The sequence below is a fragment of the Danio aesculapii genome, chromosome 12 (genome assembly GCF_903798145.1).
Source record: "Danio aesculapii chromosome 12, fDanAes4.1, whole genome shotgun sequence".
NCBI lineage: Eukaryota > Metazoa > Chordata > Actinopteri > Cypriniformes > Danionidae > Danio > Danio aesculapii.
In genome coordinates this window covers 26,975,746-27,119,924 of record NC_079446.1, presented here as the reverse complement: position 1 = coordinate 27,119,924, position 144,179 = coordinate 26,975,746, and the positions used below count along the sequence as shown (strand labels likewise).

The 144,179-nt window shown below is 35.9% G+C and overlaps 1 protein-coding gene and 1 long non-coding RNA gene across 3 annotated transcripts; one reads left to right on the top strand and one right to left on the bottom strand.

Annotated features, from left to right (window-relative positions):
- Positions 1 to 71,490: 71,490 nt before the first annotated feature.
- Positions 71,491 to 114,804, bottom strand: ppm1bb (protein phosphatase, Mg2+/Mn2+ dependent, 1Bb). Of its 2 annotated transcripts, none has more exons than XM_056468942.1 (6): positions 114,453 to 114,800; positions 85,985 to 86,830; positions 82,856 to 82,973; positions 82,275 to 82,386; positions 80,492 to 80,549; positions 71,491 to 73,548 (listed from the first exon to the last, which is right to left on the bottom strand). In XM_056468942.1, the coding sequence occupies exons 2-6, from the start codon at positions 86,813 to 86,815 to the stop codon at positions 73,519 to 73,521; spliced, it is 1,149 nt and encodes a 382-aa protein (XP_056324917.1). In that variant the 5' UTR covers positions 86,816 to 86,830; positions 114,453 to 114,800; the 3' UTR covers positions 71,491 to 73,518. The 2 variants fall into 2 exon arrangements, with proteins under 2 accessions (XP_056324917.1, XP_056324916.1); XM_056468941.1 differs by lacking the exon at positions 71,491 to 73,548 and adding an exon at positions 79,031 to 79,834 and having other exon boundaries at positions 114,453 to 114,804.
- A 5-nt stretch (positions 114,805 to 114,809) lies between these two features.
- On the top strand, positions 114,810 to 124,676 carry LOC130238059 (uncharacterized). The gene is made up of 3 exons (XR_008838601.1): positions 114,810 to 115,080; positions 123,578 to 123,711; positions 124,399 to 124,676. It is a non-coding gene; the product is annotated as an uncharacterized LOC130238059 (long non-coding RNA).
- The last annotated feature ends 19,503 nt before the right edge of the window (positions 124,677 to 144,179 follow it).

Sequence of the window (144,179 nt, the reverse complement as noted above, 5' to 3'; positions counted from 1 at the left end):
TGTAATGTTCAAGAATGAGCTTCATATGAAGACAGGCAGTGTTTACAATGCTTTCAACCACATGAATTGAAGGCAACACTTCCCAGCCAGGCAAGCTGAAAGTAGACAAGCTCAAAACATTTAGACCCCGTTTACACCTGTCCACTTGTGATCGACAAAAACACAGGTGTAAACGGATTCTAAATGAGCAATGGGAAATAAAACGTGTGAATGTACGCAAAGGAAAAAGGTAGACCATGTGACAACAGGTCCATGTGTGGTCAGAGGAAGCAAGTAACACAAAGCTCGCAAGAAAGAAAACAGAGCTCTGATACACCCCGAATACAAACAAAGACAAAAAGGAGCCATCTCTTTAAGATATTAAGAAATGCCTACTCCACCCTTTAGCCTCGTCTCCAAGCCAGCTCTTTTTACCATTTGGACAATGACTTCCTGCTTCCAAATTAACCACCATTCTGACCCAAGAGGCCCCTGTCTCTATTGAGTGGCACTCTAAGCCCCCGAAAAGTTACCCCAATTTCCGCTTTGCTTTTGTGCTGTGTTTGGTCAGACTGAAAAGCTCAGTTAGGGCATTGTTGCAGTGCGGGACAGAGGGAGAGAGAGACATTGTATAACATGATCTCCTTTAAGGTGGTTCTGATTGTTGCAAGCAGCATGGGACTGAACCCCGAGGACAGAGCCCAGGATATGACCCATAACTTCGCAAAGGAGTGCAGTAATGAGTACTTTGGTGCAGGAAGTGGTTAAAACACTCGGATACTCACGTCACTGTTTAAGGAATCGGAAATCAAGTGCCTTTGTGTAAATCATAACACAATCAGTGACAATTCAATTGTGGAAGGTGTCACGCATACAATAATAAAGTTGGACTGATTGACTGATGGGGAATTTTACAGTTCATTATCCAATCAGGCGCCAGCGTGGTGATGGGTGCTTGTCACTCGGGGAACTCTCCTGGCGGGGGCAGATGTCACTCTGATGCTGTTAAGATGACAAGCGCCGGAGGACAGTGCGGAGAGACTGACATTTTCCCTTCCCTCCCTCCGATGAATGGAGCAGCCCAAAGAAAAGCGGAACAAGAGGATGCTGCCGTGTGACAAGCTCCATTCTGGCATTTGAATTAAACCTCAGATGGAGGAAAATAAGACAAAGAAAATAACACGCTCTGACAGCGTTATCGTCGTGTTTATACTCCTCTAGTTAGATATATACGCTGAGCGCTGGCAGAATGAAAGCATTACAGGTCTGCATTATCCCTCTATTGAAACGCTCTTATCTCGGTTCGGCTGCGGCAGAGGATGCGGTGACAGGAGTAGGCGATGGGAACAAGTCCAATCTTCCACCTGAAAGTGTGCAAAACAGGTAAAGCCTGAAAAGAGGGAAAGCACAGAGTGATCTCTATCTACTCAGAGTGAGGGCCCCATTAACTTGACCACATGCCCTTTGCGCACAAAGGCTGCAGTCCTCAACTCCTCCCATCCAATTATGTGTGATTAGGCTGAGTGTGCTGTGTCAAGATGGAAGGCTAACAATAAAGACGTGTCACTCTCTCCTTTTCGGGGTCCCTATACTCACGTTCACGCCACCGCAGTCACAACGTAGAGACCGACCTCCGGAACGCAACGGTCATCTCCGTCACGCTTTCTGCCGTTACCATGGGTGCGCTGTTTAACGGAGAGGGCCCTTGTGTTGATTCATTGCTGACTCAAAGTGCGGAGCTGAATGATGTTTTCAGAGATGGCAAGGAGGGGAGTGCGCTCAATTAGCAGCCTCGTTAGAGGTAGTGATTAGCGAGGTCTCGGCTCTGAGTGAGGCCCCCCGGGGCACGAGCAGGGCCACTGCCACTTCAGCGCCGCACCACAGGAACCCCCAGCGTGCCCCACAAACCCTAGATTATAACAGACAAGTTTTGTTGTGCAACTGTTTCTGGTAATTATCAAGGCAAGGGCTGAAACGATACGCTAGCATTAGCGTCGGAGAAAACACAGCTAACATAGATTACTAGCGGGAAGAACGATTAGCCACCCGGGAAATTAGAGACTGGCAAATATCTATTTATCGAGAAAAAAAAAATAACACCAGACGAGAGTTTAAAAGAGTTTTTGATTGAGCGAGAATCTGAACTGCCATATAACTATGCTGAGAAGAAAAAATACATGAGGGGGGAGCTGGCGGCTGGGGGGGAGGCGATATTAAAATTCATGACTCTCTCTGGCAGCATTTGTATAAGAAAAAGATTAGAGGGGCCCGGGTGGAGAAAGAAGCAGCATTATCAGCTTCTCTCCTGCACCAAGCAGCCCGTCTCTCTGCACTGAGACTCAGGGTTAAGAGGATAACTGGCCTTCAGCTGGACACCACAGCTGCCTCCGCACTCGTATCCCACTCCACGCTCCACACACACCACCTCATTCCCTGAGGATATATAATATTCACTCAGGAACACGCATTCACACGAAGAGCAAAAACAATAAACATACATTTCTACCATAATATTGAGTGGAGTATCATAGATTTAGCCTGACGGTTTAAAAACAAAACAAAAGGATGCAAATAAATGTGTGATCACTTATGTGCTTTAGAAATTACCTGACCAGATTATTGTATTGATTTTTATTTGTTTTATCATTCTTTTGCTTGGTGTTGTTTGATATTAAACAAAACAAAACACCCAGAAATAAAACAATCAGTGCCGGCCGGTTAGGTTGAGGGGCCCAATTGATTAGGGGATTAGGGGCCCATTGGTGTAAAAACAATGAGAAGAAAGCACAAAAAAATGCAATTTTACCATTAAAGTGTATAAATCTTTAGTAACTGTAACATATTTAATCTATAATACATATGTACAAACATTTACTCAGATTTAAACAAATAAGTCAGTAAGTATTGCAAATGAAAGTGCAAGTGTGTTGTAAAAACAAATTGTACATAAAATAAACTAAATAAAATAAAATACAAATAAAAAAAAAAATGAAGAAGGGCACAGATTGGACACTTGTTACGTTATATTACTTAAGATTTTAAGACACTTTTTTGGGTTTATATTAAACGTGAGCAATTTGGAGAGATATGGGGAATCTGTGTAGAAATACATTACATCATTCTAGTTCAGGTGGTGTTATGCTAAATATAGTGTGGTGCTGCTGGCTATGTTTCTAATATTTACTGCTTTTATTCATATTGTTGTTGTATATTTATTATTGTTTTCAGCTATTTGTCATGTATGAATTATAGAGAGCTATTCTTTTAATGAAATGTGGAGGTTATTGTTAACGTCGTTATGAATTGTATCGCGTTTAATGAGGTTTGCGCATTGCGCAATGTGCATCGTTTATGATGTATACATACGTGCTCATCCTTGCACTTACGTTCACAGTAAATATACAAGAGAAGTGTTTGTTGGGCACTACAAAAAACGTGGGGCCCTAGGCGACCGCCTATATTGCCTGTTGGACTGGCCATCACTGAAAACAATATTATCCAAAACAAACAAAAAACTACCCTTCAAACAAAACATTAACCAAACAAACAAAAATGGTCACACTTTACAGTAAGTTTTCATCAGTTATTGTTTGCTAATGTATTTATTAACATGAACAAACAATGAACAATACATTTATTGTTAAATCAAGTTGCTCATTGTTAGTTCAAGTTCACTCACAACTAACCTAATCAAAACAAAGCCAAAACAAAAAACTACCATCAAACAAAACACTAACCAAAACAAAAAACACAATAAACAAAATAACGACCCCCAACCAAAACACTAACCAAAAAAACACAATAAACAATTAAAAAAAACTACCACCAAACAACACAAACCAAAACAAAAACACAAACAATACAAAACAAAAAACTACCACCAAACAAAACACTAACCAAAACAAAAACACAATAAACAACACAAAACAAAAAATTACCACCAACCAAAACAAAAAACACAATAAAAAAACTACCACCAAACAAAACACAAGCCAAAACAAAAACACAATAAACAATACAAAACAAAACAAAAAATTACAACCAAACAAAATACCAACCAAAACAAAAAACACAATAAAAAACCTACCACCAAACAACACAAGCCAAAACAAAAAACACAATAAACAATACAAAACAAAAAACTACCCCTAAACAAAATACAAAGCAAAAGAAAAAGCTAAATAAACAATACAAAAAATACCACCAAACAAAACAATAAACAAAACGACAACCACAAAAAAAAATACAAAACAAAAAAATGGCCCCTTAAGAAAACTTACCCCCTGCCTCAAACAAAACGATTTATTTTATAACAGTTTATTGACATTTTAATGTAAAAAAAACAATACAAAAAAATCTGTTATTTATTATTATTTATATTAGAATGATGTGTTTTAAAATGTCAGCTATTCTGGTTTCATGGTTCAGCAATATAGAGTCATAGGTCAGTCAATGCTAATGCATATACTGACAATTTATGTCAAATAACTTTTATTATTTTTTTTTAATTGGGTGTTGGAAGTTGAATTAATATGTGAGGATAAAACCAGTTAAGTGTCTTCAGGTCTGGCAAGAGCGACCTCTGCAAAATGGAGCTGTTAGTCAATTCTCCAGAGACGCTGAGAGGTGTGCTCCATTATGTGTGCATGTATTCCCTAGGCAAACAGAATCAGCTCCCATCTTAACAGGCTCAGTATTGCCGTCTGCTCTGTCTGACAGCAGATAAGAGGAACGATTCAATCAGAGGCTAATCCTCACCTGTCCCGCTCCAGACCGCATCTACATACTGCATACTTCACCTCAGCATCCAAACACCAGAGGCAGATTTACACTGACCGCATGGCTGGAAAGAGTCCATGAATGAATGTTAGTTTGAGTGGAGAGAGAAAAAAAATGGCTCACACACTCAACCACAGCGGAAAGAACCACCAACTAATGAGAAAACTAATATATAAAAACAAATAATACATAAAAATAAACACAAAACAGAAAAAGAATAAAATTAATTTATTAAAAAAATAAGTTTAATGAAACACAGAAGCAAAAAGAAAATGACTAACCAGCGAACAAATAAATAATGGAAAGATGCAAACAAAAGCAAACAAAAATTAACAAGGGAAAACAACTAAATTCATAGCAAATATAAAACAAATAAACACAAATAACAACAAAACAAACCAAAAAAAAAACAAAAAAAAACAAATAGTACATTATTTTAATAAAACAAAATAACAAAAAAAAGAAAAATTAATCAACAAACAATCAAAAAAGAAGACAACAAAACAGAAAATAAGAAAGAAATAAAAAGGAAATAAAAAGAAAATAACAACAAAATAAAATAAATAAGAAAATAATATAAATAAAATAAACCAAAAAAGGAAACAAATAACAGTGAAAAAACAAATCAAAGATTTGAACAAAACAAAACGTAAACGTAAAAAAAGTACAAAAAAAAAAACATAAAAATTGACCCAAAACTGAACATAAGCAAGCAAAAACAAGCAGAAAGGAAAAGACGGAACAAAACTAAAATAAAATGAAACTAAACAATCAAAAAAATATAGAGAAAAAAATTAAACAAAAAAACTGAAACATACAAAATAATGAAACAAATAAATAAACATCAATAGAATGTGTAAAATAAACAAATAAAATAAACAGGAAACTATTTTATTTAAGAAAAAAGTTAAAATGAAACTCCAAAAATAACTAAAAAACGAAGCAAGCAACAAAAAAAGATAAAAAAATATGTTGTCAAAAAAAAAAGATAAACAAAAACAAAGCAGAAAAATAACACTCAAAAACAAATCAAAGGTGTGACTAGCTGACCGTGGTGTAACCTCAAATCTGGAAAGACGTGCAGTTCACCTTACCAGTGTTCTTAATCCCAGTCTGTAATTGGAGTGAAACTCTACCTGTCGTCCTGATCCCGGGCTCAAATTGGAGGGTAACTCCACCTGACTTATTAATCCTGCATTCTAATTGGCTGGTAACCCAAGCTGGTGAACTAATGTGTATTCCTAAGTGCCACACATTGTGCAATGAGTCCCAAAAATATCCAACTGACGGTATTCAATATCAACCCAATTCAAAAGGTGCTGATTTTCCCCACAGACTTTCACACCTTTTCAAGTTCATACCTGCACTGCAAACTCTCTCCATCCTGTTGTGATACTGACTTTAAACTAAGCGCAAACAAAATGTAAACACGTTTTAATTTAAATTCAACATTCATTACAGTTAAAAAATATGTAAATAAAAATGATTCTTGACAGTCAGTCAGTTTACAAAAGGAACAATTCTGCTTCAGTGCAGGATGTATGCATCTATCATTTTGTTTTACTTCCAGAAAAGAGAATGTAGATGGCTCTGTTTTTTTATCTGCAGCGTGTGCTAGATTTGAGGAAAGAGCTCATATAGATGAAAGTGTGATATTGGAGTGCTGTTGTTTCACAGAGATACAGACAGATAGAGAGCGACAGTTTTGAATAACAAAAATACATCATGATGACAGAGCAAAGAATTAGTTTAGAAAAGGACAGTCAATTCATTCATTGATTCATTTATTTTCTTTTTGGCTTAGTCCCTTTATTAATCTGGTGTCACCACAGCGGAATGAACCGCCAACTTATCCAGCATTTGTTTTATGCAGCGGATGCCCTTCCAGCTGGGAAACACATACACACTTATTCACACATACATGAACTACGGACAATTTAGCCTACCCAATTCACCTGTACCACATGTCTTTGGACTGTGGGGGAAACCGGAGCACCCGGAGGAAACCCACGCGAACACAGGGAGAACATGCAAACTCCACACAGAAACGCCAACTGACCCAGTCGAGGCTGGAACCAGCGAGTGAGGCGACAGCACTCCCTACTGTGCCACAAAATTATTTTTTTTACTCTTCTTTCTAATAATAATATGATTATAATATTGTATAATTAATAATTGTGTTATTATATATCAATTACTACTAATATTTTTATTTATTAGTAAAGTAGTAGTAATATTTTCTTGTATTAGTAGTTGTAGAAGTATATTCTTGTCGTATTTGTTGCATTTCAACTGCTAATAACTATTATAATAATTGTTGTTAAAATCTCTACAACTAATTATTATTTTATATAATATTATAATTATTATTAATAATAATAATGTATTAATGTTGTTATTAAATTTATTATTATTTTATTACTATTATTGATATACTAATGATTATGATTGTCATTTTGTATAATTAATAACTGCGTTATTATATATCAATTATTACTACTAGTTAAATTTATTATAGTATTAGTAAAGTAGTAGTAATAGTAGTATTTTATATTCTTGTTGTATTTCAACTGCTAATAACTATAATCATAATTGTTGTTAAAATCTTGACAACTAATCATTATTTTATATAATAATAATAATTATCACACTGTAAAAAAATATGATCAATTAGTCCTGACAGCATATGTTTTAGTTAATTGTAATTTATTAAACTAATTTAATCATTTTCTAACTTAATTGTATAAGTTACAAGTTTTAAGTCAGTTTAACATAATATAAGTTCAATGGACTCATAAGGTTAATTTGATTCAGTTTAATAATTTAAGGTAATCAGGATTTTTTTACAGTGCATGTATGATGATGGTTATATTTTGTTATTATTATAATGTTATTATTATAATAATTATTATTTTATTACTATTATTGATATAACAATGATTATCATTTTGTATAATTATTAACAGAGCTACACTGTGGCACAGTGTGTAGCACGTTCGCCTCACAGCAAGAAGGTCGCTGGTTCGAGCCTCGGCTGGGTCATTTGGCGTTTCTGTGTGTTCTGTGTGTTATTCCCGCGTTCACGTGGGTTTCCTCCGGGTGCTCTGGTTTTCCCACAAGTCCAAAGACATGTGTTATAGGTGAATTGGGTAGACTAAATTGTCTATAGTGTATGAGTGTGTATGGATGTTTCCCAGAGATGGGTTGCAGCTGGAAGGGCATCCGCTGCGTAAAACATATGCTGGATAAGTTGGCGGTTCATTTCACCGTTGTGACCCCAGTTTAATAAAGGGAAATAAGCTGAAAAGAAAATGAATGAATGAATGAACAATTAATAATTGCGTTATTATATATCAATTACTACTACTAATTCTATTTACTATTCTATATTTATTTATTTATTATAGTATTAGTAAAGTAGTAGTTATAGTAGCATTTTATATTGTATTTCAACTGCTAATAACTATTATAATAATTGTGGTTAAAATCACTACAACTAATTATTATTTTACATAATAATAATAATAATAATAATAATAATAATAATAATAATAATTATTATTATTATTATTATTATTATTATTATTGTTATTATTAATATTACTATTATTATATTACTATTATTGATATAATAATTATTAATAGTAGTAATTGTATTGCTGTTGTTATTTATTTTATTTTTATAAATGATGTATTATAATAGTGGTCGTAACAATAGTATCTACATTACAACCCATTGTTGTTAAACATAAAAAGCTTATAGACACAATATAATATAATATAATATAATATAATATAATATAATATAATATAATATAATATAATATAATATAATATAATATAATATAATATAATAAGATTGCTTAAATACAATAACACAAACACAACAATCTCTGAATATATTAATTGACATTATAAATGAAACATGTTTATCAGAGATAATGGCCATTTTAGAAAATGTAATAAAAACTGACCAGCATTTTATCCAATGAGATTAAACAGATTTGTGTTTGTCTACTTACAGACTCGATTAGATTAAAAACAAAACCATTCCAAACATCTGAGCCAATCTTGCACAGATACATGCTGATTTCCTGCCTTTAAGAGGATTGGACACATGTTTAACGTTTCAGGTTATTAAATTACTTTGTCATAAAAAAATAACTGTAAATTTGCCACACAATTCTGCTGATGTTTTTTTTTTTTTTTGCTACGTTTTTTAATCAGTAAGGGGCTTAAGATTGATAAACAAACATACTGTATAAAAACAAAAACAGCTGTCTGGTGGTGTGTGCGACACACAGCTGTTTCCTAAAGCAGAGAGATTAACATCTTCAACACATCACAAACTGTACCCAAAACCCCGGCAATCGAAAAACAATTCATTCATGCCAGTCAAATTCATCCGACATGATAACAGACTGTTCGTCCAGTGCACATTTCCATCTGAATGTACAGTCAAAAACAAAACGGATGTAATCATTGGCCGGGATGAAAAGCACGCACATACAGATTCAATTTGCGATCTTGATTTTCAAGTGCAAAACTGAGAAACGAGTGAAGTAAATATGAACTCGTCTACTCCCTCTTCCTCCACCCGTGTGCGTTTGGTGCCTCTAAAAAGGGTTACAAATGAGTGTCGGCCCCCAGAGAGTATTCAATTTGCTCCTTATTTTCTCAGACAAATGTGTCTCTTTATCAAAGTGAATAGTCCAAGCTGGGAAAGATAAACAATAATCTCATTCAGCGCTTAATGTTTTCCCCTTGCACTGCACCAAACTCGGCCTTCTCTTATCTCTCCGCCGGGGCGCTGAGGGTCTCGCGTAGATTAGCCAAAGGCATCAGGCAGATAAGGACTATAAATCCAAATTGCATATGAAAAATATTAAAGCATTATGATGTATTAATCTAGTCATTGCATTATTTATCTTAATCGTTGAGTGGCAGTGCGCGAGCTCCTCGTCGTCTGATGGTTTCCGGAGGAATTACACCAGCCGTATCAAAGTGAGCCACCCATATTAATGCCCACTTTCATTCTCTGCCGCCACAGTCTCTGGGTATTATAGGTATTAAATTTAAAGGCAGCGGGAAGTCAAAATGGACAATCCTACCAGGAAGAAAAGAGAAGCTTTCTTTTAAAGAGTTTTTTATGAGTTACACATACCTTTTGAAGCACAGTGAGAATTTGGAAAAAAAAAAAAAAAGATTGGTGTTAACCCAGCCTCATCTCATGAGGAACCATTACTATTTTACATATTGTTAGATAATTTATACAATTTCATTCATTCAATCATTCATTTTATTTTCGGCAGAAGCTGCGGTCACCCTGGGCTTTGTGTGTGCGAAATTCTGTCGTACAGCGCTGTGAAAAGGGGCGGGATTAAACAAGATAATTAGACATTAAAAAAGCAAGCAATTGCTCCATGTTTTAAATTTCTGTCCAGAGAGGTCCTGTTTTGATCCTCGATTGGTCTCACGAAGTCAAGTGATGTGATTTCGCAGGTCAGAGTTCACCAAGCTTGAACTTTGCACTGCAGCGAACTGCGAAACTTAACGCGTTTCCGGTCTGACGCATTCGCGTGCGTATGAATGGAAGTCTATGGGAGGAAAAGCCCAGTGTGACCGCAGCTTTAGTCCCCTTAGAATTGCCAACTTATCCAGCAAAACTTTTATGTAGCGGATGCCCTTCCAGCTGCACCCATCACTGGGAAATCATACAATTTCAGTCAAATGAAAACATAAATTTTTTAAAAAGAGGTGTCCCCCAAACCCCACCCCTAAATCTATACTCCTAATTAGGGGATGAGCAAATTGTACTAAAATATACATATGAAATTTTTACAATATAGCCACTAAATCAGGTTACAAATCACAGTGAAATTTTTTTGGTTAAACTGTTTAAAGCAACCCAGGCTCATTCCGAAAACGTAGTCCCGAGGACGTTTCTGGAGACCGCGAATTATGTAGCCGGAGGTACGTATGGCTGCATTTCGTTTTTGAAGCGAACGCTGCGGGGCGGTATGACGCCGTTCCTTTAGCGCTCGCCGGCTGACCGCTTGCCTTCGTGTGGAGGGCTTTCCCGCCGCAACCAGTTTGTCCGGTTAGCTCGTCCTGTGCGTCGGCGGACTCGAGACGCAAGAGAGGAGCTGACCACGATGACGACCAGCGGGTTCGAGTCTGGGGAAGAGTGGTTCCAGAAATCAGGTAAGACTAAAACAGAATCCAAGAAATAAAGTGAAGAGGTTCATAACAGGGTGAGAATGTGGTAAAATCCGAAAACGTGGTAAAAAAAACAAAAAACAAAAAAAAAAAAAACAATCGGAAGAGGGCTTTTCTTTTTCCGGACGGCTTTTGTAAATCATTGGTTGGGTTTAGGGCGGGTGGGTCAATCGGTAAAATTGGTTGGGTTCGGGGGAGGAGGAGGGTGGGTCGGCCGGCCGATTTCGCGGTCTCCAGAAACGTCCTCGGGACAAACTTTTTGGAATGAGCCTGGGTTGGTTTTAAGTCCCTGTGAAATCAGTTTTGTTAGTATCAATATGTTAGTCTTAAAGGCTTAAAGGGCACCTATTTTACCCCTTTTTCATGATTTAAGATTTTTGTGTCTCCAGAATATTTCTGTAAAGTTTCAACTCAAAACACTCATCACATTATGTATTGTAGCTTTCAGAATGTTGGAATTTTCTGCTCTGAACACTGTTTTTGTTGCTTGTGCCTTTAATGCTTGTTCTCCCTGCCCACCGTTTCCATGTGCCTGTCAGAGTGTGCCTCAATCGTGTTGTGTCAGATAAACAGCACAGTGACAGACAAGAAGGAAGCAGATCTCACGTAATGCTTGTGAGAAATACTACAGTAAGAACCTCCCAATGATTATTTGATGTATGTGTTGTGGAGTTAATTCAAGCCTTTTTGCAATGATGAGTCACACACAATGTCGTTACAAAGTTCACGCACGGACACACTGCACGCGTTTCACTTTGCACTGTTTTTGCACGGCAAATATGACAGGATACACGGTAATATCCACTGCTGTATGGATGTCTGTCTTCTTTTATAATTGTACTGACATGCGGCTGTGGTGATAAAGGCGGTAAAATTGCTGTAATTCATTTACAAACATGCACTGTTTAAAAATGTTTTAAACTAGTAAAACTCATTCTTGATCACATTTGATGATGATGGATGATCACAGCAAGCTCAACAGATCTTTTAATCCCAGTTGCTTTGCGCACATCCTGTCTTGTTGATATGATTTTACGCATTCCTACATAACGTTGTGGTGAGCCTCAAAATGGAAGGGATTTGGATCCTATTTTAACCTCAGGAAATAAAAAAAAAAATAAAAAAAACTTATTGAAACTTATTGCTTTTATATCACCATGATATCAGTTTACAAAAGATGATTTTCATCATAGGTGCCCTTTAAGGTAATCTATAAAATGGTGTGTTACAGCACAGTGACAAAATTCATATATGGAATATATAAATATTCAAAGCTTTAAGTTTCTCACTTCCGGCAAAATGAATCAGTTAATTATTTGACATCATAAAAGCGGTTCAAAAAATCTAAATATTGAGAAAATTGCCTTTAAAGATGTACAGCTTAAATTATTAGCGATGAACATTATTGATAAAAAAAAATATTTTGATTTATTAACGGTAGGAAGTTTACAAAATACATTTTATAATAATATATAGAGCATGATCTACCCAATATTCAAATAATTGGCATAAAAGATAGCTTTTACCCATGCAATGTATTTTTCCAAAAATATACTTATATCAACATATACACCTATTACATACAGTTGAAGTCAGAATTATTAGCCCATCAGATAGTTTTAATAACTCATTTCTAATAACTGATTTATTTTATCTTTGCCATGATGACAGTAAATAATATTTGACTAATGTTTTTCAAGACACTTCTATACAGCTTAAATTGACATTTAAAGGCTTAACTAGGTTAATTAGGTTAACTAGGCAGGTAAGGGTAATTAGGCAAGTTATTGTAAAATGATGGTTTGTTCTGTAGACTATCGAAAAAATATAGCTTAAAGGGGCAAAAAAATTTGACCTTAAAATGTTTTTTTTAAATTAAAAACTGCTTTTATTCTAGCTGAAATAAAACAAATAAGACTTTCTCCAGAAAAAAAAATTATTATCAGACAAACTGTGAAAATTTCCTTGCTCTGTTAAACATCATTTGGAAAATATTTTAAAAAGAAAAAAATTCAAAGGGGGATGATAATTCTGACTTCAGCTGTATATGTTTGTGTAAAAATGAAACATACTTAATCTGGTTTGTATTAATTAAAATATATAAAATAACTAGTAAGCCTAAAATGATTGAGAGCTTCTTTCTTACCACAGGTTAAAGCGCCTTGTGCTTTAAAGAGGATTTGTACAAATATTTAATTCAGTGTCAGAATATAAATGTGTTTGTGTCTGTGAAAATTTCCTTCCTCTGTTAAACATCATTTGTGAAATATTTAAAAAAGAAAAAAAAAATTCAAAGGGGGCGAATAATTCTGATTTCGACTATGCTTTACCATTTTTTGTTTATTTGTAGCAGACTTGAAGCTAGAAGTATATATTATTTGCTTTCATAAATTATATATATATATATATATATATATATATATATATATATATATATATATATATATATATATATATATATATATATATATATTTATTTATTTATAAAGATATAAATAATATACAAAAGTGTATTAACAAATAAATGTAAAAACACAAAATTACTCCTTTAAATTTATTCAACAGCCAGCAAAAAAAATAAATAAATAAATAAAAAATCCCAACCCCCAAGTGTACTGTATGTTTCCTGTAAGCAATGACAAGTTGAAGAGCACATCATTAAGTGCATCTGTCCGTCTGACCTCCAGGGCCCCATCCTACGTGATCGGCCCCAGTCCAGAGGGCGTCTCAGCAGGGTAGAGGAGAAACTGTCAGGCCTCGCTGGCCGCACATCTCCCCATAATCTGCCCTAATCTCTCGCCTGCTCACCTAATCAGAGCAATGAAACCTGAGTGATCGGCCAGAACAATGGGCCACAGGAGCATTTGCTAAATTACTCAGCTAAAATCATATGCTGCTGCTTAGAGACACTTATTCCACTCAGTTATGTTACCATTTGATGTTATGAGCGATTAGGTGTTTATGGGTATGTGTGCTCTTGTGAAAGTAATGGGGTTGACGGGGGGGTTTTCTCATTCACTTTCACTGAATAGATTATAATCATGTGATCTGCATTTTTGGTGCACCAGGAGCTCGGCTTTGTTTACATCATGACCATGACTTGCGCATTGTGTTCTAGTCCTTTCTCTTGCATATCGATTGACATAAATGAATCTGATGTTTAATTTCCATTACAACATCAGGTTCAGCTCAGATCATCTGTGATAATCTTTATATTTATAGAGATTTCTACAATTTTTATTGTGTCAAAGCTGCTTTTCATAGATGAATAGAAAAAAGGATAAAAAAAAAGAAAAGCCATGACTATATGGAACATATCAGGCCCGTAGCCAGGGGGGGTTTGAGAGGTTCGAAATATCCCACCTCCCCCCCACTGACAAAGTCCAGAATTTGGCCCTATATGAACTCATTTGTCCCATTTTTGACAGTATTTTCTGTTGTGAATTGTGAAAATAACTGATAGAAGAAGGCTTAAGGACAAATCAAATCTTTAATTATTCAAATTTACAAATTCTGACTGAGGAAATGAGCTTTTAGTTATTTACCTACAGGCTACAGTTTTTAATATGTTTTTAGTTGGTTTTTAATACATTTTAACATATTCCTAATTGTTTTTTGTTAATGATGCATGATGATAAATTTGTATTTTAAAAATAATAAGTTTTTCGTACTTCTTTATTTAAAACTTTTAATTGTAATCTCTTAACAGACTTTATAACGCTGTAATAAATTACAGTTTAAATGCACATTTCTAAATAAACACTTTGTTGTAAAATATGGTAAGCACTTTGATAAAATTGTAGGAAATATTTTGGTTGTATCAAGAAATGTGGTTGAGATCACCATCCGACAAGCTAATGCAGCTAATATCAGTGCTTAAAATGTCACTAAAATGCAATATCTGAACCTCATAATTTAATAATATGGGAAAATAACTGCACTTTTTGAAAAAAAAGAACCACCCTTTTCAATAGGCTGACTACGGGCCTGCATGTTCAGTATATCAGGCAGGTAGAAGGGTAGAAGAATGCTGGTGTAGTTCTAGTTAAATTAAAACTGATTCAGTTGAGGTTAATATGAATGTCACTGTTGGAAGACGATCCACTAAAAAGTAGACAAGAGGCAACAATACAAGGAACCAGTTGATAACCAACTGTTAAAAACATGGAAGTTAAAAAAAATTACAATAAATAAATGAATAACATCTCAATGGAAGTAAATAGATCAATTTGAAGCATACATTTTTAAAAAGCACTGACTCAATTTCTGTACTATAATTTTACACTCTAAAATGGATGTTAATTAACAGTTCTTCGTATTATGTGGTACATGGGTATTTTCATGATTAATTTATTTGTGCTTTTAACTTGCATTATCGGATCTTGATCTCTTCTCTGACAACTTTTGATGGAAAAAAGACTTATTGACATTTAAAGTAAACTGTAAAAATATATCTGTTAATTAACAGTTTCGTATTTTGTGATTTACAAGTGTTTTTCATTTATTTACGGTTGTTAATTCCATTATAGGACCTTGATCTCTGCTCTGTCGCCTTTTGACATGGAAAAATCATCTTTACAGTTTAATAAAGGGACTTTTATTGACATTTTAGTAGTTTAAAATAATATAATGTCTAAGTAATAATATAGAGTCTGTAAATAATAATATAGAGTAATAATATAGAGTCTCTAAATAAGTCTGTAAAAAAAGTATGGGCAGTTTAATAAAAGTTATTTGTAGCGTAATATACAACACAAACCCAGATAATATATCACTTTAAACTATTAAAAATGTTAATAAAAGTCACTTTTTCGAACTTGTCAATGTTACAATTTGTTGGAAGAAAGATCAAGGTCCCATAATGCAATTCAAAAGCATAAATAAATGGGGGAAAATTTAAATAAAAATATATAAAAATATATATAATATGGAAAACTGCTTATTATATATATTGTTTGGGTTGGTTTATTTATAAATATTTTCATGTGTATATAGAGAAAACCGTTTATTTCCTCCGACCCACTTCCCTTTCCTTTTAGCACCACATAATCGTCATATTTTGCCACATTCGCTGGTTCATCCCTGGCTACTGATGCATGAAGATGTTTAAAACAATGAACTAATGCTGTCACATCAGACCAGGGGGAAGATGACGTGATGCAATATGCTTTTGTTACATGGACCATCTGATAAGTGTCGTTCTCGGGCACTATGGGGGGCAGAGTTGCCCCACGGGTACTGACGGGGTGGCAGAAACGAGCCTTTACTAGTGGCCTTTAGCCAACCTCACTGCATGTGTCACATAATCAGAGCGTCACAGCATCAAAACTGACAGAAAGGCCTTTTTCACACACAAACATTCACAGGCCGCCTGTCAATCAGCCTTTTCTATGGCAAGCCATTTTAATATTTAATCCTAAACAGATTCTAGCATGTTTTATATTTAAGCCAATCGCCTATTGCGTTATGTAAGAATTCATTCACTATTAAGTGTTTAGTAACTAGTATATTTGTGCTTCATTTAACAGCTTATGACCGACTAAATTCGCTCCAATTGAAAGAATATACTGTCTGAATTAATCATTTCCTATATATAGTGCAGTCTGTCCATTCAGCATATAGAAATACTGTAAACAAGTAACTATTCTCAGCCACAGTTTTACTGTCTATTCGTAGTGTAAGTGAAGAGACACACTTTAAATTCTACAGAACATCTGATTGAATGAAATGCTAACAAGAAGCTGAAGCTCATCAACATTGGCAGAGGTGAGAGACTGGAATAAATGAATCCATGTAGCTTCTAAATAGGAAATTTGCCATTGTTTTGGAGCATCCTAGCTTACACAAATAACCTTAAGTATCATATATCAAAAATAAAAAAGGGGATATTAATAGGTAAGTATCAAGTAAAGGTGTTGAATGAAGGATTTGAATGCGTCTATATGGAGAACGTGACACAACAAAGACTTATTTTCAATGGTTTGCTTTCACTTTTGAATTTTACCAATGTGAAAAGTCTATGCACTAGTCTCAAGAGAGCTTAGCATTTTGCTTTTGACTGTGATCGGGCTGTGTCAGGTATGCAATGATATAAACAAACTATTTTGTGTGAATGAGTCTCTAACGAACTTAAAGACCTTCTCCTTAAACAGCTCAAAATGGTTGTGATTTTTGGTAGTATAGATAAAACTAAAAGATCATTCAATTTTTAAAAATATTTGTGTATAATCAAAGTAACAGCAAAGCATCTAAAATAATGAAAATCAAGCTTTCCTCCTTTAAATCTCTCATTAAATATAGAGCCTGTCACAGAAATGACAACCTACAGTTATTGTCAACATCGCTATTTCTTTGATTCTGTTATTATTTTATTTATATAGGACTTTTCTTTGTGTTTATGTCAAAAAATTAATGTATTGTTCATCTTACATGTGTGCTGTAGGTAACATTATGATGTGTTTAGGTTACTGCTCCTTGCACAAATGAAATTAAATTTCTAGAAACATACACTACCAGTCAAAAGTTTGGGGTCAGTAGGATTTTTAAATGTTTTAGAATAAGCTTTTTCTGCTCACCAAGGCTGCATTTATTTCAGCAAAAATACAGTACAAATTGTACAATTGTGAAATGTTATTGTTCTGTAAAATAACTGTTCAAAAGTAGTTTATAATTTAATTTAATCCTTTATTCCAGTGATTTTAATGATGAGTTTTCAGCTTCATTACTCCAGTCCTCAGAGTCACATGATCCTTCAGAAATATATTAGTAATTATTATTATTATTATTATTATTATTATTGATGGAAATAGTAATAAAAGCAATAATGACTGGAGTAATCATTTAATTTGAAACTCCATACAATAGGCAATGCAGTGGCGCAGTAAGTAGTGCTGTTGCCTCACAGCAAGAAGGTCGCTGGTTCGAGCCTCGGCTGAGTCAGTTGGCGTTTCTGTGTGGAGTTTGCATGTTCTCTCTGCATTCGCGTGAGTTTCCTCTGGGTGCTCCTGTTTCCCCCAAAGTCCAAAGGGAACAGGTGTTCAGGTGAATTGGGAAGGCTAAATTGTTCGTAGTGTATGAATGTGTGAGTGAGTGTGTATGGATGTTTCCCAGAGATGGATTGCGGCTGGAAAGGCATCCGCTGCGTAAAAACATATGCTGGATAAGTTGGCGGTTCATTCCGCTGCGGCGACCCCAGATTAATAAAGGGAATAAGCCGCAAAGAAAATTAATGAATGAATGAACTGTAATAATAATAATAATAATAATAATAATAATAATAATAATAATAATAATAATAATAATAATAATAATAAAAAAAAATGGAAAAAAAAAAAATGACCCCAAACCTTTGACCGGTAGTATATGTTATTTTCAACAGGTCAAAAACATTCCTCGATTCTGATTTTAATTTGTCCTGTGGCTGATAAATGGGGTTTCTGTTCAACTGTTCTCTACAGAAAAAAAATATATAATACAGCCTTTTTTTTTACTTATTTTAAAATAATAAATAATAAATAAAGAAATAAAGAAATACACACAAACCTCTCCATCACTTTGACTGTGTGTATACCTTCTACAGCCAACATAGGCTCATTCTGAAAATGTAGCCCTACTGTATATACATTTCTGGAGATTGCGAATTATGTAGCTAGGAGCGAGTACGACTGCATTTCGTCTTTAAAACAAACGATACAGGGCGGTATGAAGCTATTCCTTTTCACGCTTACTAGCTAACCGCTTATCTTCATGTGGACGGCTTTTCTGTTGTTACGCTTGACCAGTTAGCTCGCCATTTACTTCGGTGATCTTGAGATGCAGAGAGGAGTTGACCACGATTACGGGGATCGACTACGGTGAAGAACGGTTCCAGAAAGCGGGTAAGACAAAAACAAAAGCCAAAAAATAAAATAATCAAGTAAATAACAGGGTGAGAATGTGGTAAAATCTGAAAACGTGGCAAAAATCAGACAAGGGCTTTTTTTTCTCGATTGCTTTTTAAAACTGTCAGCTGGAATTAGGGAAGTGGGTGGATGGGTCAATTGGTGCTTTTGAAAACACTATTGGTTGGGTTAAGGGAAGGAGGTGGGTGGTCAGTCGATCGGTCAGTCAATTATTCGGTCATTCAGTCGACAGCGCCCTCTGGTGAATTCACGTGAGAACAGCAGGCGAGAATGGGAGAGAAATTTGAAATCTCAAAAAAAGTACACAGCGGCCTCTGTTGGATTCGCAAAAACAAAAAAAAAACAAATAAAATAAATAAATAAATAAAACGCAGCTCCTGGGACGTATTTGGCGCTCTCCGGAAATATAGCGGTGTGTTTTGAGAATCTAAATCTTATGCAGTGACTGACATTACATGGTCAGAGCTAAAGAATCAGGCATTGATATTATTCTGTGTAAGCGGTGTTTAACCTACATGTGACATCACATGTACATAGCAAAATCCAGCATTTTCTAGGCCTAGCATCAATAAAAGCTGTTAACTCAGTAAAAAAGCCATTTTCAGCTCTGAAACTTACAGCATATTCCTGTAGTATGATGACCTCTTACATATCAAAAGCTCAAGTAAAAGTTGAAATATCAATTCATAACCCCTTTATTACTCCGCTTGCCATATCCTGCTCTTAGTCGAAACCCTGCTTCCTCTAAACCGTTCCTCGCTGAGTAAAGGGAATTTGAACATCACCCCTGAGCTCTCGCAGAGGAAGCTGTGATCACACTGCCGGGCTCTGATTAATAATCACTCGTTATTCACACTCACTACACTAAAATTACGCCTGGGGGAAACACTATTTCTGCCCACGGCGGGGAGCCCCGACCGGCCCCCCTTCAGCCAATCACGCCGCAAACTTACGGCCCCCTCAAACGACATGCTCCGACGGTGCTCCTAATCTGCAAAGACAACAATGGAGACTAATTACACGTTTACGTCTTCAATCTCTCCTCTGAGTGTAAATACATGACAAGGAGGGAGTGGAGGAAGAGGAGGAGCGCCGTTCAACAGTTCAAAGTCAAAAGCTCTCTGAAGGACACAATGAAACACTTCAGCACGGATCCTCAAGTCCAACAGCTCACTCTAATTCAGCTCAGTGCAGCAGGACATATTCAGATGCTCCGATAGGATTGTTCATCTGGCTTGAACTGTATCTGTGTCGGCGAGGAAAAACGCTCGCAAATCCGGACAATCTGCCAGCGCTTTTCTGTCCTTATGTTCGTTTTTTTTTTCTGACGTCCTAATCATTAAGTCACATCAGTCAATAGCATTATTATCTGCTTGCCTGCGAGCCTCTATCTTGCTATCGCCCTGTAGAGTAATTGCATTGTGACAGGGGATGATGGGGACTGAAGAGCCTTTCATTTGCAGGTTAGCGTTTATCAGTCAAAGCCATCGTGCGGGGCTGTCACTCTGCCATCGGCTCGCTCGGCCTGTCTGATGTCCTTCATCTAACTTTGCACGACAGCCATTTTTGTCATTTTGGCCTCTTTATACTGGTGTTCAGAGAATGTGTGTGTTGGTGGATTGATATCAACACATCAGATTTTTGAAGGCAAATACCCATGTCCATGTCACTAAAAACAGACTATGATTAGGTCAACATATTAATAAATAATGTTACAATAGCTGTTTTAACGCAACGTTATGATTGGATTGCCTTTTGTTACAGTTATGAAATAGCTTGACAAAAACCAGGAAATGTTTATGGGCCAATGATATGCAAACTTCACACAGAAATGCCAACTGACCCAGCGGGGGCTCAAACCAGCAACCTTCTTGCTGTGACCTTCTTGTTTGCCTGATTAGCTATCCACAGACTTGAAGTTGATCAAATTGCAAGTCAAATATGAAATATATCACAATTCACATAGCAACCACACATAATGTACAGCACCTGAATTTATAAGTCTGAGACCGGTAGACATACAGTGCATTTAACCCTTGTGTAGAGTTCAAATAGACCACCCTTTTGTTATGTTTGAGGCTGTTTTTGCCAATTTGACTTCCATTATAACCACATTTTTTGATTGCAAAGGCTTGAAACCAAATAATCATGCATTCTTGAATTTTGTGTTTTTTCCTGTTGGGAATTTGTCATTTTTACTGTTGATTATTGGTTGGCACGTTAAGCCTTTAGATAGGCTTGTATGGAGTTCTATAGAGTAAAACAGCAAATTATAGTGTGTGCTTAAATACATTTACCATGTTTACTAAGCACTTTTTCCCAAAATATGTGTCAAAATAAGATTTGTCAGCAAAAATCATTCCATTTGCTGAAACAAAAAGAAAGTTGTGGCCAAATTAGAACTCAAAATCACCCCAGAGTGGATGAAAACATCCCCAACATACACAAAGTAATATAAATAATTGATTGTCTTATTACATATTTATTTATCACTTTTATTGTCATTCTACCAAGAGCAAAATGTTTCTTCCTAACTAACCCATGCTCTTAAAAATAAGGTTCTTTACTGCCATTGAAGGTTCTAGAAGAACCTTTAACTTCCATTAAAACTTTTCATTAAACCAACAATTCTTTACAGTGAAATAGGATTACATAACATGATGTTGCAACATTGCCCAATATACATTTCTGGAGATTGTGAATTATGTAGCCAGGAGTACATATGGCTGCATTTCGTCGTTAAAACGAACCATACAGGGCGGCATGACTGCGTTACTTTTTTACGCTTACGAGCTGATCACTTACCTCCGTGTGGATGGCTTTCCTGCTGTTATCAGTTTGTCCAGTAGCTCGCTATGTACGTCGGCAGACTTGAGGCGCAGAGAGGAGTTGATCACGATGATGGGGTTCAAGTCTAGTGAAGAACGGTTCCAGAAAGCATGTAACATAAAAAACAAAAGCAAAAAAATTAAATAAACAAGCATATAACAGGGTGAGAATGTGGTAAAATGTGCCCATACTTGATCCTTGAGGGCCACTATCCTGCAGATTTTAGCTCCAACTTGCCACAACACACCTGTAGGGATGTTTCTAGAAAGCCTAGTAAGAGCTTGATTAGCTAGCCCTGGTGGGTCTGATTGGGGTTGGAACCAAACTTTGCAGGATACTGGCCCTCCAGGACCAAGTGTGGGCACCTCTGTTCTGTGCTATGGCATCGCCGTCAAATTACCTTTTGTTTTGTTTATTTCTATCCCCCTTATTTTTAAGTGTAAAAGTGCAGAGACATTGACAAAACAAATATGTTTATCTAGGCCAAAGGGTAAACATTAAACATAAGAGGTAAGAAGCACTGAATATGAGAGGTAGAACTAAGAGTGAGAATGTAAGAAATGTATGAATAAAGTAATAGTGTACAGTCTGAGGTGACTGAGTGCAGATGTCTGTTAAATGTCCAGTGAGCATCTGCATAGAATGTCCTCAGTTCACAGTGAAAGTTAAAGTGCTGAGTTTGGATGTGTGTAAATGTCCATTGTGCAGTTGGGTATAGAAAAAAAAGCACAACAAAATCAGCACATTGCATTAAAAAAGTATATGAGTCAGCAGATTGCATTAAAAAGGTAAATGTATTTCTTAGGATTTAATATGGGTTTGAACTCTATAGGCTTGTCAAACGGGATTTAGTGTTACTTTAGTGTCATTGAGTGACTGTTTTTTATTAGTAGTTTAAATTCTGACTGATGATTGACTGAATGCTTGACTGAGCAAAAAAATAATGAATATCATAACTTTATATCTTGCAGAACATACCCACTACAATGTAATTTAATGTAAGAATATTTTACATTCCAAAATATCTGCACCATATATCTAACAAAATTTGTTTAATGACATATTAAAATACTTTACTTAAAGGAGCAGTAGGTAACCTGCCTAAACTGGTTAGCATAATATCTTTCAAATGCAATCCCTCCCCTGTTCCAAACCCACACCTCCAGAAATCACGAGCACACACATTAAAGATGACAAAGACCCACTAGATCATTTCATTCGCCAGTTAGAAAACTTTTTAGTACTTTATAATAATACAATTCTGAATGAAAAACTGTATTATATCAAGCACATTTTCAGTTATGTAGTTATGTAGCAAAACTTGTCATCACTCTCTCATCAGTCTCATTCTCTCACACGCTTTGTCCTAAAGCGACTACAGTATGCTTGTGCAGGAATTACAGTTATTACTAAGCCATACTTGCATGCTATTTCAGACCGAATATTCACAGTAGCAGAGTAAACAATACATGGAGCGCGTCACAGGTTGTCAATGTTAAAAAATGAACCAATGTAAATATAAAACCAACTTCACCTCAGTAAAGCAGGCTAGGCGAAATAGCACTGTTTACTGATGTTTTGCTGTTAAACTAATAAAAATCTACATTATCGATGCTGTAAAAGGTCCCTTATGAAATTGAAAATAGTCACATCAATCTTTCACTGGAAGATTTCAGTGGCTAAACAACACTTCTGTGCATATAACCTATTCAAAACAACAAAATCTGCATAGGCTTTGCGTGACTAAAAGAGCTTAAAAACATAACATTACCTGTCTAAAATAAATACCTCAGCCATGATGTCATCCTTCCTCCAGCGTTCAAAAGTAACTCCAATATATTTGAGTTACTTTTTTCAGGATTTTAAAAAGTTTTGATTCAGCATTTGTTATTAGACCGCGTGCCCGCGTAAACACACATTGGCGGATCAGCTTGAATGGGTGCGCAGTTGTTCAAATCTTCATTTGCTCACATACAGTTTGGGCTATTTATTATGGGATTTATCTGCCCGACAATATTTAATTGGATGAACTTTTGTAGTCTTATGTCTTACTCAGAATATAAAAATACATATAAATACATTTAGATCATTTACTTTAATCATTACTATAGGAATGTGAAGAGACTTTCAATCAGCACAACAAAAAATGTTTCTGAAGCCAATCACCTACTGCACCTTTAAGGATCAAAGTTTTGCTCTAAACAGCTAATTAAACACTAATTAATTGCTGTTTAAAATATTTTTACTTTGTCAGTATCCTTCAAACCACTAGGTTTTAGTCATTTCTCTAATTAAAAAAAAAAAAATTAAAGTTATCCATTGCGTAAAACATATGCCAGAGTAGTTGGCGGTTCTTTACACTGTGGCTACCCCTGATAAATCAGTGACTAAGCCGAAGAAAAATGACGAAATGAATGAACTATTAAAGTTCAGAATAAGTGTGTTATTTAACTTTTACATAAATATATCTGTTGTGCTTAATGAAAATAGAATATCATGTCATTTAAATGCATTCCATGTACAGTAAATTTTGTCAATTTAATTTGACGCATACACCACAATAGGATGTATGGCTAAGCGATTAATTGAAAAGTAATCGAAATCGACATTCAGAACCAATAATCGATCAAATTTTTCCAGGTCAACTTTTTCAATTACTTTCCCTAACGCGTGTAGTCACGTGACCCCGCTCTGTTTACACTTCTGCGTTGATCGTAGCTTATGTTCTAGTGCAGCCTTCACGCGTTTTCATACCCCTCACTGTGACTGATACCAATGCTGAGCTCTCAAAAAATGTAACTACATATTGCGACGACGCATAGCACAAGCTCTGCCATTGGTCAACTTAGTAGCAAGTGTAGGTGGCGGGAAAAAAATTTAAATAAATAAAAGAATCGTTCATTAATTGTAATTGCGCTAAAATGTTCAATTTATTGAAATTTTGATTTTAGGCCAAATCGCCCAGCCCTAATAGGATGTCAATGGGATTATTTTATCCTGTATAGTATTCTATATAATTTATTTTAATGTTAAATGTTACATTTAATTGACAAGAAAACGAGAAATATGTCCATGAAATAAAATAAAAAGTACGCTGACCTGATACTCTCATGTTGAAAATGAAAGTCAATGAATCATGTTGTAAATACTGTTTCGTTTGGTGAACAGACTGATCGATTCACTTCTTTTAAGGTCTCAATGGACTGTCATGAAGCCTTCTTTTCGCTCTGTGTGCTTGTTTGACTCTTAAGGCACTAGTAGCCATTGACTTTCATATTAAGAATCATCAATGAACTTACTGTGTTACCAACCCCCCCCCCCCCCCCCCCCCCCCCCCCCCCCCCCCCAAGTATTCCTTATGTCAAGCATTTAATTGCTTAAAGTTTTCTTTATAAAGTAAAAGTGAGTTTGTACTCAATTGTTCCTCATCTGGGACAAACTAAATGATTATTACATTAAATGTGTCAATCAATAACTTAGTCGCAATCGGTGTCACGATTCTAGACATCCCTCCTGAGCCAAACGCTGATCTGAGAGCCTCTGAATAGAAATCATCGATTTATAGTCTTCCATCACCATGTCCCTCTTCCCCTAGTAAATCCTCTCTACATTCCACTCTCTTCTTTGTATTCGTGCCCTTTAATGGCGCCCAGGTTCAAAAGAATTAACCTTGATTGGGATAATTGAGCCAAGGCCAAAGTGGATTGATTGTGTGTTTTATGAAGACGTTCTCTTCCTCTCGGTCTCCAGTCACCCCTCCTTTCCTTCTCATCTCTCCATCGCTGACAATTTACCTCAGCCTTTCTAGCTGTCATCATCAGAGCCGAGATTTCATCTTTGTCCTTTTCTGTTCTTTTACTATGATTTGAACAATTCAATGGCAAAAGCAGCCACTGTAAGACATTGTTAGATTGCCTATAGCGCAGGCCTTTGAGTTGTGCAAGACATTCAGGACAAAGAGTGAGTGACAACTATCTATTTGTCCTCAGTCGCTCTGAAGGAACAGCCACACGCTACAAAAGCACAACACCACTCCAGGAGAGCTTTTCACTACAGTTCTTGTGAACAAACTGAATTATCTGAGCCACAATACTGCGCTGACCTTCAGCTGGTGGTACAGAGATGAGGAAAGCAGGAATTTAAGGATTCTGGTTATTTAACGGCTCCACCAATGTTTCCTTTAATACTTTTAAGTGACAAATATTTAGAAAAAAGTCAAATAATGGAGTAATTTTCTAAATTAATTAACATAATTACTAAAAAATTCTGTCTTTTCTGTTTTTGAGGCTAGAAAAATCCCACAACTGGCCTTGACAGTATATTACACAGCAATGCTAAAAAAATAAAAGTAAAAGGTTTTAGATTAATTAAATGTATTAGCTAATATTTATACAATACTGATACAAACATGCACTATGCAAATATTTAGCTAAATGCTGTTATATAAACATCCATTTATCTACTGATTTCAGCATTTGTTGTAAGCTGATTCACTAAAAGATCAGTCTGATATGACTCATACAACACTTTGTGAATAAGAACCAATCTTTCAGAAATGGACTACATTGTGTATTATAGATTTACAAAAAATAGCATTTAAGAGTTCACACTTAGATATTGCTTGACGCTATTAGCAGGAGAGAACCCTGAGCTCGAAGATAATTGAGCCCAGGGTTCTCGTCTGTTCAAAAAGCCTATAAGGGAGTCTGAGATCAGGTAGGTCTCGGGAGGTCTCCCTGGTATAGGGGAGGAAAAGGAGGAGATGGGGTGGAAGGGGGGATTCTCCCAAAACGAAGATAAGGTAGTAGGGCAAAATCGCTCTATTTATTGTAAGCTTGAATCAATCTGATTGGATTATTGCTAATTATGGATGAGAGCCCAGCCGCGATCAATCAAATTAGTTTGTAAAACTTCACTTAGATAAAAGGTATTTATTTTTTGAAACTGGTCTAAACTTGTTGCACTGTATAGGTTTGATTCATTAAAAGAACTAATTCATTTGAGTCATTTGGAAAACAAACACCACTTGTTGTGATGGTTTGATTCACTAGTTTATGAGAGTCATTATTTCAAGAACCAGACTGTGAATTATATTTTAGATTCACTAAAAGGTGTTAACAGATATAAGGTATTCATTTTTGGAAATTGTGTATATTTCTTTGCAATGTTTACATTTGGTTCATTGAAAGAACCAATTTAATTGAGTCATTTCTTTGACTACTAGTACTGTATTGGGTTGATTTACTAAAAATAACTGGGTCATCACACACATTAAGTCAGGAATCAAATTTAATTTGTTGTGCATTACGGCTTTGATTTACTCAAAAGAATGAATTTATAAATCAGACACTGACAGCGTTGTATACTTTAGATTCATTTAACCCTCTACCACACGCATTATCATAAATCTATTTTAACTATTGTTTTTCTTTTCTTAAAATGGCTTAACTTGAAGTGATGTAAAAAGAGTTTGGAAAAAAATTTTTTTAAGGTTCTTTATGAAATGTTTTCATATGGCAACAATGTCCAACAGTGGATCTAACTTAGAAATTTCTAATTTAAATATTTCCTTTTAATTAATAATTTTGTTGTTTGAAATGATTTAATTGGTGTTGCAATATTATAAGCTTCAACATAGAACTTATAAACGACACCTTATACATACTTTCCAACAACTCATATTCCAACAGCTTTCATTCACTCCATTCTTTTTTGCTGAATATTATTAAAAACAAACATAATATTGTATTATCATGTATACAACATACAGTGAATATAAATATTTTCTCCAGTAAATATTATAACAAATAAATAACAAGTCTAATATATCCAGATGCATCAGAATAATGTAGCTACTAGCTAACAATGTTTATGTATATTATACTATATAATATACTACGCCTGTCTTATCTGCCTCTGAGCTAACTTACTTGAACTGTCTCTATCAAATGTCCAGTCTGCATCATTCTCATGGTCACTAAAACCCATCTCATCCTCACTTTCAACTGCAGGAAGAGCCAGTTCTGTCCTTTTCTTGTTACATAATATTACTAGCATTGATGTTGTTATTGTTACAACTTAAAAGTTCACAGCTGACCTTGCTAGCTAGCTTTGCATTATTGCACGTTCCACTATTGCACAGCGTTGCCAGTAGGTAACACATACAATTAATCAATTTACAAGAAACTAATTTGATAAAAAAAAAATTGTTGTGAATATGTCATCATAACTTACTGGAGGTGATGTTTCAGATTTTTTTGTAGATCTGACATCATTTGATCCTTGGTTTTTATTGATGTTTACATTTGCATCCAGCAACTACTCACAATAAACGCCAGTCTGTCAGAAATCACGCTACAGAAAAACACAGCATGGCATGTGACTTAACCAAAGCACATCATTGGCTACACTAAGGGCTTCTCTTTCCAACAACAAAAAAAAAAAATAATAATGTTGGTCTTTAAGAAACAGTAGCAGGGCTATAAACATAAGCATCATGTTGCCATATGGTGACACCGTGCAAAGGGTTAAAAAAAATCAACACAAAATGTAAGATGAAGATACAGATGGCATACTAAAACCTATTCATTCAGGAATCAAGTTATATGCTAGTTGCACATTATTATCTGATTCAGTAAAAAGCACCAATTCATGTGAATCATTTATTCATGAACCAGAGAGAACTTCTTGCAATGTCTGTTTTGGATTCACTAAAAAGTGCTGACTGATAAAAACACATTCATACATATTGACAACAAATGACACAACCCAAGTCATGTGCGTCATGGGTTTGATTCTTTAAAAAGAATCAGTTTATAAAAAAAAGTCATTCATTCAGCAAACAGACCCCACAAGTTGCAACTTATGGGTTTTGTTCGATTAAAAGCACCGATTCAAAAGAGTTACTCATTCTAGAATCAGATTATAGTTGGTGTGTCTTACGTGACTGACTTAGAAATTTGAATCACTACAAAAACTGATTCATATGAGACATATATTCAGCAATCAGAGTAAACAAGTTGTACAAGTTGTGATTTGATTCAGCAAAAAGAATTGATTTATACTGTAGGACAAATTCATTCAGCAATCAGACGACAACAGTTTTATAAACAAATTCATAGGAGTCATTCAGAAATTAGATTACTCTAGTTTCATAGTATATTTTGAATTTACATTAAAGGGCACCTATGATGAAAATCATCTTTTGTAAGCTGAACAGAACTGTTTGTAGGTATAGTGTGTCCACAGTGATATTGGGGTAATATAAAGAAAATAAGTCTCTTTTTTAAATTTCCTGACTTCAAAATAGGATCCAAATCCCTCCCATTTGGAGGCCCACCACAACTTGACATAGGAGTGCGGTTTCCCCACCAACCAAATTGAATGACAGCCGCGTATTAACATGTCTCTGTAGCAACGTGTGTAATCATATCAACAAGACAGGATGTGCGCAAAGCAACCGGGATTAAAATATCTGTTGAGTTCGCTGTGATCATCAATCATCATCAAATGCGATCAAGAATGAGTTTTACAAGTTTAAAACGTTTTTTAAAACCGTGCATGTTTGTAATGAATTACAGCGATTTTACCATCTTTACTTTATCACCACAGCTGCATGTCAGTGTAATTATAAAAGAAGACGCATCAATCCCAAACTGCGGACGCTAAATCAGGTTTGTTTTGACCATTAACATGAAGGATATCCATACAGCAGTGGATATTAACGCGTATCCTGTCACATTTGCGTACAAAAACAGTGCAAAGTTAAACGCGAGCGATGTTTGTGTTTCCGCAGTGTTTATCTGTGTGAACTTTGTAATGACATTGTGTGTGACTCAACGTTGCAGAAAGGCTTGAATTAACTCAACAACAACAACATCTAATAACAATTGGGAAGGTTCTTAGTATTTCTCACAAAGGTTACGTGAGATCTGCTTTCTTCATGTCTGTCACTGTGCTGTTTATCTGACGCAGCCGAAGACGAAGACACGTGGGAACGGTGGGTAGGGAGAACTAAAGTCACAGGCAACAAAAACAGCTACATTGTGTTCAGAGCAGAAAATCCAATAATCTAAAACGTATAATGAATAATCTGATGGGTGTTTTGAGCTGAAAATTTACAGACACATTCTGGAGACACAAAAGACTTATCCTAAATCTTGAAAAAGGGGTAAAATAGGTGCCCTTTAAACACACTGATTGATAAAACACATTCAATTGAGAACACTAGCTGCACTTTAGAAGTTTCACATCTTTATAAAGCCTGATTCATAAGATTTGTCCATGAGTAAGACCGGTTCAAAGGTTCTCCAATATAAATGTGCTCTAGTTGTAGTACTGCAGGACTATTGAGCATAAAATGTATCAATTCATTCTTTTGTATTTTTTAAATAATCTATTATTAGTACTTTTGTTTAAAAAAAGTAATCAAATTCAAATAAAAAGGTGGTTGTCATTACCTTATCTTAATCAGCACCCAATACAGTCCACTCAACAGAGAAAGCAACATTCTCATAGCTTTCTCAACTTTCATACAGTTTGAGTCATGACGGATAAAATGAGAATTTCCTCATGACGACACACGGCAGACTGTGTGAGTGTGTGTATCCCCATAAGTGGCTGGGCCACACTGAAAAGGAAAGGAAGCAGGCAGTCAATATCATAAGCGGCTTACAAGCAGGCGTCCACTGCCTCTCACAACAGATAGAGAGAGTCTTCTATAGCAGCCCTCTCTGTCAGCTCAAGATTAGTGGCAGCGAGAGGGATTTCATCACCTTTATTCAGAGCGGAAAAAGGAAAGGAAGATTGCTACTCTGGAAAATGTGCATGCACAAACTACTGTAACCACCCCTCCTTTCTGAAAAAAAAAAAAATTGCTCTATCCGTTCTCCACAGAGGCCCGTGATTGCTCCACACTTCACTGGACTTGAGGGGCAAAGCCGGAAGGACAATAAGCCACAGCAGATACATTAAAGGCCCTCTAACACTGTCCAGGTTACTGACGGATGAGTTTCTGATAGTGGAGAGAGGGAACAGGTGAGGAGCTCTACGCTGAATGTGTGCGATTACAGCACCTCATGAACCCACACAAAGCTCCCAGAGGTCTGTAGCCTCCCTGATTATGGACGAGCTTTGGGAAGAGCAATATACAGTATCTCCGGCACGCCATATTCAAATGAGGGGGGTGGTTTAATGGAGCAAAAAAAGTGGGTGGGAAGCGGTTGAGAAATAAATAAGTGATGCAGGTGTTGGGAATGTAAATGCATGGAGAAAAAAAAAAGTAAGATGAGCTTCAGCCAGTCTGCTTGGCAAAGCACATCCTTACACATAGAGGTAGGCTGAAATCATTTCAGCTTCAATAAACTTACCCCCCCCCCCCCCTCTTTCCCAACGCACACGCAGCCGAGGGGAGATCGTTCACATCAGCTTAGGTTAAGGTTTTTAAAGCTGTGCGGAGTGTCAGAGACCTCAGGGGCTCAATCGGAGAAACAGACGGATGGACAGGCCCGGCTCTGCTTCCTCTAGAGTCAAAGTGGACTTCACTTAACTTAATTTTACTAGTTGACCTGCCGGACCTGCGAGGTTTGAATTGAAGCGTCTTCCGAGCACTCATTTAACAGGGCTAATCTTCTTAAAAGGTCAGACAAAGAATCATTTCTCCGAGTGTTTTGCACAGTACGCATTCACTGACTGCCGGAAGAAATGCGCTAAAGCAAGTCAGCCGGCAGTGCAGCTGTACTCACCTCTTCACACATCACAGTAAACACATATTTTCAGGTTCCTGTCTGACTTGACCTTGTCCACATTTTTTTCTGAGTGCTGATGACTGCCTTTATGATCTAAAGCTCTCTTTTTCTATGACAAAGCCGGCCCTTGGCTGACAGGGGAGGCAAAGATCAGAATTTTGAAAGGAAATGTGTTACTCCAGTTGGACTCATCATGAATTGTCTCTTCTGTAAGCTTGATCTTTTACATTCTCTACGGTTTCTTTCAGGTTAATTGCCTGTTAACCCTCCACTTACAGTAATTACCGGCCCCAATTACCATCTGACAGAAGCGCAGGGTGACTGGAAGAGAATATTGCCCTTTTTCCCCCTATTTTTGACTACTTTTGTCTCATTTTTCTAGTTTGTACAGTCATATATCTATTAGGCAAGATTTAAAATCAGATATAAATAATAAATCAAAAATAAAAGTGCCACAAAAGTGAAATTTCTCTGTGGCATTAGAACATTTATTTTAATAGTATCAAAATGAACTGTTGTGTGGTTGAAAAGTTCTGTGCCTGGCTCTTCATGGAACCATAAGTTATATAGTGCAGATACAGAAAAAACCTTTTGGGTTCCACAAAAAGCTTTACAATAAGGTTGTATTACTTAGTTAAAGCATTTACTAACATGAACAATACATGTATTATGGTATTAGTTTATGCTAGTTAATGAAAATACAGTCGTTGAATTTGGATGTTAATAATTAGTAAATGTTGAACTATGATTAATAAGTGCTGTACAAGTATTGTTTATAAATAGTTCATGTTAGTAAAAACATGAACCAACATTAACTAATAAAACCTCATGATAAAGTGCACTGTAAAAAAAGTCCAACTTAAAAAACTTTGAAACTAATTGTTTTTTTGTTTTTTTTTGGTTTGGCAAAAATCAGTAAAAATGTCTTTACAACTACATTTAACATGTTTGCTTAAGCTAAATCAAAGTTTTCTTCATTAAGTTAAAAAGATTAGTTTTGTGAGTAAAACTTTGCAAGTTCACCCAAAAAAGCTTCTGCCAACTTGTTACATTGTTGAGTTGAGTAATTCTCAGACCTCCTCACTTGAAACAAATAAAGGTTGCAGTATTTATAACCCTAACAATGACAAATATACTAGTAACACCAATAGTAACATTAATATCATTAAAATTAACAACAACAACAACAACAAAATACTACGGCAATATTGCTAACGTAATTTGAAATTATTATTTAATTGTAATTTATCTTTATTTGGGGGGAAGAAACGCTTATAAAATAAAATGCTCAAACTATAATTCAAATGGTGGAACCAGATTTCTCCTGATTACACACACACAGCTGGAAGCTAATGATGGACTGATTAGTAAGATTATAAAGACACCTCATTCACACAGACTCTTTGCTGAGTCTTGTTTTTCCCTCTGAAGAATTACAAAGTATTTTTTTCACTGTTTGTTCTACCATGTTTTGATCCTTGTCTTGTTTACCGTTATTGTTATGCCTCCTGTCCTGTATCTAATTCTAATAAATGTTTTGTTAACATTTGTCTGTTTTAGTAATTTTTTTCAATTGAACTGTTTGTTCTAATAATGTTTTATTTTTTAGTACCAATTTCCAAAAGAGTTTTTTTAATTCACTCACGCAACTGATGTTTTCAAAAGTTGAGTACATGACAAAAAAAAACTAAAGGAAATAAGAATTTTTTTTGTTCACTCAACTTCAGGCATTACAGTTCTTCAAAAAACTGTTTAGTTGGCACAACTTAAAAAGTTTTGTAACAGAGTAGTTCACCTCTCCAGAAAACTAAAACACTTATGCTAACCCAACTAAATGTTTTTGTATTACTGACAAACAATTTTAGGTCAGTGCAGCTGATGTTTTTAAAAGTTGAATGAACAAGAAAAAGTGAAAGGAAATAAGGGTTAGGTTTTTTTTTTTTTTATACTAGCGTAATTTTTTTACAGTGTGACCCAGCATAATACATTAATAGAATAAAAATCCCCATGTATGTGTAAGGTTCTTTACATATCAATCAATTCCAATAAAAAAAGTCCCTGTTTTTAACAGACCATCACCAGAACCCTTGCTAATTTATGGAAAATTCTGATAGTCTAAATAACCATTACTTCCACACTCAAGTTTATTTTGTGCAATGGAAACATTGATGCTAAAGCTATTTTTTCATAGTTAAAACATATATTTCATAAAACAAAAAATCTTTCATTGTGAGGTTTTGAGGAACTACAAATGGATATTATAAACAGGATATTATAACTCTTCAAAGGAGAGCACTATGGTACAAACCGAGCACACTTATTTAGCCTTGCTCCATGCAGTGTTGTTATACAGTATAAGTGAAGGGAACCAAACAGGAGCTGAAGAGCCAACAAAAGCGTTTTTTCAATGGTTAAAATGGATAGTGAACAAGCAGCTACAAAAACATGATGAAAGTCTGAGATAAACCTGAGTGCTTGGTTTGACATTAAATAGAACTTACAGAGGACATGATGTTTTAAATGAAAACATAACTGCTTTTTTGAATATTTTATCTGCAGAAATGATTTTGTTAGAGTGCTGAAAAGGCTCCCAGGGACCCTCAAGCACTTTGCATTTTCCTGCCTTTTCTTTCCAGCGATTCCCCACAGACGCCTCTTCGTCACCGCCTGGCAGATCCAACATTCACAATTTTCCACCTCTCTACACTCCTAATTACAGGAGACACAATTGGCACAGAAACTTGCTTGACTGTTAGTGTAGCATAACAGTTGTCACTGATATAAGAAAGATGTCTTTAAACAGACACATAATTTGGAGGCCTAAAGTTACTGGGAGATATTTAACAATTTTACGGCAAATAATAATGCTAACTTATATAAAAAAAACAATAATTGCTCCTTTATGTTTATTAAATTGTTTGTATAATTTTAAGTGTTTAAAATATACATTTAAACAGATAAGTGAACATAATTGTGTACTATTAGTTTAGAACAGGGGTGCTCAAACATTTTCACATGAAGGGCCAAAATATAAATATCATTGAATGTCATGGGTCAAGGCTAAATATACCAAACTATTTTACATTAAAATTATTAAATATTAAAGTTACTATAGGTAATTTACTAATTTATTTAATAATATTTTAAAATAAATAAATAAAAACACTATTTTAACTAATGTAGTGTAACTTTTTAAATGATAACTTGTTGCAATAAAAATGTAAACAATCACATTTACAATACTGGAGTTCAATGCTGAATACATTAGTCAAGCAGAATCTGCCTTTGCTCACCAAAGTCTCTGCATTGTCTGGTGACATTTTAAACAAAATCTGATTAATTTACACCATTTAATTGAAACATTTAACTTAACTTTTTACAAAAGACCAACAAACAAAGGGTTACATTAAATTAGAATCTTTAAATTAACCCTATCATTTTCTCTCTCTACTTAGATTGGTCGGCAGGGCAAATCAAAAGTTACCATGGGCCAACTTTGGCCCCGGGACCTAGTAACCCTTCAGTTACTGACTGAAGAATTGAACCTTTTTTCAATGTGTCAGTGGTTTATGTGTTAAAATGCATTAACAACTGGGTGCTAATACATAACTTGAAATCTAGAGTGTGGCAAATAAAGCAATAGAATAGAATAGAATAATCTGGTGGAAATTAAATAATTTTATGGCTAACAAGAAGCAACTTCATTTCCGGTAACACTTTATAATATCTACACGCTGAATCCTTTATTAAGCATTAGAATATAGTGAATTCATTATTTGTTGAGAATTAACTCTACATTAATAAACGTTAGTAAGCAGTTTATAACTGCAGTTACAAATGCTCGATTCTTGACTTATAACCACATTTATAATGTGCTTAATAATTGTGTTTTCATAGTTTGGGAGTGATTTATTTTTTATTACTAAAATAAGTTTTGCATTATTTACAAACCATTTGTATTTAAGGGTAGTCGATGGCTTTTAAGACCATTCAGAATGAGCAAGTAAATGATTAATAAACTATTTAAATCAACGTTTATATATCTTATTATTCTCAATATACAGAATACTCCATGAAAAACATATCCACTTCCACTCAGTTTCATCTTGGTTATCTCTTTTAAACGTCCACCAATCGTGAATCCATTGATCCTCTTTGTCTGAAGCCATTCCCAACAACACACCTTCATCGATACATAAACAACAGGATGAGAGGTGGAGGGGTCGTTAAAACTGGCGTGCCAAAATGAGGAAAGTTCATAATATCATAATACAATTCTGACTTTATTTGTCAGAACAAGTTTGGTGAACTATGTTTGTAACTAGTTTGTATAAAGCTTGCGAGATATGAACTAAGGAATTGCAAGATAAGTAAACTCGGAATTGTGAAATATAAATTTAGAACTGTGTGATGTAAAATCAATTATGTCAACGAAAAACAAAACTTCATAAAATTTAATAAATGTGACACTTTCGAAAAAAAGTCAGAATTGAGCAATGTGAACTCAGGACTGCGAAAAATATTGTAAGATTTTCTTGAAAAAAAAAATCTGAATTGCAAAAAAATTCAGTGACAGTTCTGGAAAGTTCAGAATTGTGACATGTAAAAAACTGCAAGATGTACACACAGAATTTTGAGATATAAAGTAACAACCCTGCAGGCACAGGATGTCAACATGACATTATACTGACATTGTACCCCAACGTCGTGGAGACGTTGTTTAGAAATGAAAATTATTTTGACGTCAGAACCCAACGTCCAACCTAAAATAAACCAAATATCAACATCTAATCATGTTACACCTTGATGTTGTGTGGACACCACTATGACATCTATCAAATATCAACATAATTTGACGTTATTGGATGTCAAAATAACGTTGTCCTTAGGTTCTGGCTAGACATTAAATTTTGGTTACCTGACATCATGACCCAAATCCTTATTATGTCTTATGATGTTGTGTGCCTGCTGGGAATGCTGGAAAAGACCAATATTACTAAAAACTCAAAATGGTGCGAAATGAAGTCACAATTCCGAAAAAACGAAAGACACAAAAAATAAACGTACAATCACAAAAATGAATGACAATTCTGGAAAATATCTGAAATGTGAGCCGCAAATTCAATTGTGAAATTTTACGGAGGCCAGCTGGTGAGTGCTGTGCAGGTAAACCTCACTCCCTTGATGTCAAGATGTGCTCTAGCGACAGACCCTAGAGGTTACTGCCTCTAGCCTCATTGTTAGAGCATCCACCCACACATGCAGAATCATCAGAGTGGGCTGGTGGGTGTCGGACAAGAGGGCTTCAAATAAATAAACTCAAAATGTTGAGAAACATTGTCACAATTCTGAAAAAAGTATGATGTAAGCAAGACTCTTAAAGATGTAAACTTTCTGAAAAAATCTCTAATGCCTCGTTTCCACTAAGCAGTTTGGTTAAATTCTGTTTAGTACAGTATGCTTGCATTTCCATTGTCAGCTACTAGGTTGGCATGGAGTATGGCAGAAAGTTTTGTTCAAAGTAATTCTCACTGTGTTATGTTCACATATCGGATCTTTTGCACACTCAACTTTATTATTTAAATGTAGCCCCATGGCAAGCGCAAAGAGATTTCCACCAGCTACATAAACAACAATGGAGGACATACAGCAGATTCTTACTTCTTGGCCTGTGGCTTTAGCCTGCTCATTACTGCACACCATTACAGTATTACGGTGTCATGTCTTGGCTGTGTATTTACAAATGGTGCTTTCTGGTATTTTGATCTGCTGGCTTGTTGCATGCAGTGGTGACAAATCTCTGTAAACCAATAGCATTCAGCAGTGAGTCCTGTACTGTACTGTTGTGCTAGATACCCTTGTGAAAAGATGCCGAAAAAAGTGTTACTATAAAAGTTATTGCCTATTTTGGTACCTTTGACAGTGGATACAGACTTGAATGCATACCGAATAGTACAGTACTAAACTGTACCACACCGCTCAGAGGAAACGGGTCATTAATCCTATGGTTAGGAACACGCTTACATTCATTCATTCATTTTCTTTTCGGCTTAGTCCCTTTTTTAATCTGGGGTCGCCACAGTGGAATGAACTGCCAACTTATCCAGCATATGTTTTGCGCAGCGGATGCTCTTTAAGCTGCAACCCATCACTGGGAAACATACACTATGGACAATTTAGCCTACCCAATTCACCTCTACCACATGTCTTTGGAGCACCCGGAGGAAAACCACACGAACACGGGGAGAACATGCAAATTCCACACAGAAATGACAACCTACCCAGCCGAGGCCCGAACCAGCGACCTATTGCTGTGAGGCGAACGTGTTGCAGCCAACAGGCTTATAAATAAAACTAAATTATTTCTTTTGGAAGAAGCCTTTTCGTTTTATCTTGATGAACTAATGACGGAATGACAGGACGCGACCTAAAATATAATCTATTGCAAATCACATTTGCACAACTCAACCAGTCTTATATATCTTTCAGAAATCAATGGTTACAAAAGATCCAAACATGCATGAAAACATCAGAATTTTTACTTGGCATCCTTTTTTCCACCCACAATTTTACAGTTTGCTATTCGCTCCAATTTTCTCTTTTACAACATTGCTTTGGTTTCCTAAACAGAAAACTCCAAGAACGGATGGTCATGCGTTTCCGCTCAAGGTTAATGGATCTATGGCCGCACAGGTAATCCACAGACTGAAAGATGACCTCTTGTTTTATGAAAGGTTTATTGCTTTGCTGGATCTGACGTTGCCTATTTGGTTGAGTCTATAGCGGCCGGCATTCACCTTTTGGCCTATTGTGACACCCAGCTGCATGAAAGGACAGTGTGTTTCTATGTGCACTGTACTGCAGTCTAATGCAATGAAAAGCCTGAAATCAAATGCTTTACATGGCTATTCTTTTATCTCTTTCATGAGGATTTCTGATTTCAACATCTTTTACGCATAAAAACATCATATGTTGGCTACTTTATTCATATTTTATGCAGTGCAAAAGTCCACAGGCTTTGAGGCTTTCGGAAGGGTTGTGAACCGATGAAGTGAGTGAATAAATATGCACATAGAAAACACACACGCGCACACACAGCACATGCAGAATCTCTGCAATCAGCATCCAACTGTTCTGCATTCCCTCTCGCCCCTGTTAAAAATGCAATTCCTCATGGAGTGGTGAATATGAAAAACAAACAGACGCGTAAATCACTTCTAGCAGTAAATTACCTGAGTCCCGATTGCATCTGACCCTTCACCCTGCTGTCAGTAGCCAATTACAAGCCCTCTCGAAGAACGCTGTGCAACCTTGGGATTGGGATGTCAAACGCAACTGCTTGAATTCAGATGGAGCTACTCAAAACCTCTGAGCCCTGTTTGTGCGGTTTATTTGTCATTTCTCTCATCCCACTATCTGGGGATTGTTCACTATTTTGGTTTGTGCTGACAATGAGTGAATTTTATGACAAGGAGGCTGTCACAATTATATTTTAACCTAATGTGGCTGCTATGTAGTGCAAAAGAAAACACGCAAATAACAATAAAATAAAAATTTTAATAATTATTTTTTTGGGATGTTGTTCAGTCAAATTTTAAACATGTTTTTAATCAAAATACAGCGCTCAGCATAATTGAGTACACCCCATTTTGAAAATGAATATTTTTCATCCATTTCTCAGTGAATATAGGCATTGTATTTTGGTGAATTTTAACAAAACAGATTTATTAAACAGATATATTTATTGAAATAATATTTTAGTCACCAAACATATTTAGAAATAGACAGATAATACAATTTAATTCAAGCTAATTATTGCAAAGAACAATTACAACCTACAAAATTTCTACTAAATAAAAAAATACTTTTTAAAATTTGTATTAAATATTTTTCTATAGACAATTTTGAGGGATGTAAACAATAACAATGGTCCTGACCTATTTCCTGTTTTACATTTTAAATTTCTATAGCTTCTGAGAATCCAAAAATTTACACATATTAATAAAAAATGTGATGATAGATGTTTTAACATTAAATTATGACTGAATTGAATCTCTTGTTACAGTTATGAAATAGTTTGACAACAAGCAGGAAATGTTCACGGGCCAATGACATCACCACATTGAAATGGTCTATAACAAATAAATTTGGGTGTACTAGTTTTTGGTAAATTATAGTAAGTTATTTTGTTAGATAAGCTCCAGATTTGGCTTCAGTGCTGACTAATCTAATATATATGCACAAATATAATATAGTATAGCTATACTTATATATATATATAACATATACTTATATTTGCTGAGCACTGTATGTGTAATTTAACTTATAATTAATCAAATGTTTAGACATGTTTAAAAATGTAAAAATGAATACATATACACAAGATTGTAAACAAAATTGTGCAATTAAAAACATTTTAATACAGACTTTCACATTTATTTGACTGGTTTTCTTGATTTAACATAGTTATATTGTTACACTAAAATTAAATATAAAATGTTATATTTGACACAAAAATTAAAAGGATTATTATTAATTATTATAGCAGTATATATGTAAAAATAAATATTAATAAAACATATGAAAAACACAACTAAAATAATACGAGTAAGAAAAAAATAAGAAAAATAAATATAAATTATTTGCACTGCTTAAGTCCTTATCATGAGACTGCTTGAAACAATAAGACTTGCTTTGAGAGAAAAGTAATAATATATTATATTACTTATATAATAACTATTAATAATAATAATAATAATAATAATAGGCAGCCAGTCGCACAGTGGGTAGCAAAATCGCCTCACAGCAAGTAGTTCGCTGGTTTGAGCCCCGGCTGGGTCAGTTGGCATTTCTGTGTGGAGTTTGCATGTTCTCCCCGTGTTCGCGTGGGTTTCCTCCGGGCGCTCCGGTTTCCCTCACAGTCCAACGACATGCGCTATAGGTGAAGTAAGCTAAATTGGCCATAGTGTATGTGAGTGTGCGCAAGAGAGAATAAGTGTTTCCCACTGTTGGGTTGCAGCTGGAAGGGCATCCGCTGCGTAAAACATGTGCTGGATAAGTTGACGGTTCATTTCACTGTGGCTACCCCAGATTAATAAAGGGACTAAGCCGAAAAGAAAACGAATGAATGAATAAAAAACATATAATAATAATAATAAAGCATATTATATTAAGAGAATAAATGTATAACACGTTTACATAAAAAAGTTATGAAAGGTTTATTGCTTTGATCAGACGTTGCCTATTTGGTTGAGTTTATAGTGACCGGCATTCACCTTTTGGCCTATTGTGACACCCAGCTGCACGAAATAAAAAACATTTATACTTTTTAAACATTTTTAACTCTTTTTTGAGAAAACTTGATCTTTTGAGAGAACATATATTTATAAAAATGTACATGAAATAGGAATATAAGCTTTATTTGTAACAATTTAGCTTCTTTCATATATCAACACAAACCATTTTTACATTTATATTTAAAATTAAATATTTTCTCCCTAAATAACTGTTTCTATTGTACACCTTATACTTTCCTTCAAGAAAACTGATCTCATCTGAAAGATGTTCAAATATGTTCAGTAAAACAAATCAAAAATCCAAATCGGGGAAATCATTTCTGCAAGTCAGCTCCATCATCTAAGACTTCATACACTCATTATCGTTCAAACAAAACAATTAACATCCTTAACATCTCTATTTTTTCTCAACATCTTTTTCACAGACAAACACACACACACTCTCTCCTCTGCAGCGGTAAAGTGCTGCATTAATCATCTTAAGTCTCTGGTCAATATGCAGGCGAAGAGCAAAGCGGCTCAGCTCTCTGCTTATTTAACGGCTCAGTGCTTTTCCACCTCTGTGGATTAGAGAAGAACGACCTGCATTTACACATTTATTCACTCCACAGAGACCTGCTCATCTTCCGCTCGTCCCTATCAGAGAGAGAGAGTCTGACCTCGCCGGCCATCAACATGCTGTGGAAAAAACACTGTGTTCTCCTGCTTCGCTGCCTGCGTGCACATGTGTGTCTACTTCAGTGATACCACTGGAGAACTCGATGGATTGAAACCACACGGTGGATTAAATTGCTCCGTTATGAAATTGCCCTAAAACTGATAAGATGAACAGACACAAGGGGAAGAGCCTTTAAACATAATGGCAGCTTGACAGACAGCACAGCACTTAAATTTTAAGAGCCACTTAAGAGCTGATAATTGAGTAACGTCTTCACACGCCGTCATTTTGAAGAGATGCAACAGGCACTTTGTGGCTTTGACAAAACGTAAAACTTATTTAAAAAGTGACAGTTATTGTTTCAAGCGTTCTTATGTTACATCTATATTATTTATCAGTAGTTTGTTCAGTGATTTAATTAAATAGTTATTTGCTAAAAAGTGAGTTTGAATTCAAGATTGGCAATTTCTTTTTTACTGAATATTGCACTGATTTATCAATTGACATGGTTTGTTTCAATAGGGTATATGCCGAGCTAGTGTTTTTCCCATACTGTTAAACTTCCGGTGACCTGTTATTGTGTTTTTTTTTTCCATTTTATACGGTTCTTTTTACAGCATCGATGTTGTAATGTAATTCAAATACAATCAGTTAAACAGACTTTGGCATTCATTTAGTTGCTCAAGCGTAAAACGAGACAAAAAGCCATTTACTCGCACGTGCCCGTCAGAATCTGCAGGCTAGCGCAGAAACTCCATTGAATATACTGGGGTAAAATAAATGCTTATATTTTAAAGATATGGCGGGGAAACATGTAATTTAATGCAGTGCTTCTTGTACAATCTGAGGCCCACTTTATATCGAATATCACTCAGCCAGTGGAGATTGCTAATTTTTAAAGAAAACAGAGCTTAAACGCGCCGATTTTGCATTGGCATACACTTCACCGGAAACGATTAACCCAGGTTACTGGCAAATTAAAAGTCCTATTAGCATGCTTCAGCATATACCCTATTGAAGCGGGCTTATGAAAAAACATTTTTGCTTTGCTCCTAAAGGGGGCGCCATACTTAGGGGTTAATCCCAAAAACTGCCCTCAGAGTGAATTATGACCAGTGTTGGGGAAGATTTGATTATATAACTAATTACTTCATGTAAAAAGTAATCAGATTACTAATTATTTTACTTTAAGTTAGTTTTAATATAAAATATATCTATAAAAATACTAAATAAACTGCAGCTCTTTCAGTAATTTATTATTCACTGAAAAACATTTCAATAGGTTGATCACAGCAGCTTGACATATTCAAAAGACCTAAAGAGTTCACCCAAAACTTCAAATTATCTGATCGTTTACTTGTTTCAAACCTGTTTGTCTTTTAGAAAAGAAAAAAACACAAAAGAAACTGCATACCTGTAACCACTGACATCTATAGTATGAAAAAACACTGCAGTGTTTGGGTGTTCGGTGTTTCTCTGAGGTCATTAGTCTACCTAAATGTGTATATTCCATACAATACATGAAGCTGATCAGTCAGTTCTTGTCACGTGACTCGCAGTTTCAACTTGGTGTGCCTGGGAAATGCAAGTGCGCGCAATATGCACTCCTAATATGAGTGCGCGCAATAGACGCAATATGTGAACAGCCCTATAAGCAAGCTTCTCTTCACATTCAGAAGATACCTTCACTCCCAATCATGCACAAAAATCCAATTTAGCCTGTTTAGGTTGAGTTGGGCCGCCGTGTTTTTGGGCACCAGTGTCCTCCTTGTTGATGAGTATTGTCGTAAAATACTTTCTGTTTAAGTGCTTGAAGAAGTTCCTGATCAAGCTAAAAATAGTCGAAAGTTCTTTAGAGACTGGACATAGACTGCTTTTCACATTAATATATATATATATATATATAGATATATATATAGATATATATATATATATATTTTTTTTTTTACGCTCAATTAAATCAAAGTAATGTCTGTATTTCCACTTAAAGAAGCAACCACTCTATACAGCAGCAGCTTCAGCTGGCATTCTCCAGCAATTCAAAAGCGCATGCTTATTACCTGATGTTGCAGGAGAAAACGTGATATAAAAGAAGCATTTTTTTCTTCTAAAATCTATATTTGTAATGTAAGCAACACAATTACATTGACTTTAGTAACTGTAATTAAATTACACAAATTTAAAATGTAATTCCTTACATTACTGCGTTCATCAAAATGTAATTAGAACACAGTAACACATTACACCCAACATGTTACTGATTATGACAAAGGATAAAAGTTTTCATGACTCTTTGAGAATCCGAATCTGAGAATCTGAATCCGCTAAACAAGGTCTTCAAACTCACTGGCTCTATCCCAAATCGCACAATAAACCTTTGTTTCTTCCTCTAGGTCCAAACTTTTATTGACTGTTGGGTAGAAGTCTAAGTTCAGTGCATAGGGGCCACAAAGGGGGTACTCGTGAGCACCCATCTGAAAAAGGACAAAATGGACACACTATAGTCAACTGACATTCATATGTAGTGGTACTAGTAAGTTGACAAGACTCCAAGTGCACATGCAGTGTGCCACTGGGGATAGGGCAATTAGAACTTTCCGCACAAGTGTGTTGGAGTTAAACTTTTAAAGACAGTGGCACTGCAGGAGCAGGACTGGACTCCCATCCTCATTAGCCAGGTATGTCGAATCTTATTCTTGGGGGTCCAACACCCAAAAAGGTTTAGCTCCAATCAACTTCAATGGACTTGCAAGTAAGGCCCAGTTCCAAATGCCACACTTTGTGTGCACTTGTGGGCTTGTGTATTGAAACTCAGTCTGACTCTTAACCCTTACTCCTACCCCTCTGTTTCTTGTGGTTACATCCATAAAGTAAGCAAGCGCAAAGTAACTGAAGAGTACCTACAATTTTAGGCTTTTACCAAGAAAGACATGTAAAAAAATTAGCAGTGGTTTCCCATTTCCCAAGTGTTTACCCCTTTCCCTTGACACTCTATTTCAAGGGCACTGGGTCTTACAGTGGCCACTGGGTGTGACCACAGGGTGTCTTTTAAAAAAGGGTGTTCTAGAGCAGGGGTGTCCAAACTGTCCTGGAGGGGAAACTGTCCACCAGAGTTTAGCAGCTTCAACTCTAATTAAACACACCAAGATGGCTAATTAGGGTTTTATTAGTCATACTCGAAGCTTCCATGTTAAAAGAAACTTGTTTAAACCAGTTGGAGCTAAACTCTGCAGGACAGAGGCCCACCAAGGCCAAGTATGAACACCCATGCTCTAAGAGCACACTCTTCACAACCACTATGCCCCCTCAATGTTCATGTTCATTAGCTGTATCAGGTATGTTTAATTAGAGTCTGAGCTAACCATTTTAGGATAGTGACTTTCCATGACATAGCTTGGAGTAAAGGAAAGACCGTGAGATGAAAATAGGACACAGGGATGATTACTTTAGAAAGGAACGCAATCCTCAACTCGTTCCCAATTATAGGTTTACCAGCAAAAATGTGCATGGGGCAACCTGCCACTCAAATAATACCACAGCAACATAAACAACAACAGTCCAATAATGCAAACTACTGTACCTATGAAAATATTGTTTTACTCTGGAAAGCAATAGAGAAAACATTGTTCCAAGCTTATTTGAAAAATCTGGCAAGTAACTTGCATTTTACAACTGATCTTCAAAGGTTCTGCAAAAGTTCAGGTGTGTCTACTTCACATTGGTGTAAATTAGGGGCATATGCCAGGCCCGCATTTGACCCAGAGAGTCTCATGCAATTCTAACCAACAGAAATGGGGGCACAGAGGATGCTTGTTAGATAGCATGCTGGGCACAGCAGAGAGCCCCGGTCTGAATGGTGGGGTCAACGGCTGGGCCTGTTTCTTTATGAAGGCCTGCTGAGGAGGGAGGAATGAAAGGGGAGCAGTGGAGGAAAGCGTGATGCACAGGGCAAATGGGGCCCAATAAGTGGTGCGTGGTGACAAGGGGGTCTTGTCAAAGGCCATTTCAGTTAACGGCCCCCCAAACTTACAATGCCCCATGCTTTCACAATCTACACGGCCAAGAGAATGGGATTGACCAGCTGATAGGAGGTCACAATGTAATTACCATCCAAGTTTTACCTGCAGGGCTTTTTTATCCTCAGGTAGAACTCACCCGCGATCACTGGTGTAAAACGCCCTGTTGAATACTGAACAATATTGTCGATCTCTAAAATTAAAACCCCATTACACACATGTAATATTCAGAGGCTCTAATTCAGGCTTTTAGAGGCTGCCCTGGATGCTTGCAGGATGCCCTGCAGCAAGCGCAATCTGTGCAGTAAGAACACCTGCTCAAAACGGTCCCAGAGTCTCTGAATGCATCAACCGTGGACTTGCTGTGCATGCAGAAGTGGCAAGACGAACCAACTCTGGTTTTCAATCTTCCCATGAGCAACTGAAAAGTCAAGAATGATAACTATAACAATAACTATATTAGTTTCTACACCAACTAACGGTAACATTCTGCTCATTCCAAGCAATGAAGGAGTTACATCATCTGTTGATTCTGGCCATTCTTGTAAAGTTCAAACTCATCAATTTGCTGGATTATTCTAATTGCCAGTTTTTAAAGTATTCATCATCATGGAAAATGCTCTAAAATGATTGTAATCTTCCTCTGTGTTGGCAAGCGTGGATTTTCCTATTCTTTCAGAACTTTACACAGAAGTCAGTTATTGGTCTTAGTGTAAACGGCCTTTAACCTAATTTGGACTTTTTTGGCACATCTCTTAAAAGACCAATGAAATACAATAACCTAATGGGTGCTCGTTTACTATGTTGACCTATATTAACATAGCAATGAGATGCTATGCCTCTTCCTGTAATGAGAGGCTTCAGAGTTTTTGGAAGAGCTTTGCTAAATCCTGCCCCATTACAATATGAAATTAATCACAAAAAGAGAGCAATTATATCAATATGGTCTTTTGTCATTAGAGAGTCCACACCTGTCACAAGCCGTCAGGGTGACCTGGGTAATGGTGCACGGAAAAACGCACCAGTCCTCCATCACCGAAATTGCGCGGGCTTGACCCCACACAATGGGCAGCGACAATGCGAGCGTAATCTCTTAATCCACAATCCTGATTGGGAACACCTTTCAGTTATGATTGCATTATGATGGACAGCTGGCCATTAAGCTCATGGATACGGAGAGAGTGCCTGAGACATCGAAATACAAGGGAGCGGGGGAGTCAATTCTTCTTATCCACCGATCCCGACCGAGCTCCCTCGACCAATCAGAAATGATTAGAGAATTATATTGACATCCTTCCACCAACCAGGTCCCGTATCAGTGCTCTGAGCCCTACTCGACTGACATATCCCTGAGCCAAAATCGCTGGCTGGAGCCAAGCACACCTTCCACTCCAATTAAGACCTGCATCCGATCATCAGAGCTCCATCCTTAATCTCATAATACCACACTCACACAGCACAGGCGCAGATAAGAGCGCCACAGGTGTATCTGAGGGAAGAGGAGAGCGGAAAAGAAGGCGAGATGGAGATTCTGCAAGGTGACAAAGTTCAGGGATTAAAGCGAGAAAGAGAAGCACTTCTGGCCGTGGAAGAGTGAGAGAGAGAGAACGGTAGCAGGTGGAATGGTGATGAGGGACTGCGAGGAGTTACAAATCCTCTCTTGAGTACTGTGTGAACAGGTTTGAGAGTAGAGGGCTTTAGTATTATTGCATATACATTAACTGCCCCACAGTCATCTGGTTATTCACTAGTACCTGTCACTGTTTACCGTAATACACAAACATAATAGGAAAATTCTGAGCAAAATTAAAATGCATTCACCCTCATGACATTACAAACCTCGATGACTGATTGTTTTGTGTTCTTACACATAAATGTTAGCTGCAGAGCATGCTTTGTATCATATTCTCTTGAAGCAGTTGTACTACAAGTTTACTTTAATTTAAGATGTATTTAACTTATGAAAATTCTCAGTTTCTTTGGATGAACTGGATTTACAATGATTGCGTTTGGGAAAAATGTTAATATCAGTTTCACTCAGTCTGACAACACTTCTTCCAAATTAAAAAAAAAAAAAAAAAAAAAGGAAGTCATTATTTACAGTAGGTCACATGTTATTTTGATGGTCCATTTGTTGAATTTAAGTTACATTGCATCTACACTCCAACTAATTCTCATTAGGTTAAGTAGACTGTTAGGTTGGGGTTAGGGTTAGTGTAAGTTGACATGTACTTGCAAAGTTTCTTATAGTCAATTAAATGTCTGTTAAAGGAGCAGTATCAACAGATATTAAGCAGACAGTCTAATACACAAATGGACCATCAAAATAAAGTGTTACCATTATTTATTGTCACATACTGTATCTCTCTCTCTTATTTGAAAATGACAAATTTAAAATAACAAATGTTTTCATTTTATATTTGTCATACTTGAAAGTCAGGGTTATTTCACCAAATGTTGATGTCTTAACTTGTCTATAAATACAGATAAATACATTGATTTGTGTTAAACTAACATACTATTAATATTTATATTTTAATTTTATACAATATTAATATTTGTCTTTTTTTTTTAATGTTAGCTTGACAAATTGTCCTTTTATACTATAAATGACAAAAAAGATTTTGGAAGTCTGGGTAAATTTGGAAGAATTATTATCAGTAGTTCGCAGAAGTCTTCTCTTTACTTTTATTATGAACTATAATTTAAAGTGGTCTCTTATTTTCCCCATAGATCTATAATACAAGTTTAGACTTAAAATAGTTTCAAAATAATGCCCTTCCACATACTGAATTTCCGTTAAAGGAGGTTCGGCGGGGGGTGTTTTACAGTTTTGCATGTTGATCCAGTGTTTGGTGTCAGCAGCAGTAGAAAAGAATAAATCATATTTTTCTTTCCCACGAAGGTGTAAAGACAAAATACTTACATTCTGCAGAAAAAAAGTTAGTCGAACAGGTTTGCTATGGCGTAAGAATAAATAAATGAGCACATTTTATGCTTACTTAAACTCTCCCTTAACTCGGAAGACGCTTGGTAATTCACTAACTGTGTTTTGCGCCTTAGTCTGAAGTAAACTTTCCTTTTGGTGGCTTCTGCTTTGAGGCACACTGAGAATGAGCTCGAAGCTAAAAGCCCAAATTAGCAGCTCTGAATGTTGCATGTTTTACAGGACACTTACTGACAGGCGCCGTCAGGATCTCGAAGACCTCCAGAAGAAGAACCCGTTACGAGCTCGGAAAGGAAACAGTGGAGGCTGCTGCCACCCGCTGGCGACTCACGGAGAGTCAATATCACTTCTGACACTGGATTAAAACATTCCACTGCAAACAGTAAAGCAGGATAAAGCACTCAAAGCCACAGATCAGTAAATGTCCTGATCATTGGGAAGCTTCGCTAATATGATTCGGGTCGATAATCCCCGTGACGCCCGCAGGCTATTGGTAAGTGCAATTAACACTGCTTACAGTGGACAATCCAATTGAGGAAATAGAGATATTTGTCCACACAGAGGCCTAAGTGATGTTACAATAGCGTCGTTCACGTAGGCTATGACTGGTTATTAATCTACTTATGTTACTTATTTCATTTTTAAAATTGTAACTGTGTTATAGCTGCTGTCTGCTTTAGCTATATTGCGTTAAACAATAAATGGCAGAACATGTAGGTCTGACACATTCCACATTTAAATAGCTTGTATTATTATTATTATTATTATTATTATTATTTAGTGACAAAGTCCAGAATTTGGCTCCTATATGAGCTTATTTGTCCCATTTTTGACAGTATGGCATCATAAATTGTGGAAATAACCCTACTGAAAAAACAGCTTAAACCAGCCTAGGCTGGTTGGCTGGTTTTAGAGGGGTTTTGGCCATTTCCAGGCTGGTTTCCAGCCATTTCCAGCCTGGTCTTAGCTGGTCAGGCTGGAAAATGACCAGCTAAAACCAGCTTGACCACCTAGCCAGGCTAGGAGCCCAGCCAAAACCAGCTATGTCCAGCTAAACCAGGCTGGTCAAGCTGGTTTTAGCTGGATTTAGCTTGTAATTTTCCAGCCTGACCAGCTAAGACCAGGCTGGAAATCAGCCTAGAAATGACCAAAACCCCTCTAAAACCAGGCTGGTCAACCAGCTAAAACCAGCCAACCAGCCTAGGCTGGTTTAAGCTGGATTTTTCAGCAGGGAACCAACAGAAGAAGGCTTTAAAAAGAATAACCAATAAAATAACCAATAAAAGAAGGCTTTTATTATTTAAATAGACAAATTCTGACTGAGGAAATTAGCTGGCCAATTTGTTATTTGCCCATATAGTATACAGTTTTTTATTTTTAACAAGTTTTAAAAGGTTCCCTTTTTTGTTTGTTTGTTTTTTATGATGGATGATAATAAATTAGCATTTTTAAAATAAGTATTTTTCATATTTCTAAAATTCTAATCCCATTACATTATACATAAAACTGTGATAACTTAGTTTAAATGCAAATTTGTAAATAAACATACATTTTTGTAAACAAAAAAGAGTGTGATAAGCACTTTGACAAAAATGTAGGAAATATTTTTGTTGCATCAAAAAGTGTGGCAATGATGACCATCCGACAAACTAATCCAGCTCAAATTAGTGCTTAAAATGCCACTAAAATGCAATATTTGAACATCGAATAACTGCAAAAAGATCCACTTTTTGAGAAAAAAGAACCCCCTCTTTTAATAGGCTGGCTACAGGCCCAATTAGTCGCATCCAAAATTAGGTTTTGACATAATATATGTGTCTTTACTGTGTATATTTATTATGTGAATATAAACATATACAAGCATGCATACATTTGAGGAAAGGTTTATTTATATTCAGATATAATATATTAGAGATATGTATATGAGAGAAATTATATATGAATTTTGCTTTGTATAGCTTATATCACATGTACATAATAAATACAGGCTATACAATGCACACACATGTATTATGTCAAAACAAACTTTGATTTTGGATGTGACTAATCGTGATTAATATTTGCCCAGCACTATTATTATTATTAAAGGCTAAATATGAAACAAAAAATGAACAAATATAATATGACGAGCAGATGAGCAAGATGTAATATAAATAAAATAAAATGTAATGCATATATTTATATAAAAATATTGTATACATTTACTTTTGTTCAAATTAGTGTATCATTGCTATGATAATAATAATAATAATAATCCAATTTTCTTGTCGGTCCCTTTATTAATCTGGGGTCGCCACAGCGGAATGAACCACCAACTTTATCCAGCATTTGTTTTATGCAGCGGATGCCCTTCCCTCCGCAACCCATCTCTGGGAAAATAATAATAATAATAATAATAATAATAATAATCAGATGAACAAAGCTCTAGTATAGTTTAAATTAGGTCAGCTTTTCCTTGTAATCATTACTACAATATTATTTAATATTATTTCTACAATAGAAATAATCCAAGGTTGTAACAACATTTTCGCTTCTTTTTAAACTTAATTTTACTCAATTTACTTACGTTAGGCTACTGAATAAAATACTTTACTCACTAAAAATATATATTTAGTTTTATTAATTTTCTACTAAAATGACAATTACAGTTAGGGGATGATTTTTAAAACAATGCTGAACAAACTAACTGGAAATAGGGAAACAAAATGTATGTAAAATTATGAACTAATTAAACTTTTTTGTCATGTATAACTCCCTTTTTTTGGGTTTAGAAAAGGTTTGTAAATTTAATCAAACTTTAATTTGAAATATGGCAACAATCAAATCAAAATCATTAAATTGCAAACAGGCAAAAGTTACATCCTGCTGGCAGAGGCATTTGACAGTCCTCCTCCTCATCATCACAGTCTCTCAATATGACACCCGTGTCCTGCTGCCACCTTTCCCTCCACCACATAAATAAGATATATGGCCTTGTCTCCATGCTCAGCTGTCATCATCTAAATTCATACGGCTCACGGGAGACACTCTGCATTGTGTTTCACAATGACTGCCCAAAGGAGAGCACATTGCATCCAGATAATGCACATACACAATTGGGCAATGTGCATTATAGAAGTGGATTAAGAGCATTCACGGAAGTGGCTCGAGGGCACCTTCAAAATTAAACGCTTCAGTTGATCTGAATCAAAACTATTTTTATCTCTCTGACCTTTTGCTTCTTCTTCTTCAGCTGGCTGCAGGACACGAGGTCAAATGACTAACAGGTTGGTTGACAAATCAAAGACTTTTAAACAGTTAAATGGTTATTTCACCCCCCACAAAATCATTTCATTCTGTCATCATCACCCAAACATCATTCCAAACCAATGAGACTTACGTCCATCTTTAGAACACAAATGAGAGATTTCTGTCACTCCATTATATATTTACTATAGGAGGGCATAGATTAATTTTTTAAACTAGATTAATCTCACTGTAATATTGGAATTAATCTTGATTTATCTACATTAAAATGGCTCATTTGAATTCTGCAGAAGGCATTCAGAATATGTGTGCTACCCATAGGCGGAGGGTGAACAAACTCCAAGTTAAGGCTAAGATATGCGCTGCCCTTTAATACATTTAAAAAGATTTGCGACCGACCAAGATGAGGTTTCAACAAAAGCACCGCCTATTAACAAACGTCTATTATATTCAACACGCACATTAAATTATTTTATTATACTTTATAATAATCTATTTAATAATAATAAATATAATGCAGTGTATTTATTATATTCATTCATTCATTTTCTTTTTGGCTTAGTCCCTTCATTAATCAGGGGTTGCCACAGCGGAATGAACAACCACTTTCTCCAGCATATGTTTTACACAGCGGATGCCCTTTCAGCCACAACCCATCACTCGGAAAGTATATATTATATTATAGATTAATGGTATAAAAAATTAAGTTTATGCTTAAGAATTGCAAATAAGCAGTGTTCTAAATAAGCCTAAAGCTACTGTTAAAAAAATGCATATAAATAAATAAATAACACATATTTCACATTACTTTCCTTAAAAAGTAGCTAAGTAACACATTTAGCTGCTTTTTAAGTGACTAGATTGTAATGTAGGTCTAATACTTTTCCCCCGACACTGCAAATAAGATTTCATTTAATGCTGAAAACAAGTTAAACCAGCATAATATATTATTATACCTCTATCGTAATACTCATTAGTCGTTTTTGTCCTTGACCAGCAAATCAGAAAAGTCCGTTGGTCAGCACTTTTGGTTTCATTTTCAGAGCTGCCGCAAACTCCTGTGAAAAACAGCGCTCATCAGTGCAAAATGTGGAGTTGGACAGTTCCATTTTTGTGCAGAGGGGGACTTTAAATTTAATTGACAAACAATAACTAAAGTGTTCTGTTAATCATCAACATTAAATTACATTCATATTCCTACACCAGTTCCATGTTTTCAATGCAGTTTTTTCTTTGCTGCCATCTCCGTGGTCTCTGGCCAGGGGGAGGCTAAGCCTTCCCCAGCCTTACACACACTCCGCCTATGGCGCTACCCAAATAATGACTAAAAGTAAGTCTTTGAGAATGGGTTTCTAGAGCCAGGTGGCGCATTAGACCAGAGGCTCATCTCCTGTTTCCAAAATGCATCACAAACTGCTTGAGAAACTGTTCAACTATGATAATTGGAGATGAAAATAAATAATGTTCAATAAGATGTACTTGTGTTTACTAACTTTTTATTCAGTTAAACATGATTTTTGAACTGAAGGCCTACATAAGCTTGAAACAGTGATTTTTGATTACCTTAATCCGACTAAAGTCATAACTGAACTAAACAGAAATGGAATTAAGACACTGAGTAAGTGAAAGATCCAGAAGGGCATCCTGCTGATTTGATTCAGAAGGGAACTTTTTTGTCAGACGGCTCACCGGTTTGACTTTCATTCACCGTCATTCATTTTAAAAATCACCCGGTCCATTTTATTTGTATATGTTTTAGTCTGATAGTTAGATGTGGAGCTAACATTAATCAGATTCACTCTAGTGAACTGCATCCATGTTAGCACATTACGTTTGATGTGGTAATTTCACAGTAGGAATACACATAGGTTCGAAGACTCGTTCTTGCCACCTACAGTGCAATTCGGTCAGGTATATATCCGCGCTAAAATATCAAAGTGAAAGTCATCATAGCTTGCATAGAACAGACCCAGCTCCCAACTCAACTTTGAGAATAGATTAACGGGGATATTTTTTTATGGCCTGATAAGAGTCTCACGTTATCGCAGCACATTAATGCCGATAACGGCCCACCACTAATATTTACCTAAGATTTCTAACAAGATCAAATAAATGTACCTATATGCATCGAGTGGTTTAATCCTAGTCTTCTGAATAGATTTGAACATGCTCATGTGACACATAGGATTTTGAATCTCATCGGTTGTTGCTGAAGCTCAAGTACGCTCATCTCATGTGATATGCAAAAACGAATCTTATTGGTTCTCTCACATCAAGCAAGCATGCTTGAATTTCCATAAAAGAATATGGCAGTGTGTTGCCCTAATCACTTTGAAGGGTTTACCCTCAAAACAACTTTGAAGGGAACACGTTGTTCGGCAACAGACAACTTAACGGCGCAAAGGATCATGGGACAGAAGTGAAAAAATATATTTATATATATTATATTATATATATTAAATATATATGAAAAATATATCCCCCATATATATTTTACTATAAATGCAATTTCACCAGATGACTTTAATAGCTTTTAATTTCTGGAAAGAACTCATAATTTTAGGTTGATTAGGATTATTAACACAATCAAATTACAAGCATAGATACTGTATATACCAAAGTGCAAAGATGCAAATCAAATAAACAGGGATATTCTGAGAAGTTGTATAGTACTCAGACACAGAACGTGAATAATTAAATGCAAAATATTATATAGTCTTCATCATATAAATAATTCAATATAAATATTTTTTGTAATCTAAAGCTACAAACATTAGAATTATTGTTGCTGCACATCCATGATGCGAATCTCCCATTCCACCACATCCCAGAGGTGCTCTATTGGATTGAGATCTGGTGACTATGGAGGCCATTTGAGTACAGTGAACTCATTGTCATGTTCAAGAAACCAATGTGAATTGATTCACACTTTATGACATGGCGATTTATCCTGCTGGAAGTAGCCATCAGAAGACATCAGAACTGTGATCATAAAGGGATGGACATGGTCAGCAACAATACTCAGGTAGGCTGTGGCGTTGAAACGATGCTCAAATGGTACTAATGGGCCCTAGGTGTGCCAAGAAAATATGCTCCACACCATTGCATCACCACCACCAGCCTGAACCGTAGATACAAGGCAGGATAGATTCATGCTTTCATGTTGTTGATGCCAAGTTCTCACCCTACAATCCGAATGTTGCAGCAGAAATCGAGACTCATCAGACCAGGCAAAATTTTTCCAATCTTCTGTTTTCCAATTTTGGTGAGTCTGTGCGAATTGTAGCCTCAGTTTCCTGTTCTTAGCTGACAGAAGTGGCACTCTGTGTGGTCTTCTTTTGCTGTAGCTTATCTGCCTCAAGGTTCGACATGTTGTGCATTCAGAGATGCTCTTCTGCATACCTCGGTTGTACCAAGTGGTTATTTGAGTTACTTTTGCCTTTCTATTAGCTCAAACCAGTCTGGCCATTCTCTTCTGCATCAACAAGACATTTGTACCCTAAGAACTGCTGCTCACTGGATATTTTTTCTTTTTCTGACCATTCTCTGTAAACCCTAGAGATGGTTGTGCGTGTAAATGGTTTGAACTGCAGCAGATCGTCTTGATCATGTCTACATGCCTAAATGCATTGAGCTGCTGCCATGGGATTGGCTGACAGGTTGGACAGGTGTACCTAATAAAGTGACCAGTGAGTGTATATTATTAGTAATAATAAAATATATTATTTTACTGTGGATACACACAGCCATAGAAAATCTTTCTAAAATGTTTAAATATGCAAAAAACGTTACTCAATCTCATCAATAAATTTACGTTTACTTTTGAGTCTACAATTCACCACACATCAGCGTGTTATAATAAAACAGGGCTGAACAGAACAGAAATGCACCTATTATATCTGAATTATTATGTTTTGGATGTAAACAATACATTATACATCATCACATCATCAAAACAGTACAATAATATACGTCCTGTTCATGACCTCTTAAAGGGATAGTAACCCAAAAATGAAAATTCATACTTCTTCACATTTTTAAAACCTATTTGAGTTTCTTCCTTCTGTTGAACACCAAAGAAGATAGTTTGAACAATGTTGGTAGCTGGCACTCATTGACTTCCATAGTATTTTTTCCTACTATGAAAGTCAATGGCTGCCAGCAACCAGCATTCTTTAAAACAGAAGAAGGTAACTAAAGCTTTAAAACCCCAAGAGGCAGAATAAATGATGAGGTAATTTTCATAAATTTTCAAATATCTTTTTAAACAGTTTATTCCCAGCTTCTGCATGGATAACCCCCCCCCCCACACACACACACACACACACTTGAAATACAGCAAACCTCAGCATTTCCATCCACAGCCAAAGTAAAGTGTGTGTGTGCACGCATTTATCAGGCCTCCGCTGTGATCTAGTGATAATCCACTCCTCTCAGCGGTAAATGAGGTACAAAGAGTGAAAGAGAGAGTGAAGCGGAGAGAGGGAGGCCTCAAGCAGTGATTACTCTATTTAATTCAACATGGCTTCTGAGGCATGAAACACGCTCAGGCCAGAAATGACTTGGTCCTGTTCTCTGCATCTCCTCCAGAGGCTCCTGCACCTGATCGTATCTGCCTCTCTCTCCTCACTTACAAAAGACGCGCCATAATATGGAGACAGATATTAGGAGCACACTGGTCCGCTTCCCCAGGCTAGAGCACATCTGTGAAGGAGAATATGAATGCGTTTTAGACAACATCGTGTTCACTGATACTATAGGACGACTGCAGCTCGCCTTTTCAAACTTTTGGAGAGCGAGGATCCTCAAATAACCTCTTTGTATAATAAAGGCATATACATGTATTTTTTTACTAGTAGGTCTGTAAATATTCATTCTGTGGGATTAAAAATACTGTTTGGTTTTACAAAGTCAAGATTTTATAATGTAAAGTAAATAATTCAGTGTATTAAATAAAATTTCAAATTCAAATTTTTTTAAATTTTATAATTAGCTGTACTAAAGCCAAGATGAATCGCATATATTTATTTTGGTCTAAATGATCACTTTTATACATTTTTAAAAAACTTTGCATTCATAATTTATTAAATCCAATTCTAAATCATGATTATTATAGGTGACTACATTCATTGGCCACTTTATTAGGTACACCTGTCTAACTGCTCGTTAACGCAAATTTCTAATCAGCCAATCACATGGCAGCAGCTCAGTGCATTTAGTCATGGTCAAGGTGATCTGCTGCAGTTCAAACTGAGCATCAGAATAGGGAAGAAAAGTATTTAGGTGACTTTGAATGCGGCATGGTTGTTGGTGCCAGACGAGCTGGTCTGGGTATTTCAGAAACTGCTGATCTACTGAGATTTTCATGCACAACCATCTCTAGGGTTTACAGAAAATGGTCCGAAAAAGAGAAAATATCCAATGAGTGGCGGTTCTGTGGGCACAAATGCTTTGTTGATGCCAGAGGTCAGAGGAGAATGGCCAGACTGGTTCAAGCTGATAGAAAGGCAACAGTAACTTAAATAACAACTCTTAGGTATGCAGAAGAGCATCTCTGAACACACAACACATCCAACCTTGAGGCAGATGGGCTACAGCAGCAGAAGATTAGAAGATTGGAAAAACATTGCCTGGTCTGATGAGTCTCGATTTCTGCTGCAACATTCGGATGGTCGGGTCAGAATTTGGCATCAACAACATGAAAGCATGGATCCATCCTGCCTTGTATTAATGGTTCAGGCTGGTGGTGGTGTGATGGTGTAGGGGATATTTTCTTGGCACCCTTTGGGCCCATTAGCACCAATTGTGCATCGTGTCAACTCCACAGCCTACCTGAGTATTATTGCTGACCATGTCCATGCCTTTATGACCACAGTGTACCTTCTGATGGCTACTTCCAGCAAGATAATGTGTCATGTCATAAAGCACGAATCATCTCAGACTGGTTTCTTGAACATGACAATGACTCTGCCAAAAAACGTGACCTTTGGTTTTGGAAGAAAAAAGTTCAAATTCCTAAATTATGGCTGACAGAGTTAACTGGTACATTATATCTGGAAAAAAGCAGGTATACCCTAATAGACAAGATTTTGTTATTTGGAAAAAAGTTGGTACCCTTTTATTTCCTTTCTACAAACTTGTGATTAATATGTTTACTATGCCTTTAGTACTTTTACAATTGGATAGCACTGGTGGGTGGTTGGTTGGACAAAAGCATGTTTCATTTTTGTTCAATTATAGCTTTTATGACAGTTGGTTGTTTTTTTCTTTCTTTTTTTAATGTCTAATTGTTAAAATGTAAGTTTTATGTTTGTATTTTTTAAAAAAGTGTATTTACAAGTGAATGCCTGCTAAAATTTCTAATAATAAAAATATTTAAACCAAAATGAGTTGTAGAAAAATCTGAATAGGCGTCATGGTGGTGTAGTGGGTGGCACTCACAGCAAAAATAGTCGCATGTTCTCCTTGTGATGTCGTGGGTTTCCTCCGGGTGCTCCAGTTTCCCCCACAAGTCCAAAGACATGCGCTATGGCAGTGTTCATTCCGTTGATGAAAAATTTTCGTCAGAATTATTTCGTCACTGATGAAAACGAGACGAAAACTAAATAAAAATTAAGTGATGATGACAACAACTATAATAAAAATATACTGACATTTTCGTTGACTAATAAAAACGAGACAATGTGATTGAGGGATGTTTTTTGGAAAATATCCAATCAGAATTCATCTTGGTGTGTGACTTATGACACACACATATTTGAAAAGTAACTGGTCCACTGGTAGACGCGGGCGATTATCATGTGGATTGATTGCAGACACATAATTTTACATATTTCGTATGATATAAATAAACAATGCAAAAGTAATTTTTGGTCTTCGATGGAAAAACTATTCTATATTTTGACTATAAATAATATAAATAATGTAAATAAGACTATATAAATAAATGTATACAATATTTAATTAAATTACACCCAAATTAAACCAAATATATTTTAGTGAAACAAATCTAGTAAATTTAGTCGACTGAAACTAAAATAATTTAGAAGACTAAATTATGACTGAAACTAAAATGGAATTTTAGTCAAGACTAAAACTAAATTAAAATTTGCTGTCGAAATTAAAACTGCGCTAAAGGGTGAACTGGGTAAGCTAAATTGTCCGTAGTGTATTTGTGTGAATGAAAGTGTGTGTTTCTCAGAGATGGGTTGCAGCTGGAAGAGCATCCGCTGCGTAAAACATATGCTGGATAAGTTGGTGGTTCATTCCCCTGGGTGACCCCAGATTAATAAAGGGACTAAGCCGAAAAGAAAATGAATGAATGAAAAATCAGAATAAAACTCTATAGCTAGGACTTTCAAATAATTATCCAAAAATTGATTAAAGTAATAAAAATGATGAGTAAAGACTTAATATTTCTAAAATTACTTTAGCAATGTATAAAAACAAAACTTTGACTTTTTTTAGGATGGGTGTACGTCAGGCCACGAGAGCGGTCATACTTGGAAGATTCTTGCTGCTCTGAAAACCCTATAGTATATCCCACTTTATAGTGCTGACACAACCTACATCTTTAACTCACCATCCACACGTTACAGCAAACACAACCTCTCACGGCCTATTAATCACAAAAAAATCTCTCGACGAACTCATGTTGAATGAGCAGGCCTGTAATTGGAGCCTGGTGTATACGTGAGCGTTTTCTCCAACCCTTACAAACACACGGTCCTGTCCTGACCTCGCGGGGGCTCGAGGTGTCATGTTCTGATCCGCTCGCACCCGCATTCCTGCTCTTTTCACTCGACTTGACAGTGTTTTGTGGTGAATCGCATAATTAACGCAGGGATCTACAGAATTCAGTGACTAAACATAATTACTTCTCCCCTCCTATCCTCTCTTAATTCCTTCCTGCGGCCAGGGGTTTCGGCCTGGCTGGACAAACACAATGGGCTGTCATGTCGGGACAGCGGCGGCTGGTGGGCCGGTGGCTGAGAGGGAGGCGCATTCGGCTTCAGTGGACGCTGCATGCTGAGATTTAGGGATATCCAGTGACACTGAGGTGACGGCTCTGAGAGGGAGAAACAGAGAAAGACGGCGCGGGGGAGAGGAACAATTAGCGCCACTTGACAAATGCCAAGTCAGAGGAGATTTAGCATACAGACAGATATGTACATCATCAGCCGGTCACAAAAAAGGGCTGATGTTTTTGATGGTGACCAATGAGGAAAATGAGGTGAAATACATGCAGCTCGGTGTAATCGTGGAAGGTTTCGGATCCCAAACAACAGGAATCAAGTAAAGTTGTGGACAAAATTGTTAGAACACCTGACAGGACTCAAAATATTCACATTTTTGCCTTCGAAACATGATTTTAAGAGTTCCCACTTAGATATGCTTGGCGTATAAAGCAGGTTTGGCATGCTGTCCCGGGAGAGAACCCTGAGCTCGGAGATATTTAAGCCCAGGGCTCCCGCCCGGTCGATAAACATATCAGGAGATCCGAGATCAGGTAGGTCTCAAGAGCTCCCCCTTTAGAAAAAGGAGGAAAAGGAGGAGATGGGGTGGAAGGGGGGATTCTTCCAATCGAAGATAGAACAGTAGGGAGAAATTGATCCATTTATAGTAAACTAGGATCACTCTGATTGGATTATTACTGATTACAGATGAGCGGCCAGACGTGCTCAATCATATCACGTGCTCCTCTCGAAATTAGTTTATGAAACTTCACTTCATTGCACAGTGTTCCTGAAACCGGCAGAAGGCTGTACTGCAGGGGTATCAAGCTCAGTTCTTTGAGGGCCGCAGCTCTACGCTGTTTAGTTCCAACCCACCTCCAACACACTTACCTGTAGGTTTCAAGCAAGCCTAAAGGACTCAATTAGTTTGATCAGGTGTGTTTAATTAGGGTTGGAACGAAACTGTGCAGAGCTGTGGCCCTCCAGGAACTGAGTTTGACACCTGTGCTGTTCTGTTTTCATCCACTTTTGACTGCATGTCCACCATTACAGCAGCACATCCCTCTGGAAGAGTGTCAACATATTTCCTCAATTTCTTCTGACAAACTCTTTGGTTTGAATTCTGTGAAGGAACATGATGCTTTTACATTGACAGTGAAATAGGGCTTTTTGATGAAGGAAAATGATCTAAATCTCTTTACGATGGCTCTATTTTATGGTTTATAGTGCATAATGATGACTTTAGGATATATTTTATTTCAGTTTTATGAATGTTGTAATGGCCAAATTCAACACAAACACCTGAAACCTCTTAAATATGCCAAGTATTCTGAGTGAAAGCACAGGTGCCCTGATAAAACATTATTACTCTTGTAAAAATATCAACAGTGCATTCCAAACTCAATACATCCTGCTCTGAAGGGTACTTCAGAGTGAAAACAAACATTACCATCATAATAAAGTGTCTTTGAAGCACTCAAAACTGGCCACTTCGGAATTAAGGATTTCGAAAGGTACACTTCAGGCACCCATGATCCTTTGCGCAGTAAAGTTGTTTGGTGTCAATGAGGAGTTTACCCTTCCCTATAAATGTATGTATATACATTTTTCTGTAGGCAACTAATGTAATATTTATAAATAAAGTAATAAATAAAAACAAAAGTCGGCACCAATAGCCTTGTGGTTAAGTGCGTCGACATATAGTGCCAAAGTGCTCATCGTGACCTGAGTTTGATTCCTGGCTGGAGAGTCTTGCCGATCCTTCCCCTCTCTCTGCTCCCCATGATTTCCTGTCAATTCTCTACACTGTTCTAGCCATTAAAGGTTAAAATAATTTAAATAAAAACAAAGAGTTTTAAAAATAAAATAAAAGGTATAAATACATACAAACATGCATAAACAATTATATAAATAAGGCGCATGTTTTTTGGGTGTCAGCGAACAAACAATGTGACAAAGGCGCACCTTGATCGTTTCGTTAAGACGACTCAGAAGTGCATTCCAAGAAGAGGATTTTTTTGACCTCTACATCCCAAAACAGAAGTTGTCGCTCTGGAGGGTAAACCCTTCGAAGGGATTGGGGCATATAGGCATGAGCACTTACAAGTGAAACACAGTGCAAGTTCTAGTTTTTAATATTACAAAATATTTTATTTTATGTTTATTTCTTGGCATGTTTGGCATTATTATGACGGTCTAGTAGACAGGAAGCAAAGTTGGAGTGAGGGGGGGGGATGAGATCTGGGACTTGAACTTGGGACACCCAAAGCATAATGGTATACTGTATGTCCAGCCTGATCTCATGAGAAAACGTAAGTATTTTACATTTTGTAAGTTTAGTGGCACATTGAATTCATATGAGTTCAGTCATACGAAAAGGTGTGAGAACGTTTCTGGTGCTAATGTGCAAAACTGGTGCAAGTAGGCATGGGTAGGCATGGATATGATACTGACAATATTATAACCTTGGATAAAAATATCACGGTTTCACGGTATTGTGCTCACTGCTTTAAATTATATTCTTTTTAAATGTCTGGATAAAACACGTATTTCTTTACAATTTAAAATGACATCTTTGGAGATATTTTCTGCTGGAGGTACTGTTGTCCTAAAAAGCAAACAAAAAAAAAACATTAAAAAAAACTCTTACATGTTCTGTAGGATAGGCTTTTGTGGTAGTACGGTGATATGGTATACCACTGGACCTAAAAATAGCAACTGTGTCAGTTTCAATACCGTTATACCGTCATAAAAAGCAATGCACTTATATAGGAGACAAGTATTAAATATTATTTATTTAATGCCTAAAAATGCGTATGCGTGATTGTCATCACGGGACACTGTAGAGGAGAAAAAGGTGAGGTAAGATCGCAAGTCGCACACCAAGTGACCTGGTCTCGAAAAAGATCACAACCTCTGCAGTTTGGCAGTATTTCAGGTTTCGACCTAACGAGAAGGGAGACGTGGTAAATACAAAATAGAGGACTGCATTCTTGCTGCTGTACTGCCAGACCCGACCAGATTTCTTCCGGTGCGGGAATAAATTTCCGAACAAAGCATGTGAGCGGACGGTAACTTGAACAGGCTTGTAATTTAAACAGGAGCGGGCGGTCTAACAATTTTGCTCCTGAGCTGTTTATATGTATTTGTGTGTGTGTGTGTGTCGCTTGTTTGGTGCTGTCTACGTGTGTGTAAGTGTGTGAATAAGAGAGAGCGTCCCGTGCAGATCTCTAATACGAACAAGACAAACAGGTGACCGCGAACCTACAGTAAGGTCACATAAACGGTATTTAGTTTCTGAATGGTTTAGCACAAGCCAACAGTTTGGTGACGCTGTCTGAACCTTACATCATTTTTTTTTTTTATTATGCACAGTAATACCGGTTACCGAAGTAAAATAGGGAGGAGGTTTGACGGTATCAAAATTGGGATACCGCTCAAGTCTACCTTAGGAATGGTATAACAGAAAATTTTGGCAGTCTTAAAACTTTGCCTTTTCCAAACCACAGTATACCTTGAAAACGGTTATCGTCCCATAGGGCAGCACGATTAATCAAGAAAAGATTGCGATCTCAATTCAACCCTACACACAATCTTAATTCAGCGTTTCTACGATTCAGCCAATTATATTTTCAAGCTCAGGAAGTAAGCTTAAAGGCAGTCGCACAAGTCTTCACATTGTTTTATACACATTGCTAAGCAACATGGACACCTCCAAATAATGTTAAAAGTGTCACATACTGTATTTATAAGGTATAATTCAACCAAAAATTAAATTTCTGTCTTAATGTGATGACGTATTCAAGGCTGTGAAATCACACATGAGCTGATGCACTGTTTGTTTACTACCAAGAGGATGCGCGTGCACGCCAATTATATACTTTAGTGAACAGAACCTGCATAGGCTGTGAATAACCAACACAATCTCACGGCGATTCGTAACTTTTTGATTTAGTGGCTAATTTGTATGAATTCGTACTATCTAATTCGTACAATTTAGTACGATTTGTTGATCCCCCAATGATGGTTGTGTTTAGGTGCCACGCCTCCTTTTTAAAATCGTACAATTTCGTACGACTAAACTCGGACGAATTAGCCACTAAACTGACAAAACGTAAAATACTTACGTTTTCTCATGAGATCAGGCTGATTCAGGTAATAAAAGTTGTAAATAATGTTCAGTTTGTAGCACAAAGCATTTGGGAGTCACACGAGGAGTAAGATTTGCATGTGTGTGTTTTTTCTTCAGAGTGACGACAGCCATGACATGAAAGTGCACACACCATTTAAATGATCATATCGCAGTAAAAAAAAAAAAAATTGTCTAATAATGTTGTCAATGACAAGCGTATGTTCATAATATGATAATTCAACTTTAGAATTATGAATAGTTGTATTCTGATGTCATCACTTTACTGTGAATTAACAAGCAGGACATTTTTAAAGTCTGCTCATTTAAAGTCCACCATTCAAAGCCTATACAAGATTTAGCATTTTAACCAACAGTAGACCTACACATAGGCCTAATATTATTGTTGTTTTACCATATGCATAAGCAACAACAATAGCTCAAATTAACCTTTATTTTAAATCTAACCGTTACAGAATTGTGAGAAAATCGTGATACTGATTTTAAGCAAAAAAAACCTGCGATTCTCATTTTAGCCAGAATTTAGCCTATCCTCCCATGCCTATATAGGTGCTTGTGTTGATTAAAGTGTCAGAGAGATGAAAGAGTGTGTTTTCTACAGGTGGTTTGTCAAGCCCACTCACCTGTGTGAGGCACACACCAATAGAGTGGAGTAACAAGTACATTTTTTGTTTCAGAATTTAGTGAAGTAAAAGTTTTATAATATACAAGTTCTCTAACAGAGCACAGATACTATCAGAACTGACCTAAGTACAGTAGTGAAGTAATCAAACTTAGTTACCACCAGCAAACAATGGTGTCTGAGAATGCACAGCGCAACAGTGTCTCAACAGGTACAAATCCTGCAGGAATGAAGGAAAGGTGGGGAAGAATACAGGCCAGTTGGTGAATGTGGTTAATTAGAGCTGAATTACCTGGCTCTCGGTCCCCTGCTCTGTCCTCTCATTTCCTCTGTAATCCCACCAATCGGGTGGCAGTTAAGCTCAGGCCCCCGGGACGTACGGCTGTGCATTCTTTCAACAGCTCATTTACTTCTGCAGTGTAACTAGGCTTTGGAAAAGGGGGTAATCCTTAACACCCCCCCACGCCCACCCTCTCCATCAGCCGCTCAGACCCCCACTGCTCTATACACACACTAGAACTCTATACCCACACGAGCCGAGGTATGTTAGCAGGGTGTAGCATGTGATGACGCTAAACTTATATAGTTGATATCTGAAAGAGCACAAGAAATAAGAAGATTGGGACTTTTTTGGCCACATCTGAAGATAATTTGTTAGCTGAAAGGTGAAATGTGTTTGTTATTGGTTTTTCCAGCCTGATCTCACGTGGAAATGTAACTATTTCATGTTTTTTCAGTTTAGTGGCTAATTCGTACGAGTTCAGTCATACAAAAATGTTCGATTTTAAAAAGGCTGGCACCCAACCCCGCCACTAAACCTAACCGTCATTAGGGGTGAAGCAAGTCGGACTAAATTGTACAAATGAGATCGTACAAAATCTTACGAATTAGCTTCTAAATCAAAACGTTACGAATTGCCATGAGATTGTGTTGGTTTTTCTATGAGTGGATCTTCTTAAATGAGATTCGCATCTGGAATTGAGCAGCTTGTTGTTTGGGAAAGATTTTAGACCATTCAAACATTGTAAAACGTATTACAATCATGTGTTTGACCTTTGCACTACCATATTTAAACTTTCTGAAATGTCTTCTTAAAAGCACAGCGTTCAAGGAAAAAGTAATCAAACTTACAAATGTTCTTGTTTTTTATACAAAGCTTTTCAGTTAAGATTTCATACCGTTACATACACAAAACAAAAACTAATTGTTTAAAATGAGCTGAAACAGCACAGTTCTTGAGATTTTTTTAGAGCAACATAATTGTTTTATGTTCAATCCACTTCAATTTGTATCAATTAATCAGATGCAGTTAAATTAATTTAATTAATTTAAATTATCAATTAATTTAATCGATTTCAGTTGGGACAACATGAATGAAAAATGTGGAACCCTGTATTTTTTTTTTACAGTGCAGCCCATTCACTCACATACAAAAAAAAAAAAAAAAAAAAAAAGATTTTCGGCATTACATTTCTGTTGGTTTTTAATTTTCTGTGGAAACAAAAGTTAGAAAGACACGTTTAACCTGTGTATTCATTTCCTCAGGGTATAAAATGGCATTATATATTTAAAAAACACATTATTCAATATACAATACAGGCCAAAACATTGGGGTCAGTTTTTTTTTTTTCATGTTTTTTTTTTTTTTTTTTTAAATACAATTATTCTTTTCATCAAGGCAGCATTTATTAAATGTAAAATTGTTCAATATTTATAAATTTTTTTTAAAATAACTGCATTTTTATTGTATGTAGTTTCAAATAAAATGATTACTCCAGTCATTATAGCTTTTATCACTATTACCATTAATAATAATGATGATAATAATAAAACTGGAGTAATGAAGCTGAAAACTCATCATTAAAATCACTGGAATAAATTATTAAATTAAATTATAAACTATTTTTGAAGTTATTTTATAGTGTAATAACATTTCACAATTTTACAACTTGTACTGTATTTTTGATTAAATACACACACGCTTTGGTGAGCAGGAGAAGCTTATTTTAAAACATTTAAAATTCCTACTGACCTCAAAATTTTGACAAGAAGTGTTGGTCATCAAAGCTAAATTATATGTTTAGAGCTTATTTACTGATATACTGTACCCATCAACATTCTACAAAATATCCTCTTTTGTGTTCAACAGATGAACAAGCTCTTGCAGATTTGGAACTTGAGGGTAAATAAATATGGAATAAACAGATATTCGATAAACTATCCTATTAAAAGCTGATGTATTCTGATTGGCTATCTAATGTTTTTGTTTCTCAGGTGGTAAATAACCAAAAAAAAAAAAACAATTAAAAAAAAAAAATATATATATATATATATATATATATATATATATATATATATATATAGTTTCGTGCTGTCATCAATACAGTTGTGGTTACTAATTGTGGATACTTTTCAAATAGTATACACAGGGAATACAATATTTGTAACAGGTTCCGCTAACTTATTGGCATAGTTCATTAAAAATGAAAGCATAATGTGATCGAATCAAAACAAATACAATTAAAGTTAATGGGTCCATAAATGGAGTGGTTTTTGGACAACGTTGTCTTTAATTGTATTGATTTTAGTAATTTACTTTTAACTGGAGACTTTTGAAACAGTAAGTTTTGACTCATGAACCGAACCAGTCAAATCAGTCCACAAATGAATTGTTGAGTGTGATTTGTGACACCACTTTCACATCTTTTCAAATAAACGTTTTACTCCATCACGTTTCATAAATATAGTGGAGTAACAAGTACAAGCTCACTCAATAAAATTATTAATTTGCTACATTTTTGTGGGGACAACTTCATTGTTTTATGTTCAATCCACTTAAATTTGTAAAAACTAATAAATTGACTTAATTCCTTCATGTTGTCCCAACACAAATTGATTGTGTGGAACTCCATTTTTTACAGTGCAGTTCTGAAAGGTAGTTTTAGGAAATGAAAACAAATGAATGTGAAAAATGTGATAGCTTCTTAATAATTAAATTCAATGGGGTCCAAACATTGACTTCAATTGTATTTCATTTCCCTCCCCTTTCATCAACAGTTGGGTTAAATCTCCAGCTTCAGTACTTCCTGCTGTACTGCACACAAAGCATTTATTTTGACACACAGTGAAAAAGTCAAATCATCTCCACCTCAGTCGACAGGTGTTTCGACTAAACTAGCTTCCCTGTGACCTTTTTCAGACCATTTAACCGTCATCTAACCGCCCTTAATCTCCCAATCCACAAACCTGAGAGTTTTGTCCACCACCCAGTCAAGTTCCCCACCGCTTCAGCCTGATGAGTGTGGATTACCTTAATCCACGCGTTTGGCATCCTGATCCAGGAAAACAATACTATGTACCCACACAGGGACACTTTTCAGGCGGGGGTGGGTCTGTCCGAGATCATTAAGGAGATTTAGACATTGTAATGAAGCACAGATGTAATAAAGCTTTTGAGGCGACTGGTCTGCAGTCACTGTTCCTCATATGTTCTCACTTCAGTCACACACTGACATACATCCTCTTAATGAAACAGGATAGTCTCGGCTTCAGAATATCATATTCCACAGGAGGAAATGCACTGCTGCCTTTAAAACTGAACCACTGTTTTGGTTATCTGTAGTGAAATCAACTTGGGTTTAATGGTAAATACTGGAGACTGAAAGCTTAACACTGCTCAAGACTAATGAAGGATACGCTTCTTCAGCTGTTATTGCGCCCTCTTGTGTCGATCCACTGACATAGCCATTTCACACCTTAAATAAGAGTGTATTTAAAGGGTTAGCTCACTCAAAAATTTAAATGATCTCAATCTTTATTCCTCGTGTAGTTTTACGCCTTCTGTTGAATAAAAAAAAAAGATTTTTCATAGAACGTCATTTGCTCTCCTACTTTGACTTCCAAACATTCAACCATTATCTCTACCTGAAATAAAAACATAAACACAGTGAATAAAAAGGATTTCATCCCGAAAATGTCTAAAATTGATGGTTGATTTTTGTGAGTTGTAAAGGAATATGTCATTCATTTGGTTCTCAGATTTTTGTTCTTCTTTAAAAACACTTTACTAATTCACAAACTCTGTCATTGTCCTCAGCCCAATTAAACCGACATCTTTAATAGCTTTGTTATGCTAAAAATAGTTATTTTGAAAAAAAAAACTTCTGAAATAAGTTTAAGTTGTTTTTCATATCAATTAAAAGCATGAAACTATAAATTAATTCTACAAATAAATACTATTTTACAATTGTCCCCATGTGTCTGTCAGTCCGGTCACGGTTGCAATAACTTTAACATAAAATGTGTGCATTACACCTTTAAGGTTATGACTTCGAGCAAGTGCCATTTAATGGAGAAGCTGAGTGATCAAGGATGCGTTCTATCATTGAATTGTATGTTTTTTGTTTTTTTTGAGGAGGACAAGGTTAAAAGGACAGTCTCCATGTTTTTATAAGAGAAAATGTACATTTCTGGTAGAATGTCTCATGTTTTTTTGTCTAAACCTGAACGTACTGGTCACTTTGTGTAGCTTTGGACTAGTTACATGTACTTCATACCTCTCTGTATATTATTAAGACAATGTTACTTTATCATATTTACAAGCATTTTGCACTATATACAGTTTCGCATCTGCACTCTGGTTTGCACTCATGTGCTGTTAAATGCAGTTGTGTTGTTCACAAACTTTTATTTTTTACTTATATTTGTAGATTAAATTATTATACGTGTAATTGCATTTATTGTTATAATTTTTTTACATTCTACTTTTTGTATTAATATTATATATTAGGCACCTATAGGGTCTGAGAGTAATGCAATTTCGATTCTCTGTACGTCCTGTACATGTGGTTGAATTGGCAATAAAGCTGACTTTGACTTCTAACTATATATCAATACATATCAAGTGTGAACTCAGTGAAAGGGTAAAGTATTACTTCAGCTGTACGAAAACAATCCATTATGCCATTTAATTGTGCAAACTTCATAATTTTAGTCATGAACATTCTAGCACAAAAGTTTTTTGGTGCGGTTTGTTTACTGCACTTTATTCTTCTAGTTACGCTAATAAAGTGATAGTCAGATTCTGCAAGTAAAAATTACCTATATTTCCTCCACAAATATGACTTTTAGTGACACTTTAAAGGTTCTAAAAGTAGATATTTATTCATTTATTTAGCATTAAATACAGTTGTAAATCAACCTATTTTTTCCCACAAATGGTCAATTAGATACTGATTCTCAGTTAATCCATTCTCCTTATTCAATCTTATTTTATTCTGTATTTTTTTCTATTATCATTTCATTTAAAGGGCACCTTTGATGAAAATCATCTTTTGTAAGCTGTTTGGACAGAACCGTGTGTAGTGTGTACAATCACATTGGGGTGATATAAAGACAAAGTTTCTTTTTTCTTAAATTTTCTGATGTTAAAAAAAAAAAAATCCAAATCCCTCCCATTTTGAGGCCCACCAAACATGATGTAGGAGTGTGATTTCCCCGCCCACCAAATTGATTGACAGCCGCGTATTAACATGTCTCCGTAGTACGCGTATAATCATAACAAGACAGGACATGCGCAAGGCAACCGGGATTTAAAGATCTGTTTAACTCTCTGTGATCATCAGTCATCATCAAATGTGATCAAGACTGAGTTTTACAAGTTTAAAACGTTTTAAAACAGTGCATTTTTGTAATGAATTACAGCGATTTTACAGTCTTTATCACCACAGCCACGTGTCAGTAGAATTATAAAAGAAGTTGCTTCTTCGTTTATTTTTTACATTAACATAACGGATATCTGTCCAGCAGTGGATATTAATATGTATACTACATTTGAATGCAAAAACAGTGCAAAGTTAAACGCACGCTGTGTGTGTGCGTGAACTTTGTAACGACATTGTGTGTGACTCATCGAAAGGCTTGAATCAACTCCACAACACATATTTCAAATAATCATTGAGAAAGTTCTTACTGTAGTATTCCTCACCACTTTACGAGAGATCTGCTTCCGTCATGTCTGTCACTGTGCTGTTTATCCAACACAATCTCACGGCAATTTGTAACTTTTTGATTTAGTGGCTAATTCGTATGAATTCGTATCTAATTCGTAGAATTTAGTACGATTTGCTCATCCCTCAATGACGGTTGGGTTCAGGGGTGGGGTTAGGTGCCACGCCTCCTTTTTAAAATCATACAATTTCGTACGACTGAACTCGTACGAATTTGTACGAATTAGCCACTAAACTGACAAAACGTAAAATACTTACGTTTTCTCGTGAGATCAGGCTGGTTTATCTAATGCAGCCAAGGTGGAGACTGAGGCATACTCTTGACAGGCACGTGGGAACGGTGGGCGGGGAGAACTAACATTAAAAACACAGGCAACAAAACCAGCTACAAGATGCTCAGAGCTCAAACTTCTGAAAGGTATAATGAATAATCTGATGGGTGTTTTGAGCTGAAACGTTACAGACACATTCTGGAGACGCAAAAGACTTATCGTAAATCTTGAAAAAGGAGTAAAATAGGTGACCTTTAATATAAAAAAATAATAACTGAAGAAAATTCTATCCTCTATTTACTCATCCTCCACTTGTCCCAAACCTGTTATTCAACCGAAATTTCTTTCTTCTGATGAACACAATGGAAAATATACGTTCTTCAATGGCTGTATTTTCCCAATATTCTCAAGGACATGTTCTTTTGTGTCCAACAGAAGAAAGAAATTCATTAACGCACTTGAATGAGAGTAGATAGTGAGGACGTTTTTATTTTGGGGTGAACGGTCTCTCTGTAAAAAATCTTGCTTATACTATAATCTAAAACGGCATTTAGAATTAGCAACAGAAATCCAGGATAAGATTACAAAAGGAAGAAGTTTGTTTGGTTTGGTTTAAGTGTTACAACTCCAACAAAAACTTCTATTAAAAAATGACATACTTTTCCCCCACTAACTCCACTGAAAAAAAGCAGATGACACTATTGGAATAGAGCAAATAAACAAAGAGTCTTGCACTTTCACAGAAACATCTCCTGCATAAATTAAAAAAAAAAACACCAGGAGTGTGTCCCAAGATGGAAAAGCAGCATCGAATTTCACCCCTCTCATAAAATATTATGGGTGACAACATTTTACTCAAGCAAGCCATTGTGTTAACATCAAACTTTAGCAATCCTTTATTGAGGAGAAGAGATCATATTCACTGTTTGCTACTGAAACATCACAACATCATACTGGGGACGTTCATTACATGGGCTCGTCGGGTGGTTAGAGAGAATCCGAGGAGAAATAGAGGAAGGACGTGAGAGCAAGAAGAAGAAGAAAAAAAATCATAATTAAATCACACTCTCCAAAACACACAGGACAGTAGTTTCCCCCTCTGGTGAAACCCTCTCTTCTCAAGCCAGCAGACGTGGAATAAATAAAATACTTTGTCTCAGTTATTCAATAAGTGTTGATATAGACAACGCATTTGAGCACTCAGCGCACAAAATATATCTCTTACCATCTCGACTGGAAACGGACTCGATCTATTCAGCATATGGCTATGATTTATGTGTACCAGGAGAGGGGGGGAAAAAAACTGCAAAAATATATATACATACATAAACAATCATCTTATAAAATTCAATTAAACACTCATTTAAAGCTACACACCAGAGCAGGTGAAGTCGATGAATAAACAAACAAAAAGCGAGGAGGAAAAGAACAAAACGAAGGCCTCCAAAGCATGTCACAGGGCAGAACAAAACCAAAACTCGTGAGTGAAGTAAATGGAGTTAAGAGCGTGAATGTATATGACGAAGCTAATCAAACGATAAATGAAAGGGTTACGCATGAGCATGTACAAATGGGTGCGTGAAGGTATACGTATGAATATCAGTGTGAATAAGGGGTACATTCATCCATATAGCCGACTGTCCTGTAAGTACACCCTTACAGCATGGTTCACCTTTTACAGGCACGATTCAAAAACAATCCTACATGAAGGATCACCAAAAAAAAATTAAAATTAATCCACTCATAATGAATATTCAAGTACCTATCAGCCAGTCCGAGGAGAGAGTGTCCCCTTCCACTCTTTCGCTCCGCTGTTAAAGGAGAAAAATATATATATAGCTATATACACATACATATTTCTGCAGTTTGACTTTAGAAATACTCTAACTACCTTCTCATAGTTTCTCTTTCATATAGTTGTTGCTTTTTTTTTTGTAGTATTTCGTTTTGTTTTTCGTCATCAAATGTGAGTGCAATCAAACAATACCAATTACACCTTATAATCTGTAATAAAAAAAATATAGAAATGCGTCAAAATGATGGAGGGGGAAACTAGTTGAGCGTTTTTGTTAGAGGAAAAACCACAAACCAGAAGGCAAAGCTGATGGGAGAAACTCAACGTGTATGAATCGGAAATCAAAATGGAGGAGTTCAGTTTTTTTCTTGAACAAGGAAGTCAGTGTGACAAGTTCCTCCAAATTAAGTTCCCTCCATTTTGGGCCGCTCCTGCTGTCAAGAGTGTCCTAGGATATTTTATTTAAACATTTAAGTCTTCGAATTCAACAGCAAGCACCAAAACGAATGACACCAGAAGGAATTCGCCCCAAAACAAAACAAAAAAAAAAATCCAAGAAAAGAAATCCACAAGAGATACGTTACATTTCTGTGTCCAGCTGGTTGGGTAGACTGAAAGAGATGCGCGGGGTGGCAGAAACTGTGAACAAGAATTGAGATCATGCCTCCAAAAAGCTGCACATGCGTGGTGTGAAGGGGTTGAAATAGAGCAGTGTCTGAATGAGGGTCCCTGTCCCTCTCAGGGCTCACCAGCCCCGCCCTCCTCCAGCCAAGAACACGCCCACAAATTAGCATATCCTTCAACTTCTGCTCAAGCAGTCGCGTCATTCACGATCGACGCCGACTTCAAGAGGGAGGGAGGGGGGGTGAGGGGAGTAATAATAAATCTACCAAACAATTCCGATTAAAAAAAACAAAACAAAAAAACATTTCTGTAGTTTTTTCATCTTAAAAACAAGCGTGTGTTTTCCCAGACCTGTCGTTTAACATTTCCTATGACGCTCTCTGAATCGAAACCAAACAAAGTGTGTGAGCAAGGGTTTTCTTGTGTGAATTGAGGACATTCTCATGTGGATTCAGAAGCTGCCGGCTGCTCGGGGGCTACCAGGGATCGTCAAGGTCTCCTCCACTCTGCCATAGGAAGAAAACAAGACAGGGAAAGAAATGAGCAAACAGAATTTTTTTTAAAGGTAGCACTCACTAGTGAGAATCGGGGAGGTGAAAATTAAAAAAACAAAACAAAACAAAAAAAAAACGAAACAATCGAGGGTGTGAGAGACAAGAAAAGGAGAGAAAGAAAGATTTAATATTTCTTAGACGTAATTAAAGCACGGAAGAACAAGAATATTACACTTTAACTACTTCTGATGGGAAAGGGAAGACACTACCATTCAAATGTTTGAGGACAGTATGATTTTATTGGTAACACTTTAGAATAATGGTCCATTAGTTATTGCTAATTAATGTATTTACTAACACCAAGTATGATCTTATAAATCATTTATTATTGTGTGCTTGTTAACATTAGGTAATGCACTGTGAGTTAACATGAACTAACTAAAATAACATTAACAAAAGAGGAATAAAGTAATAAATATTTTTCTAATTGTTTGTTCATGTCAGTAAATACATTAACTAATGGACCATTATTTTAAAGTTAACAACTTTTTTTCTGTAAAAGAACCAGTTTCATTAATGAATAAATTTTAATATTGAATTTGAGCAGCAAATCAGCACATTAACACGATTACGATTGATCATGTTACACTGATGAGCGAAGGAATAATGCTGAAAATTCAGCTTTGACAACACAGGTTTTTTTTTATGTTAAAATACTAAAATAAATAATTTTGATGCACTCTTGATGAGCATAAGATTCTTAACTTTCTTAAAAACGGACATCAAACTTTTGAACAGTACTGTTACAGCCTTTTATTAATCTACAGGGAACACAAAAACTAGCCAATAACATTAAAACTGCATGGAACCAAAATATGTGTTTCATTTAGACAACACATCCAGCCCCCCTACTAATAAAAACTAAACTGATGTGGCATGGTCAGTGTAAGTGTACACAAAGTTTGGCATCAATACAGAGACACAGACATAGATACAAATTTGCGTAACATCATCTAATTTGTCAGGTTAAATATGGATGAGTTAGTCCAAAAAAACTAAACAAAAAAAACCAAATTCTGAATCTGACAATAAAATCTGAACCAATTTGAACTATATTTTTAACTAAATTCAAAAACTAAATTTGGTAGAAATCAGATTGTTCTAGAAGTTATTCAAAAAAGGTTTTAATAAACTTAAAATGGTAAACAAGGTCGATTGACTACACTGTTAACGATTTTTGTAAACTATGGTGTTTTACTAGAATATGAATTATATTTTACTGTAAAATGGCTATTCAGCATGTTACTGTATTTTGCATACTGTAAAGTTGCATTGTGAAAGTGACAGTATATTTTACAGTGAAGATATACAATACTGTAAATACACATACAGCAAGATAAATGGTGCTGTAAAAGTAAATATGGCATTTTGGCTGTAACTGATTTACAGTAAGTTGCTGGCGAACTGCTGCCATGAAGTTACTGTAGATTCTACATGGAATTGTTAACAGTGTATGGAATAGTTGGTATCATCGATTTTTTAGCGCACAAAATTATTCTTATTATTTTTAATTTTATTTTATTTAAAAAAAATAAAATAAAAAAAACAAGCTTTTAGCATTCCTTGAATTTTAATTATACATTTTTACCACAATGTGGCACTGCCTAGAAACTTCATTGTAACTTCAATGTAAAGAAATCTAGCATTTTACTAGAAAAGCCAGAGCACCATATCTAAAAGAGACAAGTAGACATTTTTTTGCCATTTCTGCTGAGAATTTTGTAAAAATCATTTTAGGAGTATCAGGGCTAAAAACTTAATATATGAAATCAAAATAATACATTTTTACTTTTATTTAATGTTTACAATGCAAATTCAATTAGATCAATTTATTTGGTAAACAAAGCAAGTCTCTCATATAATAGATCTACTAAAAGACAGAAATATTACATTTTCAACTTGTAAACATTAATATTGAACATTTTGAACATGTTAATATTACTATTATTAAATCAATAATATTAGTGGAATTAATTTAAAAACTGAATAAATATAAATTTACACACATTTAAACGAGTAAATACATAGACTCAATGACGGGCTAAAAATCTCTGTGAGCCTAGTTAAAAGCAAATAGAGCTATTTTTTTTCCATATCTTCTGACGAGTACATACTAGGTCAGTGCAGGTAACCACAGGACTTGGTTGTCATAACACATAATCAAGTTGGACCAGAATTAAAGCATTCAGGAAACATAGCCTCATGTCCAATTCAGTGATAAACTTAAACAAATAGTTTGCACATTATTTAGTGCTTGGTTCTTATAAAATATTAATAAAATGTAAAATAAATACAAGTTAAATTTATCAGCCTTTAGACTGTATAATGGCCATTTGAAGCTCACTTACCTCAAGCCTCAAAATTCCACTAACAAGTTCACATGTAGGAACAAGTAACGAAAGAGTATGTTTCGAAATATCTGATCATGATCAGGGTGCAGGTTTCACCAAGTCAAATTTAAGACCATCAAGAATTAAATTTTAGACCTATATAGGGCTTAACACTAAGGATTTTTTAAATGGCCCTACAGAATTTCTTTACTTGCCCCATCAAAAAAAAAAAAACCAACAACAAAAAAGAATTCTAATTAGTTGTTTCTCAGCCAAATATTTAAAATAACGTGCCAAAACAAACAGACCCTAGTTCTATACATACTAACTTAAAAAAAAAAAAAAAAAACTCAAGTAAAAACTTAAGTAAACTGAATGCATGCACAACAAATTGCTGTAGTATTAATTATAAACAGAGTTTTGCTAACAGTTTTATTGAGTGGTTGTGTTGGTGATTGGATATACAGTTGAAGTCAGAATTATTAGCCCAGTTTATTTATTTTTCCCAATTTCTGTTTAACAAAGAGATTTTTTTTTCATACATTTCTAAGCATAATAGTTTTAATAACTTCTAATAGTTTTAATAATTTCTAATAACTGATTTATTTTATCTTTGCCATGATGACGGTAAATAATATTTTCACTAGACATTTTTCAAGACACTTCTATACAGCTTAAAGTGACATTTAAAGGCTTAACTAGGTTAATTAGGTTAACTAGGCAGGTTAGGGGAAAAAGGCAAGCTATTGTATAATGATGTTTTTTTCTGTAGACTATCGAAAAATATATAGCTTAAAGAGGCCTAAAAATATATATATTTTTTTTATTATTATTAAAAACTGCTTTTATTCTAGCCGAAATAAAACAAACAAGACTTTCTCCAGAAGTAATTATATTATCAGACATACTGTGCAAATTTCCTTGCTGTGTTAAACATCATTCATAAATAAAGGAGGGCTAATAGTTCTGACTTCAACTGTATGTTGAATCGATTGGGTATCTTTACATAAACAAAGGAAAATTAAGACTTGTTTTAAATGATTAAGATTTAAGACAAGACAATATTTCAGTGAATTTAAGCATGAAGTTGATATTTAAAATTAAAATTAAATTTAGTTTTTGAAATTAAAGACATTAAGACTTTTTAAGACCCTGCAAAAACCTGATGAAAGTCAAGATGCATAAAAGGCCTGTATTCAAGCATTCTGTGTGGTGCTGTGCACTGAAAAACGGCTCAAATGTAGTGATAAAAATGAATGAATGGCAGCAAAGACATATTGATAGTAGAATTTCATTTATTTAGCAGAACTTTAGCATGAAACAAAATGAATATAAACCTTTGCCCAGATGAAAGAATAATCAAAACCCAAAGCTGAAAATACTGCTCTATTGACAATTAAGTAAAGCTCTCTGATTCCGCTGAGCGTGTATATATTAGTATGATTAGTTTAATATAACATTGGCAGCGTTATGCATGCACTTACTCTAACTGTTAAGAGGATTACACAGTTTTTATTATACATTAACTTCCAAATCAACAAAGCAATCAGCTTTAAATGGCTTAATAAATCAGCCAAAGAAAAAAACACAAAGCAAAAGCAGATTGGGGCATTGGAGATCTTGAAATATGACAAAAACCATGTGGTCAGAATTGAACTTGATTTTCAAAAACTTGGTTGTAAAAATAAGTGTGATAAGAAGCCCTTGTGCAAATACTGCAGAGTACAAACATTCATGAATGATCACGTAGCAGCGTTGGCTAATGTGCAGATTGCAAAAAGTTCTCCTGAAAGGTAATGCAGTCTGTATTGTCCCCTTTAATGAACAACTTTTACAGTGCAAATGTAAAGTCATTGGATGACTGGAACAGCACAGAACAGGAGAAAGGAGAATTTTGCTCGAACAAATGATTGTGTAGGCTTCTGTAATCTCATATGCATATAAAGCCAGTGCATTTCCACTGTCGTTTTCTCCCACCCCAAGAATAACACACTTGGATAGTAGAGTTATAACTGTGAACACTCAAAGAGCAGACACAGGACAATCATATTTCAGAGGTCAGCTCAAATTGAAAGCTGATATGAAAGATATGGAGAGAGAGAGGGGGAAGATATATAGACACATATACACGCACACAACATTAGAGTTCCCTTTTAAATGGTGGAAGGAATTGTTTTTGATCAGTTAGTCATCTCACATTTCAAACAAATGATTCATACACACACACACACACATAGACGAGCTCACTACAAAGAGCACGATACAAGCTGTACTGTACCTGATGTTTACTACAGTAAGTTAATATTCTATTTCTAAGATTGGGGAAGTCCCAGTATATTAAGTACACATGCACCGCATGGCACAAGAGCAAACAGCTGTGTGTATTGTTGGCACGGCCCAGATTGCCCACACATTTGAACAGTTTAACTACTTCCATGGGTAAACTCTTTGGATGTAAACCAACGATGGTCGAATCTTTCAGGTGTGTGGGAGGACAGCATACAAATCTCATTAAAGGGACAGTTCACCCAGAAATGGAAAGTTTTCATTTACTCACCATTATGTCATTGCAAACCTGTATTGACCTCTTTTTGTTTTTTGTAAAACACACAAGCACACACACGCATACACACACTAACACACACAAAACAACAACATAAAAAAAAAAAACCAAAACAAATAGTAATGTTTTCATCTGCACAATTGAAGTCCAAAACATGATTTTGGAAAAAAAATAAAAATAAAAAAAATTAGAATAAAAAAAGAATAATAATAATAATAATAATAGTATATTTAAGTTCAATAATAACAACAACAATAATAATAATAATAATAATAATAATAATAATAATAAATTTAAGTTCAATAATAATAATAATAACAACAACAATAATAATAATAATAATAAATTTAAAAACAATAACAACAACAACAACAATAATAATAATAATTAATTTTTAAAAATAATAACAACAAGAAAAATATATTAAAAAACAACAACAACAATAATAATAATAATAATAATAATAATAATAATAATAATAATAATAATGACGATAATAATAATAATAATAATAATAATAATAATAATAATAATAATAATAATAATAATAATAATAACGATAATAATAATAAATACATTTTCAAAAAATAGAGTGTTTCGCAATATTCTTACAGGTTTGGAGTAGTATGCAAGCAAGTAAAGGACAGAATTACCAGATCCGGGTGAACTATCCCATAAACAGTTTATACCTCCATGTGTCATTTTTAAAAACACCAGGCTATGTGCAAAGATATGTGAAAGTGCTTACTGCAGACAGAGCTGGGATATGCCAAGGTTAACCTCACTTGCAGTTGCAGAGCAGGTTTTTAGTGATAAGGATTCTGCGTAAAACTTCCTTTGTACGCAGCTTTTACAGTGTGCAAAGATCCCCGAAAGCAGACAGACACCCAAAGTGCTATTACCAATCCATAAAGAGAACCAAAAACCTGCTCTGCAAAGGAACGCTGCCAAAAGCAACCTAGCAATCTGGGTCAGAGAGCAGGTTTGGGGAAAGAGGTTTGACAGTGGGGCTAGGTTTAGTGGGGACTAAATAGGGTCATGCAGTGGGGGCGCCAGAGAGCTTGTCTGGAGACTGTGACGGGGCAGTTTCATCCTGTCCCTCTTCAGTGCTGAGGGGTTCAGTGGCTGGGGATGGCGGGGGCGAGGAAGGTTCCTCCTGGGGACCGGTCCGTGTCGTGGCACCTGTCCCGCAGGACATTCGGTAGGCGGAAAGCGCCTGCTCCAGCACTTGGCGGTATTCGCCTCGGTGACTGACCCGGAACTGTCGTAGCGCCTCCAGCAGGTGAGCGGCGGCAGAGCTGCCCTCTTCTTCCTCCTCACCGCCGGCTGCTCCTCCCTGGCTGTCCTGGTGCAAGACGCCAGTGTCAGTGGACAGAGCAGGTTAAGAGATCCTGCTTAGAGCAGGCCACCTGCCCATGACCTTACACTGCCCTTTCATTATGAAAGCAGCACGCTTGAGGAGCGGCAATATAAGCTGCGTGTCGTGGCGAATGTGTGTTCGTCTGTGTGTGCGCACACGCGTAAGTGTTCAAATGATGCGGGAGCCTGGGTCTCTTCTCACAAGACTTTGAGAAATCAACTCATTATCAAGATGCGGACATACAAATACAAACCATTACAGAGTAGCACAAGCACAGACGGACAAACAAAGCCAAGGCCTGCACAAAGACAGCCTTGCATTTACAAGTGAAATGCAGAGGCACTGCTCTTAAAGAGAGTGGGTTTTGGATCTTTAATTTGGCCTATATATAAAAAGCTGTCTCTGAGTACCAGTTACACTTCCGTAAGTAGGACATTTGCTAATCACTTGCTAAATGTATCACCATCAAATGATCAGGGGAGTTAATGTATGCATCAAAGAGATAACGCCAAATAGACCTACGTTGAATCTAAATATTTGCAGGCATTAAACATTAGAAGCATTTTAAGATGAGTAAATGGAAGACTCAAGTGACCTTTTGCTTTTATCGCTCATTTGATCAAACCAATAAAAAACACTCACCCCATCTTCTTCTCTGTGTGGGTTTAGCCTGTTGTAAACGGCCTCAATTACACTACGTCTGAAAAAGGAGAGAAGAGAGAATATTGTAGAAGTACTCACTGGTGAGAATATTAAAAAAAGCTATTAGCTGCTTTAAACTCATTCTAAATTACGGCTTTATGGGGCTCATTTCCTTCACAACACGGTTAATCCATATACATAGCAAATAAAAACAAAGCAAACAAAATAGTTTAATTACAACAGTTTAGAACACAGTTCAACCAATCAGAATAAAGGAGCAAAACTACAATTGTTTTATAAAGATGTTGAAATTTAGCATAAACCGCACATTTACACAAAGGAGGAACATTCAAATCATTCAGTGCAACATTTTAATCTCTGTTATAATACCTTGACATTATTTTTAATCAACATTTATATTCTGATGTTTCACATATACAGTGCTTCCCACATAGACTTTACTTAGGCGGGTCGCCCAGGTATATTAACGGCCGCCCGAGTATATTTGGTGGTGACACATGAATAATACTATTATCATCATCCTTTTGCACTTCTTTGTATCCGCCCAAGCAAAGCCAAACATTCACGATCGATTAACAAGTGAAAAATATTCTCGCTCTGCACGTTCCTACTGCTGGTTCTGTGTGCACGAGAACGGTCCACACTCACACAGACAATCACATGCTCTGCAGACCCAGAGGGACCTGCCTTTTGCGCCAAAATGCATCAGGCTGTAGTTTCTGAATCTTCTAAAATGTCTGGTATTCAGGTTTTACTTTCACTTTCTAATGTTGCCATTATTTGTATGCGTTGTGCATTACTTTTTTGCAGCTGACTGCAAGCGCCTAGCCAAGAGAGAAACATTAAATGATTAATTATGTGATAAACAACTCAGATAAATTTTACTATATACTCGGAGAGAACAAAACGACATCTCTACTGGCAGCAAAATATTTGTACACCATTAGAAATGGTTAATCTAATAATAACTAATTTGCCTCGTTTATTTAATCTACTCTGTTCATTCTTGTAATTATAATTTTTAGCAATATTGTCTAATTTTATTTTTAATTTTTCTGTTATTTATTTCTTATTTGCTGTTTATTGTATTATGTTAATATATTACATACTTTATACATATCGAAAATGCTTTGACAATACTGTCCAAAATGTCATGCCATTAAAGCATCAAGAGAGAGAGAGCAGCCTTTACCTGTCAGTGGGTGCTCATGGCTCCTAAATAGCATAAGTAAGAGAAATAGTGGATTTCTTTTATTTCAATAACTTTAACCCATTGTAAAGAAAACATGTATAAGTGTCATAATAAATAAAAATATAGTTAAAATCACATTTTAATATATTTTAAACCTGTGGGAGGCACTGCATATAAATAATACTACCTACCATTTTTGCATATTATATGTAACAATGAAGTAATGAACAAAGCACTGTTTAATAAAGCATTCTATTGTAAGTATAAAAATAAAGGAATTGAGCGTACAGAACTAAACATCCAATATCATTCACTATATTCTGAATATGAATAAACAGGATCAATCAATATAAAAATCAATAACAATATGACCTGCCATTACTACAGTATCAGCAAAATAAAGAGGTTTGGAATAATTCTACAATAAAACAATATATCTTTTTAAACCATTTATATAATAATATAAAATAGAACAGATAGGGGCACTGCAACTCCAAAGTCATAATTATGGTAACTGCATGTGAAATGGAGGACAACAAGCCCAAATGTTACTTAATTTTGTATCCCTACTTGCTAGGTAGACCACCTCCTGGTGGCAAGTTGGGGATGGTTTCAGGATGAAGGTTGTGCATGACATGGCTTAGATCTGGGATGCCATCCTCCCCCGACTTCTCCATTAGTTCTGTAAAGAAAGAAAATTGCATTACCCATGTGGAGCAACAAACTGCTAATGGAGGCCTGGAGTGTTTCCTCCACCATAACTGCAGCAGTGAAACCTTAGAACAGTGTAGACACAACCACTTATAGACACTGTGAGAAAAATAACATCCATCTGGAGAAAGAATGCCAAACAGGGTTTTATCACAGCTGTCCCAACTACACAATAGAATACACTAGATGTGTCTTTTTCAGCATTAATATATTCCCCATCCAGGAAATATCCAACGAGCCTCCAGATAGTGCAGAGCATGCCAGAATGTTGAAAGAGAAGAACCAGAAGGAGACAAAAAGGACAGTAATCTAAACAGTACTTGGAGAAAGAGCATTTTCAAACCCCATAGCTGACACTAACGTCTGATATAAAGATTTTTTAGAAAACGCTGGATGGACAATGCCGATAATGGTCTCATAATTGAAGTGCTGCTTCTCACCTTCAACACGGGCCTCCAGGAACTTGTCCAACTCTGCCTCTTTCTTAACAGCCTCCTCTGATACCTTCGGTGCATTGGGGAAACATACTAGAACAACACTCATGTTGTCACGGCTTCCCTGATAAAAAAAAAAAAAAGATGATACATGACACACACAATAAAAAGGCAGTTCACTTGACCAAAATCCTACATGTCAAGTGAGTGTTTATAACACCACAAGCTTCTATTGTAAACCACTATAAATCTACACTGCGTCCATTTTTGCCAATATTTACCCCGGATGGAAATTTGTGACATCTATTCATAGTTAGACACTAAACAGACCTTTGCAGAGAATCATCTTCCAAGTGGAAGGAGGGAAAAAGGCTTCGTTTCCAATGTATATACGAGGCATAGATCATGAAAAGGCAAGAAGCAGGTTACAGACTAATAATGGAAAGCCCTGACATCAGCTTGAGCAAATCCATGCCAGATTCAAGAGTTGTGACCTCATTCACTCGCACACTGGCTCCGTCTGATCATCTGGAGGGCTGGTCACAACACAGGCATGTGATTTTTATTTATTATTATTTTTTTGCAGTATATTAATTGTTTTTTGTAAAAAACGCAAAAAAACAAAAAATAAAATAAAATCTTACACATGCCGTAGGAACAGTATTGCAGGAAATTTTGCCGATTTTAAAACCTTGACTTTTCCAAACTGCGGTATACCTTAAAAACGGTTATCGTTCCATGCCTGCTATTAACCGCACTTTAATTTGTCACTATTCATTAATTGTAAAGCCTTCTAAACACCGCATTTCTGCATTGAACAAAAGTTTTGCCAACTGTGCTCTAGTTTAAAGTTCTGAGCTTGTACACAATACCGGCACACACACTGCATTTAAGGCTGGTTTTAACTATGGCTGATGCTGTTAACTAAGGACCGTTCACATATCCAGTCTTTTGAACAAGCAAGTTCGTTATTCCCAATGGAGGCACGCAGCTTGAATGCGCAAATTGGCAGCGACACACATGTGGTGCGCACACGCTTTCTAGACGCATCTAGTTGAAAGAATACCACGAGTCCAAAGTCTCGGTAGACTTTCAAACGAACCCTGGAGCGGTTCGTTTGTGGTGAGAATATGATCCGAACTAAAACAGACCCAATCGCAAAAAGTACTGCCCTTTTGGACTAATCCAGCTGCCGTAGGCTGATGCGCTGTGAATTATGGGGCGTGGAGGAAAAATATTTGTTGACAGTGCTTTACCAACAGAGAGAGAGAGAAAGAGAGAGAGAGAGAGAGAGAGAGAGAGAGAGAGAAAGAGAGAGAGAGAGAGAAACAATACCTGATGGATAGTTGGTAATATTTCCGCAAGATGACCATGTCGCAGTTTAGCTAAATTAATTCACGCCTTCTTCTGAAGTGACTTGCGATGCATTAAAACATTGTTTTCCAGCCGCGCTTCATTTTCGAAATATACAAACTATATAGAATACTATGAGCAGGGATACAATAAGTCAGCGCAGTCAAAGCTCCATGGTAAAAAGACATTTTGTGTCTACCGGTTATTTAGTAGCGGGAGTTCCATTGGCATTTTCCTGCACGTGAATTCTGACCAATCGATAAGTAGTTTAGAAAATATGTTTAACAACATCTGGCCAATGAGAGATGTGGATTTTTGTCAGATGACTGCATTTTGGTTCTTTTCATCTGGTTCGAGCCAAAGCCAGCAGTGTGGTGTGAAAACGACCCAAAGACAGCAGAAAATGCTACAATGTATCATTTATTGGCCTTGGTCCAGACCAAATGAAGTAAACTACAGATGTGAAAGCACCCTTACTTTGCACTAAATTGACGATGATTGAAAGTATCGCCAGAGATGCCTTGAGACTGCATATTTTCCATTACAATAAAATTATTATTTACATTAAAATATTTGTTTACAGAATATGCAAGAAATGCACTGTTTAAAATATTATTTACAGGATATACAAGAGTTACTTTATTTAGAAGAGATGCTGCTTATTTTCTACTTTTAATATTAAAAGTACTAAAAACTATTTATTTTGTTTTCAAAAGTTCAAGTTATTTTTTCTTTTACTTTATAAGTAATGTGACGGTTGTTTTAGGCAATGTGTGTTTTAAATTCAGTTGTTTAACGCTGATGTTCAATAAATAATCATAGATGGTATATAGTGAGTTTCCTTAATTTTTAAAAAAAGCAAGTACTACACCCTTTATTCAAAAACTCTCATTTGTAATATGTGAATATCTTTACTGTACAAAACTATGAAGGAAAAAACATTTATAAATGAAATAATTGTTCATTAATTGTAATCAAGATAAAATGTTTAATGAATCCAGATTTTAATTTTAGGCCAAATTGCCCAGTCCTACCGATCAGCTTCATAATTTGTATTGAATATACACATTTTTACTTCAAAGACAGAAAAAATACAAAAGAAAAATGCCAAACAATTTTGTAATATAGTTGATGAAAAGTGCTTTTCAGACAGAGGTTCAGCAGCCTTTGACCACATTTCTTCTTAAATAAAGGAAAATACTTAGCTAATATGAAGTTTTTATTTATTAGACAAAATTTTGATCATTCAATCATTCAATGTTCTGTCATTTATATTCAGTGTAAAATAATTTTAAAAAACTTTAACTTACTTTTAAGGCCAAAGAAAAAATGGTTGTTTGTTTTTTATTATTGTTTTGTGCTGTATTGTTTGGTTACTGAGCAGTAATAAATAACACTTTAAAATATAAAGAGTTTTCATACGATTTTTCTAAAGTAGTAGTGTTTTGAAATTAATGAATGCATAATAAACGTGAAACTGTGATTATTCCTCAGACTATAATTGTACAACCAAAATCTATAATTGAAGTATGTTGGTAACTGGCATTTTTGATTTCCATATAAGAATAATATAGCAATATAAAATAGGAATATATTTCCATATAGGAATAAACACTAAAAGTCAATGGCTTTATCAAAATATCAATGTATTTTTTTTGCGTTCAAAAGAAGAAAAACTCAAGTAGGTCTGGAAAAAAAAGAAGGGTGAGTAATTGATCACAGCTTTTTTTTTTTTTTTTTTGACTGAAATATCCTTTAAGACTTGTGATGTGATTTCCTCACCTTATGTAAACAGGTGTCAACCACAGAGTTGCAGACTTTCTCCAAGTCATCCCACACCTCCAGACGAGAGCGCACAAAATCACACAGCTCCTCGTTGCTCATCACGTCCCAGATGCCATCGCAGGCGAGCACCACAAACTCATCCTCTTCTGAAACGCGTGGGACTTCGAACACCTCCGGTTCCGGAGATACCAGCTGCTCAGTTGGGCCCTTTCCGTCCACACACTTGTAGTCATAATCCCCTAAAGCCCGCGACACAGCCAGAGAACCATTCACCCTTTGGATCATCACAGAACCGCCTGCGTTCTGAATGCGCTCTTTTTCACGTGGGTTGCAAGGTTTGTGGTCTTGCGTGGAGAACCGCACTTGTCCTGCACGGCTCAGCACAGCACGGGAGTCTCCACAGTTGATAAAATAGAGGTGCTCGGGGGACACCAATACACCAACTGCTGTGGAACCGCTGCGGTCCATACCGTTACGTAGGTCCGAGAAGTTGCGCATGTACTCATCGATCTTCAGAAAGCCTGAACGAATGCCGATTTTAACGCCTTCCACCGAGTCAGGGCCTGAGCGGAAGTCCTCGCTGCTGGTAATAATGTGCTCCAGTAAGTGTTTGGAACAATAATTGGCCACACGAGAACCTGCGTGACCGTCGTACACCGCAAAAAAAGACCAGTCATCTAGGCCATGTGGCAGACCAACCACAGCTGTGTGTGCGTCCTCCATTTCGACCCGCCATCCCTGCATGCTACTTAGGCCGAAGTTGAGACCATTGCCTGCCCCGTGTGCATTATGTTTCTCCGTCTTCGGTTTGTCCAAGAAGGCCCCCATGGCTCAGGACACCGTCTGCAAGAGAAAGAGTGATTTCTTTAGCGGACAAAAGTATTGTCTATGTCCAACATTACAACAGAACAGATCTTTCTCAGGCCATTTATTCCACAAACTGGTAGGATATTAGCCAACCAAACACTCAAGCAAAGCAACAGAACTGACAACAATGTTATTTAAGTATTACACAACGTCATCAATCCTCTATGTTTATAAAAGAGTGCACATATAATGCCTCATTTACACTAGCAGCGACTTTGTAGCTGCTCGACACGTCAGGCAAACGCAGGTCTGTGTAGGTCTATAGCACGGAGAATACAACTGGCCTCTGCAGAAGCTAAGAGAGGATCAGGAGCTCCACAAGTGTTCTTATTGGCTGTCGCTCAAGAAAGTTGCTCTTAATTTGCATAAAGTTGAAGAATTCTCTACTTTGTCACGTCACTCGACACTCCCACCGGGTCACCAACAGTCCCTGTAGCTCGCATAAATGGAGGTCGCCGGAAGTCGCTCACTCTCATTTGAAATAAACGGTCGCTTGTTGCTTTTCCGCTGCGAGTCGCTCGTAGTGTGAATGAGGTTTAAAGACGAAGGCTGCAAAAGTGACAACTTTGAGTGACTGAACAACTGATGTCAATGTGATTTAAAAGCTACTGTAACAACAGATATGAAAATATAGAAATGCTACCTCATCAAGGGTAAAAAAAACACTTCAATGTCACCTAAAAGGTTACTGGTCGGTTACCGAAATACCCCATTTCCATTCATTCCATAAAAAAAATACAGAACTCAAGGATGAGGCTGAAATAACTGCTCATTTAAAAGAAACCCAGATAAATGTTTATATTTTGCAATCACACACCAGGTACCTTGACCTAGAAAACCTTAAAAAAAAAAAACCTAGCGGCTACGAAACCACCAGTAAGTCAAGGTCTGCCGGGCGACATAATTTTTATATTTTACACTAGGGCTGGGCGATTAATCGAAAAGTAATTGAAATCGACATTCAGAACCTATAATTGATTACATTTTGTCCAGGTCAATTTTATACAATTATTTTCCCTACTGCATGTGGAGTCACGTGACCCTGCTCTGTTAAGGCTGATTTATACTCCTGCGTTGAATACATGAGTATAATGCGGTGCAGCCCTTTCACGCGGTCGCATGCCTGCAGACCTCTCAAAATAATGCAAGTACACGTCACATGTTTGCACTAATTTGACGATGATTGTAAGCTGTGCCTTGAAATGGCATATTTTCTATTACAACAAAATTATTATTTACATTAAAATATTTGTTTACAGAACATGCAAGAAATGCAGTTTAAAATATTATTTACAGGATATACAAGTTATTTTATTTAGACGAGATGCTGCTTATTTTCTACTTTTAACATGAAAAACTTTGAAAATAATTTATTTTGTTTGCAAAAGTGCAAGTTTTTTTTCACTTTTTTATAAGAAAAAAAGACTGTTAAGTTTAGGCAATGTGTGTTTGAATTTCAGTTGTTCAACATTGATGTTAAATATTAAAATAATCATAGATAGTAGGTAGTGTGTTCCCTTTAATTGTTTTAAAATCAAGTAATGCAACCTTCATTCAAAAATCTCTCACTTGTAACATATGAGGATGTTTACAGTACAAAACTTTAAAATTACCAAAAAATTGTAAGATTTTATTTAAAAAATAATATTCAATAAATAAAATAACTGTTCATTAATCGTAATAATAATCCACTTAAAATGTTCAATTAATTGATGTTTTAGATTTTAGGCCAAACCGCCCAGCCCTATTTTACACAAAAACAAAAACCAGTACGAATGGTAGCATTTTCTTTCAAACTATGTCAATGTCTACCAGTTTCCATCATTCTACAAAATATTATCTTATGTTGTTCAGCAGAAAACATAAAAGCTTGGAACCACTTGAGGGTGAGTTAAATGTAAATTTTAAAATAATATGGGTTCATTTTTGGGTGAACTAAACCTTTCAGAATGATTTCTCATTCTTAAAACCTTTTGTGCTACTTATTATTTTTTTAGAAATCCAGGATTCTTAAACAGAAAAATTATGTTTGAAGCAAGCATTAGGATGTTAAAATTGGCTTCTGGACAAACAGACAACACGGATGGGGTGTGTCTGGTTGGTAACTCAAGCTCCTGCATCACCTTTCATCTCCAGTGTCATTTCTATCATGAGCCAGGTTTGACAGAATTGAAAAAAAAACACAAAAAAACACCATAAACAGGCTTTAGCTAGCTTTACCTCATTCTCAGGAAAAGCACGCACTCTAAAGTCAAAGTACAAATGTGTAACATACTATCGACCTATGCATGCAAAACACACTTTAAAAGAAGCTTTAGAAGACCTTACAAGGCCAGAGGAAAAATGTATTATTGATCACTACTAAGACAGAAGGCAAAATGTATTTTTCATGAGGCTGATTCTCCATCTGAATGTAGGATTAGAAAGTGTAGAGCAGCTTTAAGCCGCTTTGGGCAAACCTCAACCTTAAGACCATTACATGACTCCAGGAATAGCCACTGAAATGTATTACAAGCCCAAATAAGCCATTAGACAAATGGAATGGGAGCCGCCTCGTAAGCTATGCGATCACACGCCAGAGACCTTGACCTAGCAAACCTCCAAAAAAGCCAGTAGGCTACGAACCAGCAGTAAGTCAAGGTTTAGCCAGGCGACATTACAAGCGGGGTCATGGGATTGGTCAAATTACAGTTTCTCTAATACTCATCCCTCCTCACAGATCTGTTTATCAATGGGAAAAACCAATTCTGATAGTGATCAGTAGGGACAGGATCCAGTGAAAGTTCCAGCATTCTGAGGACCACAGTACAGTCCAAACTTGAGCATGTGGCCCATCAGGGACTGAACATGACTCACACAGAGGGGTGGTGCCCACTGCCAACTTTGTTGCTCACTACTCCACACACAACAGGCATGGAAGGCATGTGACCAAAAAAGGCGGTTAGGAGCTGGAGTGTGTGCGCATGTGGTTGGACGAAGGCACAGGTTGTTGTGCAGTGTCATGTCTCGGCTGGCCGGGCCGTCAGATTGGCCAGTCCTCCCCCTCTGAGCACAGCTCTATTTATATCCTTTCAAACCCAGATTGGGTTACTTGGTTCAGAAAGCTGGCAGGGACAAAGTGCTGCATCCTTATGGGTGTCATTCATGCGGGGGAGCCGGGCTTCATCCCAACATTCAGATGTCCTTGTCAGATCCTCATCTTTCCAAGGCCTTGAGGCTGGCATGATCTCTGTCTGGAGTAAATGGTCTGATCCATCATGCAGAGCTCGCTTTGATCAAACCCAGCCATTAGCATGGCAGATACGCTCGAGAGGAAGCTTTGTTAATGCTCAGGCTTCAAAACAAGCACACAAGACCAGGTGCGGTAAACGCAAAAATTTATCAGATCAAACGTTAATAAACAGGCACAACGGCAGGAAATGAGGAGGGGTTGAGGGTTGATTAATGTGGACCTGGAGAAGCGAGGGTTGAACCCTGTCTACAGACTTTACCTTTATATCCTCACTAACTAAATGACAAGATTAAATAAGCATTTTTGGTATAACAAAATATGCTTCGGTTGAAAACAAGTTCGCAGCAAACCTCATTTATAGACACTGATGTGACAATCTTGGTTGGAACTGCTATGGATTAATCACAAATAAGAGGCTATATTTATGATTTATTTATATCACCCAATACAGGGAGCATTAAAAGATGGCCTGCACATTCACCGAGGGTGACCCTTCAGAAGAACTCACCGACTAAATCATTACGCATACTTTAACGCTCACTATCGAAGCATGTTGTGACATTAATTTAACTTTAAAAAGATTTATGGGTCACACTTTATTTTGATGGTCCGTTTGTTGAATTTAAGTTGTATTGCATCTACATGCAACTAATTCACATTAGATTATAAGTAGACTGTTAGGTTGGGGCTAGGGCTAGTGTAAGTTGACGTACTTGCAAAGTTTCTTATAGTCAGTTAAATGTCTGTTAAAGGAGCATATCAACAGATATTAAGCAGACAGTCTACTAATACTCAAACAGACCATCAAAATAAAGTGTAACCGATTTATGCACAAAATAGTTTTAATAATTACCAAGTTCTGAGCTCCGGCAAGCTTCAGATGTGGCACAACTTGGGCTGTGTGGCATTGAGGAGAATTGATAAACAGTTCAACTTTATGGTAATGAGTTAAATACGCGGTTTGGCAAATGTGGAAGTCCACTGCTCAAAAATGTCTCTGTCAATGTTTCCAAACTATTATATTTGATTTAGCAAAATCACACAAGTGCCAATTTCACATCTGTCACATCCATAAAGGAAAGGTGTCACATCTGTAATGAAACTTTTTCTTCATGAATGCAGAAATGCCAAATAAAATAAAATCAATCATGCTTGTACCATACTGAGCCAACTCTTTTTTTTTTTGAATATTAGAATAGTTTCTTTGTGTGTGTGTGTGTGTGTGCGTGCGTGCGAGATCACTCTGTGGTTAGTTGTTTTGGAAAATATAGATGTTTCAATATAATGTTAACATATACTTTCTCTGTGAAGTTGTTTTTTAATTTTTACTGCAAATGTCACATCCGTTATGCTGGAATTGCTCAAACATCTCTTATAAACTGCATGTTGAAGTTCGACTAGCACTTAAACCATGAACACAAAAGCCAAACCACACAACACAATTGGTTGTTAACTAGTTTAGTCTTTAGAGAAAATTTAAACATGTTTGATCATCAGAGCGTCAAAAGCAGAGCAGGCATTTGTGTAATTGAACAGTGTTGTTGGCAGGGTGGCCAGAGCAAATTCTGATGTTCTCGCCAACAACAGTGTGAACCACAATAGATTACACCAAACTATGCAGCGAAGTGTGTATTCACATCAGGTAAAATTCATTACACGCTGCAGGTTTTTTTGGTTTTGTTTTAGTGGACCTTGCTTTCACACTGCCTTTTTGCAAGTGAACCAAAAATTGTGCAACAAAACCACACATGTGCTAAAGTCAGCCATTAAGTGGATAGAAATGCATTCGTCTGACTCAGGAGGTGCCACCACTTCACCATGTTCTGTTCGTTTTTAAAGGAGGGTGGTGTACAGTGTTGGTTAGAGCAATTTGGTAGAACAAAGCTGTGCTCAACCAATTGGTTAGCAAGCCTGTCAAACAAAGATTGAGGCACTCTCTCCTGGATACATACTTGTGATATATTTATATATTACAAGATTTACTGCAAGTACTCCAAATGATAATCAAACAGTTTTATTGATGATTCATATTTGAAACTGTTGTCAGTTTACAGTGGTTTTAGGGTTTGGTACCAAAACCCAAGACCTTAAATAAATAAATTGATTAAAAAATACCTGCATGCATTTATGCTGAAAATATTGTAGGATGCATTGTAATTGAAATTCTATACTATAAATTCTATACTATGTTATAATACTCTAACAACTGTGTGATGCAAGAATTTGTGATGCAATAGAACAATGTTCAAACAGAACCCAATGATTCACTGCCGCAGCAAAACCCTTTTTTGAAGGATTGAGATGATGGAAAGTGTGAAGGGCGTATTTCTTTCTTAATTTAACTATGGTCTATGAACATTTCAAAAAGGTCCAAAATTATGTCATAACCTCCAGCACCCTCATCTTGATGAGGCACAACTATAATGTCTGCCCCCATTTTCTTAACAAGACAGCTTTCTAAAAATAAAAGTAAACACTGGCGTCACCAAGCAACTCCACTGCTGTGCTCTGAACAGGGTTTAAGCTTCATTCAGTGACCTAGCTGCAAGCTTTGCATCTTCTCAGGACAAGACATGACCTCCACACATTTCCGCTTCGGCTCTGTGTGAAGAAAACAAGCTTTAAGCTTAACCTCTGGTGTAGAGTCAGCTATTGATAGGATTCTGACTCCACCACTCAGCTTTCCACTGGTAAACAAAGCTTTGCTGAGCTGTAGATTTATGATGTATTGACATTAAACAAGTGAGCATATATATGGTGCCTTGGTAGGGTTTTGCAATTCATTGAAATTAGGGCTTGGCGATATGGCAAAAAAACGCAATCTTGATAATTTTCTATTCGAATCGTTATGCTTCCAGATTTAAAACAGTACCCAACAATGGCTGAAGCCACAAAATAAGAAAATTAACAAATGGCATAACATATTTTTGGCCGATTCATTTTCGGTGGCTGAAACTTCGGTACATCTCTATTATCAACACACTTTAGATTCCCATTGTTGCACATTTCTGCTGTGTGAGTTGCTCTGAGATTATTATATTAATATTATAGATATATATATTCTAGAGTTAAAACGTAAAGATCTTATAGTGAGACCTTATTGTTATTGACATACATTTTATCAAGATTCGATATAATATTGTTTATCGTCCCAGCCCTAATTAAAATCGTATCGAATTCGGGATTTGAAAATGTGCAATTTCTAAATCGCCTTAGAGCACGATTTTCCCACAGTTTACCATTTGAACCATAATGCAGCGCGCCTAAACACGAGAACAGGAGACTGAGCTTAAAGACAAAAAGTTTCCATAAACAGGAATGAGGAGTTCAGCACAGGAGGACTTGGTGCCCAAAAAAAAAAAAAAAAATCAACATCTATGGTGTAGGATTACTTTGAATAGAGCAAGGCTGATGTATCGTCGAATCAGGTAATCTCGCGTGAGATACGTCGATTCCTTCAGCATTCAGCGTGCTTTGCACTCTTACTCTTTTGTCATTGCTCGGCGCCCATCAACTGTTTTCTCAGAGAATGACAAACTAACAAAACATTGCTGCAGTTCTGATACAAGTTTTATTTGTGGAGAAAATTAATTTGCACTGGGTGTTTGGGTGTTCTGTGCCCGAAGTAATTAGTCTACTGAAATGTGTATATTCTATACAAAGTGTGAAGCTGATCGCTCAGATCTTGTTACGTGATTTGCGTCGCGCTTGCAGCATTCTGAAAAGCAGAGATGTTTTCAACTTGGTGCGCATGGAAATAACGAACTTGTGTGCACAAAAGCCGTGATATGTGAACGGACTACTTCACGGCAGCGTCACAAAGAGGACTATGATCTATGCATGGCAAAACAAATCTGTAGACACATACAAAAGTACACGCAACTACTTCTGACATGTGTTCAAACAGAACATCAGAGCCTTACTTGTATTTGATGACGCACAAACACAAAGTAGTCTATGTGTTTGTTTTGCCATAGGTCTGTTCTGGAGGGAATTTGTTACACCTTTACTAGGTGATTTTTATTTTTTTGCCTTATTACAGGTCTTTGATAAAGATCTAATTATTTCCCTTTGGAAGTATGTTTCAGATTCACACTGCAAATTGTGTGTGCGTGTCAAAATCATGATTAAAATCAAAATTGCAATACTGTTCAAGAAAATCATGATAGGTTTCTTTTGCCCATATCGCACAACTCTATGCCTGGGTCTCCTAAAATACATCACCAAATGAGGCTGACGACTGTGACAATATTTCACCATGCTACTCTATTATACTGAATACGTCAACCCAATAGCAGTTCACAGAAAATAGTAGATAAAAATATACAAAGAAATTGATAGGCTAAATCATTTAAGACGCAACTGGGAAACATTGCAAATGATGAAAGCAGAATTCAACGTATTAATTTGCCTCTCATGCTCATTCTCTCTTGCCTCCACAATTTCAGGGATATTGCATCTAATTTGTGGGCGTCAGGGAGCCACTGTGGATATGCTCATGCCACATCTGTAGACAGTTGTGAGTCTCAAATCATTTATGTCCCCACACATCATGTACATCTTCACATGTTGTCCCACTGCTGATGTATATTCCAGATGTGCCTATGTCATGCTAGAAGGGAGCATCTTCCAAACAGAGATGGGCGATATGGCAAAAATATGCACAAAGCAGAAGCAGAATAGTGGTAGCTCTTGTCAGTGTAAGTCTACCATTGTATTAATATTTGAAGTGAATGTACTTCGAGTTACAGTAGACCTATATTGAGACTGATCCATGCCAAGCGGCAACCTCCCGCTCTCTCTCGGGAAGCCAATACGGAAGTAACTGAAACTGCAATTCATCAAAATTCCGCTAGTCCTGGCTCCATAATAGAGCAAGTTGCAATTGAGCCCACTGTTAGAATGGCCAATTTTACAACAGAAAAAAAAGGTGTTTACAGCCTGGTACAAAGAACGATTTTGGTTCATATGGCTATTATTACCCTCCATGACAACTGTGAGGGGGGTGAATTTTTTTATAACTCATCCATTTCCTTTATATTAGGTTATATTAAGTTTGCATAATTAAGGGCGTGGCCACTTGAGTGACAGCTAGGTCTCGCTGGTCGCCGTCACTTCACCTCAGCTGAATCCGGTAGATTAGATACTGATCTCAGCATATTCATCGTATTTTTGTTCTGTTTTATGTGGCTTTACACAGTCAGCTGCCTTTTGGACTTATTTCTTACAATTATCAGATGATATGGGATGCTGTGTGCATTTAAATGTGCTCACAAACCATTCACATGGCCTCGTTTCCCATGTGAGTAAAGTTATATACTTATATACCATCTCTATAAATGTAATAGTTTTATTTAATATCATTTATCATTAATATTTTTCTTTAGACCCATAAAGCACTCCAGAATGTGACAGATTGATTAGCTGTAGGCTCTAGAACAGTCATCTGAAGCGTTGTCATACAGTGTTATGCTGGATTTCATCAAGAGTCTTGCATTTACTAACACAGACTATATCTGAAGTGTTTGGAAGTAATTCGCGTTTTCCTCCTGTAGAAAAACGTCATAAGAGCAATGTTTAGTGGCTCAATGTATTACTACAGTGTTTTTAAAAGTCTAAACACTTTATTGATATAGTGTACAGCCAAGCACATGTAGTCAGAACACAAACGAGTCGCAGGTAATAAAGTATCAAGCGTTTCTCTCAAAGTAAAGTCTGTCTGCTAGGTCTAAGCAAAGTGCCAGCAGGCGTTTGAAGCTCTGCCCACTCTCCGCCTCTTTGCCCTTATTTGGTATCCCGCCGTGGGTGCGATGACGCGCGAACAAAATGGCGACGGTTGGCCGCGCCTACTAGTAGCTTCTTTTGCAGTGTTCAGAAACCTATGGGTGACGTCACGGATGCTCCGTCCATATATTTTACAGTCTATGATCCATGCATAACACAGGCATACTTTCGCTACTAATAGACTTGTAAACAATCAAACCGTGATCGATTTCATTAGTGCAGCAAAAATGAGCAAGTCATGAAATGTGATTATCCATTACTGAACTTCAGCATCCATAATGCAGATGAAGTCAAATTAGTAGAGTGTGAAAAACAAACACAAATGAAACATCTAAGACATTTAAACTCAAGGATGATTTTACTAGGGCTGTGCGATTAATTGAAATCATATCGAAATCACGATTTGGACATGCGCAACTTCTAAATCGCCTTACAGCACGATTTTCCCGCAGTATGGTATTTGAACCAATCAAACGCAGCGTGCCTAAACAGAGTGCCAGAACATGAGACTGAATAGCCTGCGTATACAGGGATGACAAGTTCAGCACAGGAGGACTTGGTGCCAAAAAAGTCAACATCTGTGGTACGGGATTATGTTACTTTGGATACAAGAAGGCTGATGTGTGGCAGAACCAGGTAGTTTAGAAGTCAGTTATATATTGCATCTAAAAGCGTGTGGAAAGCGTGAGCGTGTCGCTTCCTTCAAGCATTGTATTTTTCAACGTGCTTTGTGGTTACTCCTTTGTCGTTGCTCGGTGACCATCAACCGTTTTCTCAGAGGATGACAATTTAACAAACCATTAGCAGTTAACCTTAACCTTTGTTATTACAGTACTGTATAAGCTAAGTTCCCAAGTTTACAACTTTAAATGTTTTGTTTTTCCTTTATGGAAAACTGTACTCTCTGATATAGACCATTTGGAGGGATGTAAACAATAACAGTCCTAACGTATTACCAGTTTTACATATTTCATTTCCATAGCTTCTGAAAATCCAAAACGGTCCACATATTGCCAACAAATCCTATGGCAGGTGTTTTAATGTAAAAGTTATCATTAAACTTCAAAAAATCTTGTTACAGTTATAAAATAGTTTGACAACAACCAGGAAATTTTCACGGCCAATGACGACATCACATCGAAATGGTCAATATACCTAAATTAAATAGTGTTGATATTTTAATCATGACACATCGTGACATATTTGTCAATTTCCAGCCCTAATCAAAGCCCTGTCATTGTAGCAGGTAGCCTACACATGATTAAGGACAGAAAACATTAAGGAGATTATGTATTCCATCAATGGGAAGCTAATTAAAACTTTTTTATAAGCAGAAATGATTTCCTTGTTTTATGTATTATTTACAATAGGTAAAGCTCAAAGTTTCAATGAACTGCAAGAGATGACTTATCAATTAAAGCTTATTTGTATGTGAAATCAAGAATCAACCGATAAATCATTCTAATAAAAACTAATTTAGGTTTGTAGCAGCCCTACTTCAGTGCAAGCCATTTCAAGCATTGCTATACTACTAAAGTAATAAACAGTAGATCTTCATAGTTAGTTATCAAGTGGGTAGAGACATGGGCTGGTTCACAGATAATACCAGAGAACCGTTACAAAGAGGCGTTTCTGTGGTTAGTGTGTTACAAAGCACTCTGATCATATGTTTAAAGGCACTCCCTCAGCGAAAGGAAGATGTGCTGCATCACCAAGGCACCAAAACAAAAGAAGAGGAGCGAGGCCCTGTATGGAGAGAGCTATATCTGTCCAACTAGCCTCAGCTGAGTAAACACAGAGTTTGGAGAACGACAACCTACCCCTCTTCTATCACTCATACCATATGTGGCCTCTGCTCTTCTGAAGGCAGGATGAAAGATGCGAAGTCGGGTTCCTCTCCCCATGCACACATGTAAAGCGCAGAAGAGCTCTCACATCTACTGTATGAATTATCCACCCCCTCACAGGCGTACTGGAACTCCCACACCGCCCTATCACAGTTGAAACCGCAAACTCTCGCCATCTTTTCCCCTCGAAACTGTCGTCGCTGGCCAGTCATTTGTATCAAACCGCACAGCGAAACCTGAAGCACAGGCCTGCGCTGCAAAAACACAGCCAAAATACACTGTATCAGTGTAAGAGGGAAGTGGATTTTGGCAGGCTTACACAACCACTGAGGGTGAGAGCTGACACGATTGTTCACTAAAATGTCTGTAAGAGCGGAATAAGAGACAAATGAGGGTTAAAACAAGAGATAATTTAAGAAGAATGACATTTAGCTACTTGAAATTCTTTTGTACAATGTACTGCATACCTGGAGATTCCACAAAAACTGAATTTCATTGAAAGACTCAGGAGACGAGCATCAATTTGTGGGAAACAATGGTCTCCGCAGAATGCAGAATGTGAACAAAAAGGCATATAGAGGTAGAAATATCATGCAATTTGTGCTGCTGATGTTACAGCAAAGCAACATGAGTTCGAGTAGGAGTTGGAGACATTTGAGCTAAAGTTCATCGCAAACTGTGTACTTATGATTCAAAAAAACATTCAAGTCTTGACAATTTTATCCCAAAATGACAACTCTTACAGTAAACGAACGCGCACGGTTCGCAACTGCATATTCAGCACGTCTCACATACAAAGACTTGACTCACAGTCATTCCTAAAATTGCTCAGAAGCCAATCAGATTGGTAGAGACAAGCTCTTGTTATTTTTGTGTGCAATAGACATTAGCTGATCTGTGGGCGTAATGCATGAGGGTTAGACGAGTGAGATCAGAAACAGAAACCAAGCTGCAGTGCAACTGGATTAAACAATGCAGTACTTCAACACTGGAACTACCGGAATTCTATAACTACTAGGATTACCATAGCAGTCATTCTGACTGTTCTCTTAAAAGACTTTCATATCGTCACGTCGTATTTACATTGAAAGCTTCTATTGAGATATTAAAATTAAGCTTTGAATGCCTCTCATCATATTTGAGTCATCTCCCTAAAAATCTTTTTGGTTATGCAGCTTATAAATGTACAGTTAGACTATGTTAAAATAACAGTGCCTGACTGTCCTGTTCACTTTCAAGCAAGAGCGGCACTGAATATGCCGTTTTGAAAGGAAAGTCTGAAGTTATGTTTTTGCCAAAAGAAAGTTAAGTTTTTGATAGCAGGAAGTTGCTAGACAACAGAGGTACACATATTTAAAGCATAGACTATAGAAAACACAAGACATGTCACTCGTATAGTTTTGAATAGAGAAAAGTATTACAGTCAATATGGCGAATTAAGCCCTGCCTATTAGTACAGGAGTCAATCATCAATGGCTATAGAATAACATTTCTCCGGGGGGGATAGCTCAGACCAGACGAGTACTTTACAACAGATTTTGTGGTCAACAAATGCACTGGAATCTCAGTGAATACTTGTTTCACAGACATACTAAACATATCCACATGAAGCCTGAAATCTCTGCTTTTAAATGAACCCACTACACTTGAAAACAAAAGTTTTTTAGTTTTTTTAAGGTACAGTCCTGTCTTAAAGGAACTTTGTTAAAGTCACAAGGAAAAGTAGAAGACACCGAAATGCATGTGGTCATTTTGACTCTTTTGTGTTTAGTCATTCTTAATTAAATAATTTTCTTAAAAGAAATATTACACATATTCAGTAAAAGCCATGGGATTATAGATGTTGGTTTTATTTCAACAATTTTGTAACACAATTACAAATACCAAAAACGGTCAAAATGACTGTCTCTGTTGTTCTAGTGTTAAAATGCAACTCTTGGTCTTTTATTATATCAAAATGTCTGTTATTAACCAAACAAAAATTAAGCAAAGCAAGTTGGGCCAGTGTAAGTGCCAACTAAAGTGCCTTTTTGATGCGTTTAAACATTTCTAACTCTTCAAGTAGTGTATACAGTAGGTTCAAAACAACATCCCAAATTCCCTCAAAACTCTGCACCTTGTGAATCTTTCAAACATTCGTGCAGCAGATGCTCGTTTCCTTCTTGCCACAATGATGCTGCTCAGAAACGCAAAGGAGAAATTTCAACCAAACACATGTGAACAAAACAGTTTGCTGGGGAAGAAAAAGATAAGTTCAACAGAAACACTTTGTGTTGTCAGAAAGAGAAAAACGTTGTTTGCTTCATAGACAAGATCATTTCGGATCCTTGAAATGGATTTGTAAAGACTCTCATAAAAACAACCAAACCAGTGATGCATCTTTTCTATTACAGCACAGCAGGGTTCTGTTATTTTCTTCAATATTTTGTGAAATAATAAAGGGGTGTATAAATAAATCTTACTCAAGAAGTTTTTGCTTTTATCATAAGAAAACAGTAGTTGAAAATACCTTAATAGAGATAAACGATTAATGAACTCTAATTCAACTTTTGCATTTTAAAAAAATCCATAATTTATTTTAAAAAGAGTAACAAACATTTACAGCGCACATCTATTATATTGCCCAACCCTGTTTTTTTACAGTGGCATGATTGTAAATTACAAGCAAATCCATCATGGAGGTGATTACACATCTGCTGTAATTATTAATAATTAGAGCATATGAAAGTTGACTGGTTAAGGACTATTGCATTCTCAGCAGGCATGCCAAACACAAACAGGGCTCAAAATGAACCTTTTTACTTGGCACTATTGCTCCCAACTTCAAAAAAATTAGGAGCACCCACAAAAATGAATGGGCACCACTATTACAAATTGTATGTTAATGGATTTATTGTATTTAAAACATCCACAATAAGCACTAACAAAAACCAGCAACAACATTCTAAGGCCCTGTTTACACTAATATATTTTCATTTTAAAACGCGCAAGTTGCTATGGTTACGCCTTCAGTCCACACTGGAGTTTTCAAGCGCTGAAAACTGAGCTTTTTGAAAACGCTGAAGGCGAGGCTGCAGATATTCTATTCTATTCTATTCTATATATATATATATATATATATATATATATATATATATATATATATGATTGGGGCTTTTTCAATATTAAGTAACCTACACACCGTTCAGTCCTGCATCCTTGTCTTGTAAGTTTAGATTTGGCAAGTTTGATATGGGAAAACAAACTACCAAGGACACATCAGGTGAATCTTTAAAGGAAACAGTGTAGTTTATAACAAAATTCACATCACCGTGGCTACGTTGTTTCATGTTCTTAACAATAAAATGAAAACATGATATAGCCTAAAGAACTGCCAATTTTCTATTTGATATTACCAACTTAACAGACACTAAAAATGTTGAGGCTGCGTGTAGCTACATATTTATATGACCGTCATCTTCATTGTTAGCATATTTATAACAAAACATTACTGCCTCCTTTCATTTTCAGTTGAAATGTGAAACATACCCTCTCTTTTGCTGAATATCAGTTTTTAATAATCAATAATAGCCAATACAGAGCTCGAAGTTGCGACCGTTTTGGTTGCATATGCGCCCCGAAATGATATCTATGCGACTTCAAAACATATTTGGAAGCATTTGTGCGAGTGCATAAATTATGCGACCGGTTTTCACAGTAAAATGTTCACCGCATGCGCAGATTTAGGAGACATTCACGCATTATACATCTTTGCACCTAAAAACACCAAACGCAGCACTCAGGAACGGTTTTAAATAGTTGTCATGTCAAATTGCTGCAGTAAACAAAGCCCATCCAACCTTCAAGCTCTTCTTATTGGCCCACTGCGCTAGAACAGAACTGAAATGGATTGGTTAATATCAGCTGTCAATCACTCAGCTACAGCAGCGAAAATGTAAAGGTCTGGATATGAGAGAATGAACACAACACTGACAGATTTAGTTTTAGAAACCATCTAAAGTTACAAACAATGACACATCTTATTAGTGATAATGTGATAAATGTTAATCCACCATTTACACTTTTTGAAGAGTGGAAGAAAGACTTCCAGTGGGTTAAAGTTCGCTAGTATGAACATGACTGCATTCATCGTAAAGCCTGAGGGATGGAGTTTTCAGGTAACAGTGTTTGCCACATCTACAAATATAGTGAGATTAGATCCAGCGGTAGATCATTTGATGAACAGTCTGACGTGCACAGCTCTCATATGGGTAGATGTGCTCAAAGCACGCTGCAGTGCATGTCAGAGTGTGTTTGTGGTCACGTGATGCATGTTTTCAGCTGTACAGAAACGCTGGGTGAAACGCCAGTGTGGACACAGATCTTTTTTATTCTAAAGCGTCATTTTAAAACTAAAACGTATAGTGTAGATGCTAACAATGACTTACTGCAATAATTCAAAAATGAATTTCCAATAATAGATAACAACAACAAATTTAATATAATTTTCTTATTATTAATAACACAAATTCTGCTAAAAACTGTTACATTATAACAAATAAAATGATGGTTTGCATTTAAACAAAAACTAAGCGTTGCAGTATAAGAATGAAAGCCTGGTTTCTACCATCCAAGTTTGTTTTGTTTCTGTCCATGACAAAGACACATACTCTGAAAACTGCACTTAATTAATGCAAACTCTCATTATGAGCGGATTTAAATGAAAGTTTCCCTGGTTCTCTTGATTTCTACTGTGGACCTGCACAATAACCATTTGGTATTCTGAAGAATCTTTGGAGATTCTTTGGAAAACCAATCTAAAAGGAAATGTTACTACCTTTCTTTTTCACAAGGTCACCCTGATGCGACGTACCATCCATTTCCATGATGTAAGGGCTATTTCTATTACGTTCCTTTACTCGCACAAGAGAGGTTAATGAGGCATGCCATCATGTGTCAGACAATAGCTCAATTATTAAGCTTTTAGTGCCATGACAATGTATCTAATATTTAAATTATAATAATAAAATATCAGGATTTCTCGATTAACATATTATATATTAGTCTCAAAATGGCAATTCAAATGAATTAAAATAATAATAATTAAGAACAAAATATGCATCACCTAGTCCTACATCAGGGAATTGGTTTTCTGTAGCAAAGACTGAAAGGAAAATTCCCCTCAAAATAAAACAAAAATGATTTACTCACCCACATGTTGTTCCCATAGATATGCATTTTAAAGAAAGTGGGTAACCAAACAAAATTACCTTTGGTGTACTAATACAGAAAACTACCACAGAAAAATGAAGTCAATTTAATTTGGGTAAAACATGAGGGTAAGCAAATAATAAATGATGAGTTTTCATTTTTGGCCAAAACTTTAAGGCTTACATATTTACCAAAAAAAAATCCAAGCGAATATGAAGAGGCAGTATTTTAGTATTTTAACCAGTCCATACAGCAGGCATCAGTCAGTCATCCACTAGAGATGAACCGATACCACTTTTTTACAAACCAATATGAGTTTGAGTATTTTAATTTGTGTACTCGCCGATACCGAGTGCCGATACAGATATTTGATTTGGTTTCAATGAAAGTGCAATTAATTTGTTTGTTTTATTTTTCCTGTAGCAAGGATGAAGACAAAAAAAACTTTAACAGAAGGCTGTTCCAAGCCAAAAAAATACACACATTGTTGACAACCCTGCAAATCCATACACCTTATCTATTAACAATTAAGCATGGACATTTAAAGAATGAGTTATCCTTGCGCCGACATGCGTCCACGAATTCACACATTACACAAAGTGTGTGCAGCGTACGTTACCTTATGGAGTCACTCTCTTGACATTGCGATTCTTTCATATTCACAAGTCCTTCCGTTAATCCGCGAGCCAGGTAATCAAAAAGTAGGCTACTTGATGCTTAACTATGGGTGGGTCGCGGGTAGATAAGATCAATAGCCATAAATACGCACACTCATTTAAAAAAAAAAACGCACGACCATCATCTAACAATGTTTTTCTTCTGACCGAGTTAATTCTTGCGAGATAATCTGAAAGTGCTGCGAATAGGGAATTGAAACTGACAGACGCAATGGATAACTTTTCAGGGCTCTATAAGCCGCTCACTTCCAAAACTGAAAGTTGCTTCGTCTGTCTGGCAATATTTCAGCTTTTAATCGTATGAAAAAGTTAATCTAGATGAGCCAATATTCAAAAATTGCAGTAAAGTAACTGTGACCTGCGGCCACACATCAAATCTGAGGTCAGATCTAATCTCTCTCTCGCCGTCATCCAGACATCAATACGTAGACGCCACACAAGTCAAGTCGCAAAACTGAGGCTGGTACCAGCTGACAGGATAGCTGAAGCCTTTGCGAAATCTGTCAAAATACAGCAGCACTGAAATTAACAGGCATAAATGTCTGAGCCAAAAAGTCTATCTGTAGGATATCTGTAAAAACACGATGAGAGCCAATGTTATGTAGAAGTTGTGTAGCCTAATAATTAAAAAAAAAAAATTTAAAGGGTGGCTAGTTTGTATTAATGTGTTATAATATTCATAAAATACGCTTAGCCTATTTAAGCTTAATGGTTATATACACTGCCAATAAGAAAGCCATTCAAAAAATATTTTACTGTGTACTGGGTTCTAATGTATATTTACAATAAAAACTAAATGTAGCATGTCTCGCTGTCATTTAAAACATGCAATTCTTAACACACCAGAGCTGTAGGCCTATAGTTTATGCAGTGTGTAAACTTTAGCCTACAGGGAGGTGTTGGTCAATAGCCAACCATATTATACTCCAATATCAGGTAGATTATGTTACCCGATAGCCTATATTAACTTGAGAGATTTATAAAATAAAAAACATTTTTAAAAAGGAACAAATAAAACTGGTCCCGTGGAGTTTAGCACTTGTCATCTTGCCAGTGTATGCTGTGCAGTGTAGCACCCTTCTGAGCGTGTCAACTGCTGCTGGTGAGAGAGAGAGCACGCACGCCTGAGAGCTCAAAGCCAGTATCGATATAACCAAAAACAAGATCATATTGTTATAAATATTCCATTAACGATACTTATCTAAACATTTATACATATAGATATACATGAAGTGTTTATTGAGATTGTGTGATCATGTATAGGCTGTCTGATTTTTACAGAATCTGTAAACAGAAGCTGTAAAGCATGATGACTAGGGATGGGCATCGTTAAGGTTTTAACGGTATTAGTACTTTTATCGATACCACTTATTAGTTCGGTACTTTAATGGTTCTCTTATCTGTACTTTTTGTAGTGTTTTTTAATGAAAAATTGAACAAATTTGAACAATTAACAACACTTTGTTTTATTACTACGTTTTAATGTAAAATAAAACGAAACCAATAACTGTAAAACTAATTTTAAAAAAAATTTCTGAAAAAAGAATGTACAAAGGTTTGAAGGAAAATGACTCCGCTTTTAGCCATTCTTCTAGAGAAAAATCAACATGTTTGACTTTTCTAGCAGAAGTCAGGACCTTTCTTGGTTTATGGTGCTCCCTGCAGTTAAAAATACCCTCTTTAAGTTGCAAAACACAGTTCAATGAGATAATGTTTATGATTTTTCATTACCGCATTCATATAAATGACTTAATAGTGTTTTGGGAGTTAACTGTGTTTTTAAAACAGTTTTGAAGAATCTTGCGATGTAGAAATTAGCTTTCTTAATAAGCATAGTTTAGGCTATATTTTTTAAATACAGCTGATATAAAAGCATTTTTAATGTTTAAGATTTATTTAGGCTACTGCAGAAAAAAAATACTGTTTTCATTGTAACCGAATGCGTGTTTATTTAACTATTATTATACTAATTTAGGTAATTGACTGCTGGCATAACGATGTGGATGATGTAACGCAAGCCTCCGCTGTGCGCGCGCACACAGCCAAGAACTGTGAAGGCTTTTATACTTGAGGCGCTCACCGGAAACACGAGCATTTCTCATGTGAGATTGCCAACTGTGCAGACGAAGTTGGTCAGTTAAATTATGCAACTGTAAGTAATGATTACTCAGCAATAATTGTCCAGTACCGATAGCAGAACCGTTCACGTCAGAGCATAGATACTTCTGTCTTTTATAATTTAGCATGATATCGATAAAGTACAGAGTTTCGGTACCCATCCCTAGCGGTGACCGCAGGGATGTTAAGCTCGGACGAGGCGCTTTTATTTAGCCTGTAGTCCTTAGATTTTTTACATACTGTTCCATTACCTAAAATTTCTTTCATTTTTTTTATTTATAGTTTATATATAAAATGAGTGCTAGCATATTTAGCTGTGATCATTAAGCAAGGATCATATTTCATACTCGGTTTATTCTTCGGTAGCCTATAGATTCGTTAATAATGTATTTTATAAACAAATTGCTATAAAAGCTATTAATATTTAATACATTTATCAATACATTAAGACATTGAAGTCAGGTAGGACAACAAATCACATCCATGTAGTGAATTACTGTTAAGTGGTATCGGTTCGTGGTATCGGCCTTTCATATAAGACACGAGTAGGCATGGGTTGGTATAAGATTCTGACAGTATGACAACCTTGGATAAAAATATCACGGTATCACGATATTGATAATGCTCTAAAATATATTCTTTTTAAACGTCTGGGTAAAAAAACTAAAACTTTTTTACCTTTTGAAGACAATATATTTTATTTTGAGAAACATTTCAAATATTTTGGAGCAGCAAACATGTCAGGTAAAATTAATTATTGACTTCTGCTGTCTTCATTTGTTTCAAAAACAGATTGTTTTACAATTTAAAATGGCATCTTTAGATATCTTTTCTGCTGGAGATACTGTTGTGCTAAAAACAAAACAAAAAATTGTCAATAAAAAAAATCATACACATACCTTAGGAATGGTATTGCAGAAAATGTTGACGTTTTAAAACCTGACTTTTCCAAACAGCGGAATACCTTGAAAACAGTTATCGTCCCATGCCTAGATATGAGTATGAGTATTTTAACCAAGTATCGACCTGATACTGGTAACGGTGCATCCCTAATGCAAACCTACTGTTACAGAATGAAACCAAAATATAGTCCTCATTGGGGGTCTATACAAATTAAGACAAATCAGAAATGTTACTTCCAATAAAATTATAATTTTTTTTATTATTCACTGGGATGAACACTACATAAGCACTGCTATGGATCAAACAAACTGCATAAAAAGTAATTATTGATTTCAAATAGGGTTAAGCTACTTAACATCCATTAGTGAATTTACCATCGTTGCATATCAAAGACAGAGTGCATGAACGTGTTTTTTATAGCTACTTGAGAGATCACTTATACTGAACCCATAAAGCCAACTCAAAATAATCCACAACCTCCGGCTATCGAAATACAGTTAGAGGATTCTATTAAGATGTAAAGCAGTGGGGCAAACTATCTGAAATCCAGCCAACAAGCCAGGATGAACAGACACACACAAAAAAAAATGTTCAGCTTGTTCAAACTACTTATTTAAAAAGCGATGAAACGAAACAATTCTTAAGATTTTAGGGGGGAAACTTAATTGTTTTAATTTCAATCCACTTAACATAAGTTAATTTGTGTTGGAACAACAAATGAATTTTGTAAAACTCTGCATTTTTTTACAGTGAAGATTTAACCCTAAAACTGAGACATTAGGATGCAATAATACAATATTTACATACAATTTACATAAATATTTGTATTTAAATGTTCAAATGAAAATGTTCAAATTTAAGCACAAATCTACCCTAGATTTTTTTATATTCGAGGCTGGTAAGATTTCAAAATGTGAAAAGTCTCATGCAATTTGTTTTTAATTATTTTAATTAAAAGAAAAAAAATCTTTAACAAAACATTATTATGATTTAAATAACTTTTAGTTTAAGTATTTTATTACTATGATAGATTAAGCATCACATAAAACTTTAGAAAAACGGAAACCATTTAATATGATGACTTGATGCTCAACAATAATTTCTTACATCTACCTTTAATGTTAAAAATACACAAAATTATCATTCTAGACTAATTATTTAGCATCTATTTCCACAGGATTCCTTGTTATTGTTCTCTTAATTTACATTTCAAATGTTTTGTATTGTCATTTTAGTTGGCGCAATCCTGATTTCAAATTAAAAGACATTGTAAAATTTTCAGGATATGTTTATTAGTCCAGACAACATTAGTTATACTGAACGTAAACTGGACTTGACAAATAAAATGTTTATTTCAAGTTTACCCACCCATGATTTTCTTGTAGACATCAACTAATCAAGCAAGAATATTAGTTCAACCTTTTATTACATTTATTTATTTATTTATTGGAGGGTTTTTATTTTTACAGAGTAGTCACAACTCGCGCTGTATTTAAAAAAATTTTCAGAATTCTCTGATGAATAGAAAGTCCAAAAGAAGAACAGTTTTTAGTACATAAGGTAATTTAAAATACACATTTTTTGCTTAGAAATCTTTTACAATGTCATAAATGTCTTTTCACTATTGACTGATTGATTCATGGCATCATTGTACCTCTATACATTTTTTAGGTTGGGCCTAACTAAAGCTCTTCTTTATGTCAGACTTCCAGCTCAAACAGAAGAGTGAACACCCACACACGGAAGAGTCGAGGAAAGAGTTAATCCTGAGTCATTCCGAACACCACCCTGCCAAACCCATAAAACATACAATACTCTCAAAGCATAGGAAACATCTTCCATGCGTTCACACTGTTGTGGTCCTTACACATCATCTAGTCTGGCCTCCTGACATTAATCCCTGCGCATTAGTCTGTGAGCTGTAGAGCTGTTCAGCAATGAAAATACGAATCCAAAGGGCTATCCAAACAACAAGATTTTGACACGCATGCATATTAAGAGTCTGCCAAGGAAACTAATAGCACTTCCTGAAACTTTCATTATGATGATGCATATTTAACTGTCATTTATAGATGATATTCCACATAATAAACCCACTTCAACAGTAAATGGGGATAGACAAACAAGATGGTGACGGTTTTGTTTATAAACGTAGCAATAAGTCCATCACAAAGCAAAAAGTGCATATTGAATTGTCAATTTTAGGTCTGCATAATATATAGAGAAATTACCAATATTGCAATAGGAGTGTATGCAGAGTTTAGATGCAAAAACCTAAATGTAGTCTGACATTTTCCTCTAAAATAAGCATTTTTATCAGGCTCCTGTGTGTATGTTTAGTAATATCACTTTTTTTGTCAAAGAGCATGTCCTTTTGCTGGTCTTTAAAGTGAAATCTCTCAACATAAACAAAGGAGGCTGAGAAAAATGAACATTTTCAATGGAAATTTCAGACGGCACTTAGAGGTTTTTAGCATCTGAACTCTTCATATACAATTTCAATATCACAGTGACGTGAGATGAACATTAAACACTTATTTAAAGTGCCAAGCATTAGTTTGTTGCATGAATGGGTTGTTCACCCATATTTGATCAGATGGGGCCTAATAATTTTTATACCCACCTCCGCTGTAGATGCTATTATGTTACTGGCTAGACCAGGCTCTAAGGTGAACATAGTTTCCAATTGTTGAAAATAAATTTTAATGAATAGAGACCAGTGACAATGACAAGCTAGGGCTGCACAATGTAACGTTTCTGCAATGATGTCGCAATGTGATCATTCGCTATAGTCATATCGTGAGTATATACGCAATGTTGAGTCTGGATTATAATTGATCATTTTGCAAGTGTTTAAGGCCTGTGACTGTGTGAGGTTTTTAAAAACATTCAGGCATAAGAAAATGTACTGTTTGTAACTTTGATAAATATAATTATATTTTGAATTGTTTATAAACGAAGACTATGCAGGATATTTTACTTTTGATTATTCAATTAGTGTATACCTGAATACATTTTGAACTGATCGGAAACCATAAAAGGCTGTTTGTTTAATTTGCATATTTTTCTTTATTGAATTTAGTTATGCTGGTAGATTGTTTGTTATATTTTATGCACTCCCCTAAAGAATGATACCAATCAATCTAAAATTATAAATTCTTTCCAAACTGTTTTTCAACTCATCTGGTGAAATCATATTCAGATAAATCGCATAATAAAAAAATTATCACAATGTACCATTTTTCCAATATCGTGCAGCCCTAAGCCAAGCCAATAATAATTTAAATATCTGCAGAGGTTTTCAGTCAATAATTGCATTTTAAAATCTAAATGTTTGCACCTTGACATAGAATTTCTTTAGCCTGAATTAGATTTCATTTTATCAGAAATATATCAATTACACGTGTATTTTAGGAGCATTATTATTTTAATAACCATTTTTAAAAAGCTAATAAAAATAGCATTTCTCTAGGAAAAAGTTATATCAGTAAAAATATGTCTCTTGCAATATTCACCAATAACATCTAATATTTTCTCATTTATGATAACTGATATTGTGTTATCATTGATGCTGTATGATATGGACAAACATTATAAGTCATTCAGGGTGAATTCAATAGCTAACAGCATTTACAAAGTAAAAAGAAAGAAAGAAATGAATAATATAAGCAAAATAAAATACCTGGCTCCAGATAACACATTGATGCATTATAAAGCAAAACAACTGGGCTGTTTAAGAAAACTGAATATCATTTACAACACTACACTTTTACATCCACATCCTTTGGAAAGTACTGAGTGCATTCACTGGAGAGCAAGTTTCCTGTAGCATTAAGACATATATGCACAAATGCAAACTCTCTTCAGTTTGTGCTTGACAATGCATTTGTAACTCTACTATACTAACTCTAATAAAACTTTATTATTTAAAAAAAAAAAAAAGTAAAACATTTTACCCCACTGATCACAATATATATTACTTTAAGAAACTAAATTAACTATTTGAAATATTGTGGAACAGTGAAGGGTGCTTTCAGCTGGAGATACTGTTTCCCTAAAAATTTAAATAAAATTGTTGTAAAAAAAACCATGTAAATAATAATAATAAAACAAATCGTACATGTATTGTAGGAACAGTATAAAAGAAAGTTTTGGTGGTTTTAAAACCTTGATTTTTCCAAACCGCAGTAAACCTTAAAAATGATTATCATCCCATGCCTATATGGATCAAAAAGGCCAACCAATCGCTACTGTAATTTTGTAAATGTCCATTTTAACATGAACGCTGTTAATACATTGGAGTGTTTAAAGCCATAATCAGCTGAGTATCTGTGTAAGTACTCACTGAAGAGGGTCAAGCAATGATCATTGTAGCCAATCACAGTCCTATTTGTTGAGGGAGTGATCACAATGGCCAGTCAGCAGTGTCCAAGAATCCGCACAGCAGTGCTCAAAACTGAAGCAGGAAATGCTGGCATCATAACATTATTGAAGTTTCAGAATCAATTGGTACCGAAGCCAGTATTTTAGACATCCTTTGCAAAAGCTGTGGTACAAGGTAATCTTTTAAACAACAGGCTATGGGTGTGTATAAGTGAATGGTCCATTTTTAATGATCGTTTACCTTTCGCCGTATCTGAAGGCTGGTTTAAACTTCTGTGTCGAGTGATCGGTCTAAAGTGTCCAGGGGTGCCTAAACTATTTCTTAGATCATTTCAATATGGTCATGTCATTGGCCCGTGAACATTTCCTGCTTGTTATCAAACTATTTCATAACAGTAACAAGAGGCAATTCAATCATAACTTAATGTTAAAAAAGCTATTATAACATTATTTATCAATATGTGGCTCTTTTTAGATTCTCAGAAGCTATTAAAATTAAAAATGTAAAACAGGAAATACGTTGGGACCATTGTTATTGTTTACATCCCTCAAAATGGTCTATAAATGGCCAAAAATCAAACTTGATTGAGGGCTGTGGGTTGAAGTTAAACCAAACCATATTACATTAAATTTGCTCATTTGTTTGTTTATTATTTAAAAATAACAAGAAAAGGTTGTTCCAAAACATATTAAATGATGATGCAATGTATTTTTTTATGTTTTATAATGAACTTATTATAGTAAAAACATAATCACATTTATAACACAATGGAGCTCAATACTGAATACACTAGTTGAGCTGCTCCTGCCTTTGCCCTGATTTGATCACCAATGTCTTGCGCATTGTCCTCTATCTGTCAAGTGGCACTATTTACATTTAAGTCTGATTCATATGAAATTTTAATTATAGTTGGGTTTTTTGTAGCTCCTCAATTAAACAAAGAAACAAATGGGTATACCCTAAATTCAAACTGACAATCTCTCTCAAAGGCATTCACCCCAACCAACTACCCATCATTCTCCCTCTCTTTTCAGATAGGATGGCAGGCCAAATCAAAGGTTACCTTGGACCAACTTTGGCCCGCAGGCCCTACTTTGGGCACCTCTGTTTCAGACTGACATTTTTAGACATAAAAAGATATGTTTAGTTTCACAGAAGCAAGTCAGTCCATTAAAGCCCAATCCCAATTCTACCCCTTAGCCCTTCCCCTTACCCCTTATTTTGCACGTTCACATCAAGGGATGGGGGTGTCTCAATTCTCTTTAGCTTGAAGGCATAGGGAAAGGGGTGAATACCCCTTCAAACGAACATTTTTCAGGACCACACTCGAAACCAAGGGGTCGAAAATTTCCCAGAACACACCAGCCACAACGGCAGTATTGCTGAATACGGAAGTAAGGAGATCCACAAATTAGTATTTTTTAGTCATTATTACGAATTTTTACAACATACAAGCACATGTTTTAATATATTCATAACCATGTTTGTCTTTTACCGTCATGCTTTAAAAAAATTTATTTTTTTTAAAAACCCTAAAATAAAAACCGCTAAATTTCGCGATCTATAATCTATAATATTAACTCCCGTATAGCGGTCCCACAACATTCTGACACTCGAATACCCTGTCAGAATAGTCTAGGGAATGAGCTTTTTACAGTGTCTGCTATAATGTTAATGTTGTTTTTGTGCGTTTACATAGATGAATATGGCCACTGTGTAAATGCACAGTATTACGATCTTATTGCCACATTAGATCAATATGATAACATAATATATGCCTTCAGAGATTTCTTGAACATAAATACCAAAAAAATAGCAAGGTGCTGTAGTGCTGTCCCAATTCATAGGGGTAAATTTTGAAGCCCTTCCCCTTAACCCTCGGTTTTAAGGGCCAAGGGGAAGGGGTACAAAATTAGAATTGGGATTAGGCCTAAGTTTGTGTTGTTATGAAGAGTGAGTTAAGTCAGCATTTTAGTTTCACTTTAACTAGCCATTAACAAACATATGGGTGTTAACAACTTCCACAAGCACACACCCTCAGTTTCCAGAGTTACATTGGCATCACAGGAGATCTACATGGTAGACGTGTGCTTCAGTTCCTGCCAGTGCTTCAGTGCCTGTCACAGAACTAGACTGAGGCACTGAGCGAACAAAGAGGTCCCCTCATCTTCTTTTCTTACACTGTCATCTTCCACACTCGTCCAAACCCTTCCTTTAGCAATCAGCATCAGATAAAAAAACTGAAAGCTCAGCACTTTCTCTGAACGGCAGACTGGGTCAAAGTTTCACTCAGTGTTCAATCACGATAAAGAAAGTGCGTTAACTGCTGTCGTCACGTCTGCAGTTGTACCGATCGGTTTAACAAGTGATGACCAAAGCACTTTATCTACAGTTATAATCAGACCTTTAATCTCTCAGCAGATGAACTTAGTGTCAAAGTTTGAGTTGCTCTACAGCACCACAATTGTCTTTACTGCCACTTTTGATCAACATGATCCATCCTTTCTGAATACAAATTGAAAAAGAACCCAATCTAAAACTTTGAAATGAATTTATTGGCTATGTCCGTCTAAAAAAAAGAACAATACTACAGCAATAGGCCACAAAATGACCACCCATTAAACAGTAGCCCCATGTGCTGTTTAATATTACTGTTAAAAAATGAGTGTAAATAAAATTCAACAGAAATTACATACTTTTCCAACAATCTGCATTAGGAAAAAAGATCAATGTGCATATGCCACAAAAACAAGAGTGATTCTTGAAACCAGACATAAAATGTTAGAAATCTGTTAAGTGTTATAAACTGTATAGCCACTATCATTCAATCTTTGGCTACTCTTGAATCAACTAATATGATTTTTAACCAAGAATGAAATCACATTTTCCTTGTATTACAGCAAATACTAGTACTTTAGCAAACCTTGTAATGCATCAACAGCCTCAAAGACAATATCTCTGCGTGAATCTCGGCTGAAACACAATAAGGGAAAAGTAAGCAGCTACCACAACGCATGGAAAGGCTCATTGTGAGCCAGCACATTTCTAGGTTAAAAGGACGAACGAAACGTCAAATGTGAAAGAGAACAGCTTCAAACATGTCAGGGAAACAGAAGGAGAGGTGATTACATAATGTACTGAATTCTTCCTAACAGTGAGCACGAGCCGACGGGATTATTTGTGACGCGCACTTGTTTGTTGTCGCCGCTACTGGAAAAACAAAAGCAATAAAACTCCGATGCCACACACAATAACAGCGACAACAGCGTTTCTTTGTTGTATATAAACGGAGAAGTGGGCGTTAATGTCAGCCTAATGTCGTTAGAGCCTCGCTAATGTGTCAGTCCGCTCGTTACACAACAAGCCTCATACTTAGCAATGAAATCACGCGCAGGCTCGCGCTGGTTAGCTTAGCACGAGCACTCGTCGAGCAAACCCGAGGCCCACACGACCCCATACTTACATTTCCAGATATTCTGCGGATGTCAGCGGTCGTTCCCACTTCGGACTCTCGGCTGCGGGTGTTTTCGGGATCGATATACCTGTCGCTTCCTTTAAAAACAAACAATCAGGGTGACTTCACGTGAGAAGCGATCATTCCGTTCACGGCGATTCTCTGCTTTGATAGCGTGAATTTTTGCGCATGTTTGACGCCAACGCTAATGTTCCCTGAACAAATCTGTCCACTTATTGGCTAAATCTGTCTAAATCTCGTATCAATATGGGATCATGGTGTGGGATAAATCATTGCATAGATCCGAATAATCAGCTTCTGTAGGGAGGCCAAGATATCCTTCGGTTCAGAGTCTTGTGCGTCTTGATGGAGGGGAGGGATAATTTCTTCAAGTGGCTCTATGATTGGCCGAAGCTCCACAAGGCGTGTTTGCTAATTGGATTATTTCGCTGACAGCTAAGGCTACATATGGCCAATCCCGCGATTTGATTGGCTCTCAGTATGTCATTTACCGTCACGAAGCTTGAACTGTAGTTTGTTTTACGCACAAAATGCATCGCAGCGTCCGTCTCGAGGGGGACGCAAGGGTCATGTTTGGGGCGACGTGTTTTTGATGACAGCTTTAAAACACCATTAGGTTAGTAATTTAACCGTTGGTTAGTAATATTGATGTTATAATTGTAATTATTACTAATTCTACAATTATTATTTAGTTCTTATGCTATAGTTTTATGTGTGTGCATGTGTATGAGAAATGTTTTTTTAAATATTTTCTGCTCATCAAGGAAACATTGATTCAAAGTACAGCATTAAGAAGTATAATTAAAGTAAAATGCGGTGATTGTGAAGTATACAATATCTATGATCTGAAATATAAAACTTTTGTAACATCATACAGATTGGGGTCAGAGCAAATTATTTATGTATTTTATTTATTTAATTTTAATTTTATACTGTTATTAAGAATTAACAGCACAGCTCTAAAATATTAATTATCATTTTAAATCTTCATACATTGTAGTTATCCTTCAAACTTCAGGTAGAAGTTTATCAGGTAGAAGTTGTTAATAAAAATACAATATGATAATAATAATGACCAGGTCTCACTGGAAGAAGAGACAGTATAGTCTCAATTTGATCTCCTGGCTAAATAAAAGAAATAATAATAATATTAAAATCAAATCTAGTATGATTAATTATTAAGCTGCAGCTCATAATTATGTTTACATAAATAAATCTGGTATATGGAATGACGATGGAACATTAAGTCACCCTATTTTTTATTAAACATTAAAGTATACGTTACTCACATTTTATATGCTTTCTCTGTATAAAGTCACTTTTGTAAATTTAATTTGACATGGACACCAAATGGGATGTCTCATATCCATATACTGTATAAATACACATGCACACAAAACATTTGTCTCTTTTTTTAACTTTAACCCTAAAGCTGTACAATTTAATTTAATCATGGGACTTTTATCATTGTTCTTTCAGATGTAATTAGACCAGTCCTACTGATTGCATCTTGGTTTAGGGCAAGACAAAAGCTTAGCTATATGCAATTATATGGGTAAATTAAATTTAGCTAGGAGTAAATCATCATCAGGAAGTAAAACACAATAGATTCATTGTCTTTTTTAAGTGGATCTTTGGGCTTTTGGTTGTAAACAGTAAAATTTTCAGACTTAAATTAAAAATTCGCATTCCTTCATCACATATAATAAGTTTGTTTTTATTGCACAGGTTTGTTAAATCTTTCAGAGTCCAAATATCACCACACACAAAAAAAACTCCACATTTCTGTTGAATGTACAGGCATTTCCTTCAACAAATCCAATCCAATCAATAATTATTACAAATACATATAAAACAAACTGGTTAAACAAAAAATACAGATTTTTATGTCCAGGCAACATAAAAAAGTACATTTTGCAAATATTTATAAATCACAGTTTTGTCTTTTTAACGTAATGTATGTCCAGTTGACCTGCAACAAATGTAATTTAACAATTATTAATGACAATTTATTAATCGTTTAATTCTCAACTGAATATTTACTGGTAATTTCCTCCCAAGACAACATCCATTTTTTAAAAATATTTTGTTTTTCTTTTACATTGTTCATATACAGTTGAAGTCAGAATTATTAGCTCCCTTTGATTTTTTTTTTCTTTTCTAAATATTTTCCAAATGATGTTTAACTGAGCAAAGAAATTTTCACGGTACATCTGATAATATTTTTTCTTCTGGAGAAAGTCTTATTTGTTTTTTTTTTCGGCTAGAATAAAAGCAGTTTTTAATAATAAAAAAAACCATTTAGGTCAAATATATTAGCCCCTTTAAGCTATATTTTTTTCAAACAATAATAATTCAGAGGGCTAATAATTCTGACTTGAACTGTAAATAGTACACTACCTGACAAAAGTCGTGTCGTTAATCTCAGTTGTAAGAGCAAAAAATAATAACTTGACTTCTATTTGATCATTTGGAAAAGTGGCAGAAGGTAGATTTTTCAAATCAATCATCTGTTGAACTGCATCCCAATCATCACAAATACTGCAGAAGATCTATTGGAACCTTCATGGACCAAAGATTCTCACAGAAATCAGTCAAGTTTGATGAAGGAAAATCATGGTTTGGGATTACATGCAGTATGGGGGCGTGTGAGAGATATGCAGAGTGGATGGCAACATCAACAACCTGATGTATCAAAACATTTGTGCTGCCCATTACAGTACAAACCCCACCAGAGCACAAATTCTTTAGCAAGATAGCAATATTTCAGCCTCCACATCAAAGTTCCTGAAAGCAAAGAAGCTGCTCCAGGATTGGCCAGCCCAGTCATCAGTTGTGAACATTATTGAGCATGTCTGGGGTAAAATGAAGGAGGAGACATTGAAGATGAATCCAACGGATCGTGATGATTTCTGAGAGTCCTGCAAGAATGCTTTCTTTGCAATTCCAGATGACTTCATTAATAAGTTAGTTGAGTCATTGCAGAGATGTATGGATAAACTCGTCCAAGCTCATGGGAGTCATACACAATATTAAGTATTTTTTCCACTGCACCATGACTTTATCTTCTATACTGTACATTATTTCTGTTTAGTCTATTTTTGTCTAAGCAAAGGCAGACCTTACTGTCCTAATTAAATAATTATAAATAAAGGCATGATCATATACTATTTTGGTAAAATAAGTGTAATCTTTGCCTTTTTATATAAGCCACTTCTGATACCAAATGATCAACTACAAGTCACGTTATTATTTGTTTGTTCCTAAAACTTGGATAGGCAACACGACTTTTGTCAGGTAGTGTACACTGCTGTATTTTTAACGAACTTTTCACCTACTGTAAGTTCACTTAAAAAAGACTGCATATTTATTCCAAAAGACCCTAATTCAATTTTATGTGAATTCTGGGCATCAAAGGGGCATTATTCTTTATCCAACTAAGTAAAATGCATTTATGACCAATTATAGCATTATAGCTTTTGAACAAGATGAATGTCATATGATGAAAGTGTCAAACTGATGTCAGACCTTAAAGAGTTACGAGCCAAAGTTATAACCAAATACAGTATCTGATTTTCTTTTGATCTTTCTCCAGAACTTCAGGTCTGCTCCTCTTTTTAAGCTTTTCTGGAACTGTTGTGCATCAGCTCTTCTTACTGATCCACCAGCTGAACTCTCCACATCATGCTTTAACCAACCACAGAAACAACCAACAGAAGTCTTTAAGTTATTAGAGAGGAATGGTGTACAGTAGATAAACCCCTGCACTGTTTTTATGAATATTTTATGACGTTCTCAAAGTATAAATCATAATTGGCTGCTTTACAGCACCATCAAGTGGTCACTAGCAGCTATACTTCCTTTTTCACTGCAAAACAGGCAAGGATGATGCTTAGTTTGTCAAGCTGTTTGGACCAACGTGAACAGATTGCCAGTAATAGATCCTTTATAAGTTGCCTATATATCATTATATTTATACTAGCTAATGCATTGTAAAATAACATGAAACGAAAACCATTGCTTTTTAACTCACACTGACAAGTTACTGTTATTATTAAATGTATTCTTCATTCTTTCAGTAAGGTAATTAAAACAATAACTAATGATAAAAAGTGCTAACCAAATCATTCAAAAATAAAATGAGTTTATTACCACCATTAGCAGGACATTTCTGTGTTGTTGTTTAAGTGGATAGTTCACCCAAAAATGAAAATATGCCATTATTTACTTATCCTTCACTTGTACAACCTGTTTGAGTTTCTTCTGTTGAAACACAACTGGAAGAATTCTGAAGAATGTTGGGAAATAGCTGCTGGTTTTTAAAATTTTTCAGAATATAATATTTTGTGTTCAACAGAAGAAAACAATTAATAAACGCCCTAAAACAGGGTGCTCACACTTTTTTGTATGAAGGGCCAAAAACCAAATATAATTGATAGCCATGGGCCAAAGATAAATATACCAAATTTTATACATTAAAGATGCCATGGGAAATTTCCTAATTTATTTATTTAAAACCAATAGAAAGCATTACTTTGAATAGTATTACCTAATGCAATATAACCTTTTTAATTATAACAATTGCAATAAAAACATAAACAATCACATTTATAACACAGTGAAGTTCAACACTGAATACACTAGTCAAGCAGAATCTTTTGCCTTGATTTGCTCACCAAAAGTCCTCTATCCATTGGGTGACAGAATGTACATTTGTAACTAAATCTGATTGATTGACCCTATTTAAATGGAAACGTTTAATTTTAGTTATGTGTAGCTTAACAATAAAACAAACTAATACAAGGTTAAATAAATTTCAAATGACAATCTATATAATATATATATATACTATATATATATATATATATATATATATATATATATATATATATATATATATATATATATATATATATATATATATATATATTATATATAGTCTGAGTGTTTATGTGCTGTATATGGTCCATGTAATTAGTCTTTGAACACCTCCCAGCTCTCTCTCTTTCTCTGTGTGTGCATGTGTGTGGTGTGTGTACGTGTTTTGTGACATATCAGGGACACAAATCTGTATAATGACATAGGTATGACACAGGTATTACAAAAGGAGGTGAAATATGAGGACATTGGTGACGTCCTCATTTTCTCAAAAAGCTTATAAATCCCACAAGATGAGTTTAATGAGAGAGTAAAGCTGCACACAGTCTCATGTGTTGGGTTTAGGGGTAGGGTGGGGTGAGGGCAATACAATATATGGTTTGGACCGTATAAAATGAATGGAAACCTGGTGTAATGTACCCACTTTTCACAAAAACAGACGTGTGGTGTGTGTGTGTTGTGTGTGTGCGCGCGTGTGTGTGTGTGTGTGTGTGTGTGTGTGTGTGTGTGTGTGTGTTGTGGTGTGTGTGCGTGCGTGCGTGCTGTGTGTGTGGTGTGTGTGGCAGATTTGTATCTGTATGGACTAGATCGCTGATGATTATGACAGTTTGGAAATCAGAAACACTGTGGAAGAAAATTTGTTTTAGCAAGTAATTCCTGTACATTGCAACGACAAAGAAATACACAAGTAGTCAAAGTCAAACAAAACAAAAAACTCTAAATCTTTGCAACAAATGATTTAAACCTACTGTAAGGAGCTGCACAGTCCGATTACTAAACTTCTAAAGCTGAGTCCATCATTACAGCACTCACACTTTTCGTGGGCTTATTTAGATCATGATTACCGATGACATCATGCAGCTGCTGCTGACTGGACCCTTTTGCCTGGAAGCACATCATGTTTAAATATTTCTGAATGTCTGCATTAATGTATCTCATATGAATGATATTAATTATGCATTGGCCGTGTGTGTGTGTGTGTGTGTGTGTGTGTGTGTGCGTGTGTGTGTGTGTGTGTGCGTGTGTGTGTGTGTGTGGCATATGTGTGTGTGTGTGTACTCGTTTACATGGTTTACGAGGACACAAATTGTATAACTGACATGTGTTAACATATAGTTGAAGTCAGAATTATTAACCCCCCCTTGATTTTTTTTTTTTCTTTTTAAATATTTCCTAAATGATGTTTAACAGAGCAAGGAAATTTCCACTGTATGTCTGATAATATTTTTCTTCTGGAGAAAGTCTTATTGTTTTATTTCGGCTAGAATAAAAGCAGTTTTAAATTGTTTATAAACCTTTTTAAGGTCAAAATTATAATATAATAGTCATTAAGCTATATATTTTTTTTCGATAGTCTACAGAACAAACCATCCATAAACAATAACTTGCCTAATTACCTTAACTGCCTCTAGTTAACTAATTAACCTAGTTAAGCCTTTAAATGTCACTTAAGCTGTATAGAAGTGTCTTGAAAAATACCTAGTAAAATATTATTTACTGTCATCATGGCAAAAATAATTATAAATCAGTTATTAGAGATGAGTTATTAAACTATTATGTTTAGAATGTGTTGAAAAAATCTCTCAGTTAAACAGAAATGGAGAAACAATACACAGGGGGGCTAATAATTAGGAGGGCTAATAATTCTGACCATGGAAAGTCCTTATAAATCAGATATACATGTAACAGTCAAACCTCTCCATTACTACTCCTGACCCTCACTAATACTTCACTGATAAAGTCTTGTTTAAGCACTGCAGACGAATAGTTAAAAAAAAAAAAAATATATATATATATATATATATATATATATATATATATATATATATATATATATATATATATATATATATATATATAGATATACTGCGGACCAAAGCCAGGAAATATAAGGTACCGTGACTGACGTCCATCGCACAATTTCAGTTTTCCCAGAACATGACGTCATAAACGATGATAGCGGAAAAAAAGAGCATCGCATTTCTAAACAGTCTTTAATTATTGCCATATAACGTTATAGGTAAGTCATGGATAATAAATGTAGCTACAAACATTAATCGTATGAACAATCACTATTCAGTTCACTTCACTATTATGTGCCAAGTGAAAAAAAAAATGTAATGACTCACTCAGTCTAATTCGTCTAATCATATTTCTGGCTGACTTGAGATCGCTTTGCTTCTGTCTTCCTCTATCCTGATCCATTCGTGCAGTTTCATCTTCTCAAGATCTCTTTTTATCGGGTTCATTATCAGATTAACTCATGGTTTTAACAAATTAAAATATGATTGACTGTCTCTTTGCCATTTTGAAAATACAAATATTATTTAGGTTGGCCACTACGTCGTTATTTATTTTCACTACTCACTGCGTGCGAAACAATCACCAACCAATGAGGGTGATTGTAAACATAAGAAAGCCGATCGGCTAAAAAAAATAGTTAAGGGCGAATAGTTAAACGTGACTTCTTGCTTTAACGTGTGCATGGTGACTACCATCATGCGTCCACAATCCCACAGCCTCATTCACAGTCCTCTCTGGCTTAAAATTATGACTGATTATACAGCAAGATAAATGGTGCTGTAAATTATGTAAATACAGTATTTTTTGCTGTAATTGATTTACAGTAATGCCCCATTCACACAGGGGCGTCCGTCAGCGTCACTTCTTCCCATTCACTTTGATCTGGGTTGACGTCAAGCGTTGCCGAACTTAATTGTGGATCCATCAGTGCTGCTTCAAGCACCAATGGAAGCGTCAGCCAATCAGATCACTTTATGCAAATACCCCAGCTCAGAGAGTAGCCTATTGCGGAGTATAATATCATTGATTGACGCTGCTATGATGACCGCGTCAGCCCCAACTTCAGACACACCCTCCATCAAGCGTTGACACTGAAGCCCTGTGAAAGCCCTGCGTAAGTTACTAGCGAACTGCTGCCAGTACGTTACTGTAGCATCTACAGGAAAAAACTATGTACTGTAAATGAACTGCTAGAAAACAATATTCACTAAATGATAAAAAAAACAGAATAAGATGTTAAAATGTTTAAAGTGTTAAAAGTGTAACGAATGAAACCAATAGTGTTTAAAAGTGTCGAGATGCTCACGGCGAGCTGAGTTCGATTCCCAGCTCGAGGTCTTTTGCGATCCTTCCCCTCTCTCTTTTTGATCCCAGTTCATTCCTATCTCGATCTCCACTGTCCTATCAAATTAAGTAAAAAAAAAAAAATCTGAATATCAGAATAAAAATGTGAAGATTTAGTGCTGCTAAAGTGGAGATTTATGGCTCAATGAAGGAGAAAAAACTAAAAACTATGGCTGTAATTTAAATCTGAAGACATAAATTGGTAACGTGTGAAAAAGAAACACTTAAGAATGTATTTTGGATGTTCTCTTGATGTTATACACACACAAAAACAACAACAACCCAGGCTCATTCTGATTACGTACCATACACATTTCTGGAGGGTGACGCAGTGGCGCAGTAGGTAGTACTGTCGCCTCATAGCAAGAAGGTCACCGGTTTGAGCCTCGGCTTGGTCAGTTGGCGTTTCTGTGTGGAGTTTGCATGTTCTCCCTGCGTTCGTGTGGGTTTCCTCTGGGTGCTCCACTTTCCCCCACAGTCCAAAGACATGCGGTACAGGTGAATTGGGTAGGCTAAATTGTTCGTAGTGTATGAGTGTGGGTGAGTGTGTGTGGATGTTTCCCAGAGATGGGTTGCAGCTGGAAGGGCATCCGCTGCATAAAACATGTGCTGGATAACTTGGCGGTTCAATCCGCTGTGGTGACCTCGAATTAATAAAGGGACTAAGCCGAAAAGAAAATGACTGAATGAATAAATGAATGATACATTTCTGGAGAGAGCAAAATAAGTCCCAGGAGCTGTGTTTTTTTTTCAGTTTTTGCTTCCACAAATCCACCAGAGGCCGCTGTGTACGCTTTTTCAGATCTCAAATTTCTCTCGCGAGTGACATTTGCACCTGCTCTTTTCACGTAAATCAACCAGAGGCCTCTGTCGACTGACTGACCAACCGACCAATCCCCCCACCCTCACCCTTCCCTAAACCCAACCAATAGTGTTTTAAAAAGCACAGACTGACCCGCCCACCCCTTCCCTAAACATAACCACATTAAAAGCAATCCAGAAAAAGAAACCCCCCCTGGTTTTGACCAAGTTTTCAGATTTGACCACATTCTCACCCTGTTATTTACTTGTTTATTTTATATTTTTAGGCTTTGTTTTTGTCTTACCTGCTTTCTGGAACCATTCTTCACCGGACTCATACCCCGTTGTGGCAGTCAACTTCACACTGCGTCACAAAGCTACCGGACAAATTGGTAACAGTTGAAAAGACGTCCATATGGAGGTAAGCGGTCAGTTGGTAAGTGAGAAAAGGAACGATGTCATACTGCCCCGTAGCGCTCGTTTTAAAGATGAAACCCAGCCATACATAGCTCTGGCTACATAATTCGCAATCTCCAGAAATGTATATAAGGCTACGTTTTTAGAATGAACCTGTGCTGCAAAAAAAAGCACTTCTCAAAATTGACATATTTTTGCCTGCAGTGTAAAAGGATAGTATTTATTGTAAAAGGATAGTCAATCACCACAATGGAAATAAACTTAATTTTTACATTTTCAATGAATTAAAGTGCATTCATTTGTTTTTTTCCAGAAAGAAAGAAGAAGTTCACCCAAACAACAATTTTACTAGCCATTTTTCAAAAAGAAAAAAATTTGAAAAATGGTAGCCGTTGACTTCTATAGTTTTTTTTCGGTTTTGGTGGCTACTGGTTTACAACATTCTTCATTTTTTTTATTGTTTTGGTGTTCTGGTGATGTTCAACAGTAGAAAGAAACTAGCAGGTTTGTGACAAGTGGAGGACGAGTAAATGATGACAGAAAGTTTATTTTTGGGTGAGCTATCTTTTTAATCCTTTGTGAATTTTGAACGCTTTGAGGGGTTTCACTTCACATTAAGTATAAGCTGTCCAGACAGCGTTAAATATTGAGCGAGCGTGTCGTTTTGTTTTTATAATTTCTTTTGCCACAGGTGCTGTTGGCAGCCCTGCTTTGGAGACCTTGAGAGGGAACTGCATTTGATGAGCCGTCAAATGAGTGAACAAGCCGGCTGGAGGCTTCAGTGAAGCAGGCTGCTTTAATTCATCGCTTGTGACACAGAACAGGCTCACGGATATAGTCAACACTTCCCAGCCTGCCTTCGCTTCTGAATGTTTTCTACTATGACAGAATGGTTTTTTTAAGCTCTTGCATGTCTCATCCTTATGAAAGCTTTTTCCTCTTTCACCTTTGTGCCATATCATCTTTTCACAGAGCAAAAAAATATATATAATTCTATACAAATATTTTTGTCTTTCTCTTTTGCTATTTGGCAGTTTTTCTTAAATTTCTTAAACATAAACTCACTCAATACCCCTTTTTTTCTTTGAATCTATCTAACCCTAAGCTATTGGCACCAACTAGATGATTTTAGATTGTTTCCTGTAGGTATTTCTTCTGGATAACATGAACAAAATACAGTCAAAAGTGTGAATATTTTCAAATTAATAACATTTACTTAAAGAGCCCATATTATGGGTTTTTTGAAAATGCCCTTCCATGTGTGTGTCACACAGCTCTAGGTGAAGTGAAATATCCAGCTAAGGCTTAAATCTGTAGTGTACAGTGTTTTAAAAAACTATTGATTCATCTATAAAAGAGTCGACTCATAGTGCTTTCAAACGAGTCGCCTTGATAACGAGTCATTAGGTGTTTTCGCGATGACGCAGCCACGAAACACAGCCTCGCCAGTAGGTTACGCCGCAAAACCAGGCCCACTAACGCAGAAAAAACACTAGACACACACACACAGACGCCGCCGGTCGAAATGAAGTCACGCTGTGCTCAGATGGAATATTGACAGTCTCTACCCAAAGATGAGTTGTTAACCTGGTACAGTACACGCGTTACTCTTTATATTCTCGTATCACATGTAAGCCACGTTAAAAACGCGACGCGTGCCGCTTTGTTTACGGATTAACGTTAAAGGCATTTTGTGAAGCTCACGTTCCACTGCCGTTTGTCGTTGCTATGCGATCGATCGTAAGCTAGGAGACAGGAGACTCGTGTCACTTTCCCTAGTTCTTCTGAGGAGCGTTGTGTGTGTGTGTGTGTGTGTGTGTGTAAGTGAGAAGAGAGAGAGAGAGAGAGGAGAGAGAGAGAGAGACTCGCGTCGCTTTCCCTAGTTCTTCTGAGGAGCGTGTGTGTGTGTGTGAGAGAGGAGAGAGAGAGACTCGCGTCGCTTTCCCTAGTTTCGAGGAGCGTTTGTGTGTGTGTGTGTGAGAGAGAGAGAGAGAGATGAGAGAGGAGGAGAGAGAGAGAGAGAGAGAGAGAGAGAGAGAGAGAGACTCGCGTCGCTTTCCCTATTCTTCTGAGGAGCGTTGTGTGTGTGTCGTGAGAGAGAGAGAGGGGAGAGGGAGAGGAGAGAGAAGAGGAGGAGAGAAGAGGAGAGAGAGAGAGAGAGATAGAGAGAGAGAGACTCGCGTCGATCTCCCCAGTTCTTCTGAGGAGGGTTGTGTGTGTGTGTGTGTGGTGTGTGAAAAAAAGCCTTACACTATGAAGCGCGTGTGCACTGTGACTACTTTTATATAGTTGATTACCAGCTGGGCTTTCACTCTGTCTCGTGCTGAAGCCTGGTCACTGTCGACCAATCGCAGCAGGCTGTCATCGGTCCAATCAGCTGCAGATTAGCTTCGCGCTGAGGAGGGGGTTTGGGAACAATGAATCGCTAGACTGATTCATATGGGAGTCGCTGGGATAATTAGTAAAAATAAATGCAGGTTATAAGACCATCAAGTGTTTTATGACCTTGCATGCATATTAGACTGTTTGTTGGAGACCCTTACAACCTAAATATGACCCTATTTCATGTATAATATGGGCTCTTTAAGAAGCAAACTTACATAAGTCTTGTTTTCTAAAATACTTTATAGTGAGATTTTAAAAAAGTAAATATTTTTTAAAATAATTGTTTTATTTAAAGTAGCAGCAATGAAACATGTTTTATTTGACCACTACAGCATCACCTAATGTCATAAATTGACTGTAAATTTTTCTGTCTTTTCAACTTTTCTGTTTTCTGTCAGAAAGTTGAGCTGTTTCATTCTGATCTCACACACTGTAAAAAATGATATGATCAATTAGTTCTGACAGCATATGTTTTAGGCCATTATAACTTATTAAACCAGGTTAATCATGTTCTAACTTAATTTTATAAGTTACGCAAGCAATTTTTAGTCAGTTTAACATATTATAAGTTCAGTGGACTCATAAGGTTAATTTGATTCCGCTTAAATTTTTAAGCCAACCAGGACTTTTTTACAGTGTAGGGAAACATAGCTATTTTATGTCTTGGCAGAAGTGGCTAATTTGTATAAATTTAAATAAATAGAGTCTATAAATTCATACAAATAAACATATTTTTGTAAAAGTAGGCCCCCAAATCCCACCCCTAAACCCAACCGGATGAGCGTACTTAAATGTACAAATGACATCCTACAAATTCATACAATTAGCCACTAAATTTAAAAAAAATTACCGATGGGGTGTATATACACAAAGGCTTTTAATTTAACCAGCCAGCCTCAGCGCTTCCGGTGAACTATCTTTCCATTATAAAATTGCCACATTTAAGGTCTGATTTCTTTAAAAATCAGTGATCTTCATTGCCTGATAGATACAGTTGAAGTCAGAATTAGTAGCCCCCTGAATTATTAGCCAGCCCCCCCCTGTTTATTTTTCCTCCAATTTCTGTTTAACGGAGAGAAGATTTTTTTTAACACATTTCTAAACATAATAGTTTTAATAACTCATTTCTAATAACTGATTTCTTTTATCTTTGCCATAATGACAGTAAATAATATTTTACTAGATATTTTTATTTTAGCTTAAAGTGACATTTAAAGGCTTAACTAGGTTAGTTAATTAGGCAGGTTACGGTAATTACACTTGAACCAAATGAATGCTTAAGTCTATTTAACTGAATAACTGAATACTGTACTGAATACTGAATACTGTACTTAACTGAATACATTTTTTAACTTGCCAAAAAATGTAATTACATTACAACATCGATACTGTAAAAGGAACCTTCTGAAATGGAAAATAGTCACATTAAGCTTTCACCGGAAGTTTATCACTGGCTGAAAAACACTAGCTGTGCATATACTCCATTGTCATGAGATTGCACTGGATAATTAGAACCCTTCAAAATCATCTCCAGAAGAGCACTGCATTTGTTTGTTTGTTTGTTTTTCACAGGGTTTCTGGTTTAATCAAGTCAAATTTAAGACTTTAAGACCCTTTTATAACCAATTTTAGATTTATACAGGGCTAAACACTAAGGATTATTTCTAATGGCCTGGTCGGTTGCCACAAAAAAATTTAATTATTTCTTAGCAACCTATTTGAATGTGTCAAAACAAGAAAACTCTAGTTGTAGCCAATACTTTTTGAAGATATTTTTTTATTTAAATTTTTTTTTTGAATGACAAGTTTAACATTGTTAAAAGTAAATTATTATAGAGACAATAACATAAATAATCAAAAATATATATTTGTTGGCTTTTAGTCAAAATTGATTGAGTGTATCATGTAAATTAATGTATCATGTAAAGTGATGTGTTGCTCTGTTTTTATCATGAGGAATTGTGTAATTGTTTCTAGTTTTCTTTCCCTGATTAAGGAATTTAATTTAGAGAAATTGCTGTAAAAAAAATTGAACAGCTATCGTAAATTGTTTCACTTTGCAATAAAAATATTGCAACTTAAATATATAAAAAAAGGTTTTATTGAGATGGATTATTGGTGATTGGATAGATGTTGTCCCGATTGGGTAGCTTTACTTGGACAGAAGAAAATTAAGACGTGTTTAAAATGATTTAAGACCTAAAACATAATATTTCAGTGAATTTAAGACTTTTGAATTTTGTTTTTGAAATGTAAGACTTTTTAAGACCCCGCGGACACCCTGTTTCAACATGGCACTATAATATTCGCAATAGCGGTATTTAAACCTAAACTTAATATCAATCATGGGCCTCTGTGAAGATCCTGATTGATCATGTCTGAAATGCTGAATGACTAGAAATCAAACCTTAAGTTAAAGTTCAACTTAGATAAAGCCATTTTGTTTTCGAAATAAAGTCCTAAAAATCACTTAATGTAAAATAAGCCATCGCAGAATAATAACTGCGATTTGACAAAAATATCAGACTAAAACCTAGCACCACAAATCAAGTCAAAAAGTAAGAAAATCATCTCTTTTTTTCTCTCAGTGCACTCACTGTATCAAACTGAAGACGAAAACAAGAACTCGCTTCGGAGGTTTAAAGGTCCAGGTCAGTCTGCTTTTCCCTTTCACAGATAAACATGAATGGGCTTCAATTTGTTAGCATACAGAAGAAGAGACGCTCGTTTCAATTCACATGCTTTCCAGTTCCCCTTTCCCCCAAAAAACATTTTAGCAGCACCACAGAGTATAAAAGCGAATTCATCTTTTATTCAGCGCGACTTGAATATTCAGCCTGCGAGATGTTAAAGCGCCGAAGGTCAGCGTTTAGCAGAAGTGGTTCATGGAAGTGCATTGAAATATTTCACATAGCCATGGCCTGTAGAGCCTACTGCATATGCATTAGGTTGCTGCGCTACGGAGGCTCCGGGCTCTTTTTCCAGGCCCCCGTGGACTGTCTTAAGGCCAGGCCCTTGGTGTGAAGGGTCCGCTGGTGGGCCTGGCTGTGTTTAATGGTGTGAATCAGTGGGTCAGTGATGTGATGAGTGTATGCTTGGTCTCACGCCTCAGCCCTTGGCATCTGCAGTCTCATTGATGGACGTATTTTACTTGAATACGGATGGAAACAATTAACCGTGCTGTTTGACTTATAGATGCTTAAACGAGGTGGGGATGTAAGAGAGTCTAATAGTTCTATGAAAATAATACATTGAAAACTGCAACATATAGGCTCATTCTGAAAACATCCCCCTATATACATTTCTGGAGATCGTGAATTATGTAGCCAGAGCTATGTATGGCTGCATTTCGTCTTTAAAACGAACACTGCGCTTACCAGCTGACCACTTACCTCCATATGGACGGCTTTCCTGTTGTTCTCAGTTTGTCCAGTGGCTCCCCATATGCGTTGGAGGATTTGAGACGTAGAGTTGACTGTGCGGACAGGGTTCAGTAAAGAACGGTTCCAGAAAGCGGATAAGACAAAAACAGAAGCCAAAAAAATGTAATCACCAAGTAAATAACAGGGTGAGAATGTGGTCAAATCTGAAAATATGGTAAAAATCTGGCTGCCGCGAGGGCTTTTCTTTTTCTGGATTGCTTTTGAAAACACTATGGATTGGGTTTAAGGAAGTGGGTGGGCGCTGGTCAATCTGTGCTTTTGAAAACACTATGGATTGGGTTTAAGGAAGTGGGTGGGCGCTGGTCAATCTGTGCTTTTGAAAACACTATGGATTGGGTTCAGGGAAAGGGGTGGGTGGGGGATCAGTTGGTTGGTCAGTCAGTCAGTCAACAGTGGCCTCTGGTGAATTTACGCAAGAACAGCAGGCGTGAATGGCACTCGCAAGAGAAATTTAGGATGTACTTGGCGCCATCCTCCAGAAATGTATATAGGGCTACGTAATCAGAATGAGCCTGTGTTGAAAAATATTAAATGAATTAAAATGAACTGAAGAAATAAAAACTGTTCCTCAAACCCCAAACTCTGCGCTGTAAAAATAAGTGAAATTTTAATGATTAAGAAAACTGTAAATACACTGAAAATAATTATTCAAAGACGATTTCTTGCATTTAATAATTTTTTTTTTACGTTAAGTGTTGTAAATAATTTATTTGGGTTGAATTTAAACAAACAAATTAAGTTAAACATTTCTAAATTTAATTTGTTTAAATTCAATACAAATAAATAGTTTGCAACAGTTTTGTGGACATGATAGTTGTTCAGTGTATGATAAAAATCATTTACCTGGTTCTAAGCAGGTCTCCTTAATAGATCCAGTGAATAACCATGAATTGACTCTTATGTAAATTGACATTTACACAGTAAAAAACGAAACTCTTAATTGTTTGTGTTGAATCAAATGAACTTGTCTAGTCATCTTACACTTAAGATGACTTAAATCAGCCAAATTGACTAATTATAGTATGTTAAACTTTGTATAGTTAAAATTGGTTAACCTGATTAACTTATTACATTAAGTTAAAAGCATTTGTTGTCATGGCGTTTTGTCATTAATATGGTTCCTTACAGATTTTTTGTTATCAGCTATGTACATGGTTTTTGTGTAACTTAAAAAAGGAAAAAGAAGTTTTACTGCATTACTTTACTGTCGTGTGTTATTGTCATGTGTGTTTAGTAGTTGTGATAATGACACTGAGCACCTTCTGTGCATTTGTACAGTATGTTTCTCTGTTTGTGATGAGCACTGATGTGATGAGCTCATAAATTTAGAAATTTCATTTACAGTTTCTGTTGTATTTTTAACTGTTCAAATCTGGCCACCACAGCTGCTTCATGTTTACCGTAAATCTTTAGATTTTTTCACTAATTGTTTTTTCATTCATTTTTAAATTTACTAATTCAATACAAATATTCATTCATTTATTAGTTTTCTTTTCTCTTAGTCCCTTTATTAATCAGGGGGCCACAGCGGATTCAACCACTAACTCATCCAGAATATATTTTGCACAGCGGATGCCTTTCCAGCCGCAACTTAACACTGGGAAACACCCATACACATCTTGCATTCACACACATACCCTAAGGCCAATTTTAGTTTATTTAATTCACCTATACTGCATGTCTTTGGATTGGGGGAAACCGAAGAAACCCACAAAAACACAGTGAAAACATGCAAACTTCATAGGAATGCCAACTGACCCAGCTGGGGCTCGAACCAGCGACATTCTTGCTGCGAGGTGATCATGCTATCCACTACGCCATTGTGACGCTGTAAAGTAAAACATATAAATTAGATTCCAAACTGAGCAGAAATATGCCAAAAGATGAAATGCTGATGAAATGATTTGGTGAGATCTTCAAAACACTACAGCAGATTATTTATATACAATATATATAAATGTAAGTGGCAGCTATTTATCATTCAATAATAACTTTTAGATCATTTTTAAATGCACATTTTTAAAGATTATAGTTTCACTTTCAATATAAGCTTCATCGTTTTAATTGTGTGTAAAATTCAACACGATAATCCAGTGTTCGCTTTATTTATGTAGATTTTTGTAATTTTAGAAAATCACATATCAACGTTTGAAATTTTTTTTATGGTCTTGCCTTGTTTTTATGAAAATTTAGCTTAGAATTCATTGACAAAATCTAAACCAAAACATCCAACATGCTGGAAATGCTGATATTCATTTGTAAAATGCAACTCAGACTGCAGGTAATGTAAATCCACTTTAAAACACCACAGAAACAATATTAGTTCACAACCTAAAGGTAGAGATTTTTACAATTTTACTAAACATTTTTACTTATTTAAAAAGTATAAACTGACAATTAGACACTAGAAGGCATATATTGTCTATATTAGATGTTCAAACTAAGTTTACATTATATTTTAATGAAGTTTGAGTTTCAAATATATCCCAGCAGTCTCTTTAAAGACTTTAAAAAAATGAAATGAATTGTTTTTAGTTGATTATTAGTGCTTTTTAGTAAAATATGGTCTATAAGTGGTAGTACTGCCTAATTAAAAAAAATCCTCAATGCACAAGCATGTGTGACCAGAAAAGCAATCCTGTCTCCACAGGGGATCTGGGTGGGTCTGGACTGCCTAATTACAATCTTGGCCCACCCTGTCAATCACCACCCACCCACATCACCAATTGTTCAGCCCACAACGACAGTCCTGTAGGCCACCTTTACTAATAGAGACAGACCTCCAGCACAAGACTGTTTACTCCATAGCTCAATCAACCTTTAAAATCACACACCAGTATTATTATTTATACAACAGTTGAATTTAAATGCTGTATATTAGAGTAAAACATATATAGTTTAATTTTCTATGTTGTTTTAGTTACATTTTGTCACATTTTTAGTCACATTCACAAGTTACAATACTTTTTATAGTATTACATATCGTGATGTGATTTATGTTAATCCATTTTCTCGTTTTTTAACAAAAATGGTTGGAAATGTATAAATCATTTTAAGAACATGTGTTTTATTTCTGGTAATCTCATGTTATTTAACATTTTTAATTCATTAGTACCCATCTATATCAATATTTGCTTTAAAACGGGCTAATTCACAGCAATTACATTTAAGGCAAGGCAAGTTTATTTATATAGCACATTTCATACACAGTGGCAATTCAAAGTGCTTTACATAAACAGGAATAAAAGAAACAAGTATAAGAGAAATAAAAACAAATAATAAAAATGGTAAAAAAAAATCACTAAATAAGCATAAAAACGGATCAAATGTGTTATAAAAGAATGAAAAAGAAGAGAAAAACATAATAGTGCGATCTGTCGGACGTAGCACAGTGCTCATTCAGTAAAGGCGCAGCTAAACAGATGTGTTTTCAGTCTTGATTTGAATGTGCCTAATGTTGGAGCACATCTGATATTTTCTGGAAGCTAAATATTTAAGTTAAACCTTTTAGTCCTTCAGCTTTTGTTTATATAAATTTACTACATTTATTTAATCGAAGAAACTTGCATATCATAGTTTTAAAGGTTTTCATAAAGCATTTTCCTCTCTGTCCTCAGCTGACGAACAGTATTTTTAAAGGGATATGAAAATTCTGCCATCTTTTACTCATGCTATACTTGTTCCAAACCACTTTCCTAATCACAATTTTTTGTTCTATTGAGCACAAAAGAAGAATGTTGGTAACCATTAAGATCCATAGTAGACAAAAAACAATTACTATGAAAGTCAATGATTCTAGATTTTAAACATTCTTTAAAATGTCTCCCTTTGTGTTCAACAGAACAAAAAACTCAAACTGCTTTGGAACAAGTGAAGGGTCAGTAAATGATGACAGATTTTTCATTTTTGGGTGAACTATCCCTTTAAAGATCGAGAATCTACTTTCACTGCTCATTAGCTGGAAAGCCATTCCTTATAATGCTTTCTCTAGTAAACCACTTGTTAACTGTAATAGGACATATGGCCGGTTTATTTTCAATGTTTCCACGGTGTGTTTTTGGTTTTCTTCTGCCCCCTGCAGGAGTTTGTCTGAATAGCAACCATTTTATGTGGCAGCAGACTTCACCTTGTGTGATGATGAGCACATACATAGTGTATATAGCGCAATATATTTTAATAATAAAACTATTTATTCATAATCAATTAATAACATGTAATTATAGACCTGAAAATAAACATTTCAACATCATTTACTCCCTCATGTCAATTAAAACCTGCATGGCACATGAGGAACAGAAAAGAAGAAGCGTTGCAAGTGATGTTTAGTTTGGGGTGGTATCCCTTTAATACATCACTTTTTTTCTTTCGTGTCACTTTAATTATGATTAGAAGTTTCTAATATTCTAGTTTTCTGCTAATGAAACGACCAGACAGAAAAGTTAGCCAAAGATTTTAAATGGGTTTGAGGAATAGCCAACAAATTAGTATATGTGGAGCTTAGTGTATTATTTGTGTATTTGGAGTGTATGCAGCTAATGATGAGAGATGGATACAGACAATGAAATACTTGTCAGCATCATAATTTTAAAATCAACAGAATCATGCCAGTAGCTGATGCAAAGACTACGGTCTAATATGATCACATGATCTGTTCTCATTTTGTCCATATTGTAGTCTATCAAGAGGGGATGTGGAAACTCCAGCTTAAAGAACATCAGAAAATCGACTAACTAATTGATCAACTTTTCAGTAACCAAGAAAGCTAGCATATGACATAATCTAGAAATATCATCAGCATTTTGTACAAACTGATCAAATGATACAGTTTTGGTCTCCAAGAGCCTTCAGCGAGCAGAATAAGAGGGCCAACTTTAAAGGGCACCTATGATGAAAGTCATCTTTTTGAAGCTGTTTGGACAGAACTGTATGTGTATATAGTGTGTCCACAGTCATATTGGAGTGATATAAACACATCACTCTTTTTTTTAATTTACTGACGCTAAAATAGGATCCAAATCCCAGGGATTTTCAGGCCCACCGCAACATGATGTAGGAGTGCAGTTTTCCCTGCCCACCAAATTGATAGACAGGTGCCATGTTTCTATAATAACATGTAAACACATGTCCACTTTGGAAAGAAACTGGGATTAATATATTTGTATTTGAAAATATTTGATTTTTATATGTTTTATAAGTTTAAAACAGAGCATGTTTTAATAAAGACAGTAAAACGCTGTAATAAGTGTGTGTGTGTACTGCAAATGGCATTTGTGTGAGACTCATCATTTCAGAAAGGCTTCAATAAACACCAGTAATACATCAAATAAACTTTGACTAATGAGCTGTATTTTAGCTTCATCCGAGCCTGTCTCTGTCACTGTGCTGTTTGTCTGACGTAAAGCATGATGAGACAGACACACCAGCCTGATCTCACGAGAAAACGTAAGTATTTTACATTTTGACAGTTTAGTGGCTAATTCGTACGAATTCGTACGAGTTCAGTCGTACGAAATTGTACGATTTTAAAAAGGAGGCGTGGCACCTAACCCCACCCCTAAACCCAACCATCATTGACGGATGAGCAAATCGTACTAAATTGTACGAATTAGATCGTACGAATTCGTACGAATTAGCCACTAAATCAAAAAGATACGAATTGCCGTGAGATTGTGTTGGACACACACATTTAAAGCCACAGGCTACAAAAACACATGCAGTATACTCAGACACCAAAATAGGCAAATTCTGAAGGCTATAATAAATAATCTGATGGGTATTTTGAGTTGAGACACATTCTGGATACACCAGAGGACTATCTTACATCTCGTAAAAGGGGTAAAATAAGTGCCCTTTAAGCATTTTATCATGGGAACTTATGAGCATGTCTTGTGAGACTTATGAGCATGCCACTATTCAGGCAGAGGAAATGTTCAATGTATATCAATTTGCATATTGTTTTGTTTAGCTAAAAATGATAAAGCAAATCACAAAAATATTGAAAAAGAAATAGAAAACAGAGCACAGGGGGCAAATAAACACTGATGAGCATGTCTTTTGTTTGCCACCCAAAACTAAGCCCTGAGGCACAAAATAAAATTGATTGTGGCAACTGATGAGAAGTTCTTTAGTTCTGCCATTACTTATCGAAGAAATGATCATTCAGTCATGTCTTAATCTGAGAAATACAGTCTAAATGATAACACATACTAAACATTTTGATTTTGGTGGCTTAAAAATAGTAATGAAGGCCAAGCAATCACAAAAAATAAATAGTAAAAAGCAGAGGGCCAAAAACCAAGCCCCGAGGGACACCTGCCCCAATCACAGACCTACAAACACCCATGGAGACAATGTGGAAATAAAGCAACATAAGATTTAATACAATAAAAAATTGGGTTTGGGGTTTAATTCCATTTAGCTTATATGCAGTATTTTTTTTTTTGTGATTTTATGAATCACAAAGAACCAAAATCAAGAAGGTCGCTGGTTCGAGTCCCAGCTGGGACAGTTGGCATTTCTGTTTGAGGTTTGCATGTTCTCCCCATGCTCGAGTGGGTTTCCTCAGGGTGCTCCGGTTTCCCCCACAGTCCAAAGACATGTGCTAGGTGAATTGGGTAAATAAACTTTGCTGTAATGTATGAGTGTTTGTGTGTGTGTGTGAGAGAGAAGGTGTATGGGTGTTTCCCAGTACTGAGTTGTGGCTGGAAGGGCATGCGCTGCATACATATGCTGGAATAGTTGGCGACTGTGGCAACCCCTGATAAATAAGGGACTAAGCCGAAAGAAAATGAATGATGAACCAAACAAAATTCTTGGATGAGGGTGAGTGAATTAACAACCAATTTATATTTTTATGTGAACTATCCCTTTAACACTTCAGTGTGACGGCGACTCAGATGCTTACAGGAGGATGTTTTGAGCGTTTCACACACTCTGCGTAAAGCATTGCGCTCACAGGCGGTGTAGCCATTAGCCTGGCTGTGGACCAGCAGACCTGTCACCCTGGTTTAATGTGCCTCACTGGGCCAGTTTGTGTGGGGGAGATGCAGCGATGGACATTCTTAGCAGGAGCATAGCTGAAGCAGCACAGGCTGAGGGTTAATAGCATCTGCGCCTGAATGTCAGGAGCACACATCGTCACCCTCTCAGCTCAGAGGGTCCCGATGCCGCTCTTTGACAATGTCAGCACTGATTTACATGAAGTTCTCCATGTGCTAATTGAATGATCTCTAACCATCCACTCAAGCACCTGGGCAGAGCTCCAGCGGGCCGCTCATCTTCCTCTGCGGTGGAGCTCCGGCATGTCCTACTTTACTGTTTAATGACCCTCTGATGGAGAAAGGCCATGCCAAACAGCAAACAAAAGCAAGAGCTTTAAAACCCAGCATGACCCAGATGATGCCCCCCTCTGTGCCCGTTCTCATTGTTCTGAAAGAAGCCTTCATTTGCATAATAAATGAAACAGCAAGAGAGTGTGCCACTCCTCACCGGAAAACACTGCCTGTTACCGCACACTGCAAATGATCTCAATCATAATCCCATCTTCGTCCAAGGCTTCGCTTGAGTTGGTGGGAACACACAAATACACTTCCATATATGATATGAGAAAGTATCCATATGTTCATACGCATTTGCATACTATCTATCTATCTATCTATCTATCTATCTATCTATCTATCTATCTATCTATCTATCTATCTATCTATCTATCTATCTATCTATCTATCTATGCATCTATCTATGCATCTATCTATCTATCTATCTATCTATCTATCTATCTATCTATCTATCTATCTATCTATCTATCTATCTATGCATCTATCTATCTATCTATCTATCTATCTATCTATCTATCTATCTATCTATCTATCTATCTATCTATCTATCTATCTATCCACCTATGTATGCATCTATCTATCTATCTATCTATCTATCTATCTATCTATCTATCTATCTATCTATCTATCTATCTATCTATCTATCTATCTATCTATCTATCTATCTATCTATCTATCTATCTATCTATCTATCTATCTATCTATCTATCTATCTATCTATCTATCCACCTATGTATGCATCTATCTATCTATCTATCTATCTATCTATCTATCTATCTATCTATCTATCTATCTATCTATCTATCTATCTATCTATCTATCTATCTATCTATCTATCTATCTATCTATCTATCTATCTATCTATCTATCTATCTATCTATCTATCTATCTATCTATCTATCCACCTATGTATCTATCTATCTATCTATCTATCTATCTATCTATCTATCTATCTATCTATCTATCTATCTATCTATCTATCTATCTATCTATCTATGCATCTATCTATCTATGCATCTATCTATCTATCTATCTATCTATCTATCTATCTATCTATCTATCTATCTATCTATCTATCTATCTATCTATCTATCTATCTATCTATCTATCTATCTATCTACCTACCTATCTACCTACCTACCTACCTACCTACCTACCTACCTACCTACCTACCTACCTACCTATCTATCCACCCATTCATCCATCCATCCACATATCCACATCTATCTTTTTAAAACTTTGAAAAAATACATTACAGTTTTTCTCAGTGGCTTTGGTGCACTTGAAGACATGTTTACATTTTCTTTTATAAAATTAGCTTGACAGATTTTGACAACCAGTTCAACATTTTTGTAAGTTATTACTCAAGTAATGAAATGAGGACTAGTAGTTTTATATGGAATGACTATTCAGCATTCACAAGTTTAGTTAATTTTGACTGACATGACATAAGCAAATGATAATGTTGTAAAACTGCAGAGTTGCATGGCCCCCAGAGACTATGCAGCGCCACTGATTTTATGAAAGACCAGCGATGAGATGATCCCAAGGTTTCCATAATCCTTGACCAGGTTGTATCCTGAGCAACTGCTGTGGTGGTCATGGAGGAGTGGAGAGCATGAGACTGATTCCTGTGAAGCTCCGGGGACAGACGAGTCTCGCTGACGTCCAGCTTCTCCAGCACCTAGACTGCAGCTCTGCATAAGACGTTTGGCCATAGGAGAAACGGTCATGCCCAACTGAGTCTGGTTTCTCTCGAGGTTTTTTAATTCTTTACTTTCGGCAATTGGTGAAGTTTCCTCGCCGCTGTCGCCACTGGCTTGCATGGTTCGGGATCTGTAGAGCTGCGCATTGATGGATTTGACTCTTCAGTGTTTGGACTCTCAGTAGTGATTATTAAACCACCGTGAACTGAGCTAAACTAAACTGAACTTAAACACTGAAAACTGGACTGACACTGTTTCTATTTACTATGATCTTCTATGTGAGACTGCTTTGACACAATCTACATTGTAAAAGCGCTATCCAAATAAAGGTGTATTGAATTGAATTGTATGAAAGCAATTGATGCATGTCCAAAAGCATTTGCCATTTGTTAGAAGGAATGAGAAACTGCTACTTTGATGTGCACAAATGACTAATTGTTTTGAGAAATGCATTAACTGTTGTGCAAATGTAAATAGAGTTGTGAGAAATGAAAAAAATGAAAATTGGCTTCATTAATTCAACCCAAAATGAGACTTAGCACTGATGCTGCAGTCACGTCTTTGTCAGAAGCACAATTTCTGATGAAAGAAGGCAAGGTTAAACGACTCATCAGTTTTATCTGGTTGCCAAGCAGTGGTCAAAATCACTCCCGACAGCAGGCATTCAAGGGATAGCAACACCCGAGACGAGATGCTTTGTCCGATTGAAGGCTTTTATTTAATATCTGAATTATATTCACCTTGTGATGGGTCAGTTAAAGATTTCCTTTCAGCTAAATAAAGCAAGAAATGTTTCATGCACCAGTAAATTATATGAGTTTGGGCTTTTTGCAGTGTTTTTTTTTTTTTCAAGAAAACATCCAAAATGCTCTTTTAAGTGTTATTTATGTCACACTGTTATTTTGTGATTGTATATTTGAACTAAAATATTTTTTAAAGGCTGTTTTTTCAAAATGTGTTTTTTTCCTCCTGCACTGAGCCATAAAAACACTTCAACTGCTCTTACATACACCAGATATAATACAGCTTAATCTAACTTAAAATAATTTTAACTTTTATTATATGTGTTCTGAAGGTTTTTTCGGAGGGATGTTTCAATAAATAATGCGCCTTATTTTATGTTTTCACAGTATTTTCTGTATTTTGCAGCGAAAATAAACAACATAGGCTCATTCTAAAAATGTACCTCTATATATATATATATATATATATATATATATATATATATATATATATATATATATATATATATATATATATATATATATATATATATATATATATATATATATATATATATATACAGTTGAAGTCAGAATTATTAGCCCCCCTTTGAATTTTTTTTTCTTTTTTAAATATTTCCCTAATGATATTTTAACAGAGCAAGGAAATTTCCACAGTATGTCTGATAAAAAATTTTCTTCTGGAGAAAGTCTTATTTGTTTTATTTCAGCTAGAATAAAAGCAGTTTTTAATTTTTTTAAGAACCATTTTAAGGTCAAAATTATTAGCCCCTTTAAGCTATTTATTTATTTCTACAGAACAAACCATCCTTATACAAAAACTTGCCTAATTACCCTAAATTGCCTAGTTAACCTAATTAACCTAGTTAAGCCTTTAAATGTCACTTTAAGCTGTATAGAAGTGTCTTGAAAAATATCTAATCAAATATTATTTACTGTCATCATGGCAAAGATAAAATAAATCAGTTATCAGAGATGGGTTATTAAAACTATTATTTATGTTGATGTTTATGTTAAAAAAAAATCTTCTCTCCGTTAAACAGAAATTGGGGAAAAATTACTGTAATTTTTACAGGGGGCTAATAATTCAGGGGGGCTAATAATTCTGACTTCAACTGTGTGTGTGTATATATATATATATATATATATATATATATATATATATATATATATATATATATATATATATATATATATATATATATATATAAAATACAATTAACTACCCTAACTACCTAACACAAAAAAAGAGGTCAAAAGGTTTCACAGATAAAACTCCATCAAACTCCTTACTATCCAAATATTATATACAGTACACTATTTATAAACTATTTACAGACCAAACAACTACATTTATGGGACAATCTAAAAAATCAATTTTCAACATGCAAAAGAGGTCAAGCAAGCCAGTAGAACAAAGTACCACAAACAAAGCAAACACAAAACAAACAGTACTCACAAATCTCAGAAGTCACAAACTTTAACACATACAAAAACTCTGCACTATCCAACATTTAAACGTTTCAAAAAACACAAAGCAAGTGACCAAAACAAGATGGCCACCAAGAAAGTTATGTCACGGCTTTTAAAATATTGTAGGCCAATCGGGAGCAAGCAATCAATGTGAAGTGGCCAATCAGAGGTTTTCTAGGCAGGGCAGAGAGACAACTGAGACAATCATAGGGTTGTAACAATATATACATACACACATTTCTAGAGATCATGAATTATGTAGCCAGGGAAACATATGGCTGCATTTCATCTTTAAAACGAATGCTACAGGGCGGTATGACGGCATTCCTCTTTGTGCTTACCAGCTGATCGCTTATCTCCATATGGATGACTTTTCTGCTTGTCCAGTGTCTCGCCACGTATGTTGGAGGATTTGAGACGCTGAGCGGAGCTGACTGTGACGATGGGGTTTGAATCCGGCGAAGAAGTAAATAACAGGGTGAGAATGTGGTCAAATCTAGTGGTGGGCAAAGAGAGGCTTCATGAAACTCTGAAACAGTCAAAGCAAGTGTGTCGAAGCTTCGAAACGTTTTGAAACCCCACTCTACAGTGACACCTAGTGATATTTTATGTATTGCACTGGAATAGCTTTAGCAAAGAACGGTTGAGCAAATTGACGTATTAAACCCCACTTTGTAGAATTGAAACTTCAAGTGATTTAGTGGAGTCGTTAGGGTTCCTGACTACCATGCAAGGATAGTGGGTTCGAATTCAGGCTGATACAGCTATTTTGAATTGCTTTATATCAGTTTGAAATGCTTTGTTCTTGTATCGTTTTGTTTCAACTTTGGTCTGACATCAGAATGAACACTTTGTGAATAAATATGTCTTGTTTTGGTCATCAGACACAGTTGTGGCCAGAAGTTAACAAGAATTATTTATATCATTCATTAAATTTCCCATTTATTGTATTTTATTAACGTCTACCCAAAACCTGAATCCAACCATCACAGTACTGTAAAAATATTAATTATTGCTTTACAGTGTTACAAAAATGATGCTCAATTGATGGCGTATCCGTAGCTGTATCCTATCAAGACTACAACATAAAACAGTAACATTATTAAAATGCATAAAATGATTTCAGAGCATGAAGTCGGGATTTAAACCCAAAAGCCATTTGAAGCACAGAAACATTGTGTACAGATACGATCCACTAGACTACATGAGACAGAAGTTTCTTTTGACCCTGTCAGTCAAATGCAGATTCGCGAGGTCTCGAAATGCTTCTGAACTGATCGATGCTTTGAATCGCTTTAGTCACGTGACCAGGTGTTTCGAAACACTTTAGTCAGTGACCTGGGTGTTTCGGTGCAGTGTTTCGAAACACTTGCGCTTCGGGATCTCAACACTGTGTCGAAAAGTCCGTTTCACGTCAGCCATCCCTAGTAAAATCTGAAAACGTGGTAAAAAAATCAGGCTGCCACGAGAGCCTATGTTTTTCTAGATTGCTTTTGAAAACACTATTGGTTTGGTTTAGGGATGGAGGAGGGTGGGGGATCAATAGGTCTGTCAGTTGGTCGACAGCAGCCTCTGGTGGGTTTACACAGAACAGCAGGTGCAAATGGCACTCGCAAGAAAAATTTCAGATCTGAAAAAGCATACACAACGGCCTCTGGTGGTTTCGCAAAAACAAAAACTGCCCAAAAAAAAAAAACGTGGCTCCTGGGACTTATATAGTCCTTTCCAGAAATGTATATGGTATGTAGTCAGAATGAGCTTGGGTTGGAAAAAAATTATTTTCCAAAACCTTCAACTGTAATATTTGAAAAAAAGAAGCAAGAATTGAACCTGACTTCATCCAAAATTCAGATTTTTTTGTGCTAAAAGTATGGTTATTTGCATTTATATAATTAAACAATTCCTGATTTGCATATATAAACATTACATTTTACAAAAATATTTGCATTGTATAATCAATTGACTGAGAAAGTCTGGCAATAACAAGTAATTTTTTTCCCTTTTCACCTGCAGTGTCTTCTCTAAAGTCACTATGTATCTTGAAACCAGTACTGGAGCCCACATTTGAATGACACAGACATTCATGCTTTCTTATTAGCAGTGTTTAATTGTTGCACAGCATTTATGAGGGCTTTGTGTTGTCATTTGTCAGCTTCAGATCCTCACAAACAATGTGCTGGAGCTGGGATTACGTTCGTGTCACGCTGAGATTATTACTCCCTGTCTTATCTTCACAGAAATATGATTATTATTGTCACTGTCATTCCGGGTTATTCCTGTTTATAGTGCGATTAAGTGCGGTCTTATTAATAAAAAAACTCATCGGATGTCAGCTCCTGCTCATGGGGGATAAGAAAATGTTTATGAGACCGAGGGCAAAGCTGGGGGAAAAAAGGTCCCAGAGAGATTTGTGGCGTTTAAATACATGCCAGGCCTGAATAATTTTGTCTGTGTGGATCAGAGATTCAAGTTTACAAGATAAGCTATCATGGGCGTCTCAGGACAGATTGCACTTCTGCAGCTCAAACGCTTTGTTTAAGCACTCAAATATATGAGCAGAGCAGTCAGAACATATAGTTATGTGTAGGTTATTTATCAAAGTTTGATGGAAAAATTACACTTAAAATGACTTATAAAACACTTAAAATAAAGCAGAAATTACAATTAAAAGCCATACAGTCAGGGCGATGCAGTGGCGCAGTAGGTAGTGCTGTCGCATCACAGCAAGAAGGTTGCTGGTTCGAGCCTCGGCTGGGTCAGTTGGAGTTTCTGTGTGGAGTTTGCATGTATTTACATGTATGACAAACACCCCCCCGTGTTCGCATTGGTTTGCTCTGGGTGCTCCGGTTTCCCCCACAGTCCAAAGACATGCGGTCCAGGTGAATTGGGTAGGCTAAAGTGTCCATAGTGAATGAGTGTGTATGGATTACATATTCCACTTTTTGTAATTTTACGTCCAAAATACTCAAAAATCTTTGTTTTAAATTTTGGAAGAAATGTCAACAATTTATAAAATGCAAATGAAATTTTACTCCAACATTTATAATTATAAATCGTAAATCTATAAAATCATATTATTTTTCCATTTATACACACACAAAAAAAAAACGTGAAGGAACTTTCTGTATTTTCATTTTACAGCTAAATTACCATATATTTTGATATTTTACTGATCATTTTATTTTTTCCATATATATATAAATATATATACACATAAATAAATAAATAAATAAATAAATATATATATATATATATATATATACACACACACAGTAGAAGTCAGAATTATTAGCCCCCCCCCCCCTTTGAATTTTTTTTTCTTTTTTAAATATTACCCAAATTATGTTTAACAGAGCAAGGAAATTTTCATGGTATGTCTGATAAT

Excerpts from the sequence above, each read along its gene's own strand:
- ppm1bb (XM_056468941.1), bottom strand. The coding sequence starts at position 86,815 with ATGGGGGCCTTCTTGGACAAACCGAAGACGGAGAAACATAATGCACAC. Across the intron at positions 82,974-85,984 it reads TTGACACCTGTTTACATAAG|GGAAGCCGTGACAACATGAG; the intron begins GTGAGGAAATCA and ends TTTTTTTATCAG. Across the intron at positions 80,550-82,274 it reads GGAGGTGGTCTACCTAGCAA|ACGTAGTGTAATTGAGGCCG; the intron begins GTAGGGATACAA and ends CTCCTTTTTCAG.